The sequence below is a fragment of the Cygnus olor genome, chromosome Z (genome assembly GCF_009769625.2).
Source record: "Cygnus olor isolate bCygOlo1 chromosome Z, bCygOlo1.pri.v2, whole genome shotgun sequence".
Classification (NCBI taxonomy): domain Eukaryota; kingdom Metazoa; phylum Chordata; class Aves; order Anseriformes; family Anatidae; genus Cygnus; species Cygnus olor.
This window is the reverse complement of record NC_049198.1, coordinates 33,581,438-33,721,006: the sequence shown is the minus strand read 5'-3', so window position 1 is coordinate 33,721,006 and position 139,569 is coordinate 33,581,438. Positions and strand designations below refer to the sequence as shown.

The 139,569-nt window shown below is 38.5% G+C and overlaps 1 protein-coding gene across 32 annotated transcripts; it reads right to left on the bottom strand.

Annotated features, from left to right (window-relative positions):
- Positions 1-19,767: 19,767 nt before the first annotated feature.
- MPDZ (multiple PDZ domain crumbs cell polarity complex component) lies at positions 19,768-124,295 on the bottom strand. Of its 32 annotated transcripts, none has more exons than XM_040542370.1 (51): positions 122,602-122,690; positions 121,091-121,142; positions 114,284-114,358; positions 113,510-113,676; positions 104,219-104,440; positions 103,176-103,315; positions 101,037-101,250; positions 98,665-98,793; positions 97,380-97,583; positions 94,317-94,431; positions 91,041-91,129; positions 89,183-89,378; positions 88,263-88,352; positions 86,112-86,191; positions 81,430-81,576; positions 80,581-80,748; positions 79,369-79,554; positions 74,461-74,670; positions 72,253-72,369; positions 69,694-69,852; positions 65,781-66,068; positions 64,804-64,927; positions 61,212-61,410; positions 58,277-58,318; positions 53,594-53,698; positions 52,697-52,792; positions 52,040-52,217; positions 49,747-49,857; positions 49,138-49,221; positions 46,430-46,531; positions 45,198-45,269; positions 42,340-42,502; positions 41,534-41,730; positions 39,341-39,432; positions 39,014-39,098; positions 38,602-38,682; positions 36,728-36,820; positions 36,560-36,634; positions 35,615-35,786; positions 32,909-33,054; positions 32,506-32,589; positions 32,204-32,397; positions 31,819-31,966; positions 28,570-28,656; positions 26,942-27,038; positions 26,229-26,272; positions 25,067-25,189; positions 23,987-24,091; positions 23,728-23,840; positions 22,801-22,924; positions 19,768-21,953 (listed from the first exon to the last, which is right to left on the bottom strand). In XM_040542370.1, the coding sequence occupies exons 3-51, from the start codon at positions 114,297-114,299 to the stop codon at positions 21,807-21,809; spliced, it is 6,420 nt and encodes a 2,139-aa protein (XP_040398304.1). In that variant the 5' UTR covers positions 114,300-114,358; positions 121,091-121,142; positions 122,602-122,690; the 3' UTR covers positions 19,768-21,806. The 32 variants fall into 32 exon arrangements, with proteins under 32 accessions (XP_040398304.1, XP_040398311.1, XP_040398303.1 ...); XM_040542377.1 differs by having other exon boundaries at positions 104,219-104,329; positions 122,602-122,655; XM_040542369.1 differs by lacking the exons at positions 121,091-121,142; positions 122,602-122,690 and adding an exon at positions 122,702-122,788.
- Positions 124,296-139,569: the final 15,274 nt, after the last annotated feature.

Sequence of the window (139,569 nt, the reverse complement as noted above, 5' to 3'; positions counted from 1 at the left end):
CCCCTCTGGGTCAGAGTTACGCAGCTGAGTGGGGTCAGAGCTGGGTTTTTGGTTATCAGAGGTCCTGTCTCAGCAGCAAGCATTACTGTGGGCAAGGGCACTTCACCAGGAGCAGGCACCAACCCCCAGAACAGAGCACACTGTTTTCTTGCGAGTGTTAGTGAACACATATCCATATGTTTGCTTCCAGAAATCCTATCTGGGATCTTCTTCACCAGCTCAGGGGAAGTCAGGGACTTTGAAGCAACTTTGAAAAGACTTTTGGTAAGAAAACATGAAGTGGTAGAAAACAGCCCATTGCACAATGTTCTTACTGAGACAGAAGGATGATCCTGGAACTTGAATTCAAGGTTCCAGGAATGCAAAATGAAGGCTTCTCAAAAAAAGCAAAAGATTTTTTTTGCATGGTACAATGTTGTTATTTACCTAACCTGGCAACCAAGACGGTATTAAAAATTCAAATGAGGAGTCTGTTTTAAAGAGTTTGAATCTCAAAATGATTAGACACTCAAAATGATTAGATGTAGGACTGGCTGTATTTTTTTTCTACTGACTTATCTGGCCCTCTCAACTTACTGTTTCCCAATTGTTTTTTTGATTTTCCTCATTTTCCTTCTTTTCCTCCTTTCCCTTTCCCTTACCCTTTCCCTTTATCCTTTTTTCTTTATGGTTACAATCTCCCTTTCCATGGCTTTTTTGTTGTTGTTGTCATCCTGCTCTGTAAGAAAACTCACAAGAAACTGAAATAAGAGGAGAGAAGAAAAGCAACCACCTGCTATAGAGCAACCAACTCAAAAAGGCATAATGGTGTAAACTTGAATGTGCCAAGAGACTTCAGTGAAGTTTAAGTGCTTCCACAAATTAGAGGCAAAGCTGCACAACTTTGGGAGTTTATTTAGGTATCATATTACAACTGTAACCAGGAAATCAGTCCCTAAAAATTATTCCAGCTCTAAATCGATGCAAAGAAAGCAGGCTAGGCATTGACAATGAACTAAAACTGGTGTCATGATGTAGAAAACAGGCCCAGCATTTAGTACGATCCTAGGTGGGAGCTGCTGTCCTTTGGCTAGTGATTCCTCTGCTGTTTTAGTATTAAGTAGGAAGACTTGCATAAAAAAAATTAAAAAAATTAAACAATAAAAAAATAAAATCCTCTGCACAGCAACCATCAGACTGAGTGCATAAGTGGAGAACATGTGAAATCAAAGGACAGTTTGCTTCCCATGACAGGACTGCTTCACTGAAGTAGATTTAGAACCAGATACATTCACGAAGAAACGTTCAGTAACACTTCTGCCTGTAAAGCATCTGGAGTAGGAAGCATGGATGGTTACTTGTCACATGGCTTTCTGATTCTGAAGTGGAAGGCACAGCAAAGCTCTTTTGGACAAAACAAACTGAGAAAATGATTTTTTTTTCAGGCTGAATTTTCTCTTCCATCCCACCGGATATGTCTCAGACAGAGCACCTTAAATGACACAGTTGTGTTTAAGCAGCTCATTTCCACCTGTGCTTTGTTTGATTACTGACTTTCTGTAGGTAAGTGTATTTTTCTGTTATTCAGAAGAAGGTAGCTTCTTTAATTTGGGCTCAGGCTAAAATCCTCCCTCTGTCTTCACCACCTTCCCCCCCCTCTCCCCAAACAAGCAAAGAAATAAACAAATGAAAAACTTAAAACCTTCAGTTGAGAAAAGGAGAATAGACTCAGGACAGAATTTTGTACTCCACTTTATGAGAGTGAGATACAGACAGTACAGACAGAGAAAATCCTTTTATGACCTCTTCTTCAAGAGCACAGTGCACTAGTAAAGCATTAAATAACAGCTCAATAGGTTTTCATCAATGCAGCAAAATAATTATCTGAGAAAAGTTATATAACCTCTAACAAACAAGGTCGAAGATCGAGATATTTTTATACCTGGTCTGTAAGATTCCCTCTCCATAAAGTAACCTCTTGGATAGAAAAACAAAAGCAAAACAAAACAAAAAATCATAATCTTCACAATGCTGGAAACAAATTACCTATTATTTTAGCACCAATTAAGATTCCTCCATGCAGAGTCTAATAGAGAAATTCATTATACAGTCCCACTGTTTACTCTATTTGTCTGTAACAGACATAACCATAACTCTATCCTGAAAAAACAAACTGCATCTTTATTTCAGAAGCCAATTTAAAAGAGCTACTTTTTGTTCTTTAGTTGAAACAAAATACCATGGGCCTATTCCAATCTGTTCCACTGGTTTGTCTTTTCTCTTTTTCCTGGAATGTATAATTACCTCACTTTAACAGAAGAGATACCAGGACGCAGTAAATCAAACTCACTGGTTGAGATCCAGTTAGCAGCCAAGGATCTGGATATGAATAAAGAGTTGAACACCATGTCCTTGGAACAGTAGCTTTGAGTTTCAATTATTAACCCACCACAGATACTGCATTAAATAGATCATTACTGTCCTCAGTAACCATAACCAATCACCATCACATGAAAACTGCAAATTGCAAATACATCCTATCTGACGACTGCTGCTTACCTGTCTCTACATACACCTTCAGGGCAGATATGGGAACAAAACAAGCACAACTGCCTATTTCTTTGGAGTTTTCTCAGCTGAAGATGTTTTTTCTTCTTGGTGAGGTTCTGCTGTTTCTGATACTAATCAGTGGGATGTGCTCTGGTCCCACGTAGCCCAGAGACATGCTGGTGTTAGCCGCACCTTTGTTCCACTGCGCTACATGGGGCAGAGCACAACAGGATCCCTGTTGACACTGGTAAACAGCACTGCTGATGGCTGATGGCAAGCAAAATGCAGCTTATTGTCCAGCTCAATCTTGTTTCTCCAAGATGAGCTGCAGTCTGTGTTGCAATAGAATCAAGTGGCCTGGACATTGTAATTGCAAAGCAGAAGCTATTGTCCTTTGTTTCTTGTCCTATTTAAGAAAAAGTACATATAATACAGATTCTAGGTGCTAAACTATCATTATGTATAATATATATATATTTGTTGTCACAATGTGTTAAAATGCAGTGCTTTTATGCAGTGGAGAAAATAATTTTGGACAAGATGATATGCAGAATAGCTTTCACAATATGGAAATATATGCTTTCGGTGGTGAAAAGGAAACTATTTGGACAGCGCATGAAAGCAAACACTTTGAAGGTGCTTGGAGTCCAGAAAAATTATTTGGAGATTTATAATAACTGAATGTGTGAGGGCCATTTTATCTTAAAGTATTTTGAGAGCTAACAAACTCACCCTTTTTGTGCGCAAATGAATGAGACTTTGTAATTTGCATTATATGGCTCTGTGTTTCTAAATATTGCTTCCAACAGCAATCAGATGAGGGGTAATACCAGTAAAACGGTACTAATATGTCATACACCTCTGACACAAAAACCCAGTTCAGGATACATTTCTTAGCATGGTAAGTAACTGAAGTAAAAAGACAAAGAGTAACCCATGGTTTTGTGACCACAGAGAAACAACAGGAATAAAAATGAAAATATCTCCTCTTCCTGTGATGTCTCCATCAAATAAGTGAAGCATAAGATACAACATCAGAAACTACTGATCACAAAGGCAACAGTCTAGTGAAGGTTTTTCCTGTTCACTGGATCTTCCCCAAACTGCTGTTAGCAATGTCCCAGTCATACCTTCTCAGCTAATCAGGTCAAAGTGACACACAGTGGTAAGAAGCCTTGAAAAATGATTGCTGCCATGCTCAGCAGCTGTTGAAAAGCTGTTGAAAAGCAGAGAAGAGAAGGGAAGGACAAGAAAGCCAACATTTGCATTGAGCTAGCAGAGCGTAATGCAGTGGCTGGCTGCTGGCAATATGTAATACCTCCTGAGAAACATCCCTGATTGCACACACTGGCTACCTGAAATCTCCCAGCTCATTCTGATTAGAAAAGTGATTCTGAAGTGAGAATAACTGCTTACCCCCCCCCCCCCCCCACACACACACCCAGCTATCACCATGCATGTCTGCCATTATCATCTATGAAATACTGACACTCATCAGAGTGCAGAACTGATGGTCTGGGTGGGAAGTGAAACCCAGCACGTGGTGGGGTTAAATCCAAGCACCATGCCGGGAGCATCCCCTCGCCCAAGAGCAGACCAGTGCCCTTCCTTCCCCAGGAAACACGCAGCATTTCGTGCTTTAGTAGCACTGACTTCTGCACTACCTTCGCATGCTCTGCAAAAAACACAGCTGCTCACTTCATCTGCTAGAACCCTCTTCACCACCTCCAAGTTTTGAATAGAACAGAAGGTATTGATTTCAGACTACAGAGCTCTAGTTAAAACTTAAAACCTTTGCTTTACTGGCTTTCCAGTTGCTCCTCCCTGCAGCTCCGCAGCTTTATTGAACATGGACGATAAGCAAATACCCCTTCTGGGAATAAGTTCCACAGTCTAATTTTTCATGTGAACATCATTCTCTGTATAGCTCCTGAATAGGCTAGAATTGCTGATAGACTCTGTATAACTGGTACTAACCACGGGCTTATGTCCTATTCAAAGAGAGGGTGACTGATCTTTGGCAAAGAACCAGGAATACCATTTCCCAGATACCGTTTATGATTCATCATAATGGCTTAATACATTAAGCTGAGGACTGATTTGTGAAACTGCAGTAGCCAGGGAGTGACTTGAATAGCCAGACTGTACATGATAAAGAGATATATGTTTTGACGGCATTTCCTAAATACCATTTATTATTTCCTTCCTAAAACATGTGCAAAGATAAAAGGATTTGTTTTGTTACAGCTATAAAACATGGAAGCCTCTATGCTGAGGACAGGATTAAAGCATATACTTGACCTATTGAGTGTGGTTTTGTACAGGAAAGAATGCACAAGCTTTACCTGAGCCACAGCCCAGGTCCTCACTATTTGCAGGCAGCCCACCACATGCAAGCACATTCATTGTCCTTCCTATGAAATATGTTAGACTTGCTCCTCAACTGAATGCCATTTCCCTTTATCAAGACAGAGATATAATATTAACAAATCTGATGATTAAAAATTTCTAAAAAAATACAACAATTTTGATTGCTAACAACGAAAATCTGGTATTGTCAAAATTTAATTTCAAGTACATATATTTTTGTCTGAATTTCCCTGCATTAACACTTCAGTTTGGATCAGGAGTTAACCTAAAGTGAACTTCTCGGTGACCATACCAATTCATCTCATGTAGTGGATCACACAAACTGGACAACTTTCGAAGGAGAATAAGCCTGAAGCTGTGTCACAGTAAAATAATTAATGAAATTCAGCAACTATAGGGCATTCAGCTGAAGGAGACAGATGACAATCATTCTGAAATAGCTACACGGAAAAATAAAATGAATATCTGGTCTTCAGGAATGACAGTTCCACAATGTAAATTCATTCTTTGGAAACATACAACTTGTAAATGCAATCTCCAGTTTACCTCTGGTTGGAGTGCTTCACCAGCTCTTCTGGAATAATCAAGTCATAACTTGACAGCATTGTGGCATGTAGATCTCAGCCAAGTCAAGCCATTATAAATAATCAGAACTGGTAACTTTACCTGTACACTACTGTTTGACTTTCTCAGGATGATACTTCTGTCAAAACTGAAATAAAATCCTGAATTTCATCACAGTGTCTTGAAAAACAGGCAATCCTTAACATATCCCAAAATTTTTTTTAGCAATTTACACCGTATTTTTTCCAGATACATAAAAGTATTTAGTAAAATTTTGTTTATTTATTTTATTCTATCAGGATATCTGAACTAGTTTCTTTATAAAGCTCATGAATTTATATTTTTAATGGGTTGAAGCATGTAGCTGGACTTAAGAACTTTGGCTTAAAAATGCATATTGGGATGCAACAGGGGCACTAGCTCTTGACCCTTGAAGGCCAAGGAGCTGTGATGCCACCCACTGGGCTGATAGTTCCTTAAAGCATTTGGACAGTTTTCCAATAACTTGTCCACAACAGTAGTTCCAGGGGATGCATGCAGCATGATTTCTAGAAGTTTTATTGAGCAGATGGTGAGGGGTGTGTTTTTTTTAGTTGATTTCGCTACAAAATTAAATTTGTGCTTTACAAAGCAGATCCAACCTGCTTGATTTAATCACTAATGCAAAGATAGCTGCTTACTATAGTTTCCTTACTTGTAGTTACAGGTTTTATCTGCTAAAGTAGTAATTATAGTTCTTTGAAAAAAAAAAAAAAAAAAAAAAAAAAGACCACAGGGAGGGAAACAATAATTATACAGATGGAGAAGGAAGTTCTTCCAGTTGAAATTCAGATTACTTTTCCCACATCATTTAGTTTAGAAGCCTAACAGTAAAGCATAAATTACAAACACTACTTCTCTCTAGAACTGAGCTTGGCTTTAAACATTACCCAGCTTTCTGATTATGGACTTCTTGTTTTCATCTAGCCCCATCTCGTATGAATGCCAAAGCATACCTGGAGACAGTTTTTTCTTGGGGAGTAGCTGCATTTTGCAAAAGACACCTCCTTTTGTTCTATTTTGGTGGTGTTCTTCCTTGACTTTAACCATACTTTAGGGATCCAAATGCATAAATCTGACTCTGGTGTGTGTGGAAGACTAAGTTTGCTGTTTAGGCAAACCAGAAAGGAGATTACTTAGCAGATCTCCCAACTGATTCTTAAGTGATAGGGCATGATTTCCCTAGATGACCTGCTGTTGGCAGAAATACCTAGGCAGGAAATCTCTTTTTGGTTCAGTAGAAACCCTGCACACCACAACTTATGTGGTGTTTCACCACCACTTTCACACACTTTCACCCTGTATTTTTGGGAGCCACAAAATTTTGTTGACAAGGATTCTGTCTTTTCCAGCTTCCATCTCTCCCCTGCCAAAATATTTCTTCTAATTAAATAATGCCGGACAGTGTACACAAGCAAATGATTACCCACATAATTTTGGTGCAAGCATGTTTAAGACCACATCCACACTGGTGAGGAAGCCAGGTTTAATCATGACTGCTTAAATGTGAGGAGTGGGGGTTTGAGAATTGTTCTTGGCCAACAAAACCTTACAATTTTTCTGGGCCAGGTCTTCTGCCTAGCTTAATCTTTAATAAAAGAAACAACATTTATATCAAAATGGAGAGCCATATCCTTGTTTCCAACCCGCCTTCCCTGCTCTGATCCTTCCTTAACAGATGAAGGTTACATCACCCATAATTTTGAGAATTCAATGTTTTGAAGACACAGTCTCGATGACAGACTTGTCTGTCTTTGGGGACTGAATTCAATTAACAATGAGGATGTGTGACTTCCCAAAGATTCAACAGCAAATGAGATAATGAAAATTAGTTTGGCCCTCCAGTTCAAGGTCATTTTGTGTTCTGTTGCTTCTTGGTTCTTGCATGTGTGTCGTTATCACCTGGCCTTATCAATTCACCCTGCAGCTGGCCATTGCAGCCTACCTAACCTTTAAGCTACAGAAATGTTCCTGGGACTTTGATTGATAGTTAATTCTCATGGCAAGAAGTGAATCAAAGAAAACTTTCCTCATGGTGATTAAAGAAACAGTCCCATGTGTAAGTAAAGTCAGACCCAAGCCTAATGCAACAGTATCTGAAACCAAAGATGGAACCACAAGCCTCAGGCCATTTTATCATTGCAGCTACCCAGGTGTGAATTTGAAAGGTCTCTGATGTAGATTAATAGGCATCACAGGTATGTAAATGATCTCTAAGTTTGGCGCACTATAGAAATTATTTGGTTTTAGATCTTACAATATCCTAAAGTGTAATTTTACAAAACACACACACACGCACACACACATACACACACACACACACACACACAAAAAAAAAAACACTTAATTCCCTTCAATACTGTGTTCTTTAAAAACAAACAAAGTTAATTAGAAGGGAAAACTCATAAATATTTTTAAATTAATATCAAAGATGAAAGCTTACTTACTTGGAAAAATTCTTGCTTCAGATGTCACTGCATGTAAAGCCACAGAAAGAATCAAAGCGCCACACTGCCTTCTCATTTTTCCTGGGCTACCCTGATGTGATTCTGTAGCTTGTAGGAAGTAGCCTGGTTTGTCCAAGCACATGTGTTATTACTTGCTTCTCTTCTTGCTGTGACTACAGGTACTTTACAAGGAATACCATCCAATAGCACATGCTTTTAAAAACATCTGGCTGGAATCATAAATGGGCGATTCAACTACATTTTACCACCCATAACAATAAGCTAAATGCATGCTGTCTTTTGCTTGAGTGTTTGTGTGGTATCCATTAGTGTTTATTTAGGAATCTTCCCAGCATGGGCAATGCCCACACTTTGGGGCGCAACCCCATCATTCCTCTAAACCTACACGAAAAAGGTCCTTGGTGCATTTATGGTAGGTCCCCAAAACAAAAACTCTCTCCATAAAAAGCTATTGAATTACTCTCATTCTGCAAGGCACCATTCCCCTCCCCATCCCACCATATGAGAAAACAAAACACCAGAACAGCCAAGATGTTACAGAAAGGTTTCTGTGTTTCTGTCAGAATGTAGCTAAAAGTTGTTTATGCATACATATGCATAGACAAATACACTTAAGTTTTACGTATTTCTTGTTCTATCCATTTTCCTGGTGCAAGTTAATGGGTGTGAGAACAATGTCAATACATGCCATTTTGAGAACAATCTTTTATGTAACAGATTAAAATTTAACTGGCCTGCTTCACTATTCAGTATGTGCAGCCCTTTCAGCAGGATCTGATAAAGACCAGTTTTGCTGAAACTTGTTTTCAAAGTACTTACAAAAACAGCTTCCCTGCCACTGGCACTTGGAGCAAAACAGAATCACTGAACAAACTCTGTAAATTCAGCTGCTTTTGAAAATGAAGAATAGAAGTGGTCTGGGCATGCTTAGTATAGTTTTATACGTGCAATAAATAAAAAAGGCTAAAAAGAGGCTCAAGGATTTGTGCTACAATGTCAGTCACTCATCTTGCTTTAGTTGTATTGTAACAGTAGTCCTCCTTCCAGTCTTGTAGGTAACTGCTTTGCTAGCCTGTCAGCTGTGAATAGCTAGTGATGAACGCCTGAAGCAGGATGCATGTGACTAACAAACCCTACTCAGCTCCATGCTGGCATAATTGCCTCTTATCATCAAGAAAATTCGTCCCTCCAAGCTGAACAGCCCCTGTCTTCCCCTGCCCTTGCAGATGGGGGACTGGCATAGGGGGGAAAAGGACTGCAGAATCTTCATTTAAATTGTGGAAAAATATATGATCAGCCTTCAGCACTGTTCATTTTATTACGTTTAAACATACACTCCTCTCACAAACTGAGGGGAAAATCTGAATTTCTATAGAAAGCTGGTATGTAGTGATATTCTGGAAGTGGTGTGTGTGTAAGCAAGCCTCAAAGACAGCCCATTCATCTTTTGATAACAGGCTGTCATTTCTGCAAGGAACAGCTTACTGGTCAAAGGAGTTCATATATACCTCAGCTTAATCTGGTGGGAGTTCTATCTATGAGCTTCAATCAGCAACAGCCAAGACTGCAGTCCTTAACGGCCGTGTACCTAAGATGAAGCAAGCCTACTGCAAATAAGACCCAATATAAGTTGTGTATTTAGAAATCAGTCTGCTTAATTTAACTTTAGCACCAAGCCACAAAAGCCAGATGCCTTGAGCTGATTATAAATCTGATTTGTCCTCCAAGATAAGCATTTAGGAGATATTACACTGTCCAAGAGGTCAACACTTTCAAACTTGCATATTTTAGATCCTTGAGATCCACGAACCCTCGAAACATGTTATCGAAGTAGGATGTGGCACTTGGGTGCACAGACCCTGTTAATAAATAACAGAAGAATCTGCGATCACCTTCAGCACAGTATTTTGAAACTAAAGCCAGAAATCCAGAGGATTTTATGGAATTTTCTTACTTTCCATGGCACCTTCCTTACCTGTGGGTATTCCTCAGGACTTCCAGAAAAACTTTTTACGGATGTGCAGACCAAAAGTACTTATGTGTATGTAAATACAGTTTACAAGGAGTGCAAAACCTAGGAAAATGCATAGCACAAGAAGACAATAACTCATGCCTTTTTTATATTTCTTTTGTCGAAAAAAGCTTCATTTGTGGCTTACTGAAAGGCTACCAATAAGCCAGCAGAAGTTGTATCTTTATTGGTTTTCACAGCAGAGATTAAGAACACCAGATCTTAGCTTCTCACAGAGATAGTCCATAGTGATTTCTCCACTACCTTAAATTCTTATGGGAAAGCTAAAAATGCCAAATAATTTTGCAAAGGCTAGAGCAAACTTTTAGAAAGTGACAGGCATAGATGACTTTTTACCCTCTCTGAAAATAAGTTCTGTTGAGGATATGTTTTTGGAGGTATAATTTTTTGCAGGTCTATATTCTCATGGGCATGTTTATGGAGGAGTATTTTTACTTCAACATAATAGCATTCATTTTGTGAAGGCCAATATGAAATTTTATGAATTTAATGCACATTTTTTGAAGTTTATGGCCTTCAACAAAGATTAATAATATTAAAAAGAGAGCTGGAGTAGGGTAACTGCTATCATTACTTGCAAGTTTCTTTGCTTGGGAATGCATTAGTGTAGACACTTTAAATACACTACAAGTTAAAGTAACTTTCTGTTGTTTGAACAACTCCCATTAGGCTGCCGATCAGAGCTGAACAAAAACCACAGACTCCAGTGGCTGTTAATTTTGAATTGCTTGAGTTTATTTAAAGCTATGCATCCAACACAGTTTGAGACTTGAATCTCTAGTGCTATCTAGTGGCTAATACAGAAAATGATTACGGTGTACAAATACAGCTACATAAATCTGAGCATCTATGAGCAAATATCATTCCCTTTTCCACGTCTACCAAGATTTCAAGGTGTAGATGCAGGCTGGGTACTAAAGACAAATACAAGTTTGTCTCACAAAGTTTCAGCACACCCAAGTTCCCTAGCTAAGTACTTAAGTTGAAACCAGCAGCTGACTGCATAAACACCTTTTTGTCTTGAAATGCCCAAGTAGAAACACTGAGGCAGACAGTGTTATCTTGATTGCTGGTGGCTATTCCCAAACCTGCTTATGTTTAAATTGGTGAGCATTTCTCCCCTCCAATTTCAGTTCACTTTTGAAATGGAAGTAAAAAATTACTAGGGTAATTCAAGCCAGCATTTACTCTAGAGAAAATTAAACAGGTTGTCAGGTGCCTGCAAATACCTTTGTCTCCTTACTGCCTGGGATTTTTCTTGGTTCGTCTTCTACTTGACATTGAGAAGGAAACCAATCTAATTTAGAATGGTTGCAACTTTGGGGCTTGCTTAAAGAGCTTTGCTAGTTTGGCCAACAAATTTAAGGCTTAAGCTCAAATACGGCTGCCAGTAATACATATAGGTGTATACATATATATCTATACATATATATAAATGCTCAAAATACCAGCTGAGTAAAAATAAGTTCTGTTCCTTTATGTAAAAGGAACATTCTTATGAACATATCTTTGACATGGGCCTAAATTAATTAATTAATTAATTAAATATAATGATAATAATAATAATAATAATAATAAACAATGAGGTGTTTTTCTGACTGAGGTGTTTTCATACATCATGGGGTGCTCTTATTCCCACAAATACTGCATCAGTATCTCCAGACCCAAACTTTTCTTAACTTCAGATAGGATTGCGCTTCCCTAAAAGTGAAAACTGGCCTCCGCACTGGGCTTAGAGAAAAGATGTACACGGACATTATAAAAAAGTACATTGGGCACAATACCAACCACGACTTAATTAAGAAGAAACAGATAATCTCTATGCTGCATTTTTACCTGATGTGAAAATATAACAAATATTTCCTTCCTTTGAAAATCCTTTGGGACCTATGGATTAAAAATGGTGTATTGGGTTTACATGGCAAGGTTTGCTAGCAGGGGGCTGCAGGTGTGGCCTCTGTGAGAAGTCCAGAAGCTGCCCCATGTTAGATAAGGGCCAGTTTCAGCCAGCTCCAAAGGGCTCTGCCGCTGTCCAGAGCTGGGCCAATAAGCAATGTTGTTTGCGCCTCTAGAAGAGCAGCTTTCAGAAAGGGAAAAAAACCCTGCTGCACAACAGCAGCTGGGAGAGAGAAGTGAGAAGCAGCCCTGCATATAACAAGGTCAATGCATCAGGAGGGCAGGGGGTGCTCCAGGCATGCAGCAGCAATTCCCCTGCGGCCTGTGGAGAGGCCCCTGGTGGAGCAAGCTGTCCCTCTGCAGCCCATGGGTCCCACATGGAGCAGATCTCCACACTGCAGCCCGTGGAGGAGCCCCCGGTGGAGCAGGTGGATGTGGCCTGGAGGAGGCTACAGCCCATGGAGAGCCCCCACGGGAGCAGGCCCCGGGCCGGAGCTACAGCCCGTGGAGAGGAGCCCACGCAGGAGCAGGGGGTCTGGGGGGAGCTGCCGCCCGTGGGGGACCCGTGCTGGAGCAGTTTGCTCCTGGGGGATGGACCCCGTGGTACGGAGCCATGTGGGAGCAGTTCTTGAAGAGCTGCTGCCTGTGGGCAGCCCCCGCAGGCTCAGTTCGGGAAGGACGGCATCCCGTGGGAGGGACCCCACGTGGAGCAGGGGCACAGAGTGACCGTGAAGGAGCAGCAGAGATGAAGCAGCAGGGACTGACCACAGCCCTCATTCCCCTGCGCTGCTCAGGGTGAGGAGGTAGAAGAAGGTGCATAGGGAGGAAGGTGTTTTTTGTTTGTTTCTCACTGCTCTAGCTTGTTAATAATAGTTAATAAATTACATTAACCTGTCTGTTTTGCCCACGACAGTTAATGGTGAGTGATCTCCCCATCCTTATCTCAACACTTGAGCGCTTTTCATCATATATTCTCACCCCATATCTTTAAGGACGGGGAGTGAGAGAGTGGTTGCGGTGGAGCTCAGCTGCCCAGCTGGGTAAAACCACCACAGATGGTTAGAATACCTGTTCTGTGTTTTTCTATGTGAAGAAAGAATAAAAAGGATATATCTGCAGGCTAATAATTAACACTTGCACAGTAGTATTCCCCAAACCTAACGCTATATGTATATATATATATAACTTTATGTGTGTATACCTATGTATTTGTATATATATATATACACATTATATATACATATGTGCATATACACACACACACACTAACAGAAACATACACAAAGACTTTGACAACTTCCCCTTACACATTACAAAGCCTCCTCCCCCCTCCCCCCCACCCCCACCCCCAGTAAAAAGAAATGGAGGAAAAGAGATATGAAGTGCAGACAGAAATGATGTGGTTGCTGGCAAAACTGTGAATAGTCTGATTTTTTATGTTGGAAACAAAAGGAGAGCAGGTGATGACAGCCAGTAAACTTCTAATGAGTTATTTCTACTAAATGTAAATATTCAATAAATCTGCATTTAAAGACAAAGGTCCAGTTCTATTTTTATTTCCAGCTCTGGCACCTAGGAAAAGTAGAAAGTCATTTCTCAGAGGGCAGATATAGTCAGTTATAGTTCAGCACTAACAAAAGCCAAGTTGTTACTTGGAGATAAGGCACAGATTGAAATAAAAATATACTTAGTTGTAACAGGAAGTTCAGCTCAGTCCAGGAGGTTCCCACCTTGTCTGGAACAATTCACTATCCTGGACAGATTTACACTTAATGGAAAGGCTTTGTTAGTCAGGTACAAAACTTAACACAAAGGCAATTACTACTGTCATTCATCCTTGTGAACACCTCTGTAAAATCTCCACAGGAGACTGTGTCCACAAACTTTTTTCTGAAGTAATTAATGCAGAGGATGCTGTTACATACTTGATTAGAACAAGGTCTGACTCTATATTAACAAGAAATTTGAGAAGATTGCTACTTACAAAAGTGTAAGTATATGATAGAACTAGAGATAAAGGTGGAACAAATGCAGGTTCTCTGCATAATCTTTAAGTTGCAGCCAAAATGCCCAAGGCTAGATCTTAAAACAAAACTAACACCAAAACAAAAAAAAACAACAACAACAACAAAAAAAAAAAAACAACAACCATCAGAAACAACAAAACCAACCAACGAACCAACCAACCAACAAACCAACCAAACAACCTTCTAAGACTGCACTTGAAGGTTGTCAGATCTATAGCACACACGTGTATGCCAACGAAAAATAACTCAGTATACAGGAGTCCCACCATGCAGTGCTGTGGAGCATGCTCTCCTTGGGATGGGTTTCTAACCACCACAAAGCTCAGAGAGGTCTGGCAGAACAGTACCAGAGTTTTGTCTGCTTGGGTCCTAAAATGCTCAATTTCTCATACAGACAGAAATCTGCAGTTTTCTTCTGAAATGCTGCTGGACCTTATTTTCCATTATAGCATGACTTGCAAGAGAAGTTGTGGAGCCTATGCACACTCATTAAAGAATTTATTCAGGATATAGGAATTCAAGCACTGAACTATACAGTTATATGCAAAAAGGAGAAGCTGCAGAAGTAGCTGTTTTTATTCAGCATTTAAAATCACCATGAAGTAACACTAATGTACTACATTAAATGTGTCACTTGTCTAATTTCAGTCCTAAACTACTGAAAATGAAGTCTCTGATCCAGATGCTTTGTTTGGATTTGCTTGTATTCCCTAGGAGAATTTTAGCATTAAGAGCAACACTTTCCTCTGCTACTTGTTTTTTGTATGTATTGTATCCTGCAAAGTCATTAAAAATGACTTATCTGAAACAATGATCAATTCATTTTTTCATTAAGAAAAAATCAGAAGAATAGCACCTTATTAGGTCTTCGCAGGCACTTTACACTTGTGGTAAAGTACAAGATCTGGAGAATGAGCTGGTGTGGAGTTAATATAAAAGCTTGACAAAAAAAAAACCAACACTATCATGACTAACCATCTTCTGATCTTGGTGATGGTAACAAAGGTTAATGCTCATCCCATGAGGCAACCTTTACTATCAGCTCTCCTTGGTAATTCCTATCATAAATAGGACTTTCCAGTTAACGCTTGCTGCTTTAATCATTAGGATTGTATTGATATTGATATAACTGATCTGCAACACTCACTGTTCTACTTTCATCAGACATATTTTCATATTCACATTCACAGAGCAAAAAAACATTTGTTTTCAAGCCAAACTGAAATATATATGTCTATGTCAGTTTCAGTCAAAGACTCTTGCAAAACAACTAGAGAGTAACTCATCTCTTCTCTACTGGAGATGCTGCTCCCATTGCTTTTTTTAATCATGTAAATACTCTTTAAGTGTTGGATGTGGTGGCTACAGCAACCCTGTAATGAGAAGGTATTTCAAAGTTACAGTCTGCAAAGACTTTTAATGAGCCCCAGCCTAAATACTCATGCAAAGTGCACGACAGGAAAATCTTACAGGGTCTTTCATACATTGTGGTGCCCAAGCTGCACACAGTACTTGAGGTGAGGCTGCACCAGCACAGAGCACAGCAGGACAATCCCTTCCCTCAACCAGCTAGCAATGCCATGTCTGATGCACCCCAGGGGTGTGGTTGGCCCTCCTGGCTGCCGGGGCACACTGTTGGCTCAAGCCCAACTTTCTGTTGACCAAAACCCCCAGATCCTTTTCTGTGGGCTGCTCTCCAGCCTCTCATTCCATAGTCTGTACATATAGCCAAGATTGACACATTCCAGGTTGTTCAGAATATGGCACTTCCTCTCATTAAATTTCACATGGTTATGATTGCCCAGCCCTCTAATTTGTAGAGATCTCTCTGCAAGGCCTCTCCACACTTAAGGTAGTCAACTGCTCCTCCTAGTCCAGTATCATCTGCAAACTTACTCAGTATGTATTTGAGTCCTGCAGCCCAAACATTTATAAAAACATTGAAGAGAGCTCATCCTAAAATGGAAGTCTGAGGACCCCCACCAGTGACTGGCTGCCAGCATGATGTAACCACATTTACAATAACCCATTGAGCCTGACCCATCAGCCATCTGTTCACCCATCGTATCATGTATTTGTCTAGCTATATGCTGGACATTTTGTCCAGAAGGCTACTGTGAGAAAGAGTAACAAAATCCAAATTGCTGAAATCAAAAAATAATGCATGTACTGTTTTCCCTTGGTCAACTAGATGGGTAACCTTATTGGAAAAAGAAACTAAGTTCATTAAGCAGGACTTTCCCCTCATGAACCCATGTTGGCTATGACCAATGACTGAATTGTCTGTCAAGTGTTTTTCATTCACTCCCAGAATAATCTCCATAATTTTACCAGGCACTAAAATGAGACTGACAGGCCTGTAATTACTAGAGTCTTTTTTTCTTACTTTTCTTGAAAACTGGGACAACATTTGCCAGCTTCCAGTTGCCTGGGACCTCTCCAGATTCCCAGGACTGTTGAAAAATAATTGAGAGCTACACTTAATGAAGTGTAGTCAAATTGCCAAAGGCTGGAATACCAGAAGACTTGAAAAAGTGCTGACAACTTTGAAGCCTTCCATCTTAAAAACCTTTCATTTTTATATCTATGGGTAAAATGGATATGAACATCTAACAGCAGGCACTTAAAATATCCAGTATAGCACTTTCAGCTAAGAACACAGATGGTATTTTCATAGGTGATCCAAATACTACCTGGACATAATCACAAAAAAAAAAAAAATAGTAATAATATATATATTTACCTATCTGAGGACCAAAAAATGAAGAGACCACAAAGTAATCAGACGAACCAGATTTTTTTTTTTTGAGTCAAGTGAAAACCTGCTTGTTTCAGTTTTTAAAACTGATTTGCTACTGGATCTAAACTAAAAAAAACTCAAGTTAAAATTAATAAAAATTAATAACCCAGTTTGAATAATTGTAGTATCTTGAACAGCTTTTAGGATCAGTAGCTTATCCAAGGTTATTTTCCTCTTCTTTATGCTGAAATAAGAGAAGTAACATCTGTTTTTCTCTACCCATTTAAAATGATCATTTTCGCTTCAAGAAACTTCAATAACTTTGAGGGAGATTTTACCATAAGAAAATTAAAACTTACGGCAAAAATTTAGGAAGCTCAATCTACTTAGTATACCTAATAATGGAATATGATTCCTGCTCTCCAGTGTTCAAAATGTATTACTCTAACCTGCCGCTGTCAGCATTTGCTTGAATATCAGCTGCATTAAGTTTGCAAGCTAACATATAACCCTACAACAATGGCTATGAACTAAAATGCACTAAAGTAAAGATCTATGCAGCTCTTGTGGAAGAGGCATGGTCTCCAATTCTGAAAGAAATAAAAACAATTATATATATACTGCAGGTGTTGAATGTGCTGAGGACATCAGTGTCCACAGTTTCAACAGCATCTGTAAGAAAGTAAAAATTTTTGTCTATTCTTAGCAGTTTCAAATGGTGCCTGAAACAGAAGTGCTCCCCACACATGAATATTTTAGATGCTTCAAAGGATTTATTTTTCAAAAGCAAGAAAAGAGACGGGGAGGTTGGGGGGAAGGTGAGACCACAACCAGCCTCCTTCCAATGTCACTGCCAGTTTGAGACAAGACGTGCCTTGCAAAACAATATTAAAAACAGCGAGCTCCTCCACGTTATTTGCAAGTCTCTGTCACTAAAACAAAGCCTCTTTTTGCCACTCAAGAACAAAGAACACCTTTTTATCTTTTCTTTCCCTTTTTTTTTTTCTTTTTTTTGGGGGGAAGGGGCAAGCGTAGTGGGTATAAGTGGTAAGGTTGGCAAGGTTTTGGTAGCAGGGGGCTGCATATGTGGCTTCTGTGAGAAGAGTCCACAGTCCATGTTAGATAAGGGCCAGCTCCAGATGGCTCCAAAGGGCCCCACCACTGCCCAGAGCTGGGCCAATAAGCAATGGTATTTGCGCCTCTGGGAGAGCAGATTTAAGAAAGGGAAACAAACAAACAAACAAACTGCTGCACAACAGTAGCTGGGACAGAGGAGTGAGAGCCAGCCCTGCAGACCCTAAGGTCAGTGCAGCAGGAGGGCACGAGGTGCTCCAGGCACGCAGCAGCAGTTCCCCTGCGGCCTGTGGAGAGGCCCCTGCTAGAGCAGGCTGATCCCCCTGCAGCCCATGGGTCCCACATGGAGCAAATCTCCACACTGCAGCCCTCGGAGGAGCCCCCGGTGGAGCAGGTGGAGGTGGCCTGGAGGAGGCTGCAGCCCATGGAGAGCCCCCACGGGAGCAGGCCCCGGGCCGGAGCTACAGCCCGTGGAGAGGAGCCCACGCAGGAGCAGGGGGTCTGGGGGGAGCTGCCGCCTGTGGGGGACCCGTGCTGGAGCAGTTTGCTCCTGGGGGATGGACCCCGTGGTACGGAGCCATGTGGGAGCAGTTCTTGAAGAGCTGCTGCCTGTGGGCAGCCCCCGCAGGCATCCCGTGGGAGGGACCCCACGTGGAGCAGGGGCACAGAGTGACCATGAGGGAGTGGCGGAGACGAAGCATCAGGGACTGACCACAGCCCCCATTCCCTGTTCCCCTGCACCACTCAGGGGGATGGGGTGGAAGAGGGTGGATGGGGGGAGGTATTTTTAGTTTGTTTTCTTTGTTTCTTGCTTCTCTAGCTTGTTATAATAGGTAATAAATTTCTCCAGTCTCCCTATGCTGGGTCTGTTTTGCCTCTTAATAATTACTGGGTGATCTACCTGTCTTTATCTCAACCTTTGAGCCCTTTCCATCAAATTTTCTCCCCCCTTCCCTATGAGAAGGGTGAGTGAGAGAGTGGTTGTAGTGGTGCTCGGCTGTGCAACTGGGTAAAACCACCACAGCAAGTCTGAGTCTATAGAACATATATCATTTTCTGCTTATTCTCTCAACTTACAATTACAATTCCATTTCCATACAATTTCAATTACAATTTCTATTGCTTCCACAAACCTAACCCAGAAATAAAATCCAGCAGGGGAATGGGAAAGCAGCCATGCCAATGATATCCGGTCACCGTCAAGGAATTAAATCTGTGCATTCCCATGAGCCAGCTGTCCTTTGTCCAGATGCACAATTACAAAACGTGACAGTCTCTTTCATTAATACCACTCTAAGATCACTGGCACTGAATAGGTTAGACCTAAGTTAAAAGAAAAGAATGTGTATTTGAACAGACAATGGGCTTGAGCCCTTAGGATCCCAAGCCTTTTAGCTCCAATCCTGTCAAGTCCCAAAGTTAACACGGTCACATGAACAAAAAACTAACATAACCAAAAGGAGAACTTAGTAGAACAGTGCCAGTACCTAGCATCTTGCAGAACTAACCCCTGTGATAGAAAAGATGCACCGAATACCAAATGATGAAGTAAACTAATCACTCTAAGCCTGCTAAGTTTATTACACCTCATAATCCATTGCAAAGCAGACACTAAGTTGTGGTCATGGAACAGCTGTCCTGGCACAGGGGTTCAGGGAGATCCTGTGCTCTGAACCAGCACCATGGTCACGGCTAAAAGCAATATTCCAGGCTGCTCAGCTCAGTGTTTTGATTGCTCGTGTCAAGAACCATACCCAACAGACTGCTTTTTAAGCAGACTGAGAAATGATTAAATACTGTCTGTTTTAAACAAGCAAGGCACTCTCTTATTCATTTCTAAATAGTTTTGGTATCTTGTCTTATTGATGTGCTAAAAGACTGTGAGTGAAGTTAAAATCTGAAAATCCAAATAAAGCAGTTTTTACTAGATGGCTCACACAAAGAGCAATATCATTAACTTCTTGTTATTAATTAAAAAGTTTGGATTAATCTTTCACAACGAAATGAACAAAGCCAGCACACACCAGAAACGCACCTGCAACTTTATTTCTTCATCACTGAGAGTTTGCTATTTATTTAATTAAATCCCCCATTTAGACACAACAGTAGTAACAAAATATCTGTACACTACTTCTGTTACAAATATAGATACTATTTAAAGCGACCTTACACACTCCAATGTATGCATCTCTTATTCTAACCAAGGAATAAGTACACAAGAACAATTCAGTAACAACAGCCAGTAATGGTACCATCTGTGTACTTTCATTTTTTGCCAATCACAGTAACTTCTAGAACAATTAATGAGATGAAGTTTTTTGTTTGTTTGTGTTTGTTTTTGTTTGGTTTTAGTTAACTCGCTTAGATCTAGATACCAGCTTGTTAATACTATTTCACAGACATTCCTAATACTGTTTTTGTTTCTCACTAATACAAATGCTAGTCTTTCACATCTTCCTCTAATAATTGCCTGACCACTGCCTGCATTTTCTGTTCAGAGAGTTCTCTTAAATGACAACTGATGTGCTGACCTTCTTGCTGCAATATTTTTTTTTTTTGCTAATCAACATGGTCTTGCTGCTACAGGAAGTATATAGCATGCTAATTAGGTGTATTTCACCTTCAACATATTTACTGGCATTTTTATGCAGGAAGGTAAATCATGGGCAAGGTGTGCTTTATCTGCCAGATTCTGAAGAGCCACTTTGAAGAAGCAGAGCCAAAGGCAGACTACAATCAGCCAGTGGTATCAGTAGGTATGATTTCGGGATAAAGTTTTAAAGACTTCTTAGTAAACTGAGGATGTTGATAAATTTATTGACAACTCTGCTATCCAAATAACAGCTTCATGGCTGCATCTTATTTACCAGACAATATCTTGCATTTGCTCCTCTTAAATTAACAACCCCCAAATAATGTTTGTGACCCTCAGCTGTCCTCTTCTGCTTGACGCTGATGCAAAGACTTTCACTGCTGTCTCACTGCTCCCCTCTTCTCCACTGGAACTGATCTTCAGCCCTCTACCCACCATCAACCCCTGGTTATAGCCCTCCTCAGTCCAGGAAGGACCTTATCTTTGCTGATATTTATTTTATAATGACAAGCAACACTGTAACACTAACATCTTCTGCATTGTATTAACTTATATCCACAAGGCCGTATATTCAGCTAAGTAAATATATCCTGAGCAGTTTGTTCACAGCTCTGATTCAAGCAGCATTCAGAAACTTCGGCACTAAGACAGTATTTAGCCTTGCCCATTGCAAGAGGACAACTTTTGCTTACACACATTTCACACTAGGGAGGTTGCTTTCACTCCCACACAGTCTAGAAAAAAACTACTGTTATGAAAGAAAAGTTTAATCCTTCTAATACTGCAGTTGCTGGGCACTCTCACTCACCGGGATAAGTCTCCACTAGCAAATAAATTTTTCAGCCTGAGAACAAATCCCCACCATCAAAAACACAATTCAAACACAAGCAAAAACCCAAACTAAACACAACAAAAAATCCCCTCCCAACTCCTTCTACTTGGTCATTGTAGAGTAATAGAAAAAAAAAAGTCCATTAATTATGTGCCTCCACATTACATGCTTTTCCTCCTGTTCCCCAAATTCTGTATTTTGTTAATACTTTATTTCTCCAATAATCTTATTTCTGTTTTCTGACTACTTCTGCCCATGCCATCCCCTTGTTGATTCAGTGACTTTATTGTTCTCACATATTTAAAATATTCAAAGCCTCTTAGCAAAACATTTAAATTTTGTTGTGAGGTTATTAATGAAAACATTTTTTTTTAGTGTCTTACAAGTATTCATTACAATATTACTAGGAAAAATATTCATGTCTTTGCCATAGGTGACATAACTCCATCCCAGTGGTTTGACAGTAGGAGAAATACTTCTATTACATACAAAAATATGGTTAAATGTTATTTTTCTTCAGTGATGTAACACAGTCCTGTGAAGCGGGAAGAGCAATAAGGCTATACAAACATTTCCATTCTCTTTGCTAAGCAGAATGTAAATAATATAGTCTTGTCGATCCTACCCCTTTCAGCAGCTAGTTCATGACAAAACAGTCAAAGTGACTGTTCCTTTCGTCCTTTTCAGAATAGCAACCGCCTCCTCATGGGTCACCCCTTCTAAACTCTGCCCATTCACAGCAATGATTTGATCTCCCCTCTTCAGGCGTCCATCTTCTGCAGCTGCACCCTGAAACAATACAACATGTAATTGCAGACTCGTGCATTTCTTTTTCTCCCTGCCGCACTGTCCCAATGGTCTGAATAAGATGGGTACAGTACACAAAACCCCTTAAACCTTTTTTGATTGAGAGTGATTTGACTGCAGTCAATCATAGAACAGCCTGCTAGTGCTGCAGTATGTCCTGCGTTCTCTAACTTTCACAACACTTAGATCTAGAGGATGGATCTGGAGGATTTTTATATTACTTTAATCCTGTTGGTCTAGCTAGTATAACTTCTAGTCTCTGGTACCATAACAGCAAGATTTTCAAGACCTGAAATAGCTTCCAGAAACTGGAAATCCAGTAATCAAAACCTACCTGTGAACTTTGACTTACAACAAATATTTGGGATTCTTCATTACATTTATTTTTTGTCTAACTCAGGGCTGTTCCCTAGGGCAGACTATACTCATACAATCCAGTCAGTACCTGAACTTCTCCAAAGGTCCAGGTGAGTTCAGTTATTTTATGCTGGTCTACCTTTCAGGCTGTAATAAATTGGTCCCTTCTATTACTTGAAGAAAATGAATTCTAAACATAAGATAGGGGGGTTGTTTTTCAAAGTATGTAAACATTTCCAGTTTTGAGAGTTGAAAAAGACTGCCATATGCAGAGTCTCATGCACTTGAAAAATTCTGAATCTTCCTGAAACCGTATCTTTCAAATAATGCGAGCACATTTTGATCAGAACTTGCACTGGTCAAGAAAAGCTGTGAGAAACCGTTAATCATTTGGCATCGAACTCAGGCCATGCTTTAAGAAAGTGGCTGCCGTGAACTAATAAATGGATTGACTGAACAAATCTACACTTACCTTTGCAAATACTGTCTTCACATAAATGGGTAAGTCTCCGTGAGGACTGCCATATCCCCCCACAATACTAAAGCCCAGGCCATCTGGTCCTCTATCCAGAGTAATGGTCTTGTACTGAGGAGGCCTAATGAAAGGGAAAAAGAGCGCTGCTATGTTGTCTGAACTTATGATTTAACATGTATAATGTTCAACCAAAAACATTTTTTCTTTCTAGTTAAGCAATGCACTTCCATTTCCTCTATAACTACAAATGTACCTCATGGTACAATCTTCCTAGCAAACACCTTTAAAAATCCTGGAACCCTTTATGCCTCCTAAAAAAAGTCCAAAATTAGCAGCCAATCGTTATGTTGCAAGATTTAATTGCTGCTCTTCTACTCTGAGTTATGATTGTTTATTTGCATGTATGTGTTTATACAGACAACTCGTAGGTATATCTCCACACATAAACTTTGACTACATGAATTTTGAAGTTCTACCTTTTAATGTAGGTTTGTGTGCCTAAAGAACCCCATTCTCTCTTTCCCTGTTCCTGGAAAAATGCCTCAGATTTATGACATAATCTGAGGCAATACTTGTTTACATAGCTGTGCCTTGTAGTATACCAGAAGTGTTAACACTTGTATACCATGAAAGTTATTTTTTTCTGATAGCCTAGTGCTAAAAAAGTACATTATAGAAACGAAAGTACCACTGTGGAAAGAACCTTGCTATGGAAGTCTGAGAACAGCAATTTGGGGTGTATCAACTAATCTTAGGTACCTAGGCTCAGTGAAATGAAGAAAGCCGTATTTAAAAAGAAATCAAATCACATTTTAATTCTACAGCAGGGAAAAAAAACAAAACAAAACAATTTGTAAGCATTTTAGGCTGAGTTCCACCTCAAGTAGCTGGCTACATAGACTGTATTATTATGTATTTACTGACCCTAAATCATCCTGAAAAATGCTGGTTGAAGTCAGTCCTGCAAATGTAAAACTGGACGTAGGTGGCTCCTGCTGCTGACCAGTTATGACACTCACATCTCCTCCAGCTACAACCTAAGAACAGAGTTCAGTAAAATGAGTTAAAAAAAAAGCCAGTAAAATAAGAACGCTGATACTAAAATAATACATCATAGCAACTAATGTTCAGAAAATATTCCAAATGTCACTGGAGGTTTTTTGTTTTTGTTTTTGTTTTTTACCTGCAACTCAATAGTGCCCGAAGCATTTTTTAAGAGGCTAACAGCTTGGGAGTGAGTCATGCCCTCAGTAGATGTTCCACAGATGTTAACAATCCTGTCCCCCACCTGCAGAAGAAAATGTAGAAAACGTAACTATCAATACAAGTTTATTTACATAGATTTATTTGGCATTTTCTTTCAATAATAGCAGATTTGAGTACTTGGAGTTAGCTACAATTTATCAGTGACATAGGACAGGAAGAAAGAAAGTAGGAAGAGTGCATGGTACACTTCTCTCAAAGGCACAACATCATTGAACTACATAGTGAAGTGACGGAAGAGTAGAAAATATGAGATCAAAATTAGCAGATCAGTGTTTAAGTTTAGTGTATTCAGTGTAAAAAATAATAATTGTTCTTTACAGAATTAATCTTAATATTCTAGAAGGATATGGAAAATCATCTGAATACAGACAGGTTGAAGTAGTACATTATCTTAAGATATATTTATATATATTTATATATATATATATTTTATATTTAAATTCATCCTGAAATATATATATTTAAATTCATCCTGAAATAACACTGTCTATTTTCCAAGGAATATTAGTCAAATTCAACAACCTCTGATATAAATTGAATACAGTACACATTTAAGTGCTGTGTGAGTTAAGACTACTTACTTTGACTTGGAATCTGAAAAAGAATTCTCTATCCTAAGACAGGTAAGCACAGAGAACATGAGATATGAAACAGACTGCATACATACAGGAATGACCACGAGACTCAACAGTGTAGCTCACTTAGAGAATCCATCATTCTGTACTAGGCTTCCTACTTTGAATTTTCACAAGTTTATCGGCTATATGATCCAAGATTTCTTTAGGACTTCCTTCCCAAGTTAATATATCTTTCAGCAATTACCTTTTACCGTGTCACCAATCTGAGTTACTTTATTGTCAATCCAAATAGAAAAAATTCTTGTCACAGCCAGAAGCAATCATGACTGCATCATTAAACTGCTACCTTATTACCTGTCTAGAGTAATTATTGTGCAGTACCCATGCAATCTTTATAACCTTCTTAACAATTAACTTACTCTGAGTTTCTGAGTCTGAGCTGCAAGTCCATTTGGATGCATCATGGCGATAAATATAGGAACATCTCCAAGGGGACTTCCTACACCTCCAGCAATGCTCACTCCTAGTGAATCTGCAGGGCCCTATTATTGTAATGAAAAAAAAAAGAAGATTTTTTTTTTTTTGAAAGAAAAATACATAGAGAATTGCAGGCTTACCTTAAAAATTTCATAAAAATCCTATCTTATGAAAATCAGAATACGCCTGTCTCAAGCCATTTTTTAAAGTTAATATATTTTGGAAAAGCACAGAGTGCACAATACATAGTTCTTCCCATCAGTGGAGGGTGACAATTTACTGACTCAGTTATATGTTTTTTCTTAACCAAACTGAATACTTACAGAAGTCAACATCAAACCCTTAATGTCAGCATTTGCCTGGCAGGGAAACTGTAGAGATGGGATTGATTGTCCTTTATTATCAGTCTCCTACTAGGAACCTGCTGTAGATGAGAATTAATCTTTATGCTCCCCCTAGTGTCCCACTATTGAACAACAAAACCAGTTATTCACTGCTGTACAATGCTCAACTACCTAACCACCAAAATCGCTATCATAGATCGGTATTCACAGATTCAACGTTAAAAACAGAACAGTTAAATACAATCTGCGTAATCAAGGAAACTGGATCCCAGGCAAAGTCAAATAAATACATGTGTTTTAGACAATCAGAAGCAGTCTGTAACTTAGATCTTATGCTACCGTCAATGAGAAAGGTAATTGAAACCCAGTTGAAAAACTGGCAGCTGTCATGTAAAGGCCTATCTATTAAAAATACATGTCAAACAAATGTGAAATACAAAACAATGGACTTGCAAGTTTAGTACAGTTCCCTTGGCTTCACTACTACTGCCTGGATTTAACTCTGTTTGGTAACACTGTTACTAATTCTCTCTCTATTTGCTTTAAAAACAGGTCACAAAATGTGATGGTGGAAGTCACACTTAGTTTACTTAAAAATACGGGCAGTGGAGATCAGTAAAACCAGTAGACAAATGACTTAACTATTGCCACATCAGTTCCTCCCTCTAATGATTAACTGGGTGGCCAGACTTCCTCCTTTACATACACATAACATCTACAGAACCTTTCCTGATACATACCACTTTATGCTGTAACTTACCTTTTTTATCTCAACTGTTCTTAATCCCTGTATTTCAGAAGCTGTTGTCAGATAAATTTAAAAAGAAAAGTTAAACTAGTATATAAAAGAAACTTTTCCATTAAAGTCATCCAAGCCACTGTGATGATTCTAGCTTTCTGCTGCTTCATTACAGACATACATTTCAACACAGATTTTGAAAGCAGCTGCCATTAAATTAATAGCACTGAAATACTTCTAGAATGGGTGAAAAAGTCATTCATTCTTTCAATTTAAACAACTATTGGAGTAAATTGCTAAGCAATGCTTATAGAATAGAAACTATTATTTGATAGCGATACTTGGGTCACAAGTAACTGGTGTAAATCTGAGCACTAGAGAGCTATTACACAGCTATTCTAATTTAATGTAGTATCCGGAATTGACCACGTACTTTCCATGAATGAGTCAAGACAGCTTGACTGAAGACACATTAAGATTTAACAAAAATAGTTCTCGCTCAACTTAGATTCTCAGCATCTAAACTGCTGATGTAACACCTGTTAGTTTATTTTATAAAAAAGTGATTCAAAGAGATATATGACGTACTGTATAATAAACACCACACCTGCAACATTTTAATGACTAAGGAATCACTTTCAGGCCTATAGTATACAATGACTATGTATTAGAGAAAGCAGATCTCAGCTACCAATATACAGATATAAATTAGTGAAAGGGCCATAAAAACTTACAGGTATTTTTCTTCAGACCACTTTCAAAGACCTCAGGTGCACTTGAACCAGAAGCTGGAAAGCTGAAGGACGAGAGACTGCCACTTCCTTCACTGACCTAAATACAGTGTTACACTGGGATTAGAAAGCAGTTTCAGAGTCCCAATTTGATAAAATTGTAACCCATTGTATTCAGTGTATTTTACAAAATATTTTTATTATTTATTATTATTATTAAAAATATTTTTTATTCAGTGTATTTTTCTTACTACTTTTTCTGTGCCCAGTTAAAGCTGATACACTGAACCTCTGTATGCTTCCTGGACACTCTGGAAGGCTCCTTGTTTGAAACATGTCATTAGACCAACAGAGATTGCGTAATTACAGACCCATGCAACAGTTTGCTTCTGAGGGCCAGACTGTCCCCTTATTTCTACATATTTCATCACTTCAAAGACTTTCTGGTGAATAAGACAGCCACCATTATCAAGGTAGGGACACAATACAAAAGACAAATCTTTACACATCCCCACGTGTATCCACACAGTCATCCAGACACTCCATAAGCTAAAACTAAGATCGGACTCTCCACTCGGTTTCACCTAAACAATTTTCCAGCTTCCCCTAAACAATTTACAGAATTTACACTACAGCCTCAGGACAATGTAAAGGAACAACATGGCTCACAGTAGTTTTAGTTCATTGACTCTTACCGACTCTTCTAAACATTCAACATTGTGAACTTCTTACTTAATAGCTTAGATTAATACCACACAGAGCTTGTGTATTTTTGTCTGGACTGGCATTATCTTTTGAAGAGATACTGACACTTAGTCCTTAACCATTCTTAACCTATTCACTTCAAATTTCAGAAAGAAAAAGTCGCAGTTTAATTAGGATTCACCTTAAACTATTTACATCTATGTTCAATCACTGACAATAGTGATGGTGATGTACACCTGGTTTATAACTACAAAAAGTTTTAAGGTAAGTTGTGAGCTCTCTCATTTCAATAGCTCCTACTGGAAATCCCAATACATACATTGGCACAGAATCACAATGAGAGCTGCGACCACATAAAGGATGCATTCAAATGCAGAAACTGATGTGAGTTATAACATTAAACAACATTAAAACAACAATAAAACAAGTAAACTTAGGAAAAGCCTGACAGAAAGGGTGAAGGTTTCCTGCTTCTTGTGACCAAGATTATGGTAAGAATATGAAAGGTATAGAGAAATTCAGTAAGATTACTGAAACAATACTCCATTGCACTCAGCACTCTCCAGGTAAAAGGTTTAAACCCTACATCAACTTGTTCTGGTAACGAAGACAATCAGCTCTTCCTACTTCCCAAGCAAGAGCTCTAAGAATCAGACTAGACAACACAGTAGAGCCTGGAATCTACTCTATTATTTCTACTATCTACTCTACTATAATATCTACTCTACTATTTCTGGAATGAACTCTTGGCTGGATCACGTCTTTAACTGATACAACTAGCTAAAATGAACATGTAAAATGGCTACCAAAAAGCTACAAAGTACATGGAAAATAATTTTCATCATAAAATTAACTATTTTTTTTTTGCTTTCACTATTTAACCACATTTTTTTTCTTCCAGACTAAACAGTTTTACAGTTACAAACCTGGCTGCTCTGGGATGTTCTCCTCTCAGAGTGGAATGGACCAGCTTTTATTCTTCCAACCTCTAGTCTTACCGTACCTAACGAACACTAAAGAAAGAGTCATTTTTAATACACCTCTTGTATCTACAACATTAAAGCCAACAACAACACTTAAGTCACTTATTAGATGGTAGAAGAAGAAAAAAGTACGGACAGAGGGGAAAATACAGGACTAACAACCCTGTGGTGAGAACTGAAAAGACAGAGTTTGTGACAGGACCAGAACCATACCAACTATGACTGAATGATACTATTGAATGATATTCAATACAGAGCTGAGAACTTTTCGGATTAAACAGTATTCTAATACAGATGTGAGGACTACTTATGAAGCCTAATTCCATTACCTTTTCTTTAAGGAGTAGTAGTCTTGGCTTCTAAATAGTAATGCTAACATGTACTTTGAAGATGACATTTTTCAAAGAATAATAAAAGTGGAGTATTTTCATGATAAGCACTAAAACAGTACAAAACCTCCAAGTATTAATTAGTATTTCTGTTGATATAGCTGATAGTGTGGTATTTAAAGTGGTAGTTAGCAATCTCTCTCCCACTCTTGAAATTACCTGTTAATATGGATCCGTACTGATGTAACTAAAGAGATTTTGGGTGGGAGGTTTTCCAAACATCTATCTGTAGTTTAAGAGACCTTTCTGTATCTGACTCCCAAGAGGAACTTGGGTGATATGGATTGATTGCACATTGGAAAATCCATTCCAATGCTTCCATTAAGCATTGAGTTCTTAAATATACTATTAGGCATTTCATGTATAAATACCTACCTCAGATGAAAATTCACCACGCAATCAAACATCTAGAAACCAAGATGTTAGGCTTATTTTGATAACAGATAGGTAAGGTGTTATCACAAAAACACTTCAGAAAATAGGACTTCCAAAATAATATAAGTAGTGTCAAAAGAACATCTATCTATCTGCAACATATTTAAATACAGAAATTTCAAAGTATCGTTGCTATTTTGCTTTTCCCTTTCTTCCACTGGGAAGTTGTTATTATGATCTCTGGTACCTATGCAACCAAAGAATTTACTGTTACAGATGTCTGCCTTTATTTATCATACCTTAGCTGTATTACCCTAAGAGAGGTTCAAAAATTTATCAGAAAATTCACAGTAAGAAACAGACCAATATATCAAACTCAACAACATAATATACCCATTCAAATAGGGTTTCTAAACCTCTGTAGCTAGCATATACTATTGATAATCTCTTAGAGCTGATACTAGGAGAGATTTATTATTAAATTACTTTTTATTTTTTTAAGTAATACTGACTTCTTCATGTCCTGGAAAAGATGTGATCAGGGCTCAAACATAAACAGTCTTTCCTGCTGCTTTCCTCCTGTAAAATTACCACATCCTCACATAAAATGCAAGCCCACAAATGAGATTTTGAAGTTATTATGTGTGAAAGTGGGATGTAATACTTTCCATCTGAACTTGTGAGTAAATCACTTCACATTCTGTCTCCTTACTTTTTTTTTTTTTTCCTGAAGTCTCCTATTTGATAGATCTAAAGTCAAATGAGTGGAAGAAAAACTACCAACTTTTCACATATTTGGGGGATACATAACAAGAAACACTGCAAGAATGGGAGGAATTTTCACACATTCTTGTGGTTTTATGGCAGTTTAAATACATTTGGATTTTACAAAGATTGTAAATAACTTTCTAACAAAATACATTTTAGGCAATTCAAGACAACTCGCTCTAGATCATTCACTTGTGAATGAAAACAGAACTGATATCTGAACTAAAAATGATGACTGCCTGTGTGTGAGTGATCATGCTTTTATCCATTTTTACTGTGTGAAAGAAACAGAACCATTAATAATATCTGAGATATTTTAGACACCACATTTCTCATGGCCAGGACAATTATTTACAAGTACCACTGAGTGGGATGAAGTATCAAAAACTTAAACATGAAAATAATAAGTGAGACTATTAATTAAGTATACTCAATTGTATACTCCAAAATGCTTGCCAACTAACAAAAATGATAGAAACTTTCCAAATGAAGCGGCAGTTTAATTAAGAGGAGATGTAAAAGTGCAGCATATGAGGAAGAAATACTTCGTCAAAGTGCAGCACGTGAAGAAGAAACCCATTGTCCTTATATCCTTATATAAAATAAAGTATCAGGTAAGAATTGGAAAGTACTATTACCCCAAAGGATTACATCAACAAGTTCACTATCAGAACACAGATGCAGCTGTGACATACTCAATTATGGTCACACACTGAAAAAAAAAAAAAAAATATATATATATATATAAAAAGAGCATACCCTAGAAAAAAAAAAAAAAAAGGCTTGAGGAACTATTTAAGACCTGCAAAAATATACCTTTTAAAATAATGCAAAGAAGCATGATTATGTCTACATACCCAAGAGTCAGCTATCAATAAAGGCTGTTAAATTTTTTCCAGTGGAGCGTTTTCATTGGAAAATGCTGACTCAACAGAATCCTGACATGCAACTGAATGTCTCAAACTCTGTATGGAAAACAGACAAACTGGCTGACCAGCTGGACTTCCTGCCAGACCACAGGAACTGTTGTATGTATGACTTCATTCTGATTTGGAAATGGAGGAGATCAGAAACACAATATTTACTGAGAACAGGAATTCTGGTTCTGAGAACGGCAGCCAGGAGGTTACTTCAGTTATCTTTGTGAGAGAGTGATTTCTTACCCTAGATGCCTTGCTCACTGAGAAAGGCATTATAAAATTTAATGGATGTAATGTGACACAAGACATACACAGAAAAAAAAAAAAAAAAAGAAAAGATGAACATTAACAACTGTGAAAGCAACCACTTTCTGGCACAACTACACTGATGAGTTCTGTATAATTTAAAGCCAGTTCTAAGTATCTTTCTAAAAATATGAGATAGTTAAACAAATAGGCGTTTGTCGGATAAAATACAGTATTAAGTTCTGGGTTTCTCTAGGTAATGGTCTTTTATTGCCCTATAAAGATATGGCAGTCTGTGCTACCACTATTCCCACTTTTATCAGGCGAAGTATGAAAATCTGAATGCTCTAGCCTTCACGAATTTAAATTCAGATCCAAAGCTTGTTCTCCCTGACATCTCAGCAACAGTCTGAACACAGGCTGAATAAAACTTAAGCTTTCAAAAATCTGGATCTCAATTCTTCACTTTTAACCATCTCACGTTTTCCTGATACCTTTAGCAAAGCTGCAACAGCCTCCTGGTTAGCATTTCGAACATCTTCTCCATTCACAGTCAGTATCTGATCTCCATGCATCAATCTCCCATCTGTATCTGCTATTCCTCCTTTGACGATGTCTGACACAAACACCCCCGTATCATTTCTGTAAATACACACATGAATTCTGAATTACAATATTGTTTAAGGGTCACTTTTATGGCTTGCAGTTGGGAACTCAATGAATATTGTCTCATTTTTCTGATGAGTCATGTTGGGCTAGTTCCTCTAGGAATGGCACAAGAATGACACGTACTGCCTTTACAGGATTTGAGCACAGCACCCCAACAGAAACACACGAGTGACCAAGTCCCAGACATTGACTGTCCGTGTATGTTCATACCTTTTCCCAACAATACTCAGGCCAAGGCCTTTGCCAGGCTTCTTTTGGAGCTCTATAATGAGTACATCATACATATCTTCCTCCTTGTACTGGGCCTCATCTCTGTACACCGTCAGACGAACTTTTTGGGGAGTCTGTCGGAGGACATTTATTGCTTCATCATGTGTGGCATTCCTGAGGTCAATCCCATTCACCTACAATGAAAGCATACATAGATGAAATATACAGGACTTTCCAACAGGCAAATGAAAGATGTCTAGCTAGCAAATGAAAATAAACAGTGACCAAAGAAGTAAGTGCACCTCTAATATCTGATCTCCAGCCCACAGTCTCCCATCTTTTGATGCTGCTCCTTCTTCATATACTTCATGGATAATGATTGCTCCCTGTGGATAAGCAACAAAAATAAATTGCATAGTGAAAGAAAATGCCCCTAACTTTGAAGCAAGAGCTACAGAAAATTCCTGCTAAAATTCATTGTTTTAAAAAAGTCAGAATAATGACAAATTACCAAAATATTTAAGAAGTTCACTTATACTTTCAATCTTAAAAGTGCTTTTTTATTTTTTTCTCTTTTTTTTTCCTGATCCTTAGTAACTTTCTATAAAAGTGCCACAGAACAAATGAAGACAAAATCTCTTCTAACAGATATTTTCATTTCTATATTATTATTTCATGTGAGTAACAGGTATTTTTCCAACCAACCAGCAAAGTGTCTGCTCCTCCAACAATGCTCAGACCAAGACCAGTCCGTCCTTTGGAGATATCAATGGTTGTTTCACATCCAGGAATAATGGGACAAGTAGTGGGGTCAGAAGCTAGTGTGGCTGGAGTTGAAGATCTGCTTGTATCTAAAACAAAATTAAATATCCTAGTTACAGGATTAACTAAACATCCTAGGTAAGACAGCTTAGTATCAGAAGAGTGACTTTAAAATATCATTTTGAGAGTCCATACTCTACAGTAAGAGCTCAAGAGTCAATCTACAGGAAACATACTTATTTCAAAATGCCCACATAATACCACCCTCCCTTGCCCTCAGTCAAGTACTGTCCTGTGGTTTTAATAGCAGTTGTCCTGTTTCTAGGTCAACAAGCACCTGGATCACAGTTTTAAGTTTACTGAGATAGTATCACATACAACATGCTATATTTGTACTACCTACAAACTCTTAGAGTTTGGATAGCCAAAGAAGCTATTGTACACAACAAATGCTATTTCAGAGATAATTAAATATCTATACCAGTAACTCTGCAACACAGATCACAGACAAATAAAGTGCATACAATGTATTACATACATGGATGCAAAGATGTCAGTCCTACCCTTTTGTAATGGGCTAAGTCAAGGTCCAGCTAACTAAATATTCTGTCTCAGACTCAGATTTGTACCATGAGAAAGAATGTGAAATACAGTGGTATTTTCCAAGTCTACCAGTACTTGGTCAACCAAAGGTTGTACACACACACCATTATATCTAGAACCCCTCAACAAGAACTTCTATACACCAGTCGCACTTTTAACTGACCATTGACACAGCTTTTGGAAGCCGTATATCTCAAGGTGTAAATATCATAGAATCATAGAATGTCTTGGGTTGGAAGCAACCCTAACAATCATCTCATTCCAACCTCCCTGCCACAAGCAGGGACACCTCCCACTAGACCAACTTGCTCAAAGCCCCATCCAGCCTGGTCTTGAACACTCCTAGGGATGGGACATCCACATCTTCTTTGGGCAACCCTTTCCAGTGCCTCACCACCCTCATAGCAAAGAATTTCTTCCGTATAGCTAATCTACCCTCTTTTAGTTTAAAGATGTTACCATACATAAATAATATATATAAAGTTAAAGCCACAATTACTATAAGTTTCTATAGTGTATATGGTGTTAAAAAGTTCCTTACAACTTACATCTTTATGTATTAATTTATGTGTGATCACACAAATTTTTTGAGTAAAAGTTTGCAAATAATACTAAACTGCTAAGAGCTGTAGATTTCCTTGAGAGTGCCTTGCAGAGACATTAGAGACAAATTAGAGGGCTGGACAATCACCAACAATATGAAGTTCAACAAGAGCAAGTGACAGATTCTACACCTGGGAAAGGACAACTGTCTCTGTATGCACCGACTGGGGGATGGGAGGCTGGAGGGCAGCCCTGCAGAAAGGGATCTGGAGGTTCCATTGTATGGTAGGTTGGATACGCACCAGCAGTGTGCCCTTGCAGCCAGGAGTGCCAACCTTACCCTGGGGTGCATCAAGTACAGCATTACTAGCTGGTCGAGGGAAGGGACTGTCCTGCTCTCCTCTGCTCTGGCACAGCCTCCCCTCAAATACTGTGCGCAGTTTGGGGCACTACAGTACAAAAAGGACATAAAACTATTAGAGTGTCCAAAGGAAGGCTACAAGGATGGTGAAGGGTCTAGAAGGGAAGATGTATGAGGAGCAGATGAAGTTGCCTGGTTTGTTCAGCCTAGAAGAAAATGAGGGGAGGCTTAATGGTGGCCTACAGTTTCCTCACCGGGGAAGGCAGAGGCAGGTTCTGATTTGTTCTCGCTGGTGACCAGTGGTAGGACCTGAGGGAATGGTGTGAAGCTGACGGGAGGTTCAGGCTGGGTGTTAGGGAAAGGTTCCTGACAGAGAGGGTGGCTGGACTCTGGTCAGGACATCAAGCCTACTGGAGTTCAAGAAGCATTTGGACAACGCTCTCAGACATATGATCTGATTTTTGGATAGTCCTGTGCAGACCCAGGAGTTGTAGTTGATGCTCCTTTTGGGTCCTTTACAACTCAGGATATTCTATGATTCTATGAACTTAGTAGTGATATAATTGTGTATCAATACTACTACTACTATTAGTCAATAGAAACATGACTCAGCAATACTTGCAGTGATGTACATATGAATTAATTGTGAGGTCTCCATTAGTCAATTAAGCTATTACCTTCTTAGTGGTGTGTTGCTTAACCAGTAACTATCATCAATCACTTGCATCTCAAGTCTCCATTTGAAAGGGGAAGATTTAAATTCAGGTAGTTCTAAACAGTGAGACAGCCTCAATCATTCTTCTGCTCTAACAAAGATGAGGTGAGTTTTCTCTCTGCTTTAAAGAAAATGGCTCCCACTTCTAGACATCCATGATACAAGCACTTGCTACACAGCCTTTGGGATGCAAGAGGAAATCCCTCCACTCTTCCAACTCTAAAACAGGCCAGTGGGAAAGCAAGAGGTAGGTCTTCGGTTTGGAGCCTTACTGCTTTATTTAGATGGATCTGTAATCTAGAAATACTAGAAACTGAAGTTCAGAAAACAGTTGAGTGCATACAAAAAGAGAGAATTTGTTTACAAGCTAGGTCTTCATTTTTATCTCATAACTCTAGTGAAGTTAGACAAACAAGGAGAACCTTACTTTTGACTGCTTCTGGTTCAGGTGAGCTGGAAGAGGGGACAGTTGCTGGTGGTTGGATATTCCTCTTCTCTGCTGGGGCAGTGCTGACTGATGCTGTAGTCAGGCTACCTGCCTCTGCTGAGTTGACTGTAAGCCTCACCATGGTTTTGGATGTCTTCAGGAGACTGATAAACTGAAAGATGAAGAGAAAAGCTGATGAAGAATATAGCTGGAGTGTCACTTATAAAACAAAAATACAGAAAAATAACTGTTCTCCAAACTGGAGCTAGAAGTCACAATCCTGAAGGTTTTCTTGGCAATGAACAAGGACAAATATTGATGCTTTGATAATAAACAGCGTCAGAGTTAACTGTGGGACAGATCTGGCTGAAGTTATTCAATTAGCTTCCCTGAAACTCCATCAAACTGTTATTTAGAAAGGGAAATAGCTTTCTCCAAAGGGTTAAAATATCAGGCTTGGAATATAACACAGTGATTGTTACAGACCCTCCCCATGTATAAGTACAGTACATGACCTAATTTACCACTGATGCAATTTAACATGTATAATACAGACATAACAATTTTACTGTTTCTAATACTTTTGAAGTGTTAGATATGAAAACACATTATTCAGCAATAGTTCATGCCTTTTATCCCACATCTAAGTGCCTCTGATTCATCTGATCTGAACCACAGGGAAAAAAAAAATTCACATCAGTAATGCAGAGAAAGACTATTTGTGTAGTGCATTAATACAAAATAGCAACTGAGCTCTAAATGCAGGCTTGATCCTATTCTGCAGTAGTTTCCTTATCCAGACAAAGCCTGTAGATCTTTGGTTCTTTAGACAGCTTTGAAAATAAAATCAGAGTAGAGTCACAAAAACCTTATTGGTTCTGGACACATTCATCTCCTATATTTAGTGGTGTGATTTCTACGCTATTCTTGATACTTCAGAAGCACCTTTTCTACTGGATAGCCCACAACAATTTCATCATCCACTGCCAGGATCTGATCCCCAACTTTGATTCTTCCATCCTGGAAACAAAATAGAAAAAAAAGTATGAGTGCTACAAATGCTACTCCAAAAACCGTTTTCATTCCCTATATGGATTTAAAATGTTCTCACACCTTTGCTGCTGCACCATGATCTGTTAAGCTCTTAATAACTACTCCATTAATTGTGTCTTCTTCACTAATGGCAATTCCCAAACCTCCTTGATCCTGGGATAAATAGAAATATGCAAATGGTTAGATACTGCATTTATCAAAACGTTAGAATACATTCAGTAATAACTAGTGAAGCTTGCAGACATAACAAAAGTTTTCACAATGCATCAATGTTTTCCTTTTAAACTAATCTATTTCTGAAATAGCTGATTTTTTCCGACCTACAAATAGTGCATTGGCTACCAAGACAGTTAGCAAGATAAATCTGAAGCAAATCTAAATTCAAACTTACTCTTTTTGAAACTTTGTAGGTCAACTGTGATTCAGTTGTTAAATTCATAAACAGAATTAAGAATTACAGTGAATCACAGAATGGCTAAGGTTGGAAAGGACCTCATCTGGTCCAAACCTCTGTGCTTAAGTAGGGACACCTAGAGCAGGTTGCCACAGCCATGTCCAAGCAGCTTTTGAAGATCTGCGCGAAAGGAGATTCCACAACCTTGCTGGGAAACCTGTGCCAGTGCTCCGTCACCAGTACAGTAGAGAATTGTATCCTGACATTTAGACTGAATCTCTTGTGTTCCAGTTTGTGCCCACTGCCTCTACTCTTGGCACTGGGCATCACTGAAAATACCATAGGTCTGTCCTCTTTGCACCCTCGCTTCAGGTATTTATACAAATCAGTAAGATCCTCCCTTCAAGCCTTCTTTGCTGCAGGCTGAACAGTCCCAACTCTTTCAGCCTCCCCTCACAGGAGATGTGCTCCAGTCCTTTGACCATTGTGGTGGCCCTCTGTTGGACTCTTTCCAGTATGTCCAGGTCTCTCTTGCACTGGGGGACCCAGAACTGGACACAGTACTCCAGGTGCAGCCTCACCAATGCTGAATAGAGGTGAATAATCACCCATCTTGACATGCTAGTGATATTTTGCCTAATGCAGCCAAGAATACCATTCGCTTTCTTAGTAGGAACTCAGAACGTTTGGAAACTATAGACTAAGGTAAATAAAACTTCACAATATAGCTTAAATTCTCTATTTGAAACCACAGGAGAAATACATACAGCAGTGGAAAATACAGAGGATGGAAAAATGCATGCTCATCCTTTGAAATTAGCAGATGTTTGGGACAGAGTGAAATTTCCCCAGTGTTTGTAGCTAGAATTAAATCATCTGGATACCATCATCTCTAAGATACTGTGCTGGTTGACAAGGAAAGGCTAGGTGCCTTCCAAGGAGACAAACTTAAGAATCGTTGTGAAGTTTACTCTCATGAGTACTCTCCACTGAATGCAACTATTTTTCCCCATGCCAATAAGCAGAAGCTTATTTTTTCCACCCTCATTTGGCAGCTTCACAGTTATGCAACACTTTACCATTTTCTCTCAGCTGCACAGTTTCAGCAAAATATATATATTATTTTTAGGGGAATTGCTGCTTATAATCTGATGCTAATTAATTTACTTGGAACAACGCAGGCAACGATTTACCTTAGGCAGCAAACAAACAAACTCTCTGTTCAACTACAGCAGCTAGTTACCAAAAATTTTCCCATTAGGTCAAGAGATGACTTATTCCAGAGATACAGATCACGTGGAGAATTTATGTGAAGTTTAAAAACCTCATGATTGTCAAAGACAATCATTACATCAGCAAAGTTTTTGGTTCACTCACAAAAAAAAAAAAAAAAAAGAAGAGAAGACCCCTAGAAATCTCTACTGTTACTTCTAGTAAGCAAGGTACAAAGTTTGTTTCCCATTAAGTGGGACTCCACTACAGAAAAATCAAGCTGGTGAACACAAATGTGGCTGGTGTAAATTTAATTTTCAGCACATACCTTAGGGAGTTCCACATACTGAATGTTTTTATACGAACTGAAGTCAGAACTAACACTGGAGTTTCCAGCACTAGGATCAATCTGATAATGAAAACACAACTGTGAGCAGCTATTTTCAACGTTTTTCATCAAAATGAAGTAGCATGCATATATTTAAAGTGGGACTGGTCATTTTATGGATCCATTTAAACTGCTATAACCCTATTCATGGCAATATTAGATTTACTTCTCAGATCAGGTGAACATAAAGTAAAACAGAACTAGGAACAGTAAATGTAGCAGCTGCACTAAAATCTCTTTGTTTTTCCATTGGATTTCTTCTTTTGTAATAATTGCTAAGTCGACAGAGTACCCCTTTATCCAGAACAGTGTCAGTATCTCAGTCAAATAAAGAAACAAATATTTACTTTACCTCTTGGTTTTGAAGAATCCCTGAAGTACAAGCCTCTACTGACTTTGTAGGGCAAACGGCCATCTGATTTACTGCATCTTTATTTCTAAAATAGATTCAGTTATAGCATATGGTAAAGCAATGCCGTGTTTAAGTCTAGATCTTTCTTCTGCTTTATTTGTGGCAGTGCCAACACAAATATGAAAACAGAAAAAACATTTAAAAACTGCTAAGAACTGGGTACAAAAGCATACCTATCTCACCAAAATTAAAAAACAAACAATCCCTGTGCAAGAACTTGAGCATATTAAACATATTTTTTTAATAAAACTTTTAAAGACAACTTACCTGATAAAGATTATTTTTACTTTAGATGGTGCACATTTGATTATTGATGAAGCATTCTGGTGAGTCCTTCCATAGAGCATTTGCCCATTTATCTATGTAAACGAAAGTAGAAATTATTTCTGCAAATATTCCAATTCCCTTAATCTTTTGATTAGGCTTAAAAAAATCCACTATCCCATATCACTGGCTAAAACAGCAACTGTATCAACATTCAGGAATATGGTGTGTCCAGCTTTCACTCACTTTCTTTAGTAAAAAAAATCCTTATAGTTTAGTTTCAGTCTTAACACGTTCACATAGCTAAAAATGTCATTCTCTGGGTTATACAGTATTGACTTAGCACATCATCTATTTCCTTTTTGTGACTGATGGAGCAACAAAGCAGGGCCATGGAAAATTCTAACCAAAACAAATAAATACATACATTCAACAACAAGATTACTACTCTTTATTGAACCACAGCTGTGAGCAATGCACTTTATGAAAAGGAGTCTGAATGTTGGTGCATTTACAATCTGAAAATTTGACGTTAGAATCATTGTCTTCATTTAGCAGAGCAGACTCACTGAAAGCCCCTGAAACTCACATGATTCAGATACGGCTGGAGATATCAGTGTGAACTTGCAGAATAAGCAAAGCCATAATTGGCTTACATTTTATTAATTGTGTTTGTTCCTGCAAATGGAAAGCCACAGTGGATAAGTCCATTTTAAAAATGGGGAAATTATTTGAAAAGGACTGCTTGGACCCACACAAAGGGTACGTACACACATACACCAAGGTAGTACAAACAGAAGCAGAGATGCAGCAAATAGGAAGCAACAGAAGCAAGACACTGAACTGAGTGTTGAGTCTAACAGCAAACCCTCAGATCCCATGCAAGCTGTATCTACTAGGCACTGTCACAAGACTACTGAGCCCTACCATTTACACTTGAAATGACAATCCAGACACAGTAGTGCCTCCAGTGTTTACCCTGCGCTTATGAAGAAACATAGTCAGTCTGTCAGCTGGGGGATGGGACATGATCCACCACAGCTGATGGGCAGCAACTCTGGAACCTGAGGAGCAAGCTTAGATGCCCCTCTCAGAAGATGCTAAGAGGATCTCTTAGCATTAGGTTGCAGGTTCACAGTAAGTTTATATGAGAACTGGCTCAGACAGATGTGTTTCAGTGTGTTCTAAAGATATACAGCATCTACAATAATAAAGTTTTTGAACTTTAAAGCTTTAACTGAATCAAGAGAACCACTTAGCATATAACATTGGACTTTGCAGATAGCAGGCATGAGGCTAGGTACCTCAAAAAAAAGTAACGCAAAGCCCCTGACAGGCTGTAGGAGCTCAGTATCACCCTCATGCTTTATTCAGTCCCACCATTCCTTTTCAACTACAGTGCATTATTAGACCTCAACATACAGTTCTGAGGTTACAAAAAAGCAGTTCTGTGATGGTAATGTTAACTACTGTAACTACTGCTGCTAGACTGGTTAATGCTGTAACAGAATACATCTGCAAGAACATCAGTTGAACTGTAGCAGTATAAAAATAAACATTACGCTTCTAAACATATTGAGAATGTTAGTTGCACAGTAAGTGGTTGCGTTTCTTCAAAAAGCCACAACAAACAGCTCAAATTGATTGAACAGCTTGAATTGAATGAACAGCTCGAATTGAATGAACAGCTCAAATTTGTCATGAGATGACAGCCCATGATACAAATGGATCTGCTCCTATTTCCCCTACTTAATTTCCATTTTATATGTAACACAACGTAACAGCATTCTTACATTATCACACTTCCACTAGACAAAGAAGTGATTAGAAAGTCTGGAGCACTCCACAGATGGATGGAGTACAGGACTTCAGTGTTTTCCATGGTCCACAATGCATTGCCCTACCATACATCTCCATGACACAGAAACTGCTGGATCCCACCATTTTTATCCACTTTAAACACACAAGCACATGCACTTTTACTCCGTACTACTGTAACCAGGAAGAAGAAAAAAATCCCAGCTGCAACTATTTCCCATACACCAGCATAAAAATTTGGTAGCCAGTGTTGTCAATGTGGGTAACTTGGGAATTTCAAGGTTTACTGAAAAACACCTATTTTGCAGCAAAAATCTAATTTTTGTATATATTTTAAGTCAGTATGCCTTGTTGTCAGTATAAATTGCAAGAACTCACCTCTAGCAACTCATCTGCAATCTGTAACCTGCCATCTTTGCCAGCTGCTCCATTTGGATCAATTCCCACTATAAAGACACTCATCCTGGATCGGTCTTTGTTACCAGCAAGACTAAGTCCCAGACCTGTCCTTCCTTTTTCCAGCTCAATCATGTGTAGCTCCCCTGGTAGATTTCCATAGCGCTGCATGATCTTTTCTAAATGTAAAGGTGTGGGCAGCAGAGGTTGGATTTACATTAGAAAGTCTCACAAACCACCCGGACAGTCATGAGCAGTGTCCAACAGTCTCTGATAGCACAATTCCAAACTAGATGAGAAATTTTTAACTGTACACCACACTTTAATTTCAGCAAAGTCTTAGGTAATTTCTAGTTCTATGTTTTCTTTCCAACTTTGGAAAACAATAAATCTTTTCTTAAAAAAAAAAAAAAGATTTTTCATGTATAAAAGCAATAATTTTAACTTTCTTTACTCCAATAACACTTCAAGGAACAGGAATTGAGATTATATATCACTGCCATCAGTTCCCTAGATTACACTGAAATTCTGCAAATAGTCCTGAATGAGAAATAGTCTAGACAATGGAGAAACACAGAGATCAAAATGCAATTTAGAAGAACAAATTACTTTTGTATTTTACTCTGTCCCTCTAATCAACCACAAATGAAAGCTGACAACAAAGCTTAACACCCAAACCACAAAACACACAAGAACAAAGTAGTTCAAACTGGACACCCCGTATCTTCTGCTACAATGTTATTTCAACAATGAATATTTGAAAAAATTATAATCAAGGATAAACTTACTCCAGCTGTAACCGAACTCATCCTCTTTCTCCACATCTTCTTGGACTTTGCTGGAAGATGACTGTGTAACATCACAGCTCATTCCTGAAAATGCTGGAGGAGGGGGCAGAGGCAAGTTACAAAATGAAGTCTTTTCTGGCTCTGAATCTGACTGACTGAATGCCTGTGGAGAATAAGAAAAATGCAGTGGCTAAGCAAATGCAGACTCTGCGTAAGACAACCTAGTACACAAAAATGTCAAAATGTCAATGACTACAGCTTTGAAGTTTAAATACCAAGCAGCTGGAATTCTAAATGAATAACATGGCACAGAAAAGCTGCAAGAGATCAAAGATGGAAACAAATGCTATGCGAGGTAAGAGATAACTTCACTCCAAAATGTACTCAGAAGGAAACAGAACTGACAAGAAAAGCCCAATTCAGTAAAGTTTTATGTGCCACTTCGCATGTCAGAAAAAAGTCTCTTGTGAAGACTCAACTTATTTTTTACAATATGCCATATTTGTAAAAGACTTCTATTGTATTTTATTTTTAAAAGCTGCCACATGTATTTTTTCTTGTGATATGCTTGGGAAGCCAAATAGGAGAAAAGGGAGCTGAAACAGAGAACTCAGTGTTTTCAAAAATGCCTCCAGAAACTATAAAAGTAATCAGTGTATTAATGGAAAGGACGATTTAAAAACAAAATTAAACAGATAAGTGGAGAAATCCACAGTAACTGGACTTTCTCAGTTGTATTTACTGATTTCATATAAATTGCATGAGGGAGATCAAGTAAAGGAAGACAGAAATTAAACCACAAAGAAGAAAAATACTTTTGGCCTTGATGTATGTGATTGATTCATGTTCACAGAAAATCAAAAGCATACACTACTGCACTATAATGTTTAAATGCCATAATCTAATCTAGTAATCCTCCATTCCTACCAAAGGAATACGGGAACATGGACTCTGATCAAGGATTTGGCTAGGTGTTTTAATTTGTACCATTTCACTTGCTCAGGCAAACACATAGGCAAGGAATTCATGCCTGAATATCATCATTCTGAAGATTATCTACGCCCAAAAGATTTTGTTACTTGGCAAATTGTCTGATGATATACAAGTATTTTTTTCAAGAACTAAGGCATTCCAAGTGTTGCACTTGCTTCATAGCCCAGTTCTTATCATTTCAGTTTTCACCTGAAATATGAAATCACCTCTACTACCAAAAATTTGAATACAGCATCTCAGATGAGCCAAAAACACTGAGATGCTTTCCTTATCAGAGGCAACAGCACACAGAATAACAGTATACACCTTGGAAGACTTCAATCCTCTTTCAGCTGAAGATGTTGAAAAAAACTACAAAGTTAACAACTTTGTAACACTGAGATTTAAGGAAGTTTCAGTCTCACAGGGGAAATTAGTTATCTTCATTCTCTTTATACTCCAAAGACCTAATGAAAATGAAAATGCCATATTTCAGTTCCCTCATTCTGCTTCTGCTTGAAAAAAAAAATTCTCCTTTCATTCATAAAGTTTGCTTGGAGTTCAATGAAGAAGTCTTTAAATGTCAAAAGCCTGGAAAGTATTAAAATGGCACCCAAGCCAATGATCTACATTAAAATTTCTGATAAATGCCGTATGTTTTTTTGTATCATTGTATCAGCTATGCTGGTCAGTGCTTGAAATCTAAGGCAATGCATATGTTGTGTCACTGAACAATTTACAATTTAGTTCATGCAAATTATACTCTAAAACAAAAACCTCAATTGAAGCAGCAAAATTACAGCAAAGAAATTTTATCCATCAGAATCAGAGTAGGGTGGAAACACCAGTTAATAACAGAGAAATTATTTTTTCATAATCAAAAATTCATGTATCCAACATGGAGAAAACTTGGTGGCAGACCTCTACATTGAGCATGGATAAAAGGGAAAGTAGTTCTAGAAGCACTATAGTTTTTCAGAGTGCTTTCTAGAGGTTTAACTAGAAAGCTACATACAGAAAAAATGAGGAAACAGCATGTGAGCAGACCAGATCACTAGACCTTACAGTAGCCTCTGCGTTTGAAATAAAAATCAGCATATCAATTTACTGATGTTCTCGCTAAATGACAGTGCTTCCAAGAACTTTGTAGAAATAAAGAAAATATGAAAAAAACAAACCAAACCAACCAACCAAAAACAAACAAAAAAACAACACTGCTGTCAAGGTCTTCTGGAAGATCTATACTGTGGGGACATATGGCTGTATCCTGACAGATGAGTACTTAGGAACTGCAGCTGCAGCCACTGTGATCTGACTGACAAAAAAAGTACTTGTTTCTGTATCTGTGTGAATGCATACATACATTTGAGTACGTTTGATTTTTAGGAAAATGCTGAAATGAAAGTAAAAGCGAGGCTCCCTTGTGAAGAGGGTGAGGAGAGTGTTCCTATACAATTCAGACACTGGGGACCAGGTTCTGCCTTCAGAACTCAGCCTGCCACATGTGCACCTCTAGTAACAGTAGCTGGCCCCTCAGTTTATGCACACATAAGACTTTTGCTCCCTGAATCAGGCCATACACACAAAAAAACTAAAATGCTTTAACTCATGAAATACTTGCAGTGTGCCATGGCACAGTATTTCATATTACGCCATTTAAAATGCAAAGCATCATACAGTGCATGAACCCATTTTGCTATCAGGGTCACTGATCACAGCCAAGCAAATATTAAAAGTGGCAGGAAACTTGGAGCAAGTATCACAGTACCACTTTCTGCATAGGAGGCACAGATAAAGAAGAAGCAGTACTTCAGGAGGTATCACAGGCCATGTACAAACACACAGCACACATACAGTATGACCCGCTCACTAGAATCAAAACAAACCTTGAATGGTGTGGGAGCAAAAGGGTTAGTTGGGGAACAACAGAAGGTAACCCTAATTGGATTCGATATCTCCTACAGCAACAAAAAACAGCAATCCATATGTTACAGTACCTTTGGCAATATGCAGGATTATTAATGACAACTCGATTTCATTTTATTAACTGCAGTAGATGTATTAAGTCCATTTAAAAACGGACAAAATTATGTGAGGTGTTAAGGACCCTGATGCCGCAAGGTTTCTTACTGTATATGAACCTTATTTCACTCCTAAGAAAGCTGACAGACATGACAAAGACCATTATCTCAATGTAGAAACATTTTTTTTCTCTAAAAATATGTGCAATTTTTTCACAAATACTTTTAAAAATATAGAAAATACAAGCCATTGTTTATGTTATGTTACTACTCCCTTTCCTTGTAACTGTAACAAAGAGATTTCAAAAACATACATGCAATTATATACCACATATCGTAAAAGTTTGGAGTACATTTGAGATATCTGACAGACTACAACATGAAAAAGTAAGAGAGGTTACAATCACTCCCAAGATGTATAGCCAGCTAGAACTTCTATTAAATCAGAAATGCAATCACAAACGAATTAAGCCTTTATTTATTATTGTTAGAGATTAATTCTGTCCCCAATATAAGTAACATGCAGTAAGCACTAATCACAAAAAAATAGAATCTAACTTTTTTTTCAGATTTCCAAAGGTGTAATTACTCTGTTCATGGTGCATTAAAAGAATTTTCAAGAAGCACATTTTCAGCATCATAAAGCAAAAGCAGTCAATGTTTCTTGGTTTTTCATGGAGGGGGAAAAAAGTGGTATCAAAACTGTAAAGTCCAAACCATGTAAAAAGAAAACAAAATAAATAGCAGCAAAACACCTCAAACTGATGAGAGATTTATACCCAGGTGGATAATTTAATAGATACCACATGGACTGATTTTGTAATTGATAATCCACTTCTTCGGTAGCTCTCATTAATTCAGCTTCAGTGTTTAGGATTAACGGAGCTGACATTTCTTAACTTCTTTAAAACTTTTTTCTGCGTGCACGCATGTGTGTCTTTGCCTTTTTAATTCACTACACCGAATTCCAATCCTCATTAGCACAGTGTTTTACCCAAATTTCTTACAGAAGAACTTAAAAACAGAGACACTAATAGCAAAGAAGCACACACAAAATGTTTGGTGAGTTAAAACCAGACAGTGAGTCATCATCCAACCTTGTTAGTGTTGAACTGAGAAGAATCAGCAAACGGGTTAATGCTGCTGAAGACAGCTGGCCTACAGAAAAGATTGTTCTGCGGGAAAGGCAGGGAAGGGTTCTAAAAGGAAAACATAACAGAAACTGAGCAAAATCTTTTTAAATGAACCCTCTGTGACTCATGAAACAAAATGTGATTATTTAGTAGTTTGTGCTAGCCAAGCAAGATCCATTTCATGTATTTTGGTGCAGTCAAGTAAAGGTAGTATTTGCTCTGTATTTCTAGAGTGTACACCCAAGTATATCAGCTACATTTAGCACAGAGTAGAGGAAAAGCATGGATCCTCCTATCTGTTCTAGCCCATAAAATGCTTAAGTGCATTATGATCAACATAAAATTTACTTACTGTGATATATGTACAATTTTGCTCAAGTATCTCAGTGTATGGGACACTCCTACCCATTAGCTAACTAAAATAGAATTGTGCATTTCTAGATCTGAATGAATGTAATTCTTAGTCATAATGCAGTACAAATCTAGGTTTAGTTTTATTTTGAAAACCACAGATGAGTTCTCATCATTTGATTTATGTCTTGTGGTAACACATTCAGTGTCCTTTGCAAAACAGAAGGTTAAGTAATTTTAGACATCTCTAAACAGAGTTAATAATATAGCTCACTTTGCATCTGTGTGCAAGAATGTGTGATTTGCTGAATTTAATAAAATTAAATTCTCTGGTCTTCTCGTTAAACAATGCGAGGTAGTTCTCTCTATTATTTAATGCAAAGAGTTTTCATATTTAGATGAAATCAAAGGATGTAATTTGGTCATTCCTTATGTAGTTTTTGTATTGTACTCTATTTTTGGATCAGAAACTGTTTAATAAAGAGGGAACAACTCTGACATTACATAGTATGTTGAAAACACTGTTAAATGTATACTTAAAAATAATTTCTATATTACATGTATCCACGTAGCTATGGCCTAAATGTCTGATGTCTGTAAACTTCATACTGGAAAATAAGAAGCATACTAAATGGAAAGGAATGTGAAAGGCTTGTGGCATCAAGTAATACATTTACATCATGGTAATTTAGTCCAGATATATGTTGCAGTTTAAAAATGTTCTTAAACTGCTTTTTTCTTTTAAACATTCCTGGAAATGGAAAATGCATTCCTACAGATTTATTCTCAAATAAGATTTTGCAAAGCAAAATGTAATGCATTTTGGTAAGACAACACATTTTGGTTCTACAGTGTCTTCAGCACTGAGAAGATAGAGTTCTGCATGAACAAGATTTCTTCACTGACAAGCCACTCATCAACAACAGGCAGTTTCCCTACAGTACAGGATTTTCTGTTTATACATGTAATTCACATTTTATGTCATCTTTTGTAAAGAGAAGGTTGGGAAATATAATTTATCATTGTAATGATCCTATTACACTAACAGTACATTAGCCACTGCATAAAGTTATAAACTGTATTTTGATTAACTTTATGCAGCTAAAAAAAACATCACAAACATTTTGTATACAAGTAGTGAAGTCCTAGTAAAAGAGAAAACACAGGATCAGCCACAGTAATTCAAAATCTCACCTTTTACCCTCTGTATTGATTGCATAACACCTAAAATATAACTGCTAGTTCAAATTATAATCCATGCAACTGCATCACATTAATTTGGTCTGCTTACCAGGACAGAATATGGGGCACTTATTTTTGTCTGAACAGGTATGTTTTAAACAACGTGCATGAAGCATGTCTTCTTCTACAGGCTACAGCAAGCAAAACAAATGCTAAAATAAAGGGTACTTTTCCTTTCACTTCTTTTTGCAAAATAACACAAAAAGTAACAGGATAATTTTACCTTTTTTATTATTATTATATAACTTGCATTCAGCAGTTTATTAATGTGTCCAGGATGCGGAGGTATTCGGAAGCAACCTAGCATCTTGTAAAGCATAATGCTGTAACATTAGATTGTCTGGGACCATAACACGGTGACAGTAGTTCCTACTCAGAAGTGCACAGAGCAGAGCAAGTATGAAACACAGATTTGATAGATAACTGCTTGCTAGCAAAATTATTGAACTAGCTTCTCAACTTCTCTGCATTATTTGGGCTATCCTGGAGTACATTTAGGAACTCTAACTACTACAGCAGCCCAAATGAAGTAAGAAAAAAAAAAAGGGGAAAGAAACAGACTCATTAGCAACATCACTTGAAAATGACTGCCATGCAGAACCATATTAAATACAGCTACTGTGTGCAGGCAGTTAGCTATCTGGGTGACTGCACATGAATGATGGCAGAAAATTCCCTTAAAGATCTTACTATGAAGTACAGATGCAAGTTTCAAAGATGAAGACAATAAATATAATGCCATTTACAAAGATCACAATGCAAAGCATGTGTACAGCAAGAGCATATGCAATGTTTCTGCTCACAAATACACAGAAGTTTGTTAATAAACATTCAAAAAATAACGCACAGACTTAATAATAGGAAAGAAAGATAACAAAGAACTGCAATTAAAAAAGGAGCATTCTCTAAATATGAAAAGTTGTGATAAAGTAATGGTGTAACGCCCATCCCAAACAGTGTTCTTCTGAACATTCAGCAGTGGCAATTTTGTTCACATCACAAAGTAAGGCAAAAGGCTTACTTTAGTAACTTGAGTATCAATAACCAACATTCAACAGAGCTTTTTCATGCAACTTTACCTTTGATGACTGATGATAAAATGGATTAGTAGTTTTCTGCCCACAGGGAGCAGAAGCTGATGAAGGGTTATAAAGAGACTCTGGCTGGGGAACAAGAGTGATGAGACAACTAGTAAATAAACATGCAGCTTACACAGACTACAATGAGGAAGTTTAGTTTCTAGTGAATGCAAGCAACTACATTAAAGCTCATTAGCTTTTGTCTGCAATGTCCATGCAGCTTAGTGACAGAAAATTTCCGCGTACTTCTAGGTCCTTTCATTAATGTCCAATGAACATTTTAACAGGTGTTGTATTTCTGCATGCGCTCCTCAGACATGCTGTCAATCTCTAAGAGTTGATTTTAATTAGACTCCTACTCTGCCCCCCAGCAAATTATCATTCTTGAGTCTTTTCAAAATAGTTTGAGAACGGCGTGCTGGAGGGTAATTCCAAATCCAAATCGATTTCATTCTAAATGGAAATAATACTTAAATCAAATCTTTGTTCCTGAAATAGCTGAGATGGAACTTTCAGGCTTAAATATCCCATTCCCAAACACCACCACGTTGAACATTCCATTCATCTATTACTACACAGCATGTCTCTTTTCATATTCTTTATGCTTACCCTTGGTCTGCTTATAATGCTCTGTACCATAAAGACTACAGGATTGCCTGCCTTCCGTATGGCTTCCACAGCTTGTTCATGGCTGGCATCTCTGAGATCAATTCCATCCACCTGTAATTGGAAGGCCTCATCTTAACATTACAAGAAGCTACAAGAATCATGAATCAGCTTTGGGTTTTGGACAGGAAACCTCATCTAAAACCTAAGCCCAAACCTCTGTTTTTGGCGGAAAAGTTTCCAATGACTTGGCTTTGTTTATGTCCCTCACACACAGGTTTGAGACTTCAAAGAACACTGAAAGGACATTAAATAAAAGTCCATGATTTTAAATACAGAGTTTTCAATATTCCTGGTTTAGGTGCCATATTTTTTCCCCACAGGTAATGTAATACAAGAGACATGATAATATGAACAAGTTGCAGCATTTGCCAAATACTGCTGCCTGTAAAACCTATCTCAGAATAACCTACCTCCCCAAGATCTTAAATTTACAAACTGAAACCAGTTAAGTACTGGAAGGTCTTTCATTATGGCTTACTATGTCATTATGTCAGTACGTTTTTTTTTTCTTTCCTTCTTTTCAGTCTTTTTTTTTTTTGATTACTAAAAACACCGATAACGTAAAGCCAGCTGCAGCTATTAGATGCATTCCCCAGAAGATAAATTTTCAGGTCAGAATTCATAAGCTTTCTCTCTTCTAAAAGAAAACATTTACAAAGGATGGCTAAGGACAATTTTTTGCTTGGTTGCTCTTTATCATGCTTTCATATATAACAGTGTGTCTTGTCATCCAGGTAAAAAACATGTTATGGTGAAATTAGCATCAGTAAAGCATTCTCACAGTGACCACAATAAAAGCTAAAAGCTACCACAGAAAGGTTATTTGTTAGTGGCATTTCTTGCACACAGAGTTACATAATGAAGATTACCCCTACCTCCTCAACTGTCTAACACAATCTTAAACTTAACTATCAAATGTAAAATACGGAGAGAAAGAAAAAGCCGTTGTGAGAGGTTTCTAAACCTGTAGGGGACTGAACAATAACACTACTTCTCTGCAACCTTCCATGTCTGAAATACTGTATGCACTGATAGAAAGAAAAGCCTAAATATGCCACAACTTGAGAAACTGAAACCATCCAGTTAGTTAGTCATGTTAACAAGACTTTAGTTACATAATTTTGCTCACCCACTTCATCTTCTGCAAGCACCATTCTCAGAGACAATCACCGCATTCTTACGAAACCAAGCAATCAGCAATAATGAATAATTATTAACTTTGTAGCCATCAAGCAAAATTTCACCTCCCCATTTGTTATCCATTGGAAAAATCTATCTTGTCCAAGTGAGTGCTGCCTATATTAACGTATTATTTCAAGGTCCTACATTTGGATCTTGCAGCAGCCACTTATCACCAGTTTTACTACCACTAGGTAAAGAATGCGCAGTCTGACCCAGGGGAAGTATTAACATCTCCATCATTCTGCTCATTATGTTCTTACTGATGGACAATCAGATAAAAACATTCATCAGGATGAAAAGAAGTACAGTTCCTGTGACATGGCATGACAACAGAAACAGGGTCATGTCTAATTTATTGATAACCATCACAGGAAAGACACCCCTTTTTAGTACGTCCATCCACCCTTAAACATCTTTGAACTAGAATGCAGAAATTGCTGCATAAGCACAGGATTGGATAAGCAGAAGATGATGAATCTTGTTCCCTGATTTCTTCCCTGCAGCACCACTGGTTACACTATCTTCAGATATGAACACAATGCTCTCAAATTTCTTGAAACACCTCCGTATCAAATCCACCTTTCTATATGTCATCAGGAAAAAAATAGTGTCTTCATTAATTCCTAAAGTGCACAAGAATGATGTGGCCTGAGTTCAAATTAAAAGGGAAATAAGTGTAGCATTTATTTGCATGATATCCTGTTCTCTGGCCATTTCTGTTGCTATCCAGTACACAAAGGTAAAACTTTTTAGCTTTACCAAACTTAAGCTTTTTCCTACACATGCTGGTTTTATGAGAGGCAGCTAGAACTACTGTTTTTGTAGATCCCTTCTCACACAGCCATCTATGCTTCAGGTTGTAAAATCAACTTAAAACTGCACACAGACATCAGTAGATGGTACTGCTGTGTTTGTAACACAATAGTACACTCTATGGCTCACGTAGTGACAGCTGTAGCAATTGCAGAGCTGTCTGCCCAAGACCAAGCATCCATCTCAGCAACTCCTGAGATGCTGGGGTTACTAGAACCGAAAGGCAGTCGGCCGGTACCTCCACAATCCGATCTCCTGTTTTCAGCGTTCCATTTTTGCCAGCTGGGCTATCCTCCAGGATGTGTTTGATAAAGATCCCTCTCATCACTTCCCCATTACTCAGGCGGCTTCCCATCCCTCGTCCTCCAACAATGCTGATCCCCAGTGACTTGCTAGGCTCTCTCCAAAGTTCAACCCTGTTGTGACAAAACAAGGAGCAAAATAAACGAAGATCTATTGCGATTGTGACAGTGCCAACCATTGAAGACCCCTGGATTTACAAGATGGTTTAAGAACATTCAGTAATAATTCCTCCTTGCCTAGATTTTTGTCTTTCAGTGAGTGAATTTATTAGGTTGCTCAGAAAGTCTGTAATTGTGCCTACTGTTGTTCAGTTTATTTTGGCTTCTAATTAAAACTTTGCATCCTTCTCTTCATCTTTTCTTATTGGCTCCCAGACAGTAAGCCTGTCTGGGTTTACCATAAATAAATAAATAAATAAATAAAATAAATTACCAAAGCAATCAAGAAAGTGTTAGATTGCAGGGATTTAGCCCAACAGCAGTAAAAATCAACAGTTAATTACTCTTGCAATGCATAATATACATAACAGGTTTCAAATTTCTTGAATTTCAGATTAAATTTAGATTTTATAGTGTACAAGATCTGCACTTACTTTCTGGGCTGGTTCCAGTTACTGAAAGCTGCGTTTTGAAGTTCACTTTCTTCTCCCTCCCCCTCTTCACGTTCTGGAAGCTCTGGGATTTCCCTGCTGATGAACATGAGCATGCAATTCATTTTAAAAAATCCCATATAATCACTGTATTCCTCTGCAAAATTTCACATACAGGATTATGCTGTCAGCATTGTATTTGTACACAGAATTCATTTCAGTACACAGATCTGCCTTATGAGAAAACTGTTAGAACACATACTGCATTCAGGGATTCCCCATCCATTTGTCTCTGATTTTAAGTCGCCAACAACCAACAGCTACAGAACAAAAAACTGTATTTCAGAACTACAACCAAATGTAATTGCTTATTGTTTCCAAAATGGAAGAAATAACAACAACAGAATTCATGAACAGTTATTGTTGTTGGACTTCAAGTTAAAGAAGACAAAAATCATTAGGCACTGAATATTTTGACCTGTAAGTAACGAATTTTTGAAGGCAAGCAAAAAGATGGCAGAATTCATTCTTTGCAGTATACATTCGGGTTAGACTATCAATAGCAAATTCTCATCGTTGAAGCACAGAATATTTGTGGCAATACATAAATCAAATTGCATGGTATTTAAGAGAAATTTTGGATGAGACAGCATGCAATCTTCTTAGTGGAGAGAACAAACACCTATAAAATAGCCTAGTAAAAATGTCAGAAAAATTGCTAACCGAAGCAAAAACTGTATCTTAAACAGCCTTTTTTTTTTTTTTTAATGGAGGCTAGCCTGAGGAAAACTAACCATTTATCAGCTCTTCTAAAAAAAAAATTACCATCCTGAACTATGTGAAGTGTATGCAAAGAGTTAAATCTAGGAGTCCTATGGGATAAAAACTCTTTTGACTCACCTGACTGTATGTGAAGGAAAAAGTTCAAGGGGCATAGTTTCCTCTGTCTGTTGTTCCAAACTGGCTCTGTACTCTTCTAAATTTTCTGCTGGCACATATGTAATACTGCAATAAAATGGGACATGATTAAAGTAGCATGAGGACTGGCGGACATACCCTTCATGGGTGTGAGGAATGGATATGAGGATGTCACTCAAGACTACTTCATAACAGGCACTGCCTTCGGAATAAGGAGTTATATACAACCTTTGTGACTTCGCAACAAATAAGCATTTATGGTCAAATTAGACAGCTGAACAGCACTTGATTTTTTGAGAGTTGGCCTCAATATTTTAAGTAAATGGTGCTTTAAGAGCAACTAGAATGTAATAGAGACAATCCTGCTTCAGTCAAAACAGATTCCCCGTGCAAAGACAAACACTGGAAGATCAGTGAAATGTGAAGCACTAGTACCATCCTAAAAGCTGGCTGAATATGCTTCTGAAAGTTGGTTTGCAGGTTTTGTGCTTTCTATAGAGGTTTTCTATCTGTTTTAGGTTTCCATGCTTTTGGTTAAAAATACTGCATGGCTTTGGACTCACAAATGTGTTATAGCACACCAGTTAAGCTGCAGGGAGCAATCCTCTGCTCAACTCCTTCCTCCCCATCACCATGCACTTCCAGCCAGCTTGGGACAGTCAGACAGTTGTGTTTCACCAGCCAAATGACATGCTCCTGAAGCCCTGGTATAACTCAATCATGTTTGAATGCCAGAAACAGAAATGGCACAACAGACTGGGGAGAGAGGAACAAAGAGAAGGAAAAACATTAAGGCATGAAAAGTATTTCTTAAAAAATTTCCTTTACTTTCAGAAAGGACACTATGAACTAAAAAGGACTACACAAATAAAAGACACGGCCCTATTTTAACCAGGATTTGTTGAGTCAAAAACCTTGGACTGTCCCACATGCAGCTTAGCTATCAAAATGTGGCAACAATTAAGACTGTCGGAAAAAGAACACAAAAAAATGTGTCCTACCATCCTTCACATGGATGCTGAACAGCAGAAACTCTCCAGTTCTTTTGAAAGAAATTTCTAAATCATCTATACTATCACCTGCTTCTTTTTCTCTTCCTTGAGATCTGTTTTTCTGCCTTCATATTTTTTTCAAATACTCAAGTGTTATGTGGTTGACACAGTGTTCTCATTCTGAAATGCTGAGGAGTACACACTAGGGAACAAACACTCAGCAGAAGGTCAATGACTTAATATCTGTGTTTGCTGAGGTCATTCCAGCACCAAGAAATGCACAAGACATACAGCAGTTATTCTGTGAAGCCCAGCAGTGAAATGGAGAATGGCAAGAGGGAAAAAAAGAGTAATGATGCTTTTAGAAGTTCATTAGTTTTTTCAAATAATCCCAACTGTTTCTCAGCCATCTCCAACTCTAAATGTGATAAGTTACAGCAAAGTGCTAGTATTATGGTCACAAAATTCTCACAGGGGCAAATGCTACTGCGGAACTACCACCTAGTAACCCCATAAAACTGCCACTATAAAAGCCACAACACCTGCAAGCTGTGTTTCAATGAAAGAAAATGCAGTTACAGCCATCAATTCCACCTCAATCAAATTCATTAATTTTTACCCCATAAAATTAAGCAGAAAATAATGTATTTTCCCTTGAAAGGCAGCTGCACTACAGAAACCAGAATTGTCAGCAATGTTTCTGTTGGCTAGATGATCTCAACAATCTCCTTTATGCTAAAATGTAGCAAGAAGCTGTTGTTCATAGTACAGACAGGAGAATGGCAAGTCCCTTAATAGGAAATATATGTGCCCAGACTGAGCCCAGATGCAGAGAGGGATCGCTGACAGCGGAGTGCTCAACATCTTTCATCTCTTGTCCAGTCCTTTTGAACAGCGAGCACTGGAAACTACGAAGGGTTCTAAGGTCCAAGGGTAATGGTAGTCCTTACCTCATCCTGCCTTGTGACATCAGCATTACCAATCAGCTAAGGGGAGGCAAACCAGATGTGCTACAGGTTCTGGGATACCATGTAGATTTTAATTATATGAATGAATAACTGACATTGTGCTAGGACATTCAAAAGATGCAGCTCAAAGGATGCCTTCCATGCTACTTACAAACATCTTCTGAAAACTGTCTTACGAAGGTAAGCTTCCATTTCTGCGCTCAGCATAGGAACCAAGAAGGAAAGAGGTTCACTCAACCATTTTAAGATTGTGCATCTAAAACTGAGTGACTGTTACCTAACTGATGCTGACGAATTTAGATAGTATCACTGGCAGCTCCTTTAACTCTTTGGAAAAACTACATTATTTCTATTCTAGTGCTTAACTATGGTTCTAACTGCTTAATTTTAAGAACTCAAACAAATATTAAATATATGTTTTTTCTCTTTGTTCTTATCTACAACTAAACATCAGTAATGCTTCAGCTATTTCATAAATATAAGCAAGAACATCTACTTGCATTTTGAAAAAAAAAAAAAGTGAGGGAAAGAAAACCAAATGGCATGGATCAAATGTATGAAAAGGTATATTCTGTGTAGGAGTTCATCTTTTTTCTTGCTTGTTAATTTCCAAAGTTCTGTGAACTGCAAAGCTTTCCTTAACTGCTCCTATAAGCTAAGCTATGTTATTGATGTGACTGTCCATGAGAATCCTTCTCCCCTCTCCATGCTATTGTTTTTAGCAATCCCAAGCACAAATACAGGTTGGGGAGAGAATTGATTGAGAGCAGCCCTAAAGAGAAGGACCTGGATGTGTTGGTTGATGACAAACTTAACATGAGCCAGCAATGAGCGCTTGTAGTCCAGAAAGCCAACCGTATCCCGGGCTGCATCTAAAACAGCGTGACGAGCAGGGTGAGGGAGGTGATTATCCCCTTCTGCTCTGCTCTCGTGAGACTCGATGATCACAAAGCTCGAGCACTTCTCTTTTGAGGACAAGCTGAGGGAGTTGGAGTTTTTCAGCCTGGAGAAGAGAAGGCTCTGGAGAGATCTTATAGCGGCCTTCTTGTACCTAAAGGGGGCCTACAGGAAAGCTGGGGGTGTAATAACAGGACAAGGAAGAATGTCTTTAAACTAAAAAGGGGTATATTTAGATTAGATATTATGAAGAACTTCTTCACTAAGAGGGTGGTGAGGCACTGGAACAGGTTGCTCAGAGAAGTTGTGGATGCTCCATCCCTGGAGGTGTTTAAGGCCAGAATGGATGGGGCTTTGAGCAACCAGGTGTAACAGAAGGGGTCCCTGCCCATGGCAGAGGTGTTGGAATTATATCATCTTTAAGGTCTCTTCCAATCCAAACCATTCTAGGATTCTGTGATTATTATTGAAATGAAAAGGAATACACATAACCTAGCTCTGCTTAAAATTAAGAGTTTTAGGGAGCATGTTTGTTAGAATTTCATCTTTGCTAAGTATCTCTCTTTCCTTGTCCTTTCTTCTGTGAGACATGGCAAGGTCAGATTGCACTAACTGCCTTAGATTTCACATCTGCCAAGAATCTGTTCTCTGTTTAGTAGTTCATGGGCAGAAAGCCCACAGTGAATCAAATCCATCGTTTGCTGGATTGCTATTACAGCTCGGTTCTTGGAGGTCACAGCAAGGTCTGAAGATATCCATCACCATCCTGAATGCCTCATCATGTGCCAGGAACCAGACTGAGGTGACAAGAGTGCCAGAACATGAAAGGCCCTGGGAGCCTCTGATCAACTATGTTGACCCTTGTGCCCTAACGTAGAAATAAAAATTCATCAAGGCATCTGAATGGCTCATCCCCAGAAGGGACTAAAATCTGCCTTAATAAGTCACTGGGAAGACAGTATGAGAAACAATTGCTAAGAAATATGGATGAAGACACAGAAGACGGGAAACAGGTGAATTGTCTACTATACGCAGGGCTTAATCATTCCCTCTTTTTCATAGCTGTACAGCTTGAAGGAGAAAGTACTCTGGTTTCCTTTTTTGAGAGCTACCACCCCCTCACCAAGATATGCACTAGCAATGAAAGCAGCGACAATGGGAACACCCTGGTGTACATATGAAAACATCTGTAAACACAAGAATGCATGCAGTACAGAGGAACATTTATCACATGCTTGACTGAACAGCCACACAAAACCTCGAAACACCAACAAACCAAGTAGCAATGTATGGAGAATGTTCAGCAGAAATAACTGTCATTAATAATTAAGTTCTAATTTGAACCTTTTTATACATGAAGAAAGTAAAATATAAGTGCCGCAGAAAATCTGACATTGATTAATCCAGATATCAGTACATTGTACTCAGGACAACTCTAGCAGTGAAGCCCCGTACAAGCACACACTCCCCCCACACACATGCTCTGAACACATCTGGGGTGGCTGTCATTAGCAGCAATTTTTTTGAATGAAAACATATGTATTCTGGTTTTAGAAAATATGCTATAATCTTCAAATTTTAAACCACATATATACACATAAATATATAAAAAAACAAGTATACACACACACTTTTTTATATATACATCCATACATGCACATGCACACACAAAGACAGAAAGAGTATGTACCTATATCCGGATATATCCCTGACATTATTACAGATGTAATAAAAGCATGGCATGGAATGATTTTACAGACACGTTGCAACACAGAGCCATAATGAGTTTCTGAATCGCCAATACTCACACATAAAAGAGGGCCTGATCATCAGCAGGTGCTGGAGAAGATCTAGAATGTGAAGCATATGATGCAGCATCTTTTTACAACGGTGTTAACAAATGTCACTGTCTCATGCTGATTGTGAGAGGCATACTTATGTAGTTAAAAGTGTGAGCTGCCTTTTTTCTTTTTTTTTTTTTTACTTTCTCCTTTCTCTTTTTTTCCATCTCCACGTCACCTATACCTCCCCCAGAAAGCATCTAATCTTTATTACTGTCTATAGCAGTGATTATTAACAAGCATGCAAAATTGAATTGCAATCTATCTTCTACTCCTTGATCAGGAAATCATCCCCACACTTCAGGTTAAGGCAGGTGAATTCTGATTCAGATTGGTAATTATCTGACAGATATTAGAAGCAGCTGCCTCTGAGCAGAAAACCTTGTCTATTATTACAGAAATATAAGAGCTCCTGGAATGGTGGAGTATATGAAAAAGAATGCATTCTGGTAAGGCCACACATCTAGTTTTCTACAAGCAAAGGGAAAAAGAAAAAGAATACATCAAATAGAACTCAGATTGCTGGCTCCTGAACTATCAAAAATTGGATTTCCTTGAATAAAATAAAAAAGCCTTTACACAGCAAGTAAGAATGGCTTCCTCTGCTTTCAGTAAATAATGTTTGCCAATGAAAGACAGGTTTGAAATTAAAATATTCCTGCTCAATCACTTTTTGGGGCCGACCTGGTACCCCAAAAAAGTTCAGCTTAATAGTTAAGGTGTCGGCTTTGCAGCCTTGTATGGATAAAGGAATAATACAACCACATTTGAGTGGTTGTACACCCTTGTTTCCGTAGGATGACACCAAAGAGATTCAACGCTTGCTTATTGGAAAGGCTGTCCCTTAGATCATGAATCACATCACATTAACTGTGAAACAGTGTTTATATAGCTCTGTACCCTTCTTAGAAAACAGGAATAACTATCATGAGATAGTGCTCTGTACCTCCAAATTCCTGATTTGGGACACATTTACCCACACATTTGTATCACGGTATTTTTTTGGAATCTTGTACTTCTCCTGAAAGTGCAAATTACTGAAACGTTTAATTATGCTGATAAAGTAGATTTGTATCAAAACTATGTAGACCAAAAAATATTGTCCTTATTCTCACAAGATTCCTTCAGAAGCTAAGAAAGGATTTGGCATTTTATTTGTCTGACAGACAAAAGATGGCTTCACTTTAAGCTCTTATCATGGGAATGCACCAAAGAACATAAACATAAAATGAAAGCTAAAACTCTTAAGTCAGAATGTGAATACCTCAGCTTCTTACAGAAGGAGGTGGTGCACTTTTCTTTGGGACATCTGAATGTTCACATCTCATATGAGATTTTGATATTTCCAATGTATCTGGAAAAAGACTAAGACTATAAAGCAAAACTTATATTCACATAGCACAAATGAAGAGCTATAAAAGGATAAGCACAAAAAATGAACACATCTGTGTTGGATCACTTAACTATGGCACTAATAAAAGACTTTGCAGAAAAAATCGTGCTGTGGCATATGTGTATCTCAGCAGATGTACAAACATATGTGTATATACCAACTGATTTCAGTCACGGAAGTTGGAATTACAATACAGTTTGAAATCTTACAAGAATAATCAATATCAAGTTTTATCAACATTGACTTGCTCATATTCACAACAGCATTGTCTAAAAATGTAATCAGTTGTATGAGCAGAACCCACCATTCAAGCAAGCTTGTATTAAGTCCTAATCCTACAAACATGACAGCTGTGGGGCAGACATTAAACCTACGACCCACAGTGAAGGTACCTTGCCCACGTGTTCTCAGAATGCCAGGTCTCTTGAAAGGTAGCATATGACTGAGGAAGAAGCGAATGCCCTGCAGTCCATTTTTAACAGATAGAAACTACACTGTTACACTGGGACTGAACTGATCATTTTCAAGGATACATTCTTAAAAAAAAAAAAAAAAAGAGGCTTCTATTAACAACATCTCTGGTAATTCCATTAGCAGACCTGACCCAGTCCATACTAACACAGGTTTCAGAAAAACAACTATTAGGTCTTTTTTTTTTTTTTTTTAAAGCGGTAAACACAGCACTGACAGGTCTGGAGAACTGGTCACAAGCTCAGGAAAACCTCATTTCTAGATGGTGGATATATGGGCAAAGTTAACTCTACAACCATGACAGTTAGAAAGAATTGTACTTTAATGGAAAGTTAAATTTCTGTAAACTGAACTTGAGAAGAAGAAACTTTCTCATTGAGCAAGTGGATTTTTCAAGACTCATATTAAATACTTCAGGTTTAAAGTAGTACTCCAAAGTATAGATATCTATGTATGTGAGCAAAAGCTCCTTCATACGTATTAATGAAAACCTGGAAGTGACTTCACAGAACAGCCCATTTCTGCTGTTTATTACAGATATACTTACATTTTTTTAAATATTACTTTTCTGCATTAACTTCAGGTATCATACTTTCTGTCTGGCAGTCAAAGACAAAATCCATAAGAAAGGTCTCCATCAGATGAAATCACTTGTGCAACTGCCAGACAGTCAACCTTTCAGAAGCACGAATACCTTGAGGAAATCGTTACCTTGTTTAGCAGAGTCATACTGTAAATGCAGAACTCTAACAAATCCTATGCCTTCAAAATAGCCAGGTAGGGCAGTAATGATGATGGGAACTAATCACAGCAATAACTTTTCTAAGAACACCCAGAGCCTCCCACATAAGTGATTTTATCTTTCAGACTTACAAAGCTGTAATTCAATAGTGAATTATCCATCTGAAAGGGTAATTTAAAGATAAATTCACCCTGTGAAAACAAACAAAATTCTGATTTAAAAAAATCTGCATAAATCTCACCAGATTTTGATTATTAGCCTTTTCCTACCACAACTAATGTTCGACGTGTACCTACTTGATATCTGGTCCAATAAGCGAATGCCTTCTTAACATAGCTCGGGCCTGTGCATTGGTTAAGTCAGTGGTTGACTCTTCATTAATGGACAGGATGCAGTCTCCCACACCAATCCGTCCATCGCGACTTATTGAGCCTCCATGAATGACACTACGGACTATCATTCCTGAGCCATCTTTATTGGAACTTACTGTCATCCCTACAGTGAAAAAGGCATGAAACAGGTAAGAGTTAATATAATCTATGAGCCCCAGTTCTGAATGACAAGAGAAAGAAATATAACAAGAGGCTGGGAAGGCAGAAGACAGCCACTCGACCTGCCAACGTCAGCAAGCCTGAATATTGCCCTTATTCTCCTCGAGTTTCTTTCTTCTAACAGGAGACAGGAGTTACAAATCACAGTCACAGTATCTTGACTTTATCTTATGTCATTTCATGTATCAATCTCAATATAAGAAAACAAAGAGCAGTGGAAATTTTAAGCAGAAAATAAGCCAACAATCAAACAGATCTCAAGCAAAAAGGTAATAGAATGTCTTCAAAAAAACCTGAATTTGTAATTCTGAGTAGTTCACTGAGTTCATCTGCCACATGTCAGTTTTGTTTATCATGGTTCTTTTTAGGAAAGGAATAAAGGATTAAAGGATTAACTAGAAGCACCGGGATGATATCAAATAATCTTCTGTTGAAAATTAAGGCAGCCCATTGATTAGGCCCAGAAGAGAATCCTGACTTCTGCAAGAGCATGTGCACTACTGACAGACACAGTCCATTATTTGATTTACATGACAATCCTACCAGTAGTAAAGCAGGACGCTAACCCTTGAGGCTTATATGCACCATTTAACTCCAGGTTCTTTTCACAAATGGGAAACAAGACAGAAATGGTCTTCCCCCTACTCGCCCATGGTGTATCCACAGGGACTTAGTTGGGCTGCTGGGTTTCACGTCCTAGTGATTGTTCTTATACGTGTGGCTTCTCAGTGTAATTTTCAGGGCAGCTAGTGCTCATGGTAACAACACTGTTGACACTTCTAAGAAAAAACATTCTTCACAAAGGCAAAGGAAAGGTACCTGCAGGCCCAACACCGTTTTCCCCTCAACATCTTTGTTGTGCCAAACTTGTTTTCACTCCTTTTTGTGCACTGACCAACAAGAATGTTTTCCCTAACAAGTTAAAGCAACTGAAGTAAGAGTGCCTTATACAGGAAGATTTACTAGAGAAAGAAGCAGTGAACACCCCACTTGTGTTCTCCTGGTTTTGCATGCAAACTTCAAGATAGCAAGCAATGGGAGTGAAGTTCTGTCTTCATCATCTCTTACGTTTTTGTCCAGACTGAGCAGAAGGAAGATGATCTTCAAGGTGAAAGCTACCCAGAGCAAAGCCTTCAAGGATACTGATTACAAGAAAATTCTAGCCATTTATATATAAACATGACTACGGAAGACAAAGACACAACACATTACTCTGTGAACTTAAGACTGGGGGAGACAGGCTGAACAACAGAAAGTGGCTGAACAGAGTTTAAAAAGCAGCTGTAACCCACAGGCTACCCAGATTCAGCCCATCATGCAAACATCTGCCTATGTATCTATACCAGAGAAAAAAAATACTTACAGAACAACACTAATAGAGACACTCAACTTGTGCTTTTTCGAACTCCTTAACAGAAATCCTTACAAAAATCTCTTACAAATCTCTTAGGGGTCTTGGTTCCTCACATTCACTTGCAGTTGAAATCAACACAGTTGTCTAAGCTGTAAGAAGACGGCCCTGACTAGCTAGGAACTGTCCAGTAAGTGGATGAAAAGCTTGACATGGGCCAGCAGTGCACACTTGCTGCCCACAAGGGCAACTGCATTCTGGGATTTACCAAAAGAAGTGTGGCCAGCAGGGCGAGGAGGGTGATTGTCCCCTCTGCTCTGCCCTCATGAGACCCCACCTGGAGTATTGCACCCAGGTCTGGGGCCCCCAGCAAAAGAAGGATGTAGACCTGTTAGAGCAAGTCCAGAAGAGGTCACAAAGATGATCAGAGGGCTGGAGTATCTCTCCTGTGAGGACAGGCTGAGGGAGTTGGGGTTGTTCAGACTGGAGGAGAGAAGGCTCTGGAGAGACATAATTGTGGTCTTTCAGTACTTAAAAGGGGTTTATAAAATAAGATGGAGAGAAACTTTTTGCTTGGGCAGATAATAGGACAAGGGGAAATGGTTTTAAACCAGAAAGGGGAGATTTAGATTAGAGGTTTGGAGGAAATTCTTGACTCAGAGGGTGGTGAGAAACTGGGACAGGTTGCCAAGAGAAGTTATGGATGCCCCATCACTGGAAGTATTCAAGTCCAAGCTGGATGGGGCCCTGGGCAACCTGATCTAGTGGGTGGCATCCCTGCCCATGTCAGGGGAGTTGGAACTAGGTGATCTTTAAGATCCCTTCCAACCCAAGTCTTCCTATGATTCTATGAATAAGCTTCTTAGACATAGGAATATAAGCACGGGATTTCATCTGGAGCACTACATTCAGCTCTGAGGCCCCCAGCACAAGAAGGATATGGAAGTATTAGAACAAGTTCAGAGGAGAGCCAAAAGGATGATCAGAGAGCTCAAGGAGCACCTCTCCTTTGAGGACAGGCTAAGAGAGTCAGGGTTATTCAGCATGGAGAAGAGAAAGCTCCAGGGAGATCTTACAGCAGCCATCCAGTCAGGGAGAGGACTGAAAGAACAAGGAGGAATGGTTTAAAAATAAAAAAGGGTATTTTAGATATTATGAAGAAATTCTTTAATCAGAATGTGGTGAAGCACTGGAACAGGTTACCCAGAGAAGCTGTGGATGCCCCATCCCTGGAAGTGTTCAAGGACAGGTTGGATGAGGTTTTGAGCAAGCTCATCTAGTGGGAGGTGTCCATGCCCATGACAGGGTGTTGGAATTAGATGATCTTTAAGGTCCCTTTCCAATCAAAACCATTCTATGATTCTATGACTTGAAGAGGACAAGGAGCTCTCCAGCCTGTTGTGCCTGTTAATGCCACAATGCACCTCTAGTCAGAATGCTCAGGATGTTGCAGATTGAAGATCTTTAAAAATCTGAAACTCTCTAGAAAATGATGACATCTTTGAGTCACAAATAGTATCTATTAAATGTATTAATTATCTGATTTTCAAAAATACTGAAATTTATGATACATGTAAAAATCAGTATCAAGGAAGTGAATGGCTTGGTTAGATCCTTTTGACCATCTTCAGAAAACAAGACGATTTCACTTTTACATGTACTTGAATCTGCAACTCTTTTACCACAGTTGTTTTGTTTTTTTGTCTGTTTGTTTTAATCTCAAAATACAGCACTTGTTGGCCCTATCTTGTTTTTCCACTGCATTATGCACAGAGAGTAAAAAACAATGTACGAAAACTGTACTGTTAACACTCAGGATTGACTGACTTCCTTTATAGAAAAAAAAATCCTTAGTGAGAGTGGGCACCTTATTTGCTGTTAAAGGTGACAGCAAGTGGATTAATCTTTACTGGTAGAACAGGAAACACAGGAGAAAAACAGAAAGCATGTTCCTGAACAAGTTACAAAAAATATTAGGTACTTTACCTAGACTTGAATTGCCTTTTGCAATAGTGATGGTCTTCTCATATACATTTTTGACTGAATTTGGGGTTGTGGAACTTCCCTCCACAGATACTGAGCAGCTCTTTTCCGTTGAGAGCACTTGATCCTAACACAAAGGAAAACAACATCAGTTCAGAATGCCAATATAAAAATATGACTAGACACAGACCTTAACTCATCTTACCTTTTACGAAAGCTATTATTAATACAGATTCCTTATACAGTCACTAGAAAAGTCAGTCTATCAAAGATCAAACTCATATATGTGCATTCATTATGTAACATAGAATCTATTGCAAAGTATATTGTTAATTTAGGGACACCAGTTACACTCTTAAAATAAGTGGGATGAATTCAAGAGCTAACTGACTCACTCACCAGAGATGCCTCTCGATTTGCCAATGCTAAAGTAACAAGGCTAATATAAAATTGCAACTCTTTTAAGAATTTCTTAAGTAATCACTGAATTGAAGGAATAGAAATAGGTCATAGCAACGGTCATAGAAAGAAAAACTGCATTTGCACACACTGGCATCACAGGCTAGTATGGAAGTTGAACTGTGCAATCTTGCATGAGCACCAGGATGTAACCTCTTCCATATGTCCAGATATCTGCAGAAGTTAACAGAAAAGCCTTGCTCTAGACCCCTGGTCTGCCCAACAAGAACACCATGCTCCAGCAGTGTCTTGTACTGTGAGTATGAGCAGACTTTTAAACAACCGCTGTATCTCCAGTCTCTGGGAGATTACTATCTTGAAGCCACAAATTATCTCCTGTTTTGGCTACTTCCACTAAATTTTAAAGTTTTGATGTCAGCTACCACATTTGACTCTTGACATTACAACCAAAGAACCACATGGGGGTGCTAGCCAGCGTCAATTTCAGCAGAAGATTCTAACATTTAATAATGCCTTTCCACAGTTTGTTTGTTTTTTATTATTTAAAAAAAAATATTTACTTTTCCAGTGCCATCAAGCTGCATGGTAGTAGCAAGGCTTGTACTTTGTGCAAATTCTGCTGTTGTCTGAGATCCAGCCCAAGTTTCTGTGTTTTCACTTTCATTTTGGTTGATAACCGAAACATCCAGAGGCAGAAGATCCTTTTTAGTAAAAGCAGCTGCAGTTTCCAGGTTTTTGCCTGCTACAGATTTTTGCTCTCTCACTCTTTCACTCAGATCCATGTTGTACAGATTCTTGTTGGATATATGGTAATCAGCTGCTGCATTTAAAAATTCCTCTCCAACAGCCTGTTAAAAACAGGAGACAATAAACAATCATTATTATTTTGTAGTATAATTAAAATTTGTATTTCATGCTAAAATCTTAAGCAGAAATTAATGTCATGGAACTGTTGTGGTTTTGGCTGGAATAGAATTAATTTGCTTTGTAGTGGTTCACAAAATGCTCTGTTTTGGATTTTTCATGAAAATGGTGGTGATAACCCTCTGATCTTTTAGCTGCTGCAGAGCAGTGCTCACACAGAGCCAAGGCCTTTCCAGTTCCTCATGCTGCCCTGCCACCGAGGAGTCTGCGGATGCACCAGGAGCTAGGAGGGGACATAGCTGACCAAAGACATATTCCATACCATATTATATCGTGCTCAGCAATAAAAGCTGGGGTAATGAGAGAGAAAGAGGGGAGGGAGGGGATATTTGCAGTGATGGTGTTTGTCTTCCCAAGAAACTGTTACTGAGGCCACACCTGGAGTATTGAGCCCAGCTCTAGGCTCCCCAGTAAAAGAGGGACATGGAACTACTGAAGCGAGTCCAGAGCAGAGCTACTAAGATGACAGGGGACTGGAGCACTTGTCATACCAGGACAGGCTGAGAGAACTGGGCCTGTTTAGCTTGGAAAAGAGAAAGCTGAGGGGAGATCTCATCAATGCATATAAACATTTGAAGAGACAGGGTCAAGAGGATGGAACCAGACTGTTTTCAATTGTGCCCAAGCAAAAGGACGAGGGGCAGCGGGCACAAACTGAAGCTCATGGAGTTCCGGCTGAATATGAGAGGGCACTTCTTTACTGTGAGGGTGACAGAGCACGGGAACGGGTTCTCCAGAAAGGTTGTGGATGCTCCTTCTCTGGAGATATTCAAAACCCGCCTGGATGCCATACAGCACAACATGCTCTAGGTGATCCTGCTCGGCAGGGGAGCTGGACTAGATGATCTTCAGAGGTCCCTTCCAGCCTCAGCCATTCTGCGAAATTCTGTGATGAGCCCTTCTTTCCTGGAAGTGGCTGAACATCTGCCTGCCAATGGGAAGTGGAGAATGAATTCCTTGTTTGAGTTCTCACACTTTTACCTGTCCAATTCTCTCCCCCATTCCACCTGGGGAGAGTGAGCAAGCGACTGTGTGGTGCTGAGCAGCCTGCTAGGGCTAAACCATAACAAGAATTCAAGAATTTAAAAGTATTTGTTGTTACATCAGTGTCTTCAGTAGGTCATTACAGGCATTTTTCTACAGAATTAACTTGATTCTTCAGACTTCTATTTTATAACAGAAATCCATGAATATGAAATTACTGCTGAAGGCCAAATTCTAGTATTGTATCATTCAGTAAATCTTAACTAACTTCAGCAAAGTAGTGTCCACTAAGACATCGGCAAATCAGACATCACCACCACCAGCAACTTACTAAAATTAAAGCATACAATTGTCATCCTAAGGTGGAAGACATTAGATATTAAGAAGATATATCAAAGACTAAGAGGTTGGATGTATAGGTTCTTTATCAATATTAGGGAATTTTCTCTTAAAAGCAGTAAATGTAGTCACAAGAATTTCTACCTCTATCTGTTTTAGTTTTTATCTACTGGTCCTATTAAGTCTTCTTCCACTTTTTCATAAAGTGGGAAAAAAAACCATGATTCTCCAATTTATTTTCTAGTATATATTAAATCAAAATTCACACGATTTCAAGATATTTTGCAACATTTTGTACCAACAGTCAAAATTGTGTTTTTTTTTTCCTCATCATTCATGAGGTGCATACATGCTTGTTTTGTACCTAGACATTATCAAAAAAGGTTCACCTGTAAACAACTGGTTTAAGTAACATCTGAGAAGATAATTGAGCAAGGCCTAAATACAGCTAATCTGCATGATGTAATCAATGAAATAATTTCCTACCTTTTGGAGAACAGAACACCAAGACTATAATCTATTTAAATAGGTTTCAAAGAGAGCTGTGACACCTACTTTTAACTATGTTTTGTATTCATTTCCAAATCAGTGGGAATGTATTCATTACAAAGACCCATACAGTGTTCAACATTTACTCCGTATGCCATGCATGTGCATTAAAGTAGCAGTATATGCACATTTTTAATTTGTTTCATTTAAGGAAAGCCAATTCTTTGATTTTTGAAGATAAAATTTCAGGATTTTTTAACAACATCTATGTGGTACCTCTTTAGAGCATTTTGATTAGTTGGACTTAGAATATTTTTATCACCTATTTTTAAATTGACAGCAAAGGCATTCAGAATCAGCATTTCAACTGCCCTTGTAGTCAGAAATCGCTGAAATACCTCTGCACTCCTTGTTACACCTAATAGCACTTTTTTCATTTTTACTGCATTTCAACTGCTTCTAAAGTTTTCTTTTACCAACCGGTTTCCTTGCTATATTTACTTTGTGAAGCCATTCATAATTGCACAGTGTAAAATATTACTTGTAGAGAACACTCCCTTCATACTTGTGCATGGAGAAGAACAGTGAAATGTCATGACCATAATGTTTAAAAATGAACAAACAAACAAACAAAAGAAAAACAACAGAAAATAAAGCCATCTTTAAGTCAAAACCAAAAATAACTTAAGGATTCCTAGAGCAGCAACATGAGATATAAAGTAAATCTAACCTCTGTCTCATAAAATGCTTCTCAGCATGCAAAATGCATAATCTGTTTAAGTAACAATTATGGAGTTAAACAATGCAATCTGTCCCACTGGCACAGCAGAGATGTGCTCGTCTGTGGATTGGGAGAAGCCATTAGAAGATGAATTTAGCTTTCCAAAACAATGCCTTGTATGGGCCAAATATATAAGGGATAAACGAAGATACTGTGGCTCAGGCATGAAGAAAAAAGCAGAAGCTACTTTATTGAAGACCACAGATGGCAAACCTGGAAAGAAATCCCTACAATGTTTGGTTCAAAGACGGTGAGTGCTAAGAGAAATGACTCTGAAGACTCTGGATTAGTGAAATAGATCTATAGATTGACAAGATAAAGGATCATAAAAAAAACATGGAGAGAAACAAAGCCAACTTTGATACAATCATAAGGGTCTGTGACCAGCAAGAATTAAGATACTGGTCTTTGTAATATTCTTGAGAAATTTAAAAAAGAAATTAGTAGCAATCAGAGGTTTGATATGCTTCATATTTAATTACAGTATAATTATGAACAATTCATGCAAGAACAAAGTAAACTGATTAACAAGTACTCTAACTACAAAGAAGTAAAAAAGCAAAGCTTAGGAAGAAAACTTAGTAAATCTAAAATTCTGTAGAATGATGCAGTTATTTTGTGTTACCACTTTTTAGTATGCTCTGAAGTAATACCGGTGAAGTTTTTTTTGTAGTTGACTGTTCACCACAGCTTTAACATTACAAGTATCTCACGGTATTCTACCTGGCTATACAAGACACAGCCCAAGTTTTCAATCTTCCACCTGTCTCTCTCTTCCACACAGACAACTGCAAGACACCAGCATTATCTTAAATAAAACCGTACTTTAATCTGGTAACAAATGGTTGTGCAGATGGAACAAGGACAATATCTAGTAATACAGCTGCATACAGAACACTGAGCCTTTTCACATTCATAAGCAAGTTTTATCATCAATAAAATCATCCTTATTTTACCTTGGGAGTTGACGAGGGAAGGGAGAGGGTGTAGTTCAGCTCATCACTACAGGTGCTGCCATGCAGAGCTAACATTGAAGCCTGGAAGGTGTCACTCTCCGGAGAATACTGAGATTCAAAGGTGGATACATCCGCTAGATCTGCCTCTCCAGAGTCCACCTAACAACAGAAGCAATTTAATCAGCCAGGCTGTCTGTAACCTTCACGCAACGTAAGCCCCAAACACATGTACCTCAGTCGCTACTAACTGATTGACACTTCGCTTTTTTTTCCCCTCTGTGTTTTACAGTGAGGTTAAATTTGTACAGCACAGTAGGAAAAATTTCTTCTTCCAGTTACCTATTATGTTACTCCACCTTCAGAGATGGCAAGGAACATCTGAATTAAAGTTGGAGTCTGAACTGGAACAAATTGTAGGGCTGAAATAGGCTAGTGCCTCCTAATAGAAATAGGAGGTGTTAGCAACTACTATTTTCTTTTACAAGAATTAAGGCTGTAAAAATAATGAGCTTCACTTAGTGACACGAAAGAAAAGAAACTGCAACGCTTTCCAAAACATTTATAAAAAGTCAGACGTCACAAATGCTTCTTATAATTTTAAAAATATTTTATATTTCACACGAAGATTAATACTGAAATTTCTCCTATCTTACATACGAAATAAGATTTTAAAAAGAGTTCCAAACTTCAGCAGTCTTTTTCTTTTTAGGGGTGTTCTTTTTCTTCAGTGCAATATAATACACAAGTCTTGAAAAGAATTTTCAAATACTAGAATAAAATTAGGTCCTAAAGAACTTAATTCACGGTGCTTCGTATTCTATACTTTGACTATAATTTTATCTCCCCCGGCAGAGCTCAAGGAAACATCGTATGCTAACAAAAATGCTCAGTGGAGTTCAGAACCATGACCATACTGTAAACTTATATGAAGCAGCTAAGTGTAACCATCCATCCGCAGAGATGGGATCTAAGTGTTGTTTTGCAGCTTTCGATGTTAATCACAAAATTAATTCATTCATTGTCAGATGGACAATAACAATAGCAAAAATCTGCAGTGACTTCAAAAGATTGATTCCTTTCTGAGGTACAAATTATCTGTTTTTTATTGTCTCAACCCTAAAGACTTAACATATAGTTCAAACTACTCCTTTGGTGTAACTCACTCTCAGCCCATCTTTTGGAAAATACACGTCAGTGATACTGAAGCTAAGCCCTAAATAAGGATTGTGTAAAAAGGGGAAAAACTAGAAGAATCTGAGCATTGATTTATCTATTAAAATCAATTCCTTGTGAATGCACTCTGTAAACACATCTTTGACTTGATGATTGCATATTCAGTTTCATATTTTGCATATTTGACAGTCAGTTGACATAGCTGACAACTTTAACCATATAATTATCTGTTATATTCATTATTCTTCAGCTCGGTTTTAATTTTTTTTTATATGAATCACACATAGAAGTCAAAAAGTTAAGTCCTTAAGATTTAGTCTGATCTTTTCTACACGTCTTTAATTAAAGGATATTTTCGATACATAACCTTGTTTCTTCATACTTCTTTCTCCTCTATAAATAGAGTAAGGCAAATCCTATTATGCTGAAATAACTAGCAGTTTAACTACTTCATCAAGATAACAAACTGAAGAAAAAAAAAGCCTTATTAAAAAGCACATTATTAAACACAGCTTGTCATTGGCAAATGTGAAAAAATATCAAACACGCTGCAATCAGTAATTCAGAGATTTTTTCCTTGGAAGGATCCATTTCAGGTTTTTGTTTTGTTTAATTTGTTCCTTCAATGAATTAAGTTATGGTGTTTAGTACAAACTGTTTACCTACTCATATCCCCAGAAAATGGGGGCCAAACAACTTCAACGTAAGTCCCAGATCAGTATGAATAATCGTGAGAAGATATGTTTGGATTTTTTTTCTGTTTGTTTGTTTTACAGTCCTGTTTCCTTTGACATTTTTCTTTAAATTCTTAATGGTAACTTTTGAGCTATGTAAGGCAGTGAACTTTCGGGTAAGTTACATTCTTTGTACAAGTGAACACATTTTGGCTTGCAAATCTCTGATTGATGTTGAAGTTTAAAGAATACTATCAGGAAAAAAATGCTGGTAGCTTTTGAAGATGGACAGCATTCTTTGTAAGGCTGACTTACATGCAAAAAGAGTCCCCAAAACTTTTTTCAAGGCAGCTAGGAAAGTAGAGTCATATAATATGAAACACAGGCAAAAAGATTTATTTACCAAATGAGCACATGAGCATTTCTCTACACAAGCTAAGATTTTCAAAGGGATGCACTGTGGATGCAAGGAGACATGGGTGGCCATGATCTTTTGAAAATCTCAGCAAAATTTAATTTTTTTTTTCTCCCCATGCAAACAGCCAAAATCTCTAGATGCCAGTTTCTACCATGTGGGAATTCATCTCAGCTATAGTGGATGAGTAACATGGTGATAGTAAACACTAAAAGATAAGCATGAACAGTGACAAAGCAACCTTTTTTCATTATGAAATGCAGACTTAAGAAATCTTTGTTAAGTTGGGCCACTAACCAGAGCTAGATCAGCATGGAAGAGGGCTGCATCAGCTGGCCCCTCCTCCTCAAATGACTGGGCACTGTAGAAAAAGCAATCTTCCTTAGCAGAGACATAGCCCTCTTCTGGTGAAAGCTGCAGAAAGAACGAAGCTCTGAGTTGGATTGAGTGGCCAGGACACAGGGTGTTCAAAGTGCATTATGTGAGGGAGGTTTAGGGAGGTAAATCAATTCCAAATGCAGCAGAGTTCATTTCAATCACAGTTATACTGTTGAATAGGTAAAGAGATGTTTTTTTTGTTTTTGTTTTTTTTTTCCAAAATTATCTGAATTGATTCAGCTTCACATGTCACTTTAGATGCTCAAGTAATAAGAAATACTTATCCAGCTATACCACAGAACCTACAGGTTAGTCTAAATTCATTCTCAATTTCTGCTCTTACTAAGCATTTATTAGAACTGCCAGAGCTGCTATGAGGAGACAGAGCCTAACAGTGCAGGCCTACACAACCTCCCAGGTTGCAGAATATTCTTGTTCAAAGGAACACTGAATCCACTGCCTGTATTTTAAGGTGGTGTCTGCCAGGTCTAACAGCCTCAAGAGGACAAAACATAATTCTCACTGCAAATCAGCACCTTTTTCCAACATAATTTGATGTTAGGTTCACTCAGCCAGTATTGCAAAGAAGCCAGTGATTACTCAAAATGCTTACTTAACTGGTAAAATCATACTTGACATATTAAAGTAGAAATACAGAATGTTTACAAAATTCCAGGAACAGAGACAGAACAACCATGAACGTTCTCTTTCAGAATGCCTTTTTAAGTAAGACAACGTTGATTTGCAAGACATTTTAGTGTGTGACACACAGTCTCCCCTATAAAAATAAATCTCACAAAGAAAGTTTAAAAAGTACCCTCTTTACTATGAGAAGGAAAGTTTCTATGAACTTAAACATTAGCCATTCCCTCCTACCCACTTCACATGCACTGAAAATGAAAATTTGGTATCTGCATCCACAAGGATTACAAGATTGTCATTGTGTAAAAAGCAAAAATGAACTGCAAAAAATCACTTGGCCTTACAAATACAGTGAGACTGATCTTTCTACATATAATACCGATGGCATTCTACTGATTTGAATTTATAGACAACGGGGACACTAGTCCATGCTCCCACTTTGCTAGGGATAATTCAGGAAGATACTCTCAGTGGTAGCTGTGAGGTAGATTTTTTTTAAATTCACTGACCTGAGATGTCACTAAGGAAGTATACAGAACCTAGAAATCACAGGAATCTTTCATTAGTTGTATCCTTACATAATCTTGAAATAGATGTTTATTGTCCTGGCCAATCCCCTATATTCTCCTTTATTTGTAAATCATGACACTTCCAGATGCAAGAGAAAGAAATGTGGAACAGACATTGTGCAAATAAGCACTCTTACCAGCCCTCAGAATGCAGAGTACATTATTAAAATATAACCATACGGATGCAGAACTGCACAGCATCCATACTGACACAATATCTCCATAACCCTAGGTCTTCTATGTCTGGAGTTCTTTGTTACCACTGAAAAAGACAACATACAATCCAAATCTTAAGGTTAATAATCTCCCGCTTAAAACTCTTTAGGTATTTTTGCCCCAGAACGGCTAAAGGAACGCAATTATTCAACCTCATTCTTCTAATTGCTAGAGACTCCTTTCTAAAATCAAGCCCAGAATTATTTATGGCTGTACCAAAATAACCAGCAGGTGCTGAGATACCTTGAGACTATTTACCACTCTTTAAATTAAGTATGTAGTCTGTATAGAAAGACTGCGTACGTGCTATACCTATGCAGACCAGATCTTATGAAGTAGTGCAGGCAAATTCCAAACAACATAAAACTGTCTTTATGTCACCACCTTGTACATTCAGAAAATCTTGTAACATGTACAAAATTATGTCTAGCAGCTTGCAGCCCTGAAAGTCTGTGCTGGTTGTAAGATGCTTCACTGTTTTTCTGCTAGGAGACCGGCGTGCTAGGTCCTGAAATCACCACACCTGTCACACACTATGCAGGCCATTCCTGCATGCAAGGAATCTCATACAGATAGTCTTCTGGATTTCGTGTGTCACCTGACTGTATTCCAAAGCACAGAAAGTGTACACAGAAGTCAGGATCATTATGTACCAGCTAAAATGACATGAAAATTATCCACAGCACTCCCAGATCCTTACAGGCAGTGGTTTGGCAACTCCTATTTTAACTGTTCCTGTTGGGGCTCCTTTCAGTGCTTGCACTGCTTCCTCCAGGCTGCCATTTTCCAGGTTGATATCATTGACAAACATAAGCCGATCTCCAGGAAGAAGTCTGCCATCTTGCTCAGCCACACCACCGGGAACTAATGAGCGAATTACAATTACAGTGTTTGCTGGGTCGACAGGATCCTAATTGAGTGAAAGGAAGAGAGACATTTCATTTTATTTACTCTATCTTGGTAGGCTTATTTTATACATGTACTTTTAATGACCCACAACACAGCCCTGCTCCAGATGAACCCTCAGCAGGAACAAATAACCCTGTCCATACAGCTGTACATTTATGCTTCCTTCTGTTTCCCATTCCTAAATGTGAAAATCTTTTCTAGGTGATGTTCCATCACAAATCTCCAGCATAAAACACTGTTAAATTGCTGAGTGCAGTATGTACTGTAATGAGTAATCACACCAAAAATGTAAATACTTCCTACTGCTATGACACTGTGCAGACCTCATCCTCTCTTACACTTAGCTGTTTGTGAATAGACATGGACAGTTCAGACTGGGGAAAGAAACAATCTCTAGTGGAACAAACAGCTTATTTCAAGAACTACCATGTACTTCATGGCACCAGATCTTGCTCAGCTGGGAAAGCACATTTAAAGAGTAAAGTTCTTGTGTGTGCCTAACCAAATACTTTACGAGACAGGAACATACCAACAGAGCAACAAGGCACAACAAAGTCATTTTCCTTTCAAAAAGAAAACTGTTTTCAAATCTGCATCCTGCAATGCACTGATATTTTTATAAATAAGCTAACATCAAGCTCTATGAACAGGAAAGTATAATTCTTTTGTAACAATCATAACAGGTACACAAACTTGAATAACTCTTATAGAAATTACATTCACAAGGAAGATCATTAGATGTTAATGTTTCCAACACACGGCAATTCGCTTGTGTGCATGCACAGAAAAATATGAGACATACATAATAATGTATCAGCTCTACTGACAGCAAAGGAAAGAGAAAAGCAAACATCTACAAACTGGAAAGCAACTGTAATAATTTGCCATGCCAAAATGTACATCTGAAAGGATGCATATCATAAAGGCAGCAACCAAAATCGCAGGAATTAGAGACCGCTGAAAGCTAATGTGAGAGAGAGGGGTTGAGAGAGGGAGTGGGGGAGAGAAGACCCTTAACACATCAGAGTAATTAATGCAATAAAGAGAATGCCATGAGGAAACAAAACTTTACAAGTTGAAATATAGCTAGCATTGCTGGACATTGTGCTTGGACCTGAATACTGACACTTTCCTCACTATTTTAACAAGTATTTTTACTGCTATTTGAGATGATACTACATGACATATTTTTTGAAAAAAACCACCTTTCTAGTGTATGTGATTCTTATGTCCCCCAGAGTCTTCCCTGGGGTAAGGAATAATGTACTCTCCCACAGGCCTGCCATTGTATAAAACATTAGAAATACAAAGTTAACCTTCACTTTAGTCACTGTCCATGGAAAATTAATTAAAAATTGGATGGAAAAAGCAAAACACAAGCATAAATCTTACTGTAAACTTAGCTTATTGTTCACAGTCTCAGATGAAAATAGAACTTTTAGAAACAAACTGAAATGTTTTAACCCCATCTCAAAGGTGAGAACACAGGACACAAATATTATAATATCCCCCCCCCCAAAAAGGGTAAGTAAGTTTCTGAAAGCTTCCTGTAGGCCTGTAGGATATAACCAAACTCACAGTTGTAAAACATACACAACAATTTAAGGTATTTCCAACAACTCTTAATAAACAAAATGTTTTAAATAACCACATATACAACCACATTTTGTATCTACACTTCAGAAAAAGGTAAAGCAAAAATATGCTTTAGTTTGTGCTGATATGGACTCCAAATACTCAGGCTCAGCTATAGTGTCTCATTTAAGAGCATTAAGAGTAACACATTAAATCATAACTGCTGTTTCATAAAATGAGTACTTGACTATACCTATATCCTTCAGATTAAGGCCCGTTTGGACACCTACCTGGGCAACCTGCTCTAGGGAAACTGCTTTGGGAGGGGGGTTGGACCCGATGATCTCTCAAGGTCCCTTCCAACCCCTACAATCCTGTGATTCTGTGATTACTAAACTACTCTGCTCTTCACAGTTATCAGTGTGCAAATGCAAAAAATACCTCTGAGGCATAGATTATTTCTAAGCTACGCACCATGGGAATAACTTCCACCTGCAAGAGACCTCCAGATGCAAAGTACAATGTGTATATCCCTTAGGGAAAAGATCCAGCAAAGACCCGCTAGACCACCAAACACTCAGGCAAAAACTTGTGCTGACCAGAGGGAAAGTTACTTGACTTTGATCAGAGATTAAAAAATATCCACTGTGACAACTGGAAACACAGGAGGAACATTTGTTGTATCCTGACCGAGTGGAGGCAGGAGACAGGCACTCAGCTGCTCTGACACAGGGACACAACATGAATGACACCTTGAGATGTCCGGGAATTTTCAAGTCAAATACAAAATGAATGAGAATGTCTAGGCACGTCCTAGATAGCAGCTAAGCAAGGGATTTCAGAATTACAGTTCTGGATTTTGATAAATCCTGCTTTAAGAATGTAAGTCCTTTATTGGATCTTTCTCTTAGCAAGGGCACCCTCGTTGCAGGTGCAAAATACATGGCAAGATGCTTGAGCATTCTAAGATGTGTACATCATTCATTATACCTGAGGCACTAGAGGTTCAGCTTTCCCAAGAGACTAGTATTTTACTGATTACTTATTTTACTGGATAAGTATAATCATTACCATGAGAACCTGTAAAATCACAGAATCATAGAATTGTTTTGGTTGAAAGGGACCTTTACAGACCATTTAGTTCCAACCCCCCTGCCACGGGCAGGGACTTCTTTCGCTAGAACAAATTTCCCAAAGCCCCATCCAACCCAACATTGTACACTTACAATAATGAGGTATCCATAGCTTCTTTGGGCAACCTGTCTCATCACCATCATGGAAAAATCTCTTCCTTATATCCAGTCTAAATCTACCCTCTTTCAGTTCTTTTTAGAACCTGGGATGCATCTGATCAGGTCCTGTGGTCTTGTGGTCTTCAGGTTCCTCAGGTAGTCTCAAACCTGATCTCTTACAATAGCTAGGTCTCCCTGCCCCTCTCCGCCCCCCTCCCCCAAGTCCTTGCCTTGAGGTTCAGGGACTTGAGAGATGTGGAAGGAGTGATTTACCAGAGAAAATGAGGAAAAAAAAACTGTTAAGTACCTCAGTCTTCTTCATGTTAGTTGTCACTAGTTCTCCCGTCTGTACCAGGGGGCAAATTCTCCATAATCACCTTTTTCCTGGCTAATGTAGCTGTAGAAGCCTTTCTTATCATACTTCACACTCCTTGCCAAATTCAACTCCAACTCTGCATTAGTTTTCCTGATCCTATTCCTACATATCCAGGCAGTGTCCCTGTATTCTTCCCAGGATACAGGCCTCTGGCTCCACTGCCTATGCATTTATTTCTTTCACTTTCATTTGACCAGGAGGGTCTTTACTCAGCCATACTGGTCTCCTGCCCTCCTTGCCTGATTTCTTACACACAAGAATCAGGACCTCTTGTCCTTAGAGAACTGCCAGCCCTGTTCTCCACCTCAATCCTTGAGGGCAGTTTCCTCATCATGAAGTCCCATCCACTAATTCCTCAAACAACTCGAAGTTCACTCTCCTAAAATTCAGGGTCTTGATTTTACTCTTCACCTGGCCCACATCCCTCAGGATCATGAATTCCACCAGGGCATGGTCACCGCACCCCAGGCTACCTTGATCTCTCTAATTAGTTTATTTGCATTGGTAAGCAACAGGTCTCTTAGTGCTACTCCTCTGATTAGGCTATCTACCTCCTGCATTAAGAAGTTATCCAAAAGTCTCCTGAACTGCTTACAGCTTGCTGTGTTGCTTTTCTAGTAGATGTCAGGGTGACCAAAGTAATCCAGCAGGATTATAGCCTGCAAGCACAACACTTCCTGTAGTTGAAGCAAGCATGCTTCTTCAACAGGTTACCCTTGTTAAGGTGGCTTGCAGCAAACTCCAAACATGAGGCTTCTTTTGTTGGCTTTCCCTCTAATTTTTACCCATAACCTCTCAAATTTCTCATCACTGTTTTTCAAAGTCAGCTCTGTAAAGTCAATCCTTTTTTTTTTTTTTTAAACAAACAAAACAAACAAACAAAAAAAAAGCCACAGAGGGCACCGCCCCCCTCCTTGCCAGTCCCTTCTGAGCAGTTTATAGCCATCAACCACAGTATTCCTATGACATGATTCATCCCACCAAGTTCAAGTCACAGTGATTATAAGTGATCAAACCTTTCTAACTGCATGGTGGCTTCCAGCTCCTCCTGTTTTTCACCCACACTATGTGCACTGGTATAGAGGAGCTTCAGTTGGGCTACTGGCTGTGCAACCTTTTAAGATGAATACACCCTAATTCCTTTGAGGCATTTCACACGTTTTCCTGTTGGTTTCTAATACACGAGCAACTCCTGGCTCTTCTTTATTAGTCAAAACGGAATCCCTTTCCCTCTTTGTCTAGTTTAAAGCTGCCCTCAGAAGTCTGGCCAGCTTGTTGGGAAAGACCCTTTTGCCAGACTTGGCCACACGAATCCCATCATTATTCTTAACACAGTAAGAGAAATAAGTAATGTAGCTAGTGGGATGCCTGCCAGTAGTGACATCCATTCAGCTTTACTGCATTGCCTGGTTTCCATTAACATTTACCACTAAAATACTTATTTAGATCATATTGCAAGATCTAAACAATACAAAGTATTGAGTTTCCTACTCAAAGAAAGGAGTACAGAAGTTACCTGGTAGTCCAGTATGCTAAATCCAAGACCCATACTCCCCTTCTCCAGGTCAATGTGCTGTACTTCTGCTTCCCACATTGCCAAAGAAGAGCTCTGCACCTCTTCCATACTCTGAGATTCATCAGCCATTTCCAGAGTTGTTCCCTCTGTGTCTGAGGAGCCAATGAAACCAAGTTCGACATGAGCCTGGGAAAAAACAGTGTATGTTCACCAACTCCACAGAATGTAAATGTTTGTGAATTTGTAGAGACTAAATTCTGTTCACAAAAAGAAAGATAAAAACTAAGTGGTGTTTCTCTAAACATGAAAAAAGTGCAAACAATTAACAAAATTATGTTAAGTCTAGCACAGAATTCACATATTCTTGTAACTAAATATCTATGATGCAAGTATATGAAAACACTCCTTGGAGACAGTATTTACAAAGCAAAACTTCCATCAAACTAAAAAGTTCAGAAAGCCTCATTAGTGTACGTATTAAAATATAAAGGAAATATCTGTTATTAAATGGTATGTCTAAAAATGCCTTGATCTAAATATAGTAGCACTGACAGGAGTCAGAATATTTGAAAAAGGAGGACAGACACATATGTACATATGTACATATATATACATACACACAAGTGTATGTGTTTTTTTCTCTTCCCTTGGTTTCATAGCAAAGCTTAGCAACAGTAAACTCAATTCTGTGTCTTGCCCAGAAGCCAGAACTGAGTTTATTTTCATACAAATGCTATTGTTTTCTTACACTGTAGGCCATTTCTACATGTTTATCACACCAGACAACCCAGAGCTTCGAACTTAGGAGTAACAGAAGTTTGTCTGTCAGGGAGTGCATGCTCAGGCTTGCTCAACTCAAACTCAACTCAAACCCAGCTTCAAACGTAGATGAAATATAAAGATTCTAAAGACAACACAGTTCAATTTGCTATACCCCCACAGCCCACATGCAGAACAAAAATCAGGTATTTGGGTAGAAAGCCCCGTGTCTCCAATTTTTGCCAATGTCCCTACCAGTATGTTTATCTTCTGGTTGGCCTAAAGTACAGTTGATGAATATAATTTGTCTTTTCCTATTTATTTGGTTCCAAGTCCTAAAATAGTAAAAGAGACTTCTAATCTTGTACAAGATCTTTACATGTTTTTTCTCAAGGAAACAGTCATTTTCTTAGTAATTTTTATTAAAAAATACATATATATATATACATATACCTTTTCTGTGAGCTGAACCTCAGATAGACTTAGACCATCCAGTACTTCTGGATGACTGATAGGGGGAGCCACTGGTCGACAGCATACCATTGTCACCTTAATTGGCAGTTCTTTCAAGATATTCACCACATCCTTGTGGTTTTCTCCAAGCAGAGAGATCTCATTCACCTCAAGAATGAAAGAATGCACAGTGTTTATAAGAAGAATAATGAACAAAAATGAAAAAAGAAACAAAAAAACACTAATTGTCTGATTTTTATGAAAACATTAATAGATTTTCAGCTTCTACTCAATTTGGTGCTCAGAATCAGCACAAGCATATGTTTTGAGCTGCATGGAGAGTCTCATAAATTACATGATGCCATCTTACTAAACACCTTAGAACCCCAGTGTAAAATTCAGAACATACAAATATGAAAACAAACAACACTAGCAGATTTGCATAGGAACTGGCATACTAAGCATGAAAACAAATAAAACATGTAGATTTCTTGCATTCATGTGAACGAAACTCACATCCTAATTCTAAGAAAACAATTTAGAAAAGTAACCAGGTGTTTATTCCCTTCACTGTATAGGGGTATTTCTAGATGCTTTTGCGGGGTATTCTTTTTTCGTGACTTTCAATTGTATCTGAAATATCAGCTATGAGCTGAGAAATGCCTCTGTGCAGATGCAGCCACATAAATACGTGTAAGCACACATGAACAGCATGCACAACCACTTCTGGTAATGAGTGGTATGCTGTTAAGATATCCTACATTCCCAAAGTTGTAACCTGTGAGAAGCAAGTCACTTCTCAAGAATTCTACTGAAAGCAGACTAAAATAGAGCAGAACTTTTTCTTACTTCCAGAAGCTCATCTCCACTAAACAGCTTGCCACTTCGTCCAACTGGCCCTTCTGGTAGGATAGATCTGATAAAATGATGCCCCACTGTAGCTTCAAGGCTTATCCCTAGCCCACTGCTTTCACTGAATTTGCTAACTACAGCCACCTAAAACAGATTTAAAAACAAAGTTACTTTTGACATATTGAAAGCCATATCTGCTACCTCCAGATTCAATTTACATACAGTGAGGTGACAATTCCTGTAGGGAGAAACTAGAAATACTGACGTGTAATGCAGACTTAAAACTGCAAACAAACGTGTCAAGTTACTAATTTAAGTTTTTCAGTAACACTGAGTGAAATAACAGCAGCAGCTTAAAAGAAAGAATCCAACTTCCCAACAGGATGACAAGCACCGAGAGGATAAAATAAATAGCAGATAAAAACTAAAATCTACAGGCCACATTCAGTGTAACCTACATAATCACTAGTTATTAAGACTATCCTGGAAGGGAAACTACCACTGTGGATTCACACAGTGTCATCCAGGAACCATGACAGACAACAAAAAAACATATCTGAAATAACATGACTATGCTGCCCCCCGTGTGGGGATAAAGAAAGATATCAAAAGGGACTTCAGGGGATTGGGGCAGTTACTGGACAGAGTGAATCTGCAGGTGGTGTTTTCCTCTATCCCTTCAGTGGTGGGGAGGGATACTGAGCACACCTGGAAGGCCCAGCTGATCAATACGTGGCTGAGAGGCTGGTACAGCCGCAGGAATTTTGTTCTTTTTTTTTTTTTTAATCATGGGGAGGTTTACTTGGCACTTGGCCTGATACCTGCTGATGTGTCCCACCTGTCTCACTGGGAGAAACGGACTCTAGCCTGGGAGCTGGCAGGGCTCATCAAGAGGGCTTTAAACTAGGTACAAAGGGGGGCTCAGGGGTAAATAAGATTCGATAGAGATGAGCCTGGGGGAGCAGTCTGGGTTGGGGGTGAGGGCAATTGTGCAACTGAAGTCCATCTCCATCAGTGGTGGTCAGGAGCCTTCTTGGGCAGAAGTGACCATTCCATGATAGAGTTCTCTATTCTTGGTGAAGTCAGGAGAGGGGGTTCAGTACCTTGGACTTGCAGAGGGCAGACTTTGAATTGTTCAGGACACTGCTAGGGAGGGTCCCTTGGGAATCAGTCCTGAAGGGCAGAGGTGTCCAGGAAGGCTGGACGCTCCTCAAGAAGGAAGTCTTAAAGACACAGGAGCAGGCTGTTCCCATGTGCCATAAGATGAGTCAGTGGGGAAGAAGACCGGCATGGCTGAACAGGGAACTTTTGCTGAGTGTCCAGGAGAAAAAGAGAGTTTTTGTCCAGTGGAAGAAGGGACAGGCAACTCGGGGAGAGTACGAGGAAGCTGCCAGCATATACAGAGAAAAAATGAGGATGGCCAAAGCCCAGTATGAGCTCAACCTGGCCACTACGGTCAGTGATAACAGAAAATGTTTTTATAAATATATTAATGACAAGAGGAAGGCCAAAGAGGATCTCCATTCTTTACTGGACACAGGGGGGAACATGACTACTGAGGATAAGGAAAAGGCTGAGGTTCTTAATGCCTTCTTTGCATCTGCCTTTACTAGCCACTTATCCTTGAAATACTCAGCCTCCTGACCTGGAAGTCTGGGATGGGGAGCAGAAGAACCCCCCACAGTTCAGGTGGAAACAGAGACCTACTGCTCCACCTGGACTGTCACAAGTCCATGGAGCCAGATGGGATCCACCTGAGGGTGCTGAGGGAGCTAGTAGATGTGATTGCTGGGCCACTTTCCATCATCCATCAGCAGTCATGGTCATTCAGGGAAGTCACTGGAGACTTGCCAACGTGACGCCCATCTATAAGAAGGGTCATAAGGAGGACCCAGGGAACTACAGACCTATCAGCCTGACTTCGGTGCCAGGAAAGGTGATGAAACAGGTCATATTGAATGCAATCACACAGTGTATGAGGGACCACTGAGGGATCAGGCCCAGTCAGCATGGGTTCATGAAAGGCAAGTCCTGCCTGAGCAACCTCATCTCCTTCTATGACTAGGTGACCCGCCTGGTGGATGAGGGAAAGGCCACTGACTTAGTCTACCTAGACTTCAGCAAGGCCTTTGACACGGTCTCCAACAGTATTCTCCTGGAGAAGCTGGCAGCCCATGGCTTAGAGAGGTACACTCTTTGCTGGGTTAAAAACCGGCTGGAGGGCTGGGCCCAGAGAGTGGTGGTGAATGGAGTGAAATCCAGCTCGTGACCAATCACCAGTGGTGTTCCCCACGGATCGGTGTTGGGGCCCATCCTCTTTAATATTTTTATTGATGACTTGGATGAGGGAACTGAGTGCACCCTCAGTGAGTTAGCAGATGACACCAAGTTTGGGGGGAAATGTCGATTTGCTGGAGGGTAGGAAGGCCCTGCAGAGGGACCTGGAGAGGATGGGTCGGTGATGGTTTTACCCTGCTAGGCAGCTGAACTCCACCACAACCCCTCTCTCACTCCCCCTCCTCTGAAGAGGAGGGGAAGAAGAAAAGGAAAGAAACAACTCACAGGCTGAGATAAGGATAATTTAATTAAAAGAAAATATAATTATTTAATAATATTTTTTCCTTATTAATTTAACTAAAGGGAAAAGGGAAGAGAAGAAAAAAACAACAAGCAAAGGCTATGTGGAAGTGTAGAGGAAAGAAATTACTCTCCCACAAATCCCAGAAATTACTTCCCACAACAAGCAATGCTTGACCGCGTCCTTGAAGCAGGGCCTCAATGCACATAGCTGTTGTTTGGGAGGACAGACTTTTCACAACGAGAGCCCACTCCTCCCTTCTTTTTCCTTTTTCCACATTTATTGTGGAGTGTAACATCGTATGGTATGGAATGTCCCTTTGGTTGGTTTAGGTCAGCTGCCCTGGTGATGTTCCTTCCTCACCTCTTGCCCACACCCATCCTGCTGGCTCTGGGGAGGGTTGAGGGAATCCTGATGTGGTGCTAGTATTGCCCAGCAGTAGACACAATACTGGTGCGATCCCAGTGCTGTTCTAGCTCCAAGTGCAGAGCACAGCACTGTATGGGCTGCTGCAGGGAAGGTTAACTCCATCCCAGCCAGACCCAGTACAGGGTCAATAGGCAGAGGCCAATGTGATGAGGTTCAACATGGCTAAGTGCCAGGTCCTGCACTTTGGCCACAACAACCCCATGCAGTGCTACAGGCTTGGGGCAGAGTGACTGGAAAGCTGTGCAGAGGAAAAGGATCTGGGGGTGCTGGTCGATGCTTGCCTGCACATGAGCCAGCAGTGTGGAAGGTGGCCAAGAAGGCCAACGGCATCCTGGCTTGTGTCAGGAATAGCATAACCAGCAGGACCAGGGAGGTGATCATCCCCCTGTACTCTGCTCTGGTGAGGCCGCACCTCAAGTACTGTGTTCAGTTTTGGGCCCCTCACTACTAGAAGGACATCGAGGTGCTGGAGCGTGTCCAGAGAAGGGCTATGGAGCTAGTGAAGGGCCCGGAACACAAGTCCTATGAGGAGCGGCTGAGGGAACTGGGGTTGTTTAGTCTGGAGAAGAGAGGCTCAGGGGAAACCTTTTTGTTCTCTACATCTGAAAGGAAGGTGTTGGGAGCTGGACATCAGCCTCTTCTCACAGGTAACTAGTGTTAGGACTAGAGGGAATGGCCTCAATTTGTGCCAGGGGAGGTTTAGGATGGAAATTAGGAGACATTTCTTCCCAGAAAGTGCAGTCAGGCATTGGAACGGGTTGTCCAGGGAGGTACTGGAGTCACCGTCCCTGGGGGTGTTCAAGGAGAGGTTGGACCTGGTGCTTAGGGACATGGTTAGTGGGTGACAGTGGTAGCAGGGTGATGGTTGGACCAGCTGATCTTACAGGGCTTTTACAACCTTAATGATTCTACGATTCTACAATTCAGACTCTGGGGCAAGAACAACTAGAAAAAACTTTTAAGTACATAAATTGAAACACACCCAATATAATATGATCCATGCCAAACGTGGAAGAGGCTCTGCATGCTCAAATTTGCATTTTTGTAAAAACAGGACAAATGTCTGGATCAGGGTAGAGTCAAGTAAAAACTGAAACTTTAATCACTTATAGATATTTGCATATTCAAGTGGGAAGTGTATGCAACAATAATATCTAATTGTACATACTTTTGCAGAGACTAAAACTTTGGCATATAATTTTGAAATAAAGTCCTAAACTCAGCTACTGCTTTACAGCTGTATCTACAGTAAATGTCCCATGTACTATTTCTACTGCTGTATCAAACAATTCATTCAGTATGCAGAATGGGTAAGAGATTTCAGGCACTAGCTTGAAATTCTGGCTAATCAAGGGAGCTTTGAAGTTTACCTTAAATATTACTTTTTCTCTAATACACACTTATCCCCGTAAAGGCAGGAAATCTGTGAAATGATATCCAAAGACACCGTAACCTAAGACAATTGTGATTATTTTACCAGACTCACTACAGAAAAATATGATAAATTTTGCATATGGGTATAATGTAAAAGCCTCCCAACAGATTAGGAGCATATATATTATCTTTATAAATAAATAAACAGATATAATATAAACATATTTGTATCTGTATGCTAGCAACATAGTACGTGGACCAATTAAAGGACACTCGATAATAATTACAGTTTACTTACCACTATTTCATAATTTGAACCCATAATCCTCTGCCACTTTGCCTTTGTAGCCGCTTCTTCTGTAGTAGTTAGCTGAAAATCTAGAAGTTATGTCTCAGATTACTATGACAAAAAATAAAATGTTCTGTCTAACCCTATCTCTGGTAAAGTTTACGCACCACACAAGATTACACAATCACTCCATGATGCTAACACTCTCCTATATATGACTAAAAATTTGACATGTTCTTTCTCACCGGGTTTGGGCTTACCAGTAGAAAAACCTGAAAAATCGTATTAGATCTCAGCCCCCGAAGCTAACTGTATTTTGAAAGACATGAAGTTCAGTCAAAAAGTCTGTCTTAAAGGCTGGGAAGAAAGGACAGATTTAAACCATCCTCGGTGTTGAGTGACGTTAATGCAACCTTACATGAGAAAGGAATGAAGTGGGCATGAAATAAAGAAATTACATAGATGCCCCACACATTTGTTAAATTAGACTGGTGGGCTGATCAGACTGATTCAGTGGGACAGCTGAAATATTTACAGATGCAATACTGAATCCTGCTGCTTTTGGACAGAACCTACATTTTACAAAGAGTATCCAAAATGGAGTAAGTTTCTAAACAAAATGTGGAGGTTTTATATTTTCAAAACTCAGAGCATGACCATAAAAGATCTTTTAAACCTGTAGGCCCTAGAGGGCAGTGGAAGAACATAAGCTGTAGCTCCTTTTTAAAAAAAAAAAAAAAAAAGATTCAGATAGATGCACACACATAATGAGAAATAACTAGCAGCTGAAGAGCTGCAATGAAATTCCTGTTGGAATGGAAGGAGGGGAGAAAAGTCATGATGCTGTGAAAAATACAGTGACAAGCTAGGCAGCAAACTGCAGCAGCTCTTAACTTGATTGAATGTTTATCTGCAATCTGAATAAAACAGAGAAATGATTTTCTCCTGCTCACTTTTCCCTCATTCAAACTGTTTATATTTTAAGGCAGGAAACAAACAAATGGAAGGAACAGTATTTAGATAAAACAGCACAGCAAATTTACTGGAACCCTATATATTTAAGGTCCGCAGTCCATGCTGCGCATACAGGAAGTATCAAAATAAGTTCTTTGTATCTAAATGCTAATCATAGACAAAGACTAAAATCTTTATTCAAAGATTAAGTTCTGAACTCCCACTGATTTTCTGTAAGAATTTAAGGTGACTAACAGCCTCAGACAGTGTCATAAATCTAGACATCGCTCAGAAACATTAAAAATAAAGCCAGCTGCTTAGGTGCTGTGCAGCATTCAAATATGACAGTACTTCCTCAAAAGCAGAGACCCTGCAGTATCTGAAGGGAAGGTATTAAAAACAAAGTTTTCAGCTATCTAGAATAATGGAAAGCAGTATTTATGCAAAGATACACTGAAAAGATACCTATTAGATCACACGGATGCTTTTCAGCTTCTCTAGCTATGGAAGCAAGGAGATATTAGAAAACACATCAAATGCTGTCTCAATCTGGAAAATATACGTCCACATTGGACATTTGAAATGAGGCACAATGCCCTAACATCTCAAGGGGAAAAGGAAATACCCATTACAAAATAATAACTTCCATAAAAGACATGGGAAAGTCAGAGCATGTCAGTGCTCCAGAATTGTCTGAATTTCAAACACTAACAGAAAACACAGACTGAAATGAATGCAAGCTAGGGAATTTGTGAGAGAGAAACTTATCACAAAAGATAAGTCCTCAAACTTTAGCTAGATAGCTGTAAGGAATTGGAAAGATAGGGCATGTTGAGTTAGAAAGAGAAGGCACATAGGGGAATAAGAAGGCCAAAAGGTTTAATGAAAAAGTTCAAGTGGAAATACACAACTACAATAAAAAGAAACATGAGCATGTAGAAAGCAGAATGCTTTATGTGGCATCTTTTGACAAATAAATGCAATTGTTTTCAGACATACACAGTAGTAGTGAAAGACAGTATTTGACTTACAGCACTCAGGAGTACACACACAGTACACACTTTCATGTATGATTACTTCCACTTTCTAGTTGTAGATCTTCAGTTGCATAGCACGCAGATGATAGAAAGGCACACAAAACAATTGACCTTTGCGTAAGCACAGCAAAGTGCATTTTCACAGAGTAAAATATTAAACACTGTGAACCTGTTTCTTGTTGTTTAATGTCCTCTCCAATGTTTACTGCACTGGGACTGCATGGCAATGATGGAGATCCCTGTTCTGTTTCATTGTTATCTGGAAAAAGAGGAAAAAAGAACTTTCAGCTATTTTATGCATTGCCATTTTCACCAACTTCACAGGCATGTCTCAGAGCACTGAGACGATGTCATACAGGGAACACATTAGTACATCTTTCAAAATCTTATGCAAATTAAGGATTATGCCTTAATCTATGAGCTGTAATATATGTTATGGACCGGTATCAGCAGACATAAGTAGCTGAATAGGTCTGTGTATCATCCAGCCTCCATTTGGTATTCTTTCAAGATCCGGCACATATACTTCAAGATGTGCACAGTTAAGATTAAGCTTCACTAATTGGATCTCATCAGCAGCAAAACTAATATTCGCCATGGCTTCTGAACTTTGTACACAAATGTAATAAATACCCCATCAGATTATTAATAACCTCTACATATAACCCATTCCTCTCATACCTCCACCTCGTGACACAGACATGTAAGAGTAAAAGGAACTGAGACTTGCTTTTCCCAACATGGAGGATATCTCTTTGCCTGCTCTTCAATGCCACTATCGCCCTTCAGCACTAATAAAATACTCACTGCCTGCTTACCATTCAAAGACCTGCAGGATCAAAGTCTTGAAGGAATTCAGCCAAGAGTGCAGTGCAGAGCTTTCAAGGTTTACTTTGAAAATGTAGAAAATAATACTACTGTTTCTAAAAGATTAATCAAACCATAGTAGACCAAATTCTCCCCTCATGTACAGCAGCTCTGCCATCAGGAATAACTATCCAGAATGAAACTGACCAATTTTATTTCTAGTTTGTAATTAAAAAGAAAAATATTTAAAGTCAAATTTAAAGCAAAGCCAGATTTAATTACCTTTGGCTGTGCCACTATCCATTGTTTGTAACAGTAAGTCCCTTTCAACAGCAGCACTGAACTCCTCCTGGGGCTGAATATGATTTTCCTGATTAAGCCCTCTTCTGATCAAAGTGAGCCGAACTGTTTGTCCTGTATGTCGCAAAACATCAACTGCTTGCTGGTTAGTAAAACCCTGAAGATTCGTTCCATCCACCTGCAGGATTAAGTAGCTTATTAGCCAGCAAAACAACAACCAGAAAAGGAAAAAAACTGATGTCCAGGGCAAAGTAATGTCATGATAGTACAACATCCGTAAGAGCAAAAAGCAAGTGGAAGGACAAGAACAAAAACCTGATGTTCGGCACACCAGGCATTTTCACTACAATACCCAAAAGCTAGCTACCAACCTGTACGACAGCAAAGTGCGTGCCTGCCAAGATGGGGCTATGCAGATAAACTCTGTGAGGTGGAAAAGGGCACAAGCAAGTGCTGTCTGAGGTGCTCTGTGCAGCCTGCCTGCCTGATCCAAACATCCCCACCTCCAAACAGAAAACACATGGCAAATGAAACAACACAGCCACAGCTGGGACAGCTTGTGAGAGGGGCATGAAGAGGGACACATTCATTCACTGTCATAGGGAGAACTACGGAGCATAGCACTTCTGGAGTCAGGTAATCTCAGATGCAGAAAAGTCTACTACTGAACACTATGAAGTCCAATTACCTTATCACTCTATCAGCTGTCCAGATGTTATTTATGGTCCAGTATTTTAATGCTTTAGGGAATATAAATTTGGCCTCTTCTGTTTGAAGTTATCCCACTAGCTCATTAACTCGATTTCACTTTCTGAAACTCAAGAAATGTTTTGGAGTTGCTCATTTTCATCCCATTGTCCCTAGTACATACAACTTTTCATTCTCCTTTCTGCAAGCTCCATATTACCCTATTCTTTCTACATCTCACGCCTTGGAATCTGTAATTTTTGAAAAACTTCGAAGCAATGTTACATCCCCTTGGCCCATTAATGTTTAGGTCTATGTATATAGCACACATATCCCATTATTTTAATTCTTCTTGCATGAAGAATGACTCCTCTTACATCCTTAGTCATTTTCTTGTCCTTTTTTGAACTACTTCCAACTCCGGTGCCCTTCTAAATAAAAAGTAATTAAAATGAGCTGGGACTATTTATTTTTTCCACCACAATTAAGTAAAACATATTTTTAAAACATTTATTATCTTTTTGCCTACAGTCATCTAAAATCTTTTTCTCCTGCATCTGCAGTAGCAAAAGAAATCAAATTTCGCATTGATTTGTTTCAGCCATTTGAACTCAGCATTTAAATCATTATAAAAACCATACATACTTTCACAGACAAACATGAAGGCATATTCATACTAGAAGAGAGATCACAATTTGTTAGTGCTGCCTTCACACAAATGCAAGTACATCTAATACAGACACAAAAGCATGGTTCCTTCATTTATGACACAATTTTCACCAAAAAAGCAACATTCTATGCATGAAAATATTTTCTTCTTTCTCTGACCATCTAAAATTTTAATAACATACTTGAGAAATAATTTTGAAAACAGCTGCTTAACTTGTATTAAACTTTGAAACTCTGCCTTATCAGTTTCAAAGCTCCTAAACTTGTAAGATACAGATATACTTGAAAGTTTTCTCCAAAAAAATAGTTACATAAAGGTAGCAAAATCAGAAACATACTCTAATTGAATATTCAGTCAAAAGGCAACTCACCATTTCAACGCCAATCTTAAATGGTTTAAGTAAGTATTACATGAGCGCTCCTTCACAACTTGTATAAGTACAGAGCTTGGCAGACAAGTATTTTCATTTCTTTGTTTACTTACAACTATAATTTGATCTCCCACGTGGATTCTGCCATCATGTTCAACAGCACTGCCTTTTGTAATGCTTTTCACAAAGATACCAGAAGGTTCTGGGATGAAAAAGCAGAGCAAATAAACAAATTTATTAAGGGAACATTTTAAATAATGCAACAATCACCTACTAATGTCACCAGCCAAAGGAAGAAAAAGAAAGAAAACCCAATCTTGAGGTAAGACAAGGAAAGAATCACCATGAAAGTAGATGCTTTAAGTAAAACATTCCTAAAGAGTAAGTCTGATTAATGTCAGCTTGCAATACACCTGATTTTACTCAAAATCTTACTACTCCAAATTTACACTGTTTACTGCAAAAGAACAAAAAATATTCTAATTTAATCTAATCTAAATGTTAAAAACAACATTGACAAAAAAAAAGTCTCTCTTACACTTGGTTAGATTTAGAATTACAGGGCAGAAAGTTCAGGTTGAGTGTACTAACCTAGTAAATTCTGTATTTTCTATGCACTTAGTAACTGCTTAAGAAACTGTATGCTTGGATAAACAAATGCAGAAAATTATAAACAGGCAGGACTACAATGTTTGTTTGAACCAGCTCTTAACCACAGCTTTAAGTCTGTTTCATCCAATAGTAAAATAGGCACAAAAGCAAAAGAAAAATGAACAACCAAAAAGCCATGTATTTTTGACAACTACTGATTTTAAATCTGAAGGTAAAAGTCACATATAAAAAACATCTACAGAAAAAAATCAATTTGAGAAAAATCACAGTGCAATTTGAAATAACTTCAGCTAAGGAAAGGGAAAATATTTGGACTTCCAACATCATTATTCACATTATTATACATAAAATAAAGAAAAATATTAGCATGAACTGCCACGAAATCAGGTCTGATGGTCACAGGCCTGCTACATTTGTTTCAGAAATCTTAACAGAATTCCATTCCTCTCAACAAATGTTCCAGCTCTGACTAACAAGTAGAACCAGAGAATGGTTTGGGCTGGAAGGACCTTAAAGACCACCCAGTTCCACCCCCCTGCCATGTGCAGGGACACCTCCCACCAGACCAGGTTGCCCAAAGCCCCATCCAGCCCGGTCTTGAACACCTCCAGGGATGGGGCATCCACAGCTTCTCTGGTCAACCTGTGCCAGTGCCTCACCACCCTCTGAGTGAAGGACTTCTTCCTAAAATCTAAAATACCCTTTTTTAGTTTTGAAACCTCTCCTCCTTGTCCTATTATTACACCCCCTGACAAAGAGTCCCTCCCCAGCTTTCCTGTAAGCCCCCTTTAGGTAATGGAAGGCCTCTATAAGGTCTCACCAGAGCCTTCTCTTCGCCGAGCTGAACAACCCCAACTCCCTCAGCCTGTCTTCACACAAAAGATGTTCTAGACCTCTGACCATCCTCATGGCCATCCTCGTGGACTTGCTGCGACAGGTCCATGTCCTTCTTGTGCTGGGGGCCCCAGAGCTGAACGCAGGGCTCCAGGTGAGGTCTCACAAGAGTAGAGCAGATGGGGAGAATCCCCTCCCTCACCCTGCTAGCCATGCTGCTTTTGATACAGCCCAGCATATGGTTGGCTTTGTGGGCTGCAAGCGCACGCTGCCAGCTCATGCTGAGTTTCTCAACAACAACACCCCCAGGTCTTTCTCGTCAGGGCTGCTCTCAATCCACTTTCCACCCAGCCTGTATTTGTGCTTGGCATTGCCTCAGCCCAGATGCAGGACGTTGCATTCGGAGTACTTCCAATGGGAAGATAAGGCATGGCAAAATCGGTTCTAAGAGCTGTCAAGATACGCCAGTGTCTACACAGACATGAAGACTCATTTTTTACTTGGCCTCGATATGACAAATCTTAGCACGACTGAATAATACATCTCTGTTTTGCTCTAATGACTATATTCAACTTAGGAAGAATAAGACAACAAGTATATTTAAGTCATGAGATTGACAATTTTCTCTTTTTTCTTAATTCATTGTTTTCCCAAGTTTTGTAAATAATTAAATGCCTTGTCTTCCTGGTTTCCAAGCATTTTCATATCCTGTAACAGCTGTATGGTAAGACGACAAGCTGTTACTTGCCAGTGTGAAGAAAGATTCGACTACAGTTCTCATTGTCCAGCAGTTTCATTGTTGCTTCTGTCACAGCAAAATTGTTTTTAATTTTGACTTAATGATTATGTAATGTGAGGTACTTAATTAGTGCTTAAGGCACAAAGATTTTCTACTGCAGTTACATGCAGCACAATAATTTAAGGTCTAAAACTGCTGATACTCCAACACTGCATCAGTCAAAATACACTACCAGATCTACCACATTCTACAACTTAATTTGCCTTTTAAAGATTTTACTGAAAGATGCTAAAGAGCGTACTTAAATAAGCTGTAACCATCCTATGCTACAGAATAGATTGTTAAAATTTAATTCAGCTTCTCAAAGCCAATTGATTATGTCTATAAACTCCAATGTATCTATTGATACATTTTCCTAACAATATGTACACGGGTAAGAGTCAAAACAACAGCTCTTTGAGAAGTTTGATGACGCATCTGACAACTGGCCCTTCACAACAGTATTTCACTTGCCAAACCCCTCTATGGAGGCCTCACAGAGTTCTTGATCATTTTTCTGCAACTTGTAGTTGAAATTACAAAGTAAAAAATACACAATTGTTATGTACACTGATATGTTTTTTGTTGGTTTTTTTTTTTTGGTTGTTTACATTAGTGTATTTGGAAGTCAATGAATAAATTAATCTAAATCTGCAACAGCCCAAAAGATAAAAAAACACAACACTGAGTATAACCAGAGTTCACCGAGAAGAATTCTTGATCTGCCAGCAGTACTATACACGTAGTTTTAAAAAGCATTACTAGTAATACTTGCTAAAAATCATCAGAATACTAATATATTATCTCGTAAGGGCCTTTTAAAAATGAAACTGTGATTTAAAAAGATCAGCCAGTTCTCATAAAAATGCCTCAATCTATTTTAGCAATGTTTTTCAAAACGATATAAGCACAAGCACAAGAGTGAATTTAAAAAACTGATCAAAAAATACTAAGGTGAGATCTTATAATATAAATTGATTACTTCTAATCTGAATCTCCTCCAAAAAGAAACCAATTCCTTTTTTTTTTTTTTTTTTTTTTTTATGTTGGTCAAGGGTTTTTAAGACATGCTATACCAAAACTAAATTACATGCATTCAAATTTAAAGCAACTACACCATACTACACAATAAATTGTTTAGTAGATCACAGGAGTCTACCATTACCTGATGTTTTGTCTCCAATGTAACCAGCAATAGTTATTCCTAATCCCTGGATGTTTTTAGTGAGTTCCACATTAAATTTCTCCCCATCTTCACAACTATCAACAGAAGCATCTGCCTAATAAGAAAAGTATAGTTAGAAAGAAAGTGTGTTGTTTTTTAAAAAAGGTCCACCACACTCTTTCATGTCATTAACATTGATCTGTAAAGTTAGACATAAATTTAAAAAAAAAAAAAAAAAGAGTACCAACTTCGTTTCTGCTCTTATTTGGTATTCAGCAGAGAAACTACACACAGATAACATTGCTCACTGTAAAGTAATGCAGACCATGCCTTCTCCACCCCAGTGCCCCTGGGATACTACTCTCCAGCCTATAAAGTCATGTGATGACAGAAACGACTGATGGAAGTTGAACAAATTGAACAATAAACATCTTGTACAGCAAGTTATACAAATCCTGCTTAAATACTATTATACATACCTTACTGCCCTTCTGGTACTTCCTAAGACTCAATTTTAGACTGCTGTGTTCTTAAAAAAATTATAATAATCAAAATTATATTCTGTATTCTACTTGTTTAAATTCTTGTTGAATAACTATAGCTATTTTTTCCTAAGCATACCAAGCTTAAAACTTAACCAAAGCTGTTTCTACTGTGGAAATTATTTTTCTCATCTTTGAAAGACTTAAAATTTCTTTTTTAGCAAGTAGCAATTATACTTCCAGCTAGCTAAACAATGACAACCTTCAATAACACCTACTACAGCACTCTGAATTTCCATAACAAAGAATTTTAGGGAAAAGAATTCATTTACTTATTGTTAATGAAAATATCTATTACAGGAGGATACATATTAAATTCCCATTTCAACAATATTGCTTTTGTATTAACAGGAAAAAATCAACATTAAAAACTTATTTTTCCAAGAAATTTTCATCTTTCAGCTGTCTAAAATGTGTACTTACTAGCCAATTCCATAGCTACTATGGATACATATATGATTTCACATAGAACCATAGAATCATTTAGATTGGAACATAAAAAGCTTCAATTTCATTATATTTATATGGGCATCAGTACTTACATGCGTATTTGAAATGGGCATTTATAAATATAGTATGAATCTATGATGAACCTGCTATACTCTGATTTTTTTTCTGCTTCTTTTGCATGACAAACAACAGCTAATATCTGTAAAGTGCCAATATGGAAACCAGGCAGATATCACCTAAACCCACATTGACTATTTGAGTATGTATGTGTTCAAAAACAAAAAAAAAAAGGGGGGGGGGGGGGCGGTAGGGGCAAAGGATACTTCAAGAGAACTATGATGCTAAAAATCTGCTCCAATTTCTGTAATATCATCACTTTTTACACGAAATATATCTACATTGAACAGGATGAGAAATGCCAATTTTGGAGAAGCATTCTGCTCTCACTGAGTGTCAAGAGCCTCACGTAGTCTTCAGCCACCATGTATTTTCGAGGAAGAAGCAGACAAACAAAGCTGTATCAGTCATCATCTTCACTCAATTCATGTTTAACACACAAATCCAAATTACGGAGGTTGCAGTACCATTAACTGAATGTTCACCCCATGAACGAGACTTTGTGCAGGCAAAGGCAGTTTAAAAACAGTGTGCCTTCTGCTGGAAGTGGCATACCAGAGACAAGGTATTGAAAATAACAGAAATGAAAAGGAAGGTGGCAAAAAAAGTCACTTTTTGCTTCTTGTGGGCTTTGGAATTTTTTCTTGTTACTAGAAATTCCACAATCCTGCAACTGGCCCTTAACAACTCATCACATAGCCTCAGAAAAGCAAACAATTAAGAAATACACACAGACAAATCATCATGTTCAGATTCCCTTCCGAAACTGCTACATCACAGATAAGTAATACTCAGGCCACACACTGATCCTTTTACCTGAAATATTATAGCCAGGGTCTCATGCCTCAGTACTGTAGAGACACAAAACCACCACTCTCTCCTCTCAGATACCCAGAAAAGACTCAGTGTGCATGTTACGACTAACTTTCTTAGTTAGCCTTATAAACACAACAGATGGGATGAACGTATCTGTTTCTTTCCCACAGATACCATTACAAGGGACAAAGGCAAAACACTGGTAATCATGCCAGGAATTGTTAAAGAAGGATTTTTTTTAGTGATATATCTGAAATGCAATTTGTAGAATATGTCTAGAAAAAAAACAGGAAAAAGAAAATGAAAAATTCTTTGCATTGCATAAATTTTATTTACTTGTAGGCTCCAAAGCAACCACCTTTTTCTTGTTTCATTCACTTACTTAAAAGTATTCATATTTAAATATACCTGCTTATAACTACATACAACACAATACTACTGTTCCTTACTTCCCTGAAAACAGGCTTTGCAGCAAATGTGGGAATGACCTATATCATTGAGGTTTTGAGCTGACAAGGCTAATGCTGAGAGCTGTAGCTGAGAGTTGTAGAGGAGTCATGGCTAGTCTGAGGAGTAACAGTACAGAGTATAATCATCAGCAAGGGAGTAAGGGTAGCAGCTGGTTTTCTTTGGAAAATGACTAGTAAATGACCAATGTCAGGTGATGCAGGAAAGAGGCAGCCTCTGTGTGGTGGCTGGCACAGAGAAGAACTGTCTGATGGATGGCTGCAATGATACAGAAACAAGTGCTCCTGGAGAGTAAAAGGATAAGTGGACAGAGAAATGCTAAAGAACCACTATGTTCTGTCTCAAGAAAACATTATGTGGACTCTGCTATTCCTGAAGTATCACTGCATAATTATAAGCAAGTCAAAAGGGTTAATTAACCCAGACGTATGACCTGAATAACTTCTAATCCCAAGCCCGGATCCCAGAAGACTTCAAGCATGTAGTTCCTTGCACTGTGGACTGACAGCATTTAAAGCCTCCCAGGGCATAAGATAAAAACACCACTACTGGATATGAAAATGTTGACTTCTGAGAACATAAGCATGAAAGACATTCAAACAGATGTAAAAAGAAAATGAAGTCTGAAGTAAAAGTTTGGCACAAGTTAAGTACATTTATTATTGCTTACCTGTTTCTCTGGTGTCGAGATGGGTACTGGAGTACCTGGTGGGACTGCTGGTGGAGGTGGCTCCTCAATAGGACCTCTTGCAATCACCAGTTTCACTCGATTTCCACACTGCCTTAGAACTTGCGCCACCTGCTCACTGCTCATTCCAGCCAAGTCAGTATCACCAATTTTCAAGATGTGGTCTCCACTACACAGTCTCCCATGCTGGAAGAAGAGTAATAATGAAAAAAAAAAATCAATAACATCTTGCAACTTCTCCCATAAATCATACAAATAGAAAATGACTGCATGACTTTAGTTACTTTTAATATATATGAAGTAGGTGACTTTTTTTGAATGCCACATCAATACCCTGACAGCATGGAGAAGACAAGTATGTTGCCTAAGAGCATATTACTTTTACTAGAAATTTCCCCAGAAATATCCAGGACATCCTTTTTTCAAGAAAACAGTCACTGGGGCTTGAAAAAAATACACAGTTATGGTTACTACCTACTAATATGTAACAGCTGCATGTAGTTTAGAGAATTTCAGGCTTCAGTTCCAAACACAGCTTAAAAATGTACACTCAGCTTTATGCTTGTTTAAAAAATGGCCCTCAGGATTAACCATAACTTCAAAATAAAATACATTTCTCTCTTAGCGTGATTCGGGTAGTTATATCGCCTTACACTCATAGCTATTTAGGGTTATTCTCCTATTTAATTAACCAATAGAAAAGCTTTATAGGAATTTAGTCCACGGGAAAAGCATTAAAGTCTGAAAAATTAATCTATCTATCTGCTCATGGACAAGTTTGAAACAGACTGTGATGACCAATTTCACTTCTTCTGAGCCCTTCAGGCATGAACAAAGGCAGTCACACAGCCCGTGTCAAGAAGCAGACACATGAGCCCAGATGCCTGTTCCAACCTCAAGTAAGCCCAACAGAGAGAAGCTGATGCATCATTCTTTATAACTGTATGGGCAGAGGAGGTAAACTGACTGGTCCCTCCTTAGATTACAACCAGTATATTCATAAAGGAATTAGGAGTCTAAAGGCATCAGCACCACACAGATACAATGTAACAGTTTGGAAAAAATGATCTGGAGCCTAACCCAGCTGGTACGATAAAATGCACAGATCCCTACACTAAACACTACATTACTGAGGATAAATTTCATCACTTGCTCTCTCATTTTTATATTTAGAGGAAAAAAGCTAGCATTACTTAGCATGAATATAAAAGTAAAGCTTAACTTCACACTATACAGAATGGTAAACAGAAGGTTAAGTTGAATTTACCTGATCAGCTACCCCTCCTGGGAGGATGGTTTTAACAATCACTCCAGTTGACTTTCCTCCAACTATCCCAAATCCCAAACCTGAGCCATCATTCACCAACTCTATGGTCTCCACGTGCTGCCAGTGAACCTCAAAGGAATAAACATTACATTTGCATGTGATTAAAATAAGGACATATGTATTAAAATTTGCAAAGTATTTTCTCTTATTTCTTGGGTGAGTTTTTGAACGAAGGAAGGTAGAATAAAGGTAGGTATGTGGGACCTTTTCAACTATTATTATATATAAGATTACATAATATTTAGTAATAAATTGCTCATCTCTAACAGCTGTACCTCCTCTTGAAAGGATCAGATGTGTGTAGAGAATGGAACAATATAGAACAAAACAGAACAGTTGGAAGAGACGTTCAAAGATCATCTAGTCCAACTGCTGGACCACTTCAGGGCCAACCAGAATTTAAAATACATTAATGAGGGTATTATCCAAATGCCTCTTTAACAATGACGGGCTTGGGGCATCAACCATCTTTTGATGGAGCCTATTCCAGTGTTTGACCGCCCTCATAGTAAAGAATTTCTTCGTAATGTCCAGTCTGAAACTCCCCTGGAGCAGCTTTGTGCCATTCCCATATACTCTGACATCAGTTAAGTGTGTCTAGCCTTTCAAGAACCTGACTGCTGAAAGAATTTATGCAATGACCTATGATTGTCCACCTCCATGCCTCATTGCAGTCAGTAAGAAAAATAACACTTCTAGGAAATTTTGCAGAACTGTAAAATAAAATCTTCAGATGTGTACGTGTTCACACTGGCAATTATAACAAAGCACAGCAGAAAGCATAAACCCCATTCAGAGGCTGAGACTGAAAGCAGCACTAGACATTGTGAGCTACACATTAGCAGAAGTGCCTCCTGTGTAGTGAACAACAATTTCTGGGTTGTCTGATGTCAACCACATTGGAATGAAATAACTGACTACAGGCTTCATTTTTGTGGCAGACATATAACTGCTCTGAAAGAAAGACAAATAGTATTTCACATGGTACAGTACTGAACAGATGACTAGAGTTTTCATGATATTGTTGAGTATAAGAACAAATCACATCATAAACTCATCTAAAATTTAAAACCGCAGTTGGTACTCCACCAGGCAAGACCTCAAAAATAAGTCGCTAGTTTGGAATAAATCAAGGTGCTGCAAATTTAAAGCCCTGTAGTATTTGTTTGGGTATCCACAGTCTTAACATAAACCCAGGACTATAAAGCAATGCCCTAAGGAAAAAGAATGCCTCAAGATAAGCTGATTTCCAGCAGCAACTGAAAGCTAAAGGAACAAGACAACTAGAAAAGATATGCATAATTAAAAACAGAAGGACCAGGGACAGGTTTAAAAGTAACATTTTTTCAAGAGGCAGATGCTGTTCAGAAAATACAGAGGTAGTCACATAAAGAAAATAAGTATGTAACAGGAATATTACAAGAATGTAGGCCTTTCCTGTATGCTGACAGGAAAGGTTAAACTCATCAGCAACATCTCCGTACACCTAATAAAACAGTAATTCTGAAATTATGTCACCAAATGTTTTATGATAATGGATAAAATGATCACTAAAATGGCTTCTTTTTTCCAGGCTGATCATTCCATATACCTCCAATTTTAGGCCACCCTAATGTAAAGAAAAGACACAGATAACTGAACAATGAAACATACAGGAACCAAAGACAGGTTGTATAACCCCAGGGCAAGCAAAAATGTATCAGCCATTACATGAGGAAGACACCAGGAAGAGAAAAGTGTGCTTAGTATCACCACACTTCTGAGCTAACGTCTCTTCAACTAGTTGCACAAAAGCTTTCAAAAGAAAGAAAATGTAGCACAACTGCTTTCTATGGGTCCTACAGTGTGTACCCACACATGGCATTTTGATGGCTCTCTGTTGCTTTATGTGAGAGTAACTGCTAAAAAGACAACTGAGGAATAAACAGAGAAGCAGCCATTCAGCTGGTAGTGCAAATCAGACTGTAATTCCTCAAAAATGTCTGTATACCCAAGCAGAAGAAAAGAGAGAAAAAGATCCTGTTTACTACTAACTCAAAATTGAGCTTTACAATGTAAGACAAATAGGTTCTATACGCACTGTTGGACACAGTTTGGCAGATGGGAAGAAGGAATATGGCCAACATCAAGATCCACCCAGCAAGGCTACATATTTTCTACTCTTTGTATGGGACAAAGTGAAACAAATATACATGGAAGAAAAATCTCTAGAACTGTGAAGGAAATATACATACGAGTTACAAAAAGTGTCTCAATACAGAAAGCACATACATGCCCAAAACTGAATAAACATATGTTTGGGGTATACTCACCGGGTTGGAATGGGCTGAAACTGTGCTAGCAGCAGAAGGAGACCGGGAAACTACAGGACTTATGAGTTGAGGGAAACTGCCTCTGGCCACAACTAGCTGGACGTTATCTTTTGCTTTCTGTAGGATGCTGATAGCCTGTTGATGTGTAATTGTCTGATCAAGGGCTTGTCCATTAATAGCAAGGATTTGATCTGCTTCCTTCAGCTTTCCATCTCTGTCACATATATATAAACAGGGAAGGGGGATGACAAAACAAACAAAAAAATCAAAAGAGTGTTGCCAGAGAAATTACAGTATTTTGACAATTTTCCAGTACTTTTAATATCCTGTTCTGTATTTCACCCACTTTTTAATCTTTCCCTGCAGTTTTGCTGAAAGGAGCTGATGCGGCACCCTGATGATTGCTTCCTTTGAAGCTAATCCCACTGCCACTCTCCCCTGGCTGCTACCCCCTAGCTAGCTTTCTTCTCCCTGTACCCCCATCTGAGACTAAGCACATTAGGTCTCAGTCATTCCCAACCATAGCCTGGGAACTTATGTTTATTCTCAACTTTGAGTCTCTTGCTTAACAGACCAAGTGCTTTATTTTGTTCAGTGCACCCATTCTGAATATTTATCAAACTGAAGAATGGAACACATTTCCATCAAGATGTTATGGAAACTAATTTTGCTTTGCACAACCACTCCCTCCCCAAAAGGGGGGAGGGTGGGGGAAGCTGAGAGAGAAACAGAAAGAAAATGATACAAAAGATCCCTTTTAAATAAGAAAAAAAAATAAGGCTTGAATAAATTATAGAATAATACTTCACTTTCTGACAAAGGAAACACTGCTGTAGAATTACATACTGAGCCTTTCCCCAGACCTACTTCAAAGGAACTGTATGAAGCCTACACAGACAAGTTATCCTCTACCTCTTCCACCCCTTCTATTACTTTCACAACAAACCAGCAAGGACTTTGGAGTCATGCCTTTAGTATCCCGAAGTGGCAATGCTTTACAAAACAAACATCAGCCAACAAAGATAAGGCTCCCTATTATACGAACTTCTACACCTGTAGCACAGAAGCCAAGGTACTCAGCATCGTTCAGGAAAAACACTATTTTGCCTTAACCCATAATATTTTACTTGTGAACTTGAACCGTTTTTCAGAGTGCTTTGGAAGATTTATAATTGCTGGGGCCTTTCTGATATATGAGTCCTGTAACAGTTGTTGAATAGTTCTCTTCTTGCCAGCAAGTCAGGCAGGACTTGATTCACTGAAGATAGGTCTCAACTCCTTGGAATATGAGGAGCAAAAGCAAAAGCCACTTGGAAGGGAGTAGGGGGCTAAGGGGAAATGAGGAGAAGGAAAAAGGGGGATTTAGGCAGATTAAAAAAATCCAGTAATGAGCACCAAAATGATCCAGCCATCCCCCACGACATGCAGACTGCACCATGAAGCACCTCTAACCAGGATCCTGATCAGCAAATCTGAACTGAGTGATACACCCCACTGCAGAACAATGCCTGGGTCTGCCATGAACCAGTATTGCTGCCATTCACCAATGAGTTTGCTCACTAGGGCTGTTGTTACAGCAGAAATCCTTTTCTTTCAACACAGCTTGTGGAATCAGGACTAAAGTCTAAAGCATACTTTCAACAAGCTGAGTTTCTGATAACACCGAGTACTTCTTCTTAAGACTCCAAAGACTTCAGGTCAAGCCTCGCTTGACTTAAAAGATGGATTTCTTACACGTGTATAATAGGGCCCTACTCCACAACCAACCCTTCTAATTGCAATGGATTTCTTAGGACCAAGTTATTTTTCAGTGTAATCAAGGATGCCAACACCTGTATTTTAGTTTTTAAAGCCATGACACAGAACTGTAGCCTCTCTTTTTTCCCTGTTGAAAGAGAGAGAATACAAGCAAACCACAAAGAAATTACTTCTGAGTAAATTTCAAGCACAAATCATACAGTGCTCTATTCCAAAATTATAAAAGCTGTTGTGGTGAATTATTTTAAACCTGGTAGGATGCATGGCTTATAATACAAGCAAAAAACATTCTTGTACCACAAATACAATAGCAATAACACCACTAAATCACAGTGTCATGTTAACATTTGGTACAGAAAAATATTCCAGTAGTATTCTTACCGATGTGCCACACTTCCCTCCTGGATTTCTTGCACAAATATTCCCAGTTCTCCCCTGTTTTCACTCTTGAGTCCCACAACACTGAAGCCCAGACCACCACTTAGAGGTTTAATTAGCTCAATTGTCTCAACAAGACGACCCTGTTTGGCAGAAGAAAAGTGGATGAATATTAAAAATGCCAAAAAGCAGCATTAATCAATGTGTTAAACAACTTGGTAAATGAGTTTTCAATTTTATTTCTAGAGCTGGACAAGGCTACACAAGCTGATACCTGAAATACAGTTCTTCAGTGCTCATTTCTAGCTATCATATAGAAAGGTAGCAATTACAAAAGATTTGAGAGATAAAGGTTTCTTTAGAAAGGGTTCTTTGGATCAGAAGAGGAAAACCAGAAAAAAATCAGCTAAATGAGTGCAGGATCAGTAGTGACAAGACTAAGATACAGAGGACTACAAAATTTCAGAGGGTACAGGCCAACCTTGATGCCAAACAAGAAATAAGAGGATGAATTTCAAGAAGAGAGGAAAAAGTCGAACTGTGCAAAAGTGTTTCCAGAAGAACAGCAGAGGACTTCCTGTAGCAAGCTCTATTAAGGGTTAATTAGAAAAATGCTAAAATACATGCCCGTCCATTCTCAGCCCCAGCCACCGAAGAGACTCAAACACCGATTTTGTCTACCACAGAAAAGTAGTAATATTACAAAACAATGCACAGTAAGCCCAAAAAGGAAGTTTTCGTCTTATTTCCAATGAAGCAGCACAACTAGGCTTCATAAATGATATAGACAAAAACATGCTTTGACAAAGCATCTCCTGCATGCACATATCAGTCCTGCAACAAGCCCAGAAAGATAATGGCATACAGATCTGTGAGTGTCACACTGCCCAACTAAAGACAGTATCAGCAGTAACAACATCAAGGCTACTTTTCCAATCCTGCTTTCTCATTACCAGTTGTTCCTCACATGAAGAGATTATCTTAGGTTTTTACATCAAGTATGCTATTGTTTGCCACATTTCAGGGCCAGCAGAAGACATGGTTACCTGGGACATACTTCTGATCAGCTGCTCAAAGTCATCACTAGAGGATTTCCCATTAATCTGAGGAGTGATGGATCTCATCGATGTTTCTAGCACATTAGCTGGGCTGCCATTCTGCTGAGCCAACAAATATGACTCATTATGTGGTAAGAAACCCACGTTCACACCATGGTGGAGAAGCTGGGGGAACTCACCAGTGGAATGTATGGAAGGAGTGATATTTACCTGAAAAAGATTGATAACAACACAGATTTATTGACATACCAGAGATACTCCTGCTTACCACAAAGCACCATGAATAGCTGCTAGCTTGTTAAAAATATTTAAAATCCCAATTTGCAATTTTAGAACAACAATTTAAAAAGAGAAATTATCCTTAGTATTTATAGTTGACAAGTTGTGAATTATCAGCTAAAACATGAAAAATTTATGAAAATAATCTAAAATTATTTTGAACACTCTCCCTAAAATTCTTTTGTTCACATCAGCATAGCAGCTTGAATAACTCTAACCATGGTAGTGGTAAACAAGTCTGAACAAGCTTTTTCTACGCTGCCAGGTTTTTAAAAAACAAATTGTTCAATCATTTTACAAGGAAAAAAAAAGTATGTGCATTCTGATGAAAAAAAGAAAGAAACCTCACCTACTATGCAGGAAACAATGGTCCAAATAAAATTTCTGCCAGTCAGGTTTTCTGCACCGCTATACACTAAGGCTGCCACTGTGACACCCTACATGAGCTACAATTATATACAAAATTACTGAGCAACTCTAAAATCACCAGGCTGATCTGAAAGCCGCAGTTGTACCTTTACACCGACAGCTGTGACAATACCTTTCTCCTAGAGAAGAAAAGAAAATAAGAGAAGTCCCCATCTTGCCCAGACAGAGTAAATTACCTACTTTCAAGCAGGTTTTGGCTGACCAATCTAATGCATGGCTGGGGGTGGGAGAATGGAGACATCATTTCACACAAATAACTGTACAATGCTCAGGAGAAGCAGCCCTCAGCTGTCTCTTATCCCACTTGCTTGACGGCTGTCCATCAGCAAGAACTGTTTTACTCCAGACCCATCTGTGTCACACTTGCCTGGCATGCTGACCTCTATTCAGGACCACAATACCCTGTCCTCAAATACTGTTAGTAGTTTCACGGTGCAAAAATTGCAGTGGTCTCTACCACAACAGAGATTAATTCCCCTTCTTCAAAGCCTTATTCTTACATATCAAATATCAATAATATTTTCTTAATCCAGGAATGTACTCTAAAATGGCTACTGTGCCAGCCAGTCTCAACTGTTTAAACAGACTACCACCTTTAAATTTATAATATCATTCTCCTAATAGCCCAGACACACCAAAAAAAAAAGTCAGTATCGTTCTCCATCACACAATTCCTTCTCATCCAGGTGCTTTAGGAAAATATAATAGAACAAGTGTCATTCGTTGAATACCCTATCTGCATGGAAAGCTCAACAAGTTACAGAAGAATTAATACAAGGCAGCACTAGAAAGAAAAGCCCTCAATAACACTTAGCCCGCTCTGCCATAACAAAATGGGAAAGAAGAAAAACAGGATGTTTTGAACTCAGTGATTTCCAATACAGTGATCATGTTCTGTTGTCCAAGTTTGTGAGGAACCACTTGGGTTATGTTTCACACAAACGATCATGCCTAAAATGCGCATTTTCTTTAACCAGATACAGTCATTTCAGCAAACCTGTAAGGAGCAGGCAGATAAGCTTTGTTTCAGAGCTCACTGCATGTAACGATTCAGAGACAATCCCATTCTACCCTTCCTTTCATGAACACAAGATTTCCCCTTATATTGTATGTGTGAATTTAAAACTATTAAAATCTATGCCATACTGTTTTCTTATCTACATGAGCGCACACAATAGATTAATACACCTCCACCTTCCCAATGTCACCCATTTCAATATACACAAGTATATTGCTGAACTTTGTCAATTAACATGCTTCATTTTTTGCTCTCCTCCACCTTCAAATCTACTAATATATCCTCCTGTCATATTTCCTCCCATAAAATTGTCATGGGTCATTTTTTTTTATAAAAAAATACACCATTGTAATTAGCAGGTCTCTCATTACTTCTATTTAAAAACATTTTTGCATTTCCACAGCAAGATAAAGCAGCCTTAAGAGTAAATGGGACACAAATACAATTTGTTTCTTGTAAACTCAAAGGCCGTTGCAAATGGATCTGATATCACAAACATTAACCAGTCATGGATACGTGTTCATTTTCTAAATCACTGTGCTCATAGCACAAAATAGCACTTAACTGCCTTTCCTGCTGAAGGTTATAATGCTCAGAGCTTTCTTGGTGAAAGGAGTCACAAAAGAACTTACCACCTGCTCCAGCAATGCCAGCAATGTTAGCCTAAATACGGAACAGCACAGTATGACCAAAACCAACTGATTCTGCCCCATACAGTGGTGAGAGTTCATAAAACCTCTTTGATGCAACCTTTGGAGTGGTTGCTCCAACTAAGCAGGCAAGGCTCAGCAGCTGTGAGTGGTAATGACTCCAGCCAATGTGATTAAACTTTGAGAAAAAAGTGTATTAAATGCCTTAAATTTCATTTAGCACCTTTCTCAACACAACACTACTCCATCTTGGGACCCTTTTAATATGGCATGAACTTAAGTTTCATCAGTCAGGATGGCAGGAAGGGGAAGGGTCACTGGCATTATCATTAGTCCTAAGAAACCCAGGCGAGTATGAAAACTGCCTTTGAATGGTGTGCATAGTCATAAGACAAAAGAACAAAAAGAAAATTATAATTATGCTAGGAGCAAAATTTGAGACTATAAATAAAGCTAGAACCCCTCTGCTTTAGAAAGGGAAGAGCCATGCAGGCTAAAACAAGCAAATAAAAGGGGTAAGAAATAGAATATTAAGGCATAGAAGCTTGCTGAAGCTGAGGAATTGCTGCTGTGCCCACCTCACTGTCTGAAACTCTAGCCTTCTTCGTTAAATTCACTCTGAATATTTCCATATTACCACATGATATGTGGACTACTAACATCAAGACTGTGAAACCTCTCACCATATAGAACAGCAATGTCCTCCCTGTATCAGGAACACTCCTTCACACACATAAAGGGAGCAATATACAACTCTAAGAAAATCATGCCATGCACAAAAAAATTAGATCAAGCAAAGCACAGCAGTCCTAAGGCATGGCACTTTTACAATGGTATGAATAATGTAAATGGTGTTTATATCATTGTATTGTCTTGCTCAAACACAGAATAAAGCACTTACTTTTCTGTATGCAAAAACAGCAAAGAGAAAAAGGGAGCTACATCTCAAAAATAAAAGGCTATTGAGTACAACACATTCCCCTTACTATGAATTGTATTATATGTTTTGTCCGAATCTAGAGTTCTTCTCATCCATTGAGCATCCAGTACAGCACAGTCATCAGTATAAAGACGAGCTCTGCACACATCCCACAGAAAGTTCTGTGAATGTTCTGCTAGAATTGCTTAGCAAGGTATTGCTTTAAGGTCATTTCACTGTTGGCAATGCTCAAACAACAGACCACGATGGACACATTAACTTCCACCTGACCATATTACTAGTATCACCATTTTCTTCTCTAGATAAGTTTGAAGTTCTTAATGTGCGTTGTTCATTAAAACATGGCATTTTCCTTAGGAATTTATTTTTTCCTCTCTGGTAGAAAACTCTCACATCTACTTGCTAGAATAAAAGCAGCAACAGGCCACAGATTCATATTTCAGCATCACATTGTATGTTTTCACAGACCAAATCCTGTTCAAACTGAAAATACAGCACCCACCTTGTCAGTCTGGCACCTTCTCCTTTCTGTACATTTCTGTGAGCTAGCTGGTACACTGCTGCAAAGGTGTGGGAACTGACTGAACCCCTGTATTCCTGCTGCCTTCCAAACTAGTGTTGAGATGGAAATTGTTCAGGATTTTCTAAGACACTTTTCCATAACTACTTATTAACTCCATTACTCTAAAGACACCGGATAGTCTTCATTTGCATGACGGTTAACATATCACTGAAAAGAAGAGCTGCATACTATATAAAGCATGGAAAGTTAAAAAGCACCTCCAATTAATACCAGTTTAAATAAAGCTTTGAAAAAGTTCATCTCAAAACCTTCAGTAAAACTATGACTAAAGAATAGCTACAATGCAGTATCAAACACTACCTCTTCTCTAACAATTGATAGCAACAATTCATCTTCATCGGGCTTTTTTTCTTTTTAAAGAAACAGTTACAGGTTCAACAGAGGATGTGCTTAACATGGGAAACCTACCTCACATAAGGTGGCTTCTGCTTCTGGCTTGTGATGAGAAGTCTAAGAAAATCTACCAAACTGTTAACAGAATGAAGTTCTGCATACATGTGTGTGTAAAAAAAACTTGTATTTAAGAATTCGTCTCCCTTTCTCTCCTGAAACACACACACCCTAAAATCATTTCTATTTGAAAATGACATTTATAACGACCCTAAAGATAGAATATTAGAATCCCCAGACAAACTAAGAACAGAAACATCATGATTCCTTGGTTTTCCTTTCTTCCTTCCACCCCTTGAAATGCAGGCTTACAGCATGTGAAAATTCAGGAGAACTGGTGTATGTCATTGTTAATCAAAGAAGTATATGTCATTTCTAGTGGTGCAATAAGTCACAAGTAGAAGTCTTAGGAAGATGATGCTCTTGTGGTTTCAAGAAATACTTTCCATAGCATATGAGTTGTAGTACTTTGCAATAATAAAATCACTATAATTGTATTGAGAAGTTCTTTTATAGCAATGTGATTATTTAAGTACTGTATGAAAGAATTTTGCTTTGTTTTATAATTTGGCTTATGGTAATTGTCCTTGATTGGCCTCTTCCTTACTTTACATAACATCAACAATATATGGACATAATTTGGCATAAGAGGAAAAGAAAATTCACAAATACCATTGAGCATGATAAAACCTACACTACAATTGCGCAGATAGATGCTAAATGCAGTCAAACAGCACTTACATTTGGTTGTTCAAAATGTCTTTAATAAAAAAAAAATCAGTCATGTCTGTAAACTTATCAGCCTTTAAAGCAATGCAATAATCACTGCTACGTCTCAGCTGTCAAAAGAACAAATTCCTGGTGTTTCTACTTTTTAAAGTCCCCACCCTCACAGACCACATGCAACATGAGGCAGTATCTCATCCAGTATGTGAGTGTGCTGTGTAGCGAAAGGGTCAGTAGGAGCAAGAGTGGTAACAGAAGTGGTGAAGCACAAGTCAGCCACACGGGAGCCCTGTGTGGGAGGTCGCAGGCGAGGACCGCTGCCAGGCTGCCCCACAGGAGCTGCCCCACCTGCCCCAAATTCCTCTCCAAAGGAGAAGGCAGCACACACAAAAACACTGCGAGGGCAGCACTGAAATCTCCTCCAAGTCTCCTCTGGAACAAGCTACAGCTATTCATGAGGCACCCTGCTCCCCAGTAATGCTTCTAAGCAATTCTGGTAAACGCTCCTTCACCTCCCTGAGAAAGGGCTCCCTCCTCGGGAGGTATGGAGCAGATACCAAATTAGCTTTTCATATGAGAGTATGAACTACTTTGTTTCAAATAACAGAACAAATGGCGCAGTTGTAGGAAGGAGCTCAGAATAATAACTAAAGGTCCTTGTCTGCTGTGCAAATCACAACGCTAAGAGACCATTCACAGGCCACTGCAAGATGCAGTTTCTCCATCTTGCTCCTTCCCTAAATTTGTCTTGTGGTCCTGGGCACCCAGCTATCACATGCAAATTAGTAGGTGCCTGCACTGCAGGCAGAATTTTTCCTTTACTGCATTGTGTATAAAAAACTATGACTGAGCTCACAAGGAAAAAAAAAAATCTGAGGAATGTAGCTCAGCCAAGGAAAGGATTTTTTTGTTCTGCCAAAACCCTGAGCTGAGTGAAGGAGGGAGGTGGAAGAGAGGCAGTGAGTAGGTAAGTGAGAGGCAGAAAGGAATAGAAGAGAGTTAGAGGTGCCAGAGAAGGGCTGCCAGTGCTGTCTGGGTGTTCTCTTTAATACATTTTATATGCAAAAGAAAATATTCTTGAGAGACCTGGAAAGTTCAAAACATCACAGTCTCTGTTTTTCTTTTCTGTCACTCCTTTATCTGCAAAGAACAAGATTGCTCTTCACAATCAGAAAGCAAACATTCACCAAGGAATAAGGATACTAAGAGGGAGAAAAAAGTGTTTGTTGCAGCACTCCTCAACTCAAAGGACTGGGGAAGTAAGGATAACTATTCTCAACAAAACATTCCTTCAGTGTTCCTAGACTTTTCCCACTCCAGTTCTTAACTCTGCAATGACAGATCTGCAGTGTAAACAAAAACTGTTTGCTTATCTAAGAAAAAAAAAAATCTTTTGTTTGCTTATCTAAGAAAAAAACATTCTTTAGAGCACCTATCAATAGAACCAAAGCATTAGATTTGCTGACTTCGGGACTGTGCCTCATCAATATCCATCTGAAGCAACATACTGTTCATTCCACACCACTCCACTGAACACAAATGCAAACTCAAGAGGTTCTTGTTAAGCATACAACAACAGAAGGGGATCAGTTTCCAATTAACATGCAGAAGCTTTGAGAAAATGGAACAGCAAATCTGAAACACCTGCTTGCATGGAGACACTCTTTTTCAGATCTCTGGGTGCTTAAGAGATCACTTTTCTGACCAAAAAAAAAAAACAAAAAAAACAGGAAGCCTAATATTTTAGACCACAAAATGGCGACTACACTCACAGGAATGCAAAAAGTACTTGTATGCTAAAACTGTATATTTACATCCTAAATCTTGATAGAATATGACTGATGTTTACAAGATTCGCCACGACATTTTCCAGACTCACTACACAAACAGAAGATGGTCTCACAATCATCCCTGCACCTTCCAGATACAGTGCCTCAAGACAGAAATACATCCTACCCTCGAAAATGCTTATGAGGCCACTACAGGCCTACAAGTAGGTCTCACTTAGTGATCTACTGGGATTCTTGCAACAAATCAGTTTAACTTAGAAAGTAAATCGCCATCATTGCTCCTCTGCTCCCATCCTCTCCTCCAAACCAATACTTCACTGACAGATGGCCTTCTCCTGAGAATTTTGCAATAGTCTTGTAGTTCTTCAAAAACTCATCAACTAATTAAAAACACATTAACAATTTAACAGACTGTCACACTTCACCTTGAGAAGAAAGAGACCACGTTTCAACTTCAGGATAGCTTACCGTGCAGGATCAAGAGAATTTAACCATCTTAAGCTGCAGTGGGTAGACTGCTACAACTAGCCACTGCACTGCTCAGCACCACTTGACAAGTCTCAAAGATAGCTCTGACCACAAGTGCTTGGGAAACAACATGTCTCCATCCTCTGTCTGGCAGTGCTCAGCCAAAAAGCCTGGTCAATACTCACATGCCTTGCAGTTTTCACCAACCAGTAATTTAAGAGTTCCAAGACCACAGTGCCTTTCCAGCCATTAAAACAAAACAAAAAGGAAACAAAATAAAAACCTATAGAGTCGCCTTGAACAATTTTGAGGCTTTGAAAATGCCAAAAAAATTAATTTTCTAACTTGGCTGCCTACTACATTTATTCTTCCCCTTGTCTCAATATTCTTTATAAACATTTAAATAAAGCAAAGAAGAAACAAACTATCTCATGTTATACTGCAGGGAAGAAACCATTCCATAGAGAAAATATAGGATACTTTCTAAGAGGTGACCCAAATCTAAGAATGGAAACTTACATTTGCATGTGAAGGTTTTTCATATGAGTGCATATTAAAAAAATTCACATACAAGCAGTTCCCCTGTCAGCTAGATTGGGTTCTACGTACGTATCATGCAACATGCACAGACCACTGAAGCTACTATACAGATAGACCTGCGAGGCTGGGGCTGCTGGTGAAACTATTACTTGATTTTTAAAAAAACGCTCATCTGAAATAACCTACGGACTATCAGTTGCATCTCATTTAGATGACTGTATTTAGAAAAGAAGCAACCTTCAACTTCAAACCTAATGACTAGAAGTGAAAATTTCATCTGCCTTTTCAGCAAATTCCCTCTAATGTTTCAGGCGTACCTTGTTTTTGGATTGTATGTTCCCACAGTCATCACCACGTAAGTTATCTGTGTATTTTTGTATGTCAGTTTCCAAATAACAGGGTGAACAAACCCTCAGAGCAGCTTTTCTCCTAGATTTTTTTAATCACTCCAATACTATCAAATCAGAACGTACCAAAAATGCAAAATTTCAAAAAACACTGTCACACATAGCACTGTAGGCACCACTCTAACATATTTCTTGATGGCGTAAAATAGCATCAAGATGATCTACAGGAAACAGCAAAGGGCCAGACTGTGCTCTCTTCTACCATGCAGTTGTATTAGCCTCAGGAAGACAAGGACTCCTCACCAGCTACAGCCTGGCCAGAGACCAGATGCAGCTCCATGCTGATGATATGGTCAAAACGCAGGGGCTGTTCCTCCCACTTCAGCATTTCTGCATACCAGTCACACAGTCGCCCATCTTGCAGGATTCAACAAGAAAAACTATTTGCAGAACCAGTTATGTAGTTTAGTTACTGAACTACATTTTATATTTAAGTTTTTATTTCCTTGTCATCAGAGTAAAATGAAAATAATAAATTATTAAGTCAATAAAAATAAGATGCCCTTTTTCTCATCCTCACCAAAGGAAGGCAGAAAAGTAATACTTTTACTTAAACTCCTGAGCAAGGAGAAAGGAGACAGAAATTCTCACTTCTCCTTAATCTCTTATTCCTATGTCAAGAAAAATGTATCTTCATCTCTTTATGAAGCCAACATTTCCACAGCTTCCCTTATATATTCTCATTTTAGCAGGTTAAGATATAAGGAATCAATAAAAGGCTCATAGGAAAGAAAAAAATAAAAGCGAGACCACAAACAAAACACACTGCTTCCTTTTGAAGGACAGACAGAAAGCTGTACATTAACTTACTACCCAGTACCACCATTTCCCTACAGTGCACATCATATCTTACAAGTATGTACTTAAAAAGTGTGTGCATACAATACGGGCCATGATAAAACCCTGGAAAGTCACTGGGTATATCCTCCTCCATTCTCTGAAGCTTTGGATCAGACCTTTAATTTAGGCTATTTGATTTCACTACACAACATGCAAAGAGATACACATATTTTTGCACCTTCAATTTTTCTCTTGTGTCTGTGCAGCTGCTTTTCCTACCTGATCTCTCAGCTGTTGAACAGAAGTCTGAAGGTTGAGAATTTGGTTAAAAAGAGGACTCTGCAGCACTGATTTTAATAAGCTCAGTTTTTCCTCATTTGCAATGTCACCTCGATCGCGAAGCTTTGCCTGTAAGCGCTCTACGGCCTGGAGAGCCCGATGCGTATCTGTAGAGATATTCACTCCAAGTCAGTAGAAGTTTAGAAACAGAGACATAGGAAGCAGGCAACAGATTTTAATAAATCCCTCTCTTCTGTTCAAACTACAGAGGACTTCAGTGGTTCGGTTCTGAACAAAAATCCCAGCCCAAACACGTCTTAATGAATCAGGAAGTCAGAGGCAGAGCACAAAACAGAGAGCAAAGAAAATTACATTTCTAAAAACTGTGTTGCAAAAGTGAAAGAGCCTTCATTAAAATTCATTTACAAGAACTGTGACAACTGTACATAAGTGTACATAACTGTACAGGCAACTGTAAATAAGAAGTGACACAAATCTCTGAAAAGAAACATTTGTCTTTTCCATATGAACTTTTAAAATTCTACTAAAGACTAAAACAAGACAAGCGGAAAAAGATGAATACACTAAACAAATGATGTGTTTTCCTATGGAAAAAAAAAAATATATATATATATGTATAGGCAGGTATTTTTTGACAAAACCTACCTCAGCTGCATAGAATATATAGAGTATATACCAATGTCCTACATCTATCAAGCACACTTAACTTAGCTAAAAAAAATACATTGATACAAATAAAAAGAAAAAAATTACCAATTGTTTCCAACATTTTTTCAGCTCCTCAGCTTCTACTCCAATATGGTAAGTGGTAGCAAATACAGTATTTTCCTGCAAAATATCAGACAAGGAAAACAGTCACATTTACAGACTATTAAGCACTGAGTTCTGAAGGAGAAGAAAGAAGTTTGACTTCTGAAAGCAATATACAACCTCCCAAAATAACAACCCACAAAAACTACATCTCCTTGGATAATTAGAATAACCTCATAGGTGACCATATTCTAAGTCACTTTAGAGCTTAAAACCTTCCTGAAAATTGCTTTTAGGAATATACTTTGTAATATTTTTACATTTCCATATCAAAGGCTCTGTCTGTATACTGCTACACAACATCTCCTGAATTGCTCTAATCAGAAGCTATGAATCATAGCTGACACTGACACTTTACAGCATTTCATTGCTTTCCTTCCCAGTGATTCACAAAAGCATTACCCCTGGGTTCAGTTTTCAAGCCCTACGTTGACAATTTCAGGTGCATGAGCCGTAGCTTACCTTTTAAGGTCACCTTTTAAAAAGAAAAGTCATATAAGCCACGACGTGTTAATGCTATACAGACCTGTCACACTACAACCTCCACTATTAACATACACTGGTATTAAGAGTCATATATGAATGACAGACGATTTTTGCAAACATAAGTTTCCAGGAAGGAAACTCCATCCTGGGAAGAATAAATTTCTGAAACTGCTTTGTTTTTGGCGGGTTGGGGGGTTTTTGTTATGGTTTTTGTTAGGGTTTTTGCTTTGTTTTGTTTTTTAATAGCAAGTCTGATGTTGTTCAGAAATTTGTAATGTTGGATTAGTGGTAGAGTCCTTCCATCCATGCACAAGAGCGATGGAGATGGGTAACTAAAGGGAAGTGAGGAGTTCAAACATCATTGCAGATATATGAAATGAGTTGTGCCTTTCTTCACGTTATCCTCCAAAACAGTACCTTTGTTTTCTTGAGAATACGAAAGCAGTTTAAGACAACATCCCAATTTCAGTCTGGTGAGCAAACCACAACACAGAGAACAGTGATCAGTAAACACTCAGGAAAAGTGACTTTTTCTTCATACATAAAAAGGAAAATCAGGAAAGGACGATACTGACAGACCTCTGAGGGTGAGAGCCTAACTAAAATTCAAAAGAGTAGAAGTAGAACTTGTAGAAGCTGAGCAGGACAAGCATGAATCAATCCTCACAATAAGAGTGAGAAAAAAGTTTTCAACACAGATTCAGTTAGAAGGACCATAAACCAAGACGAATATTTTGACAATCACGTATCTTTTGCAGTTCGTATCAATTCAAGTGGGCTTAGAATCGTTCCAAGTTCCCTTGCCAAGACTTCCCTAGTCTCAATATGACTGAAGATTCATATCAGTTTATTTAATTGTGTCTGAATTTACCAATACATTGCCAGAGAAACACTGATCATCATTTTTAGGACAATGTACTACTTAGAGAGAGGCATGAAATTCAAATTCTTTCAATCCAAATTTACTGAAGTAACCTTATTCCATGTTCCAAATTACACAATCATGCACATCAATAATAAAAACAAGCCTTCGTGAATTTGTTTTCTCACTTCGCAAGGTAATCCCAGCACATGACTACCAGATCTGAAAACAAAACCAAAGAATATCTTATGTCTTCACCTTGTAACCCTTCAAAATCAAGACAAACAAAATGTCTATTTCACATGGGAAAGGGTTGGATGAGGTTATTTAAAAATCAAGAAAGAAGCTGGATTCCCCAAACCTTAATCACTGATAGCTTTTACTTTGAGATTAAAAAAAACCCACAAACTATCACATCCTCTATTCAGAGCCCGTAATTTACAAACAGAGCCATTTATGTCCTCTTCACATCCTTTTCTCACTGGCAATGCCAACTAAAGCAGCTTTTCCCTGTTTCACCATTCCAGCTCTTTCTGTACAACTGCTCATGCAGCTGTGTTGTGGATGCAAACAGAGAACTGCATCCAAAAAAAAAAAGATTATTTCCCTGTCACATCTGTCCCATGATCCTTTTATCATGCTATTCCATGCACATACACACTGCCATCATACCTTTAACTTTCACCTTTTGATGAACTAAGCATGAAAAATACAAGCTTACTGTTCTGCTTTAGGTCCCTGAGAGTCTCAGGAAAAGAAGCAGCTGTAAAGAGCAAACATCTTTTGAGGCTGCAGGATCTTGGTTTACATTATGTTTCAACTTGCCTAAAATATCATTCTTGGTGTGCTGTGAAAAGCATGTTTTACAAGCGACAGAATGGACAAGGTCACCACTGTGTTTCTGCAATCCTAGAATAATGATCTCTGATGATTTGTAATGGAAGCTTTCTCAAAATAGACACTTATTAACAGAAGTCACTAAACAGACTCTAAAGATAGAGATGATCCTATTTAATCTGCAATGAAAAAAAGTGCTTAGCTCTGCTAAGGCACTCATGATATACTTTTTATTTACCTCATGTACTAGAAGTAGGTATACTGCTCCAGAGCTACCTCAGTGTCAGCCAATCATTTTTTTTAACTCACACTTCATTCTATTTCTCCTTAATTCTCTTTATTGTGTGTTTATGTTGGCAGAGATTGCCTCCTCAGCCGACCCGCTTAATGCCTTTGTTGACTGTTGACTGCAGCACCAAGAGGGATCAAGACTGAAACTGCTGTCAGGATGTTTTCCTTCAGGACACTTCCTCTGACGCAGAAGCAAGGCATTGAGACACACCAGTATTTCTGTGTCTCACAGTCCAAGATGACCCCTTTGCTCTGTGCACACTTGTAAATGGCGAAAAGCCATGTGACTGTGCTCCTGCTGTGTCCCATCCACGCTAGCAAGCGGGACCTGTCAGCACCAGCTTAGTGGCACATCAACAAAGCCCAAGTACAAGGGAAGAAAGCACTGCACAGACACCCATAATCACCAACCACCACCCATTGCAGCAGCAACTCCTGGCCTTTAAAGCAGCTTGCTTCTAAGTATTTCAGTAAAAATGCACTGGAACAAATCTTGTCCAGGGAGAAGTGTGGAGGGAGGCACGCACACTTTTATTTGTTGAAAGAAGTATATCTATCATTTGCTACAGTGAGAGTTTTTATAATACAATGACAAATTCTAGAGACACAAATGAGATATTTATTTCTGACCATCTTCACAGAATCACAGAATCGTCTAGGTTGGAAGAGACCTCCAAGATCACCTAGTCCAACCTCTGACCTAACACTAACAAGACCTCCACTAAACCATATCACTAAGTTCAACATCTAAACGTCTCTTAAAGACCTCCAGGGATGGTGACTCAACCACTTCCCTTTCTTACTTTCCATTCTCCTGGATGTCTGCATCAGAGGAGTCTGAAGCCAAAACCTAGCCTCCTATAAATGACACAAATACTATTCGTGACTCAAAGAGCATAGTAGCTTAGTTCAAAGTAGCTTTAACTATTTATGTGTTTCAGAGCAAAAATTCATTAATCTCTTCACAGGAATAAGAACACTGACTGAATGAATTGCACTTTTTTATTGGCTACTTGAAGAAGTACTGCTAAATAAATAGGAAGTTAATCTCACTTCAATGTTTTTAAAGGCACAGGTATCCGACAGATCTGGCTTAAAAAAAAAAAAAAGCACCTTCTCTCTTTCCTCATGTTTTTTAAGAAAGCAAAAAGCACACGCAATTTTAGCCAGGTACATGATGAGAAATATGTAACCTTCTACTAAGCATGCACAGAAGCTAAAAGATGATCCCCTTCATATACTCATTAATACACTTGCCCTTCTAAAATTTGACTCTCCCCACATTAACACACAAAAATGTGTGTTATGCATCTCTCCACTCCTGCAGCTGCCCTTCTTCTGTAAGGTATGTTTTCTGTTGCCAGAAAACGGGTGACATGCTGCAATCCTGATTTCTTAGAGCACACTCCTAAAACACTAAAATCCATAGGTATAAGAATTAAAAAAAAAAAAAAAAAAACATTAAAATTTATATTTACCACCTCCTTTTCACTGCAACCATGCAAACTATTTAGCGAAACAGGCAGAAGATTCACAAAAAAAGATTAGCCACTTTTAATTATTACTCTTTCACATCTGATTATGTAATTTCAGCCTGGAAACTTACTCTTTTTCATTGATGGGTACTCCATCTACAATTTCATAAACCATTTCAGAAAATACCTTGAAAACTAACACTTATAGCACTAGATTAACAAACATGCAATGACAAAGATAGAAAACACAGTAATAGGCTTTGCCTTATAGCTCTTGCATTACTTCAAGTGCTCTCAGGATACAAAGGAAATGCCTATCTTGAGAGCGATCTCTAGGCACAAACTTTGCCTAGGAGCTGCATGAGATTAAAAAACAAATCTGATTCAATTAAACAACATGGTAACCACCACCTATATTCTGTAGCTGCTGAAAAGAGCATTTCAAAACTCCTAATCTAAATTTCAACACCTGGGCCTGAATTTGGCTGAGGTATGGATATCCTTTTGTACTTGATTGTTATCCTCTGTCTTTCCTTTCCCCTGCTCTCTGTCTGTCACTCAGACAGGCATGCTGTGTTAGCCCTGCTTGGCACAAGAATGAAAACCAAACCACATAGGAAATGGAAGATACTAATTACCGCTAAACCTTCGGTATTGCCAGCAGTTTAAAGGAGCTCTTCTCTTTCACCCAGCTACCTCTGTCACACTGCCTACTACCCCTGTGGAGAAAATTAAGGTGATACCTGGACTCCTGAAAGACAGGACTTGCCAATATAAAGGCAGCTGAAACCATCCAAGGTAAACTGAAAGATCTCACACTTTCTATTCATTCTTCCATTGTCATGAAGGGAGTTCACCTTCAAGGACTACAGACAACATCAGACGGGACTGCCCACTGCAGCTTGACAGGTATAGCTTTCATTACTCATAATGAAAAGTGATATACATACCTGAGCATGGACAGAATGGGTGCGGAAATAAATGCAGGAGAGCAGTGACAAACAGGGAAAGAGGGGAAAAAGAAACAAAAAGAGGAAATGAATAAAGATGTGAAAAAAAGGCTAGCCCAGTGCTTCAGTGATAGGTCACCAACATGCAGGTAACTACAACCACCTGTTTCACAAGTCAAGGAACTGCACGCTCAGACTGCATGCTTCTGTATGACAGAAGAGGGAACTGATTCAATAAAAGAAAAAGCAATTTGTAAGGACTTAATACAGGTAAAAATTAATGTGCTCTGTTGCACAAGGAACAAAGGAAATTTCCACTGACTAAGACGAATGTATCAAGAGAAACATGAAATTTACATTTAAAAGCTTTATTAATGCAAAAATTGTTCTGAGACATTCAAAGCAGAAAAAAAAAAAAAAAGCTAGTTCACAAACAGCCTATATTAAGACTATAAGCAGTTTGGTTTGAAAAGTGACACTGCTAGCTTCAAAAACACGTAAAAGGGTGACAGTAGTAGCTCTATATGTCAGAGGAAAGTCCTTTAATAGAGCTAAAGAACATAATGTATTTTGAACCAACTATGAAAATTAAATTTTGAACACAACTGATTTTAACCTTCTGTACATACCACACTAATGTTTTAATGAAACTTACAGTGCTTTCAGATAAATGTGCAATCTTTTCCTTTCTGTTGAATTAATACTGTTCTGTAACACAGTAAGAAACTCTACATGAATGTAATATTCATGTTAGTTGATGCACAAGTTACTATTACAACCTGGAACTGGGCCTAAACTACACTTTCTGCTTTTACCTTCTGCTTAAACATATGCGATGCAGGATACTCAGAAATATTCAGTAAAGAGTACTGAAAAAAGCAACATAGCAGGGGAACTTTTTTCTGATAAGTAAAGTAACAAATAGATAATCTATTTACAAATTATATATATATTTATTTCAGTAAACAGTTTAAATTGGCATTAATTGAAAACACTTGCTTCAAACACCAGAAGTATAGGAATAGCTTCTGAAACTGAAAAGCAACTTTTCAGCATACACAGAATATATGTGACACTACATATCCTGAGTCAGAGTATAAAATCCAGGCATGGTTACTATTGCCTATTTACTTCTCTAGTATACAGATTTGATTAACATATTCATTAAATTCAGTTAAGCTTGATTAAATGCAGCTCCTACAACAGCTGCATTTCTTAATATATACTGGACTTTTCACAGAGGTGAAAAAAGTACTCAAATGAATAAACAAGAAGCATCATTAATAAATTGCCACTAATCTTCAATGAAGAGTTGTCATCTTCCTTTAAAGCTCAAGACACTATAAAACTTCTATTATATTTTGTGAAAATTAAGGGAGAGTAATGCAGGAAGTCATTACATCATGTAACCAGTCTACTGTACAAGGTGGTTCAGATGTAAGGACTTGGTCTGAAAACCCTATTAAAAGAAATACTCCAATCTGTCTAGGCCAATTATTTCGTAAGCAGCAGCAACAGTACTCCAAAGCAATTTCTGTGTGAGAAGAGGGCACTAAACACTTAATGGCACAGTTATGTATTGACTTGCTGTGTATGTCAATGGCAAAACAAAACTGTCTTTACCAATGATGATACACCCTACTGTCGGCATAGTATTGTTCTGGCTTAAACTGCTTCAGCAGGATGCTTCAATAGAAAGCACATTTAAAAACTTACTTCATACCATCTACAGAATTTTAAATTTTCATACAGGAAACATGGACCAGACAATTTCAAAGGTCTTTATTTTGGTTTTCAAGGCACTGATTAAAATGTTATCAATTAAAACCATTTACAGTGATCTGAGTACCTGCAAAGTTGTATGACATTAATCTCCACAAAATTCACAGACACAGTGCCAGCTGGAAAATAAAGATCATCTATTAGTATGTAAGTAGTGCAGCTCTTTTTTCCATAGTGCCGGTAACAATCTAGCTTCCCTAACAGACTTTTATGTGACATGAGGGGAGAACATATCCTGTTCCGGAAGAAAAAAATTCTTGGTAGCACAAAGGAAATGAGAAACACTAGCCATAATCAGTAAATGTTGCATGCATGCTCTGTTAATGCAACAGGGAAATAAAAAAATATATGTATCCTAAAAATGGATAACAACTTCAAAAAATAAGATGACGTTCTCTGCCACTAAAACATTGCTTGTTAACGTCTATGCTGATAAGCCCTTAGATATTTTAATTCTGTATTCTTTTTCTTCTGTTACGTTATTTTCCATTTCCATATGAGCATCATATAATATTTCCCAAAAATATTTTACTACTTTGCCTTTTACTAGTTTAGACTATTCCCTCCCAACAAGTTGTTATCTTGGAAAATGCACTGCTGATATGGAAACCGCAAGGCATTACACAACAGACTTCCACAACAGCTGAAGCCAGGCCCTTTAATTTGATCAAGACACAGCTCTGCTTGGGCAAAGGACTCCCGCTATCCTTTCCAGTACTATAGCCAGTAATGATATTTTCTGTTCAACAGGTTACGCTAACAAAGTCTCCTGTGTGTGAAAAGGAGCAAAAATATACAGGGATGAGGCACTGTTTTTAAAGCTGAAAGAACGGGGAAAGGGAAAAGGAGAAAATAACACTGCCCAGCCAAGTTATAAATCAAATCCATTAAATGTGGTACAAGGAGTTCAAAGGATCAGCTTTGAGAGCGTTTGTCTTGTCTATTATTCTTCCCAATAACCCAGGAATGCACAGGATGCAGGGGAGGGGAACCACACAAGAAACAAACCGTCCCACAAACCAAACCCTTCTCTTCACACGGCCAGACCTACCAAGAGACAAAAAACTGACTCTCAGCCTTGCACCTCCCACCCCACCCTACGGAAAGGGCCGTGTTTCGTGCAGACCCGACGGGGCCTCAGAAAGCTCCAGCGGGCTCCAGCACTGCGAACCAACGCAGCAACAGATAAAGGCACCCTCCATCCAACCCCCGGGGGCTCTGGCTCAGGGAAAGCCGGCCGCTCGGCCCCGTTTTCGCTTCCAGAGAGCAGCCGGGGGCCCCCTGAGACCCGGCTTCGACCCCCAGCGCCCCAAGGCAAGGGAAAATGCAAAATAATAAAGAAAAAAAGAGATGTGGGAGAAAAAAGGAGGCGGCAGGCGGACCTTCCCGCAGCCGCCGGAGGCGACGCGGCTGTTGTTTACATGAGGACTGGCCGCCAGGCCGGCACGGCACGGCCGAGGACCGCGGAGAGCAACAGGCTCAGCCCGGCACAGCCCCGCGGCCTCTCTCCTCCTCCCGACCGCCCCCCGCAACCCGGCGAGCCGAAACCCCTGCGGTCACGCTTCGGGAAATAAATACGTTTCACGGGGTCCCTCACAGCCCCGGCGCCACCACAGGTCCCCACAAAGGCGGGCGGCCCGGCCCGGCCCGGCCCGGCCCGGCCCGGCGCCCCGCTTACCCGCCCGGCGCCGCTCTCCGCCTTCGCCCTGCCCGCCCCCGAGTAACGGCGCCGGCCGCGCTGCGCCGCGGGGCAGCCGATGAGGCACGCCCCGGCGGCCTGAAACCTAATCCTGACCGCCGCCCCCGCGGCTCTGCACGGCTCGGCACGGCTCGGGGGGAGCAGGGGGGTTCCTTGCCCGGGGCCCTGCCAGCGGTTTCTCGGCAGTAGGCGAGGCTCCAAACCGGGCCGGGTGGCTCAGCGCACGCCCTTCGCCAGGATGGGACCGAGCGGCTGGGTTCGTCCTTCCCTCTTGTCCTTTTTTATTTTCGGTGTCTGTAAAAGTGGGGTTGTGGTGTGCGCCGTGCCTCCTGCTGCAGGTCAGCCGGGCCCAGCCTCATGCGGGCGCAGAAGAGCACGAAGCTACCTACCGCTACTTGCACCCCAAAAGCCACCGGCATCCTCTCTGGGTCAGCAAGATGAGTCTGGGGTTGAATGGAGGGAAATGGGAAATGTTTGGAAATAAAGCATGAAAATAGCCAAAATGGTGAATGAGGTCATAAGGCTAACGAAAATGTGATTTTCCTTCTTTTTTAGCAACTAAAAGAAGGTGCTGTGTACCTTTCACATAAGTATAAACACCATGAGAGCAAACCACGTAATGCGGGAACGGTTGGTATGACAGTAAAAATTAATTCTGCAAAACAAAGTGCAATTATTTCACTTGATTTCTTAAGTTTGCATGCTTGGACATCACATCATCAAGACTGTGGGCTCCACTGCTCCTTGCCAAGAGATAATGCCATGTTGCAAATGCAGATGGCAGCTCTGCTGCAATGAGACTCTTTGTGGTGAAAAGAGCCCTGGGTCTGCAGCTGCTTGGCGCCCGGCTCTCCCACCTGCCTTCTCGCTTTGGCTTGGTTCTTCCCACAAACAGATTTGAGTGTGTTACCATATTCAAGCAATAGTTTTTGTTGTTTTGTACCAAAAACAATTGAAGAATATTATTGTTTTGGAGATAAAGTAGAATACCAACCTATTTATCTGAGAGAGGATTGATGAATGCGATACCGGTATTGGCACTTTCAAAAGCAGAACATTTCTCATGTAAATTTAAAGAAACACCACTCTTTGTACATGTAATGTTTTTATTATTGTTGTTATTATTTGACAAATTAACTTCTGAAAAAAGTTGACCCTCAAGACAGTATTTGTCATTTATTACAGCTGGCAGATTGAAGGACTTCAAATGATTAGCTACCTGTTTCTCTGATATATATTCAAATCTGCATGTAATTATATATTTAACAATCATTCTTCCACTTCTTGACTATGAAAAAATTAATCATAATCATTTTCAATATTTAATTCACAGGTTATATTGCTCAATCCATTGTGTGCTGGTGAGCATATTGCCCATCAAATCAAATATTGGGGCTCTGTTTGCTATTGCTATAACAGTGAATGCTCTATAAACTGCCCCACCCGCTTCCATGTCACATTAGCCTTTATTGACTCTAGAGTGAAATCTTATGTATAAGGCACAATTTGCATGTATCATTATTTAACAAATAATCCACAGTCGAATAGATAAATGCAAAACTAGACAGCTATTATTTATTCTGTTGCTCCGGCTTTAACCATGGCATTCAATTGAAATAAAATACAGTGAAGTCCGTAAGTTTATTTGGAGCTAAAAAGATCAGAATTAGGTGCAGTGGTATTTTACTCCTGATGCATACAACATCAGCTATGTAATCTTTCCTCACAGCACAACCTGTGTTGTATGGGGTATACCTTCCAGATAGTTTTTTAACATGCAATCTGCTATTCTCAAGTAGAATTTCAATTACATTCAGATCTTGTCAAATCCCTTGAAGTATATGATAAGTAGGTTATACCTACTGATGTTCAAAACATCATGCTACCTTAGGCCTTGCCTGTTCTAAAAGTATTTTCATGGGCTTAATTATACTAACATAACTGTACCTGCAAAGCTAGCCTTCTCGGTAAACATACAACACATCTGTACTGTAAATAACCATCACAGTAAAATAATGAGCTCTCATTTACAATAGTTGACACTTCTGAAGAATCATGCAGATACAGATCTAGCAAATAGCAAAGAAAACCATTTCGGGTTAGAGCACGCTACAAGTCTGGAGGATATACCTACTAATAGGTTTAGAAAAATAGCTAGACAGACAGAAACAATTATTATTATTTACTTGTTTCTTCTTTTTTACCAGAAGTGTTACAAAGTATGGCAAAAACTAATTTTACTGATTCCACAATAAGGAAACCATTTTACCTCTCCAGTCCTTCCCCAGGAAAAAAAAAAAAGTCTAAAACTATTAAAGATTCCCCGAGGTAGGCTAGGTGATGTAGACCTAACACACAAAATTAAATTTATGTTATAGCTGCATTAGCATAAGTAGAGCAGCCATTATTGTGCAATTTTGGGGGATGCTGTCCTCAATATGTGAGGGAAGAAAATCTACTTTGTATTTCAAGCCTAAATGGGTTTACAAATCTTTTAAAGCAAATACACAAACAAAGATATATCTACATACATATATCCATGTGATTTTAAAGTAAAACTGCAAACAGCTTTTTAAAACAAACTTTCTTCAAAATACCATTACTACAACAAAATCTATAACGTTATATTTTGTCAGAAAGGTCTCTTAAGGAGAAGATGAGTGGGACCTAAAAAACATTCTCTTATATTGTGCTCTTATATTAATCTCCAGTAATATTTCATTTCTCAGGCCAATTTAAGACATACTCATGGTGGAAGTATGAATATTGGATGAGATAACTTCTTGACTTACTTCTGTAGTCACTAGTCACATCTTGCTGGTAAAATAGCAGAGGTTAATATTAGTAAGGCACTGCTTAGATTAGAAGACATGAAGGATAAGTGAACTCAGAAAAATGTCTTTACAAAAAACAAGGCTATATGTCCATTAAGTCACAAGTCACTGTATTTCCTAACACAGTAAAATAAAATTAAAATAAATACATTCACAAAAGCAATTGTCTGCTTTTATCACACTGGATTGTGTATCAAAACATTTTGTTTGTTTTGTTTTGTTTTGTTTTTTGTTTGTTTGTTCATTTTTGTTTTTATTAAATGGTATTTTTGTAAGGACATTGCTATTGGATGTCCAGCTACAGGATGGATAGAATATGTATTTTAGATACATAGAGGAAATATGAGAGGAAGGACTCTGAAATGTTTATATATGTTATGTTTAGGCTTGAAAAATCCCATCTCTGAACTTAATATATAAAAAAAGAGTACAATAAACCTTTTTATAAGCACTAACTTAAATAACAATTGAATATATTTCTGCTTTTATAACCTTACTGTTCAGTACATACAGTACTTATATAATTCTATTAATGTTTATGCACATGTACTTATGCATACATATATACAATAATATACTTCTGAGCAGAGCATTTATTCAAAATTTAGGTTAAACACCACTAATAACCTTCCTTGTCAGAAGATGCTAATTATTCCTATATATAAAATCTTTTCCCAGATGTGTACCCCAAAAGTAATTCATTGCATTAAGCAGAATTAAACTGTAGAAAAAACAATCTGAGATCAAAGGCAACTGTGATCCTAATTGCTATAACTGCTAGACTAAAGTTTTACTATGTAAAGTTTTATGTTAAGTACGTGGTTATGCATTCTAACTGTCTGTCCAAATAAAGCTGGATCAGCATCTTTCCTCTTAATTTTTCATGGAACTGATTAGAATACAATACTTCTTTACTACATTTTCAAGAAATTATACTAGAAGAATCACACAGTCAAATTAAACATAACACCTTTCTCCTCTATTACCTCTACATAAAAGTTACACTTCAAAAGTCAGACAGCAACAAGTAAGTATGCAGTAGGAGGTAACACCATGCATGTTGTTATGCAAAGTTAAAATTAGGAACTTTCTCTTAAGTTTAGCACTTGAAATTTATTCAATTTTTTGGATTATTATGCTGGTAGGTACAGAATATTAGTTTCACTTACTGGAGCATATGTGCTGGCAAGAATGGTGCGTAGATTTACATTTTAAAGGTTTTTAGGGAAATTGTCTCCCCTGGGGCCATACTTTATAACTGTTATTATTGCTATTGGAGGTTACACATGTGCGTAGAAGAGAAAGTATGCCCCTTAAGGTAGACCAGAGCAAAAAAAATCATAAAAGGTATGTTAATTATTTATGACTACAAAACAAAATACTTGAAATTATGGCAAACTAAAAGGGCGTTTATTTACGCACAAACAGGATTGTTTAAAACCACAGGCCTTGCCCATAGCAGAGGAGTGAAGCCAAGTAAGTGACAAAGCATATTAACATTATCATAGATTTCTCAGACATAAAATACCTACGAGGAGAGTCTGCTTTGTTCAGATTAAGGCTTTTTTTTTTTTTTTTTTTTTTTAATATTGTGTCTTGCTGAAGGTAACCACGTATTTGGCAGACCTCACTCTCAGAAAATCTAATTTAATTTTTTTTTTTCTGAAATGCTTCAAGGGATACAGTCCAGAGCACCATGTAACCAGGGGTACGCACCAATGCAACAGTTGTTCCAGTATTTGGAAAAAAAAAAAAGATGAAATATCTTTAATAAATTCTGTGTTAGAAGAATAGATAATTCTCACATGAGAGTACTTTGAGCTTTAAAATCAGAATGGGAAGAACTGACCTGACCAGTTTAGGAGTATGCAGTTATCATGTTGCTGTTATGTATTGAATATGATAGCACCTCTTTCCTAAGTGTTGAGACATTAAACAATTATATACATTTATTTGAGAAAATGTCACATCATCAACCAGTTAGTTTTACAGACAGCTAAACTACAGCATGCTAGATAGGAGGGAGCCATGTTTGCAGGAAGAAAAGGAAATATTTCTCTGGCAGGTTGATTTATTTTCAGAATAAATCCTCTTGAAGACGAATTGATGGAACTAAACTAAAGCAGACCACTATGCATAGATCAATTTGTCATATGGCTCTGCAGTTCATCACACAAAAGTACCATCCTGTTTGTGGTACTGCCCAAATAGCTTGTATTTTCCTCCATATACACTACTGAGCTAATCAGCGTGTTTGAGATTCTGTCCTGGTCTTTTTCTGATTTCCTTCTGATCCAAACTGTGAAATTAGAGAGGTGTTTCTGTTCAGATTTACTTCAGTGGTTTTCAAAGTTAAAGGCACAGGGAAAGTTAAAGGTTGGCATTTACAGTCTTGAGCCTTGGGTTCCCAGGAACAGTGAAAATATTACCTATTTGGGATAAACAGCTCCCTACCTATCGGACTATCAAAACGGTGTCTTCCAGTTCCAGTCATGAACCAGCATCAGAGCTGTTGTCTGTTCAAGAGGGCAGTGAATGACCACAGAATTTACAGACAGTTTTGCCAAGTAGTTTTGTGTATGGAGGAACTTGGCAAACGATTCTGTCCATGACCTTCCAGAAGGTGCTTTTCTGATGAGGATGCTTCCACATGATTCTTTCAATTTTAAGTTACATGTAGAGACTAAGCCAAAAGGTATATCTATGTCCTTCTTTCACTTTGTTTATGATGTAGACTTCACATTGGATTTGGACTAAAAATAGTATTACTAGTTTTATTAAATGCAGCTAATACCATTAATACATACGTGGATAGAATGTCTGATTAGTACAGGCTAGGAATTACCAGCTCATTGCTGGTGTTGGTGTGCAGATTTTGAGAGTCTAAAATACAAACGATGCCAAGTTCACATCCCCTTGCCTAGGAACTTGAAAACTACGTATTGCTCATTCACACCAGCACAGTCATTTAAGGATGACAGCTGACACATCCAAAGGAAATAGTTATAATCAGCATTTAACCATGTCATCCCACACCAATGATATTTTGTCTAGCAAAATCAGCACCTGTAAAGACAGGCAGAGCGGGGAACCTTTCCCATATTGAGAACATCTCCTGTTCTGTGAGTGGGATGAAAGGATGAAACTTCTGGTGATCTGTGCTCCAGACTCTTGGCCCAGATGTGAATGAGAATGCCTATTACTGGCCAAGTTTTTAAGATCTTAGGCAGGTTCACTGATGCAAAAATCCTTACTATTTTCTTTGATTGGTACCAGACTTGCCTTCCCGTGTACATGCTCAGCCAATGCAGGGGTATTCATGGTTTCTTCACAGCACCAAGAACATAATAAGAAAAAAATGAAAAAGAATACCACTTGGAAAGAGGTTTGAACTAACTGAAAAACCTGAAAAGGGTGGCATTTCTGTAATAAGCCCACTTTTACCGGTACCTGACAACTGTAAGGTCAATTTTGCACCATTCTTAAATAGGAATTCAGTATTAAGTGAAAATCACTTTAGCAAATGAAGCGGATATGAATTTAGTCCAACGGGACTCTCACTAGCATTAAAAGAGCTATGTTACTCTGCAAAGCTGATGCAGTAAATCCCTTTTTTCTGTTAAAGTGCACCTCTTCGGTTAGGTCATCTGCTTCTCATATATAAGGGTTCCTTCTCACAGTGGTATGGCTATGAGGAGCTGTTAAAGAATTTGATATGCAACATGTGAAAATTTGCCCTTAGCTGTTCAGTAAATGCCAGACTTACATCATAATTAAAAATAAGAATGAATATTCTATATAAAAACACACAACTGTAGTAAGCTGATCTCCTCAATTTCAGCAGTAAAATGCTCTCCTATATTTTCAATTTTGTTTGCTGAAAATTGTTTATTTGCTAACTAGATTTTGTTGCCACTGTCATTAGCTGTCTCTCTCTTTTTTTTTTTTTTTTTTTTTTCTCCCCAGCCTTTAAGAATTCATACGGTGTGCAGAGCACAGGGCAAGATCTCAAAGCACTCATAAACTTCCCTCCTCCAATTTTCTGTCTTGAGCCAACATCAAGTTAGCAACCAGACAGAGTCTCAGAATGTGTTATGCAAAGACAGGCTCAGATGAGATGCATTTTTTTTTCACCGTATGGTTGCCTTTTTATTTTTATTGCCAAGGGGACAAACTGAGAGGAAATGGATTTAACAACTGCAAAGTGATGAATTTTAAAGCTGCTGTTACTAATATTTGAACTCTCAATCTAATTTGTATGCAGGAGGAATGAAGAATAACAATGTCATTTCAGAAAAAAAATAATAATAAAAAAAATCAGCCTTTCCCTCCCGTGTTCCTTTCATGTCCATATCATTTGATAACTTGAGCTTTGAATCTAAATGCTCAGGCAACACCAGAAACAAGGGGAGGTAAAGGGTGCAAAAACACTGAACCTCTTGTATCTTTTATCCTTATATTACCTTAACATACATAGACATTCTTGAAGGTCCAAAATGCACATCTGCTTTGTAAAAAGCTATTCGAACAGCAGAAGGGAGCTACTGCAGACAATGAGAGACATTTCTACATTTCTCTCTCCCCCTTTAATGTTTTTTTCAATAGGAAAAACTTGAGGGAAGCTGGTAGAAGAACAGCTCTTGTAGTTTTTAGGACACCTGTGCATAAACCAGCTGGGACTCCATAGACCACTAGCATGGAGCCCCTCACCACCACCACAAAACATAGAGCCCTTCGTCCAGTTTAAGAGGCTTAGAGAAGCCTTTTGTCCTCCCTCCTCCAGGTTACTGTATTTGTGTCTTCCTTTCTGGGACCTAATGCATGACAACTGGCGTGGACTGCAAGAACATTGCTGGTGCCTTCAGACAGCTCTGCCTACAAGGTCACCCTCACTGCAGAAGTCTTTTGTTGATGCTTTTTCTAATAACGCCATTCTCCATTCTTATGTTATGAATTAGATGTTAGACTTAGATGTTGAAATATCCTCAGAAAAAAAAATAGAAAGAACCAGTTTCTAAAGAATTTACTGGAGTTGGAGAGATCAAAAAGTCTTTCTCTGGATATATGTAAGTACCTAAAAAAGGGTACTGGTAATTTTACACCCCACACTCAGTCTTCCCAAAGTCTTCTACCTGAGACCTCGCTCCTTGAGATCTATTAACATTGTTTATGACATTTCATCTACCTGGATGACTGTTTCCTGATACGCTTGTGGTCTACCTTCTGGTAAGGCCTGCTAGGATTCCAAACATACTTCTATCTCGTTTTGAGGTCTGAATCCAGACTTTTCCATTAGAAGATACCTTCCTAACCAGGTACTATGATGACCAAAGGATACTATGCTTCTCCTTCACTGTTTTAAAGCAGGAATCGGGCAATTAGACAAATCAAGACAAATTAGACAATCAAGATCAAAACCCTCTTGGAAGGGATTTAAGCTCACATTTCTTGCAAAAGTAACCTGGACTATCCTAACTACTGTTACCCTGATTTAGGCACAGTTCCTATATTTGACACTGAGTGTTCCAATTTGCAGACTGCATACACGGCATCACGTACATTACATTTAAAAGCAGAAGTCTTTACCCTAGCTTACTACACAAATGTCACATCAGTGTCCTTGATCAAGAAAGCTCTCAGTCCAAACACAGGGAGGAATGAAAATTGAATTAAGGTCTGCTATACAGTAGACACAGAGCCTGTCCACTTAATTATTCTGTGTGTAAGTAGACATCTCAACTACACATGGATCAGAGCAAGCTTTTATTTCAGGTATCAGCTACTCAAAGAACTTCATTATTTGTAAATCATATATGACAAGAAGTGCCTCAGTCCCACAGGAGAGAAAGATTTGAATAGCTGTGTATTATATTACCTATATTCTTCATAGCTAAGGCAACTCTTGTCCTAGCGTCCTTTAGTAAGACACCATATGCTTTCTGCCCATGTCTCAGTGCTTTCAGCAAAGCCCTAAAAGCTATAAAAGGGACTAGGCATGCTGGACTAATCACATTTTCTTTGGATCCAGGTCCAGACTCCTTACCAGCTGTTTTTTGTTTCTTGTTTTAATTGTTATTTATTTATTTATTTATTTATTTATTTATTAATCTCGGGAAAGGGTCCAGATAGGTTTCTCATTAATATAACCTCCCAAACTTTGGGAGCATCTTGACTTTAATCCTTTTGTATGATTTGTAAGGGAAAAGTTCAAAGTACTTCAAATGGGCAAATTTATCCTCAGAACAGTGTAAAAGGACTTACTTCGCAATTTTGTTGACAGACAGCAAGCTTGTGCCCATACCCAGCTATAAATAGTTGTGGAAAGTAAATAGATAAAAATACACTTACCAGTATTGCCTTCAGACTCCCAGCTGCCTCAAGCTTCCACTAGGCCATAAACATCAGCAGTCAGAGAAGGGAGCATGTACCAAATACAGCAGCAGTAACAGTCACACTTTTCTTACAAGGGTATTTTCCTGTCAAGTGCGGCAGAATGTGAGAACATAAGCTTTTTGTAAACCATTGGTACTGAAGATACTCATTAAGACCAAGGGGAATTGCAAACTCTAGAAATTAAGGAACTTGAACATCTGTTAAAACTCAGGAAGTGTTTCTCCAGTGAGTGAAATAATAAATCCAATAGACTTTCATTGTAGAAGTTTGGAGAGAATCAACAAAAGAGATTTACACTTCAAATTAATTTGGCATATGGCTCAAAAAAGGGTTTCTTAATTTCTCTTCAAAATTGTAAATAAATCAGGTGAACACCCAAAAGAAACCAAGAGAAGTTTAAGGACTACTTTTATCAAGTGTCGGATGAGGAGAGACGTTAAGTATAATGGAGCATATCTCAACTGCAACTTGTGGAACTTATTATAAGCTCATATAGCAAGAAAGGCAGCCAGTCCCCAGCAGTTTCTCTGCAGAATTGGTCTCCAAAGTGACCTGTGGGACCAGTCCTGACTTCTTGTCAGTGGTGCTGTTGCTACCTCAAATATACCTATGTGTCATTATGCCCTGCTGTGCAGAGATAAGCAGCCTACCTTCAGGCATTCAGAGATGTTTGGGGCACCTGAAACACTAGATCCACATTAGTGCAATACTCTGACACTGCTTATTTGCTGTGGGCAGCAGAGCATATTAACCCAGGTGGACACTGTCCTAGTATGACCATACTGCTTCCTTCTGACACCCATGTGGCTCTATCATGACACACAGAAGTACCAAACATACATTACAGGGAATAAACAATATATAGTGCATGCAGGCAATTAACATACTACAACTATCTTACAATACAGTAAAGGGTAAGCAAGGATTTTTAAAAGGTTGAAATTAAAGGTATACAAATTAGCCCACTGGTGCGACTTCAGTTGCCAGTAGACACCATAATACCTGGTACAATCTTTGCTTATAGGAAGTCCACCTGATTGATGGAAACTCTAGAGCAGAAAATGGTACAAGGAAGGAAGATGGAAAACAGTTGTCCATTGCCTTGTCCATTGCCAGTACAAGTACTAGGAGACCTCAAATTAAACCAGAAGGTACTAATTAGAAGTATGTAAATCTTTGTGCAATTTGCGGAACTCCCTGCCACAGTAAAGAAGTTTTCAGGGGATGATTAGAAAAAAAATATGGATAAAAACCTATTCAAAATTTAAATATGAAGACATGAAAAGCCATAAGACAGAAAATATTGATTACTTTTAAAATCATAATTTTCTCAAAGTCTTCATTAGGATCAGTCAGATAGTGCCTGAGTGCCTTCCTGGAAGAAGTGTAGTACCTAACTAGAAAGTAGAATCTATTAAAATAGATTCCAGTGATCTTGGCAAAAGAAGACCCTACGTAAAATCTGATGCCCCATACTCCAGAGTAAGTTAGACTGGCTTGACTAAAGTTTCTTTCATGACCACAATATCAGTGAATTGACAAGTTTATTCTGGAACACGTTTTTTTTAAGAACTGTATTTCAAAGGTAGATGCCAAGTATAGGTGGCAAAATTTCACAATATTTAAGGTTTAAGCTGGAAAAATTACTCATATAGGTATAAAAGTGTGATATCTAATTATAAGCAAAGTTTCTGAAAATATCTGTAACAAGTTAGCAGTGTGCTCACCTTTGTCTCCTTTTGCAAAGAGCAAGCTCTATTGCAGGCTTCTCACAGTTTGAAAATGAAAGGTTTAATTAAGCTGTTTAGGGTTGAAAAATTAAGCTGTTTAGGGGTATTAAGTTCTCATTTCAAATATTTAGGTTTTCTAGTTACAGCAGCATTTCCATAATAGCTTAAACAAAGTCACTATTTGCAGCCCTGGTTGTCAGTTTAGATTTTCCATTACCACAGCCTTAGGGTTTATTGAATGATATACAATAATTATTTTGTACTGAAAAATGCAGAAAGAATGTATTTCCCATAAATTAACACTGCAAAAGAGCTATGTTTTAAAACTAGAATTTGTGAAGTACTTGGTTGGACGGCTCCAACTAAAAGCTACTTTTCATATTGTTACTATCTATAGTAAATATAAATCAGTCTATAAAAAAACAATCTTTTAAATATTTTAAAAATAATAACCATTTATTATAAATGAGTTTATATTCTTAATGCATTGCTCTAATGCCACACTGAGAACATGCCATGTCAAGATGGTTAGACTGGGTCAAGTTCTTGTGATTTTTCTGTAGTTTTAAAAAGCTTATATCACAACAATAAAGGGAAAGCATTTAACTTAGTCATTGGTCAGCAGTTTCTCGTAGCAAACAATGGTGAGTCATGTATCCTTATAATAACCGAAGCATAAAAGGGTAAACGTAATGTAATTATGATATTTAATTTACAAAGAATCTGAAATCTGCTCACATACAATATATGTTCCTGTCCAAAGCTACTGGTAATCAAGATATCTATCAGTATTATCAAATCCTAAATTATGTTTTTAATCACTTGTCAAGAATGATGCTCCTTCACCTCAAACTTCATAATTTCATACTGTTTTGATAAAGTCCTAAACCTGAGATAAAAAAAAACACAATCAAATTTAAGAAACATATAACAGTGTACTACTTCCAGTCTGACTGCAGGTAAAACATAAATCAACCATTTCCAAGGGTTACCCTGTTAAGTCTAACACACTAAAATGTGTTATGTTAATGTTTTGCACATTCTATTAATGAGGTCAATTCGATGATGATCATAGCTAAAAATCAAGCAACAGCTGCTAAATACCTTACACCTTTCATTTTCAAGTGGACTTTTCAAAAGACCACATCAAGAATCCTTTGAAAGAAAGAGCATACAAATTTCTTGCTAAATCTTAGAGGATCTAGTTTCTTTGTCTTTCTTTTCTCCACTCCTGGCACAATGACCATTGTGTCTCTCTTCTCTGGTCAAGATGAGAAATGTTATTCTGCAGTCAGGGGACTCTCAATCAAATTTAGGCAGAACATTTCTAGCATTGGATTTTTTTCTTTTTTTTTTCTGCAGTTTAACTTGAAATCCAGCAACGAAGCATTATTTAAAGGTGGTACCTTGGCATACTTTTCCTTCCTCAGATTAGAAACTTAATCTATTAGAAAATTACAGACTGCTGTTTAAAAAAGACTGTCATAAACTCCTTCATGTGTTAAATGTCTGACAATACATTTCATTGGAAATTTTATTACATTTAAAAGTTCTGGCTTGTTTATCTTTTTTTTTTTTTTTTTTTCTGTTTTAAACACATGGTTTGTGAAGAGCAGTAATTCATGCGTACTGTTCCCTGCCCATCAGCATGTTCATTTCTAATGGGATTCCATTTAATTTCATGATGTGTTCGGCCAGCTATAAATTAAAAACTCCTCCAAGAAGTGTCAAAATAGCTTTAGTCAGAGGTGATTGCAGGACAGAGATGGTTGTTTTTCTGTCCTTCTGCAGATGCTGTGTTGCGGGATGTCTGTGCTGTCAGAGTGATAATGCAGCATTTCTCATGTAATAGTGGGGCTATTTTAAACCCTGATTCAGAAAATTTCTGCCTACCATTAATTTTGTGGTCTAACCTTTTTGTCATTGCAATCACTTGTGTTTAGTAGCGCGTTATCCTGCATCATCACCAGTCTCTTTCAATGTATGACTAAAGGGTACTGAAATACCAACCCAAATTTGTTGGTATACCAACAATGTCAACCAAAATAACCAAATTGTAACCTGTTGATAGTTTGAAATGAAAATGCAGTTCCTGAAAATATATCCTATTATGAGCAGGATGTCAGTACAATAGCACAGTTGGTTTTGTAAAGAGAAAAAAAGAAAAAGAGGCGAGGAGAGGAGAGGAGTTGCAGGGAGTGAAAGTTTCTATAACACAGCTAACAAGTTTGTCATTTTTTACCTCAAATACAACACAAAATAATTTAAAATATTTTTATACCAGTAGATGTCAGTACAATCATTGAACTCAAGTACAAGATAGTAGAGTGTATTCTTCATGTTCAGTGCTACAGCCAAATGAAACTATACTGATGAAAATTGGTATATCATGAAATAGTTAGTCCTGCACTTTTGAAAAAAGGTGAATCTGTACTTTTTAATTAGATTGATTTATAGCATCAAGAGTTTGAAGAGATTTTCAGTGTTAAACAATTTCTAAGGTATTTTTCAGTCATCTTCTTTACTTGAACAACAACTATAATTTTCTATTTTCTTTCCCAAATCATTTGCATGCACAATAATGAATTCATAGCATTTAAAGAAACAGTTTTGGGCCAAAATTTGGCATTAGAAATCCAGCCAGAGGCATGACTACACATCATCACTGATAACTGTAGTTTTCTTTGACCATTGCAACACAAGTCCAGACTTGAGAGGACAATAACTTGTGTTCCATTAAACCTGTATTACAAAATTTTCCTTGACTTTCAAGGGAATGGGAAAGTTGAAATAAAGCTTGAAGTTGTCAATAAGTAGAAACCCTGGAATTGGTTACCCTCAACGTAAAGAGGAGGTAGGAATGGCACAATAATAGCCTTAACAAGTGCTGAACTAGACTGTCTTTATACCAGATCCCTTCCTTGAGGGAATGGCAGACCTTCATTATCAGCTTCGGTCTGGAAAGTTTTTTTTCCCAGAGTATTCTCACAACATTTCACCTCCTCTCATTCCCTTTTCAACCTCATGCTTCTTGAGTTGAAATCTTGACTAATCCCTATCCTCCAGGAATCCCAAAGAGCTGCAGAATTAACACCACAGGTATCACCAAAATAAATTGGTATAAATTGGTACAACATTCCCTACTCATTCCACCAATTCTGCTATACTTCTACCTGATAGCCTAATAGCTTCAACAGCATACCACACACAAAAAAGTATCTTTTCTTAGGTATACAATGCATGCATGTTTGAGAATACATGACCCTGGTGTTTAAAACATGCTAGATCCTGGATATGAACATTACAAAATGGTAATACTCTGAACACTGAACCCTTATCATCACAGATTGGTTTCACTTACCTCAGACCAAAGCAGGCCAGTAGCACCCGCTGCAATTTAGAAACTAAAATAAAGTGGACCTAAAATAAAGTGGACCTTCACAGTGAGCTGTTTCAGCTGCCACAAGCAAACCGTTGTTTTCCAAGACCTTCAAGTGACACCTAGGCAAATAGATCACTGATCAGAAACAGACAGATATTAATTTACACAGTATCAAATTGTAGCTTACATTCATGCCTGTTAAATTTGTGTATTTCACATGCTTATCCTCACCACACTCCACAGAAATACAGAAATAAGCCTAAAGAAATGGACATCGTGGCTAAGCTGGCTTCCAGGTGCATGTATGTCACTGGCTATGCTTCTTTTCCACGTTGATATTTCCTTTCCAAGGAAGACAGGGAGGAAAGGGCTGGGGGGAGTGGGAGAGAGCATGGTGGGTGCCTGGGCATCCTGGACAGAGTCAGGCCTTAATGCCTGGACTGGACTGAGCCTAAGGAGGACGAGAAAGCCAAGGAGGCAGCACAGGATCTCAATTCCACGTGGTGCCATCCTTTCTCCCTTCCAGTGACTATTAATCAATCAGCATTGTAACAGATTTCTTGTATTAGTTTGGCTAGTTTGGATTTATGTGCTCGTAACTTCCTGATGTGGGACTTCTATATCATTAAGATGATTGTTTGCTTCAGGACATTTTGGGACAGCTGTTGAAAAGAGCACTTGCACTTAAAGTGTGGCAGTGATTGGTTTCTTGCTCTGTTCCTCCAAGTCCTGCAAATACACTTTCCTTGATTTTTCAGCTATCCTTGTATAGGCGACAAATGGATCCACAGGATGTGAGATTGAAAATACAAATTCCTGGCTTCTGTTTCTGGATTTGAACTGCTCTGACAGCTGTCTGCCCTCCTGATACATTGCCATCTGAGGATAGCAAAGTGTTTTACAAACTGGAGCTAAAAACAACAAATGCTACAGGAGACTTAGTTAAGCCCTTTTTTCTCATAGGGAGGAATTCATGCTAATGATGAGGTCCACACTAAGCAGAAAGAATTTGCTTTAGTTTGACCCTCCCTCCCTCCCCCCCCCCCCCCCCCATTTCACATTCCTCCTATACTTCTATACATACGTCTCTCTTTTTTCACACACACACACACACACACACACACACACACAAAATACATATATAGGCAGATAGGTTACCAGGACCAGATATATAGAACTGGTAGATTTATAATCACATTAAAGGGTAAAATAGCTGATGATGCTATTCTTCTGTATTTCACATTTTCATATGCCAAGACTGTGATTCTTTATTGTTTCCTGCAATAACTGCTGGTAGTCCTAACACCCAAAGCAGAGCACAAGGTTAGATTCTTCAGGATGATTTAGGTGTTAGTGATGTCGTTAACTATTGACAGAGAAACGCAAAACTCACCCCAAGAAATAAAGTCCTTGACTGACACGTAGGGTGAAGTCAGTTGAGACGGGCTACTGAAACCAAAGAAGCAAAAGCAGAAAGAAGAAAAAAATGTCTATTAAATGACACTTTTTAAAGAAATCTTTATCTAGATAAAGCCATTATGGGCAAATTGCTCTACTTCCATAGGGCTTAGAAGCTCATACGAAAGTTTTCAAGGTGGAATGTGGTTTGGAGCACACTGAAATTAAAGAATTTCACCAAGGCATGAGGTCCTGTCTCCTCCCACTGATTCCTGCTATCTGCCTTGGCTATGCACAAGTATCATTTTACTACAATAAGGTGATTTGATGAATGATTTGAGAAATGAACATTGTGCTGTAAAGAGGCCACTGTAATCAGCAACAGGTCTGTTCTTGACTAATATTCTTCTTGGCTCATAGCAAGTTTAACATCTCTTTGTCGAACTTAACAGAATGTATTATTTACAATCTCCACAGTTCTCAAGAAAGTCAATAATCAGTCCCACATTGCTGATCATTACCAGACAGCTGGAGTTAAGATGTATGAAGTACATAATACCCAGTACAGGAGGATGATTACAGAGCTTCGAATGAATATGCCTCAGTGACATTAAGTTCTCTGACCAGCTATGTGAGCAAAAAGAAGAGAGATGAAATCAGGCCTTTGGGAAAACACACTTAACATGCAGACTGGGAAATGTGGTTAGGATCAAAGATGGAGAAGAATAGGTATTTGGTATTAAGGGAAGGACAAGCCTCTTAAAATCAACATAAACCAGAAAGCAAATGGAACGTGGCATGTAGTGCTGCAAAAGGCTTTGGCCCATTTCTTGGGTACTTTGATCAATCACACAGCAATAGATACTATATGAGAAGGGATTGCCTCTGTGAAAGAGAGACAAACTTTCTACTTGTTCCTTTCTGAAGAATCAAATGTCTAAGCAGTCGTTTTTATTTTGACAAAATACAAGGGAAAACTTTGTCCCTTCAGTAACCAAACTCCTGCTAAAAGGAGAGAGAAAGACTCTTGAACACCATACAGAAGATACATTTCACACAATATATCATAGGAAGTACAGACTTTCTGGGAGAGAGGGTTGTATTTAGTTA

Coding starts and splice junctions, on each gene's coding strand:
- MPDZ (XM_040542369.1), bottom strand. Junction 74,671..79,368: donor TTAGCATACTGGACTACCAG/GTAACTTCTGTA, acceptor TCACTCAATTAG/GATCCTGTCGACCCAGCAAA. Junction 58,319..61,211: donor CTTATTGGACCAGATATCAA/GTAGGTACACGT, acceptor TTCACATTCTAG/ATCTTCTCCAGCACCTGCTG.